Source organism: Rhinolophus sinicus, linkage group LG17, assembly GCF_036562045.2.
Source record: "Rhinolophus sinicus isolate RSC01 linkage group LG17, ASM3656204v1, whole genome shotgun sequence".
In the NCBI taxonomy this organism is placed as follows: domain Eukaryota; kingdom Metazoa; phylum Chordata; class Mammalia; order Chiroptera; family Rhinolophidae; genus Rhinolophus; species Rhinolophus sinicus.
The window spans coordinates 10,032,656-10,167,558 of NC_133766.1; the positions used below are offsets into that span (position 1 = coordinate 10,032,656).

Here is a 134,903-nt window from a genome sequence, read left to right on the forward strand (position 1 = left end):
ACTGCTTTATGCGCCTTGCCTGTGCTCTCATTCATCTTGCATCACCCCTGACACGGCAGTTAGCACACTGCCACCACCATATGCCTCTTGAAAGCAAGAGAATGTCATCACCATATGCATGGTGATAATCACAGAGTGCTCAAATATTTGTTGAACAGAAAATTGCAAGCCCTACCTAGTTAGCTACACTAGGGAACTTGTATCTTCCTCTGTTCTTATTTGCTTTTTTCTGTGATTCCTATGCATTTTTCTAAAGCTTTATGTAACTATTTCAGCCTGGATTCAGTGGTGCTACGAGTAAGACAAAGGAACCAATCCCAGTGGGACACTATCCCTTGGGTACTATTATCCCAATTTAATAGGAGACGGAAGCACAGAAAGGTATAAAGTGACACTCAAGAATACCCAAGTAGAAAGCAGTGAAGCAGAGACTGGAACCTAGGCAACCTAGCTTTCAAACATCTGTTCTTACCACTATATAGAGAGTCTCTAGAATCCCATATATGGTATTTTTTCCCCAGTCTAGTCAGACTCTATATTCATAGGTCAGTATTTTTCTATCCTGTGGACTCATTTGTGGCTCTCTAAACTTTTTGCTTTGCTCCTTGCTCAGCTTTGTGGAATCCAGTATTGCGCAGACTGAGGGTCTGAAGAAGTTTCAGTAGAGTGACAGTCATCACCTGTTGACTCATAGCTGCGTAAACTGACATCATGATTTTGTAACAAAAGGCCTGCCGTGTTGACTCACACTTCACCTTTTTCGAAATACTTAACGTGTAACCTGGGTGTTAGCTTTCCTGCTTGCCACACAGCCTCTGTTTTTGCCGTCTCTCAGCCTCGATGCCAAAAGACACCTCTCTGAATTCCTGAGATGGAGTACATTTGCATCAAAAGCATTGGCAATTTCACAGAGACAGAGGGAAAAGGATATTCAAGAGCACAGGCCGTCCGGTCGAGTCTGACTGCCTGAGTCCCAACCCCAGTTCCACATCTTTCTCCCTGAATGACACTGGCAAATTACTTAACTTCTCTATGACTCAGTTTCCTCATCTGTAAAATGAGGAAAGCATGGTAACTACTATCTTAGTGTTGTTGTGAGGATTAAGTCAGTAATACACGCAAAGCACTTAGAAGTTACTAAGCACATCAAAGGGTTCAAAAGTTCGCCATTTTTTTCACCTGAATTCTTACCAATGATTCTCCTCTTCCCTTCTGTGTGGCATCAACTGAGGCTGGCTTCTATTCCCACCCTCCTAGAGGACCCATGTTTAGCAGAATACGTGGGCTCTCTCCCAGGTTACACCTCCACTGCAAACCCCAACCCATTGCAATGTTCATTAAACAGAGTTTCTGGTTACCAGAATCCACCCTCTCCGAAAATCTGGGGGATTACAAAGAATGCGAAAGCTTTCCATCACTCATATATCGTTCCTTCTGTTATTTCCATGATTTATTCTTCCTCAGCTTCCCTGCCCTACTCCTATCCTTATAGACCTCACATGTATTCAAGCATCTGTAACTTGTTGATATTTTCCAAATGCTGGACAGATCACCATGTTGAACACAAAAATATGCCACGTAGATTCCCCTACAAGGAAGAATTTGTTGCCCCAGCTGCTGGGAGTGCAGTCAGTGGACAGCCTTCACTGTCAGCCACTTCATGGGTTGCCTTAGCTGCAGAGAGCCACTTTGCCCAAGGTCATGCCCAGGGATAGGGAGAGTGGTGCACATCTAATGATGGGGGAATATGGAGGCTCAGCCTTCTCAGCCCAACACAACACAACTTGTGCAAATGGGTGGGCCATTTGTGCTTGAGCTTCCCCATCGGGTTGGCTGAGACTACATGGGACCTGTATTACAGTGTGATTTCTCTCCCATCCTGCTGCTTTGTCCTCCCACAGGTGTTTGTACCGAGGGCACTCCCTAATAAACATCCTGCACATTTAATTTTGTCTTAAGAGTCTGCTTTTCACACCAACCAGTATCACACCAAGCTTCTATAGTCTATAAATGGAGTGAATAATAGTTACTGTTTATTGAGCACTTAATATGTGCCAGGCACCATGATAGGTGCCGTACTTAGAGTATCTCATTTAATTTTCATAATCCTTTGAAGTAGATACTATTACTAACTCCCAGTTACAGGCCAGGAAACAAAGTCACAAAGCTATGCTGTTAGTAACTGGTGGAGTTCGGATTTGAACTCAGACCCTCTCCATTTTTAACCACCATGCTACATTCTATCCCATCATAATATCTACTTCTTAAGGAGTGAGAATGATATTAAACCATATCTTACAAACCATAAACATAATGGTTATAAGTTAGGGAAATACTGTGAAGCCCAAAGGATTTTCCTTGATGTCTCCTCTGAACGTCTTTATCTCTTATAGCCCATAATCTGCTCGTTGTTCAACCGATGGCTCAAGCTGTGTTTTTGAGTGGTGTAATACTTGCCACTTGACTATAACATTGTAGTGGGCAGATTGCAATGAAATCTTTTCCTTGGGAAATCGTTCCAAAGAATTAGATTTTCTGTTGTTAACTGGTAGATTCTAAAGGCCAAGTTCACTTCTCTGAAATATTTTTATTAGCCTTGGATAAGAAGGTTGACATAAACAGAATGAAGTGGTTTCGTGGTCAGGAAACGCAGCCAGCTTCCTACCACTGACTTCACCTCTAAGCTTTAATTCTTACTGAATCAGCAACTTTGCTTTTCGAGTTATTCACCCGGTTATTCCTGAAGTAGCCCTTTGACCTTTGCCATTTTTCCTGAGGAGCTCAATGTGTATTAGCTGGTTGGACTAGAGGTTAAGCTCAGAATTAGTTAGCAAATAAACTTTTGCCCCCTTATATCATGTTATCTTGTTCCTCTAGAAAAGGGACACAAACGTCAAATTTGACAGCAGTCTCTACATCTGCCTTAAATCTTTCCCAAAGTGTACAGACTATAAATATAGACATACATGCTCAAAATTACCTTTTAACGTGGATTAAAATGTAAATGATTCCAATAAGGTTAATTTAACTCTAATAGCTATAATTAGGGAGTGTAAGTGCCTTTTTATTTGTTTCAAATCTTAATCATGAGCATATGAGTTTAAACAAACAAAAAAAAACAAGCAGAAAACACATTAAAGCATGGTCTCAGGGTTTCTTCAAAGCGTCAGCTCTCCTCAAAACAACTCAACAGCACAATGAAGTAAAACTACATAAAGACTATAAATAGAAGTGAATAAAGCAAAAAGCAAGTTGAACAGGAAACATTTGGAAGGTAGGTGCAGGGATAATCCACAAGCTGGTTGGTAAAGTCCAACTTTCAGACAGAATGAGGTCATTCTTCAGATAATAAAATACGTCTGGCATCTTTCATCTGAGGTTCTGCAAGTGCTTTGCTGACATTATCTAATAGTAAATATTATTACCCCCATTTTATAGGTGGAGAAACTAAGATACAGCAAGATTAAATAACTTGCTTACGCAGGCACGAGGAGTTGGTGAAGGAACCAGAAAATTATTTCAGGAACCTAACCTACTTTTCTGTTCATATCACTAGGTCAGCTTTCCAGATACCAAAAGACATTTTTTTTGGTGTAAATTTGTATTAAATGTACTTTTAAAACTGATACCTTCTATGAACAATGCGATGAAAATGTTTTTTTTGTTAGTCATGGTTACTTTTTGTGGGAGAAATTTGGGTAATTTAACAATTTTCTCAGGTTCAAAACACTAATCACATTAGGTTTATTTGGTGGAATCCACTTTAGGTATTCTAATATAGAGCCATAGTGAACTTATGTCAGTTAATATCCAATGTCCTGATGGTTATTTTGTATGTGTATCATACAATATTTTTGGTAGGATGGGGCATGAACAGGAGAGACCTGGGAATTATTCTATACTTTCTACCCCCACTCAATTTCAGGGACACTGAGAAGTGTCCCTGAAAATTCTGTAATCTGTATGGGAAGATATTATGGGGGGAGGGGGTGGTTCATGGTGGTTGTCCTTTCAAGAATGGTACTCTCTCTCAAGTCCTAATCTCCAAGCTCCTATAAATCTTTTATAGTCTGCTTCATGACCACTACAAACTTTTCAGTATGTAGTCGATATCACTACTCCTGATGAAAATCACAAATATAAATGGTTTATGTTCTACTAACGTCAAATGCTTGTGTTAAAAGTACACGATAATCACAAGACAAAAATAAAGTTTTATAATATTAACTGCATGTAAACTGTTAACTACATTTCAAAGTAGAGAATTAATAAATTTCTCCTTCCTTTTGGCCTGAGCTTAGGATTAAAGGTGACCAAAAGGAAATCAAGTCAATTTGGGGCAGCGAGTTGCCTATAAACCTCCAAAGACCGATCCTTTCCTTTTATCACCTATGTGGGCTGGTTAAGAGGTGACTAGAGAGTTGGGGGGAAGAGAAGACTCATTTACTCAGCAAACTGAACTATTTGTCGCTTGGACACTCATATCTTTTTTGTTCAGCCAAAGCACAGAAATCCCCACTCCAGTATTCTTTCTAAAGAGCGTCTGACTGCTTTGAGCAGCCAGCAGTGTAGAGCAGAAAAGGCATGTGTTCTGGGTCCACAAGATGGAGTTTCCAGTTCTAGCTTTATCTCTCTCCAACCTTGTGACAGAAAGCAAGTCACTTCACCTTGCCACGCTTCAGCTTCCTTGCCTGTGAAAAAAGGATGGTGGCAATACAGCACAGGTTTTGCTGAGAATTAAAGCAGATAGTGTGTGTGAATTACAGGCTATTGGGGGTTATACAAGAGTTATGTAAATATATGTTATACATATATTAGTTATATAAAATGCATATGTGTTAGTTACAATATAATCGTGTACACATATATATGTAAAATAATTAGTATTAATTATAATATAATCACTTGTATATATAAAATAATTATCAGCATATGTTAGAACCATATATATGTTAGCTTAGCCAAATGTTTTAATTCATGCTTAATAACATAGGCAGCCATTTATATTTCCTCTTCAACATCGCTCTTATTTCTGTCAGTTTTTCTGTCAGACAGTTCTAGCTGTTTTTGCCCTGTGTAATATTTTGTGAGCCTTCTCTTAATGCAATAGGATTTGTAACCAAATGCTCACATGTTCTCATTCCTTATTCAACAGGTGGGGGCTCCCAATCCTGGGATTCCAGGAGTGTTTTTGTGGCTGATAAGCCTCATTAAAACCTGTGGGTCTTCTTCCATCCTGGGCTCCCAGCTGCCTTTTTCTATTTTTGGAAAGGCCACAGAAAACCTCCTGTCAAGAATTTAAAACTTTCCACCACCTGTAAGTAAGTTGGTGTACCTCTTACACAATATAACCTCATTCTGACTTATACTCTTCGGCTTTTTTTAAATTGCAGCTGTCTTGCTATAAGATGTTCCAGTGCATATTTCATTCCTATCACTAGTCCACAAATCAGCATGGAAACACAGAGACACTCTAAAGAGACACGCTTTTCTCCTTAAGAGTGTTCTAAGGCAAAGAGCTTGCCTTTGTATGGTGAAGGGATCACCATGTCTGTTAGCTAAGCTGTTTAAAAGGAATGCCAGTAGGGGGGAAAAAATACTAAAGGAAAGAAGGCACTCAACATTAAGAGAGATTAATCTTTGAAGATTCATGGAGACTAAATATAGGAAAGAAGAATTTTTAAAGCTTGAACACATTTCAAAATCACACATGTTAGAAGTACTCTTATTCTTAACAAGCACAAAACTTAATTTGGGGGAAATGGCAAGACGTAGTACTTAGATTTAAATATATTGGTTGTCTCATTCACAAGTCTTGTTGAGGCAACTTAACAAGATGGAAACAAATCATAGCAATAAAATGATCAAAAGTTAACTGCACCCAAACCCCGATCTGCTGCCCAACACCAGAGTTGATCATTTTTATGTATTCTTATATACTTGTACCCACGGATATGTATAGAATTATTTTGGTATTTATTTTCATAAACATCAGATTATAGACACTACTTAAGCAAGTTGTTTTTCGCAAGTTTATTTATTCCTACAATAAATGAATCTATGATTCTAAGTCTCTATAAAAGAAAAAAGTCAGGCTCAGGTTTGTGCTAAATCCTGGTTTGCTTTTTGGCCTTACCGGAAATAGAGGAACGAAGAAACCCCACTGCCTGGCTTCATTCCAAGAGCACTTCAATACTCATCTGAAGGGAGGGATTAGCCATCAAAAGTGAAATGTGGATTTGAAGCAATTTTCCAGATAATTCAATCCCCCAAAAGCTACTTTGAACTAAACAACTAGCTATTTAAGAAGTGGGTTTTGTTCTGTCTTAGATTTCCAGCTAGGTCTCTTAGTCTCCTTCATTGATTCAATGAGTTGTCATTAACTGTTAGAGCTAAACTCATGGCACTGTGTTAAACAGGTTTATGCTTTATTTGTGATCGTGAAGAAGAGTATGCCCTTTGTGAAGGGCATGTTTATCCTTTTCATGTCAACTTTACACATTATAGGATGTACTTCCTAAATCCTAGCTACCTATATACCAACCACTATGAACCAATAACTCAAAAACAGGGTGGGACAAAAGAGCATGCCCTACTGTTGCTTTAACTGTTTGCCCGACAGTTCCATCAAATCTTCAAGTCAAATCCTATACATCAGAAAAGGATATATACCCTAGAGCCAGAATCCCTGCTAGGGTCCATCCAGGTTAAATTCCTTGTTCTAGACTCATAGGGCAAATCAGTGTGAGCAGAGGGTTTGGAATCAGGTGTGGGTTGAATCAACAATGCCCTGCCCTGGCATGAAAGTTGTAAGTCCTTGTAAACCCTAAGCTAGTCTATCATAGTATTTCATTCTCAGTAACTGGTTGGTACAAAATCAATGTTAATTGTATTTATAGATTATTTGGAGTAGGGTTTTCAAAATATTTTTAAAAGTTAGAAAATAAATTTCCAGACCATCCAAAAATAAGTGCTTATTTGGGCTGGTTTCCTAATAAACTCATTTAGCTGCAATGTACATTGAAAACGCTCCAATCTCTTTCCTAAGAGTGATAGCTTGACTTTCCCAGACAGGGATAAATCTTCTACCTGCAGTAAGTCAGACCCAATCTGTTTTAATATTTACTCAACAATAGGTTTTAAATAAATTAAGTGAAGTAAAGGGCTTTGAATTTTACTAGGCCCTGTTTAATTAGAATTTATTTTCTTCCAGCTATGGCTGTCTGCCATTGGTCCAGTAACTTCACATGTAAGAGGAAAGAGTTTCTGAGCCATGGCCAATCTCAAATCCCAAGTTCCTCTTTTTTGATGAGGTAGACAAACACTGCTGCTCTATTGGTGTATTTTGTCTGTGACTATGAAGGGCTGATTCTTCAAAGAACTTTAAGGTACATTCCACGCTGGGGATTTCTGACCAGCAGTAGACCTCATCATGTGCCCTCTCGCAGAATCTCAAGGCCGTTCCTTGAGCTGAATCATGGCCTCAGGACTGAGTGTCATCCATCATGAGAAACTCCATGTTGTTGGGCATAGACTTACTGATAAGTTTATAAGCAGGTTTGTCCAGTGAGAAATAGACTCTGCTGAGGTGGTCCAGTGCGTGCCGACCAAAGGCAGATTCTTGCCGTGTGTTTTCTTCTAGGGCTGTTAGGATGATTAAACAAAGAGGCCAATTAGGTATCATACCTAATTTTCAGCTGACATCTCTCTGATCTGCACTGATTTGGTTGTTTAATTGTTAAAATAGTTCTGCACAGATTGCTAAGTAGCTGCTGTGTTTCCACAAACTGATCCTGAATATCTAACCACAAAGGATTTGTACCATCGCAGACGGGGGCCTTTGACCCTGCTCTATTCTGATTGGGTCCCAACCTTACTGGTTGTGATGAAGTTTTAGTATCACTCCTGCCTAAAACAATGTGAAAATAAATGTGAATGACATTACAAAAGAATATACAAATAGACTAACTATGGGTTAGAAATTTAACTTCCAATTATGAATGCTGCACAACAAATTATCCTGAAACTTAGTGGCTTCAATAACAGTATTTTGCTCACGAGTCTCAATTTGGGCAGGACCTGGTGGGGAAGCTTGTCTCTGCTCCGGTTAGTGTTAGCTGGGGTGGCTTAAAGGCTGGTGTGATGGTTAATTTTATGTGCCAAAAGGCTAGATGACAGTGCCCAGATATTTGGTCAAATATCAATCTAGATGTTGGTTTAAAGGTTTTTTTAGAGATTAACATTAAATCAGTAGACTTTGAGTAAAGCAGATTACCTGCCATATAGGTGGGCCTCATCCAATCAGTTGAAGGCTTCAAGAGAACCAGACTGAGGTCCCACAAAGTGGGAATTCTGCTAGCAGACTGCTTTTGGACTCAAGCTGCAACATCAACCATTCCCTGGGTCTCCAACCTGTTGGTCTCCCCTATGCTGGTTGCTGCTATCGTTTGTCATTGGCTCTCACTCAAAAATTCCAACTTAATATCCTGTCACAGTCAAATACAGTTAAAGTCTTCCTTCATAGATATTTCTATTTTCCTTTTGTCAGAGAGATTTCTCTGACTAATATTTCCTTGGCTTGTATGCTCACGCACACACATTCTCTCATACACAAATATTTATATAAAGATAAATGACTGTCCCTACTTATTGAAGAAAGTTCTTATTGATAAATTTTAGTTTTTCCATAATTCTGTACATCAGAACACAAAAAGCCCTAGAAAAGTTCAAGATTAAGCCAAAAGACTGAATCTAGAAAAAGAAAATAACCAGCAAACTCATCCCTAAATTTGGTGTTTCCATAGTTTGTTAGAATTGCATAGCTTGTTAGATTTGCAACCTGAATGGTGGAATTTATTATTGAAAAGGCGGTAGACAGGATTATAGATCAGATTTGGCATTTAGGCTTGACATTTCAACAGAAATGTCTTTAACTAATCCTGATACATAATTTTATTCAATTTACCTCAAATGGTGAGTGGTCTCATTACATTACCATATATCTCTCCATTTCTCAATTTGTTTTGTCTAGGGATCAATGTCAAATTTTACATTCTCAGGAGAGAAAACATGTAGCTATTCACCCAAAATTTAATTAAATTCAACAAACATTAAATTCAATTAAATAAATAGTGAGTGCCTACTATATGCAAGGCACCTATTTAATTTATTTTAAAAATAGTAAAAATAACCAATATTTTTGAGCACCTACCATGTGCCAAGTACCATGCTGTGTCCTTTACCTGTGTTGTTTCTTTTAATCCTCGCAAAACCCTATGGAGTAGGTACTATTGTAATCTCTACTGTACAGATGTGGAAACTGAGGCACAAAGAAGTTAAGTACCTTGACTAAAATTATTTGATTCGATCCAGGCCCTTTTGACTCCAGAGTTCATGTTCATAATCCACGCTTAAGGAGATAAAGGGCTTTACAGTCTAAGGAATAATTAAGTAGAAGATAAATGCAGAAGTATCAATAGTACATACAGTCCTAAGGGAGATACACAGGAGTCCAGGGCTGAAAGAGTACCTGCAAAGTATGAGCAGTCATCCCATTTTTCCTGCAGTAGGTAGTTTGTCAGCTTGTACTTAAACAGTGTGGCAGAAATTGTGAATCAGGGGATATGTGGTTCAGGTTAGGGAATAAAGTTCTAGAGGTAGGAATGAGAAGGCCGTGTCTGAGATCTAGTTTGATTCAAATTAGCATCCAGGTAGGGGAGTATTAATAGCCACTGCTTATTTCTATCTTTTATGTGCCAGGTTTTTGTCAGATGTTATTTCTAATTTTTAAGACAACCCTACAGGGTAGATACCATTAGCCTTGATTTATAGACAATAAAATGGAGGTTTTTGAGGAGTCATAGGGCAAGTAAGTGACAGAGCCAAGATTTGAATTGAAGTCTTCCTGACACCACATCCCTGTCTTTTCTATGTTTTCCATGCTGCGTTACTTCAGGGAGATAGAAAGATAGGCTGGTGCCACATTGAGAAAGGTGTTGATGACTGAGGTGAGGAATTTTTACTTACATTGTCAGGCAGAGGAGAGCAGGGACAAAACTCACTCTGAACTCTGGGAAGACAACCGCAATTCATTTGGGCAGTAGAAATGAGAGCCTGAATTAGAAGAATAGTGGTGCCTGCTGGTGGGAATGTAAATTGGTACGACCATGATGGAAAACAGTATGGAGGTTCTTCAAAAAATTAGGGCTAGAGTTACCATATGACCCAGGAATCCCTCTTCTCAGTATCTGACTGAAAAATTTGAAAACATACGTAAAGATATATGTACCCCTATATTCACTGCATTATCCACAGTGGCCAAAACATGGAAATAACTGAAGTGTCCTTCAATAGATGATTAAAGAAGATGTGGTATATATATATATACACAATGGAATATCACTCAGCCATAAGAAAAAGATGAAATACTGCCATTTGCAACACAATAGATGGATATTGAGAATATCATGCTAAGTGACACAATTCAGACGGAAAAAGTTGAGAACCATATGATTTCATTCATAGGTGGGGTATAATTTGGGAGGTGGAGGTGCTGGTGACTTCTGTATCTATGTGGAGGTGGGTAACAGACAATTGCAGAGTTTAGTTAGAAGTTTCGGGCCAAGTCCCAGTTATACAAAGAAAACTAGGAGTCCAAGCCATCGTAATCAACAAAAACCATAAAGTGCAGGAAAATCCAATCTTGGTGTCTACTAAGAAGTAGGAAAAAAAAGGGGACCCTATTTAACATCTATTATGTGCCTAGCACTGTGGAAACTACTGGGAATGGTGACAAAACTTTTCTCATTAAGCTTCCAATCTTATTCCAGAATTAATTACTCTCATGAAACAGTGAGCAAATAATATAACACTTAATATGCTCGAGAGCTAATCTGTAGGGTATAGACAGTAAGAGTTATGGGATGTTGAAAAGGAGAGAGGTTGATATTTGGGATGTGAGGAAGAGGGCAGGAATCAGCACAAAGCATAAGATTGTGCATAGGCTGATATGCGGGTAGCAATGCTCCCCATGTAGTCACAGGAACTTTTGGAGTTTTTTCTGTTGCCCAGGAAGTAGCACGGAGGTGGAAAAGTATAAACGGGCTTTGGAGTAAGGGAGACCTCAGCTCTCATACCTGCCGTTTACTGATGGTATAATACTGGGCAAATTACTTAACTTTTCAGAACCCATTTCCTCTTTTTAAAAAGGTGAGTATAATACTTAATAAGGTGGTTGTATAAATTCAGTAAAATAGCATGAAAAACATCTATCCCCACTGCTTTGCATAGAAAGGTTGGGGAAAACCTAAATCTTTCTTTATGTTGTTTTTCTTGCTATCACTTGTACCAGTGGGATACCCACATTGCCTGTTCTTCCCTCCAGCATACCTTCCTGGAGATACAGTACATATTTTTGTGCAGAATTTTTGTATGTCCATATATCTCCTATTTAGGCAAAGCCATAGGCCTTAACCAAAGAGGGGGCAGTTAGTGCCTTCTGCTTTTATTGATTTGATCTACTCAACAAGCGTTTATTGAGCACCTACAATGTCCTAGTTATTATGCTAGGCCCCATTGGGGTATAGAGAGATAAAAAACACTTAAAAATCCTCAAAAGACTTAAAAATGAGAAACAGTCTCAGGGTAAATAGCTATTGGACTTCAGAAGGTGGAAGCAAGTCACGGGTGGGGAGCTTGTACGCAGTGAACACCTAGCGGAAGGTGGCATGATTTGCAGACGAGCTGTCATTTATGCTACGTTAAGTCTTGACAGGTGATAGAATTCACCACGCGGAGATTGGGGCAAGAGGATAAACATATTAGGAGATACGCTGATCACAGAGAGATTCTCAAAGCACAGTTATATCAATGCCAGCTCTTAATGGAAGGAAACTCCGTTTTACTTGCTGAACAGAATTGTTGTAACCCTTGCGAATAAAACGGCCACAGTGACAGCAGTAGATAACTGCAGCAGCCGCAAAGCTGCAATCACTCTGAAACTGACTGGGGTAAAGAAGATTTATTTGCACAATTGGTGAAACATCGTAAACTCGGAGAAGCTGCAATTTCTAGACTTCGAGTTCATCTTCGCCAACGCCCCAGCTTGTTTTTTCGGCCGAGGGTGAAAGGCGCAGCCAGAAGGCCCAATTAGAATCAGGGGAAGAGGGCGGGGGGAGGTGTCCGCTGCGGATCTGCTTTGGCTCCTCCCCAGCCCTGCATGGCTCAAACTTAGCCACACCAATCATGGCGCCCTCGAGGGTCCTCTCCTCATTTTATGTTGCCTCACCTTTGGACACACTCAACATGGCCCTAACCGAAGGTTGCATTCCTGTGGAACGTCTCGGGACAGTTCTCGCGAGGTTTGCCCGGGCCCCTACTGCTCCCGCCCTGCCTCGCGCCGCCGCCACCGCCACTGCTGCCGGCGCCGCTCTTCCTCCGTGTCAGTTGTTGGGCTGTAATGGCGACTGGGCCGCCGCTGCCGAAGTGACTCCCGGGCGGGGGAGTGGGGCCAGACCTGCGCCAGAGGGAACTGCAGAGAGCCGCCGCTGAGGGGCTGGCTTGCTGTGGGGGAGGAGAGGCAGCCTTTCCGCCTCTCCTTCCTTCTTCGCAGACCCGCGGCTCCCGGGAGCCGGTGCGAAGCGGGCACCCGGGGCGTCCCCGGAGCGGGGAGGCCAGGCCGGGCAGCCCTGGGGCCGGTAGGGGCGGCGTCACTGCACCCTCCGCCAGGCCCCGCGGGATGCACCGTGGGAGCCGAGGGCGGAGGCGACACTCTCAGGTGAGCTGCGGGAGGACCTGGCTGGGACCGCGGACGCTCGCTTAGCCTCTGCTGCTTCTGTCCCTGGTCCCGGGTCCCCCCGGTGGCAGCGAGGGAGGCGGGGCGGGGCGCGGGGGGCTCTGGCCCAGCCGGGCGTCCCCCTCGGCGAACCGCCGTGGGTCGTGAGGCTTTGCGGGGCTGGTCATCCTGAGACCTGGGTTTGAAGTCCCACCCGTGCCTGCCGGAGACGGGATTTCCTCCCTTACCTGCCAGAGCCTGCCCCCCACCCTCTTCTGCAAAAGACGTAAGCTGCCTCTCACCTTTGGTCTACGAAGTGTCTTTTAGAGATCAGGCATATTTGGGGAAATTCCGGGGAACTGGCTCCAGTGGCAAGGATGACTAGTTTCTGTTCCTTTTGGGTAGGGATAAACATTCTCAAGTATAGGAAAAACTTTGATCTTCTGCTCCAGTCTAGCAGCTACTGAATGCAGGCTACCGATTTATTAACAGATGATTTAAGGGGGAGATTTAAAAAGCTTTACGCTTTGAAAGTTGTCATTCCCTCCTTCCTCCCCCCCCACCCCGCCCTCTCTTTAAATGTAGCCCAACACGCTACATAATATTTGGCTAATGTTACAAATATGGGTTGGAATTCGGCTGGATTTTTAGTTTTCAGATAGGAAACTGCACGTAGGTATAGATTTTCATGTGGCTTTAGTGTAGTAGCAAATCCTTCATATAGGAAAAAACAGGTTGTCAGGAATAGTCATCAGTATCCACGTACTCCACCTGATTGTTTTGTTTTGATGGTGATCCATGTCTTGAGTTTGGAAAAGTCGTTAATGGTCGGTTCTGTTGCCATGTTAACGATGCCTCCTCCTGCCCTGTTATTTTAAGGGTTTTAAAGGAAAGGCTCTCTGAGGCAGACGTAGTAACAACCTGAAAAAGGTTAGTAGAAGCAATGATAAAACATTGACAGCTGCTGCCCATTTCAGAAATGTCTTAGTTTAAAATATTGTCTTTAAATAAATAAGGCAGTGTGCTGCTAATAACATGGGATTGTGACATTGGAGAATTGATTGTTAGACCTCTGGTAGAAGTTGCTTCAAACCCATGGGCGTGCGAGTAGTAGTTTGTTTTGGTGTGCTAAATTGACAGACTCCAATGTAATTAAATATGAACCATTGAACCCTCATTGCGTTGAATTGAAGATACTTGAATCAGAAAGTAAACATTAACCTAGAATACATTGTATGTGTTGATAAATACTTGTGTATCTCATCTTTTCATAGTAGCAGAACTGTAAGAATGATGGTAAGTTATAATATGTAAACAATTTCGTACCTATGTGAAAGAATAGCTCTGATTCTCTGAGATTACTTAGTGTGTAGTGTTATATAAGAGCGTTCATACTTGAACAACAGGGTAATCAACTTATGAATTAGGAAGTTTTGAATTTTTTTCTGGTGCTTCTGATTGCCAATCTTTTGCCCATTTTCTTTTGCCCAACACTCCTACCATATCATGGACAGGAGACAGGAGATGAAGTTCCTGTCTAACCAACTTTATTATTTATTAAATTGCTCTGAGTTATAGAGGGAGCAAAAAAGAAGCTACTGTCTAAAATAACTGACATCATTTTCTGGTGTGCTTTCACATACATTATTTTATTTAATCTTCATAGCAATTTTATGAAGTCGGTTTGGCAAATATCCTTATTTTGCAGTTGTGGAAATCGACACACAAGGAAGTTCATTTATTTATGTGAACACTGCTCTTATTCCTGCAGATGATTGAGGGTAGTTTTTATTTTATTTATTTTTTATTGAGGTATATTTGACATATAACATTAGTTTCAGGCGTACAACATAATGATTCAATATTTACATATAATGTGAAATGATCACAATAAGTCTGATTAACATTCTAGAATTCGTTTTATCTTAAATCGAATATTATAGATACTTCTGGCATTTGGTTTTTTAAAATCTAAAAAAAAATGTTTGTTCCTTTTGACATGTCAGTTGATCCTGATACTGATTTTCAGTTCTTTAAAAACATTAGTGTTTTTATAGCATTTTGAAAATTTTAACAAGTTATGAATTATGATAATGGATTGCTTTACTTCTATATGTACTTTTTGCTTGAAAATATGTTCCTAACAATTGTAATTAATTTGTCTCTCATTTTGTTTGGATGCTCATAGTTCTGTCATCTTTGGTACTTCAGATCATATACGCGTATACTCTCTTGTTATGTAAAAGGAATATTCAAGCCACCTTGGTCAGTAGCATAACTGAAAAGTCGTAACATCTTGGTGATTTTATTGTAGAAACGATGGATAATTTAAAAAGTTAACCGGTCATCTACACATGATTTGTGTTTTTGCAGTGTGGGGCAAGTTGTGAAATAATTTTCTCCTTTTTTTGAAGATCTAATTGGCTTTAGTCAGCGATTCATGAATCGGCCAACACCCCATCTAACAACTAGAAGGGCGCTCCCCAAATAATTTCCTTTACTTCTCCTCCCATGTCAAACAATTTCTAGTATCACAAATAGTCCAGAAACCTGATTGATCGAACGATTGCATAGTTTTTTTCTGCACTAATAGTTTTTAGGTTCGTGGTTATCACAAGGGTAACTTTATATTTACTAGTGGTTATTTTGGGTGATTATTTGCCTTTCTCATCTAGTCTGTAAGTTCTATGATGGGAGAGGTCCTCTATTATCTACTATGCACCCAGTGCCTAGCAATAAATACTGGTTGAATACGTTGACTAAATAAATACAGTCAATAAACATTGGTTGAATATGTTGACTAAAGAGTGATCTACGCGTAATATTTAAAAAACAAAAACACAATTAGTTCGTGGTTCCTAGACCCACCTCAACTCTTCTTAGTAATATACTCCAGAGGTATACTCAAAATTTGCTTTGTAGGAGGGAAATAACAGCCTGGGATTTAAAAGCCTCTGAGAATAAGCCACAGGTGGATCTTGAAAACTTTATTGACTATTTTAATGATTGGCCTAGGTGTTCTGGCAATAGTTATTGTAATTTAAAGAAAATAGATGCTTTAAGACCTTGACCTGTTATACTAGTACTATAATTACAGGCTTGTAATAACTTTAAGTCACTGCTTAATTACAGCATGGGGAGTTTTAAATCTTAAAGGCCAGCTAGTCCAATTCCCACATTTTATACATAAGTAAACAGAGTATCCTGTAAGGGAAATATCTCACCCATAGTTGGCTTCATAACAGGATGAAGAATCAACTATATAGCTGCTAAGTCTACCTTTGTTTTATGTCAGATAATTATCAAATCAGAGAATAATTGTGAACAACCAGACAGTCTGTTTTACGTCAGTGTTAACTAAAAACTCAAAACAGGCCCTCTCTTCATGAATCAAAAATATTTGCTAACTTAAAAATGAATCTCAGTTCTCTCCTCTGTCATTGGGACTATAAATTGGTACAACTGGGACAACGTTCTGGAAGTACATTTGGCATTGCCTATCAAATTTAAAGTACACTTTTTTGATAGTCATTTCATTTCTAGGACTGTATCTTACAGAAATTTTGATACAAGAGCGCAAGAACAAATCTGTTATGTTCATTTTAGCATCATTACAAATAAATGTCATTAACATTTATAAATAACAAGAAAGTGTCCTAAATGTCCAATGGTAGGGCAGTAGTTAACATTTTTGTATGTTTATGCTGTGAGGTACTCTGCACCTGTTAACAGGTTGAGAAGTAGCTGAGTGTATCGTTGAGCACAGGTACCATGGGGCCAACTTTCAGGGTCCAAATCCTAACTGCACCATCTATTAGCTGTGACCATTAGCAGGTTTTTAAAATTCATCTAGACAGTGGATGTAATTGTAGTTATTTCCTACGCGGCTCTTGTGAGAATTAAATGGGTTAATACTTAAACCCTAAGTAAGCATAATAAGCACATAAGTGTTTGCATTTACTCTTACGTACTGACATGGAAGAATGTTCATTATATAATATTGAGTAGAAAAAAATCAAGTACACGACACTGGAATATAATTCAATTTTGTGAAAAAAAAAACACAGGCAAAGAAATGTAGTTTGATTTTCTTTTGATTTGCATGTATATGGAAAATGGTCTGTGAGAATAGACATCAAACTATTCTATTAGCTGTGTTATCCCTGGGGGAGTGGATGACTTTCCTTTTTTTAAATTAGATACTTTTCTATTATCTTAAGTCCCACTTTTATAATTTTTGAAAACTTTTTTCTAAACAAAGAAAATATTGAAGCAGATTTTTTTTTCTATTATACAGTCATATAAATTTGTTTTCGAATATAGTTTTTCAGAGACCTACAGATTTCATCAACAGAATGAAATCTTGAGCTTCAGGCATCTTTAGATGGTGGAGTGGGGATGGCAGTGACCACCTGAAAAAATTTCCTGGTTTGCAGTTAGAATGTCTCTCACGAAGGCATCCTGTGCTGTTGAACTTTCTGAGTGGTCTGTACACTGGGCAGCATGAAGGTTGCCAATACATGATCTCTTATGGTCGTTTTTCTTTTAAGTTTATGTTAAGTCATCCAGCTTCAGCTTGTAAAACTTTTGGGGGGAAAAGGGCAGCTCGGGTTCTCATGATTCCATGATAGAAGGGAGAAAAATTGGAAACATTAATATGGAGAGTTGTAGCCAGAAGAATTTAGGATTTGGTAACAGTTGGCAAATGTGCCAGACAGAACCCACAAGGAAGCATTCTAATTTTCCATTTAAAAACAAAAAAACCTCTCTCTACACCCACCCACATTTCTATTAAAGATAATCAAAGGAAGTCTAATTTGTTTGCAAAGTCTGGTCTCATAAGACTTGGCCTGATTATTTACATAAGTACAGAGTAATAGTGATTGATCATATAGGCTCATATGACATGATTAGATTCTATTTCAAAACTTTTGTTGATGGAAGGTTAAACTTCATCTATGAAAATCCCTAATAAGTATATTTCTGTTTCTACTAGTTGGTGACCTTAAATCTTATTTCTTGATTTACAAAGTGAGCACATAGGCTAGATCGGTATTTTTTAAACCCAAGATTCCCAAGCTGTGCCCCAAGTTAAGTTGGAGTACGGGAGTGAACTCAGGCAGGCACTCTGGAGTATTTTTAGATTTTTGAGGGAAACAGTAATATTTGCCAGCTGTGGGATCTCTGTGGGATATATGACGTGCGGGACACTGCTCACACGTTTAATTTGAGGTAGTACTCATGAGATTGTGCTGCAGGCCCTGTGATGACAGTATGTCTCCAAAAAGCTAGGTTTGAGGGGGTTGCTGTGATAAAAAGCATGTCCTGTGTGAAAGTCCATGTGAAACAGTAAATGAAAGTGATGGACCGGACTACCTAACAAATGAAACAGCTGGTATTTTTTTGGCACCATGAAAAAAATTAGGGGCACCATGAAAAAAATATTGAGACACTAAGGGTTCTGGGAACAAGCTTGGGAACCTCTAGAACTCTTGACTAGGACACCCAGAGTAAGAAATATATTTTCCGTGGGGCCATAATATTCATATATATATATATCTCTATATAAAATGGAATGAAAGTTTTACTTAAAAATAAAATAAGAATGCCCTTACTATTTTCAATACACCTTGATACCTTGATATTGTCCGTTTAATTCTGTTCAGATTTTTTTTTTGTACCTACTAATGGTCATTACTAATATTTGAAAACATGAGGCCAGATGATCCCTAACTTCCAGCTTTAATATGCTTTATTCTGTGATTAGTTATAAATGAAGTTGGACTACACTTATACAATAGATGCATTTCTGCAAATTTGTGTAGATGCTACATTTTTGTATGATGAGTTTTAGAAGGATATTTTTGCAAACAGAAGAATCTGGTTTATCTATGATAAGTTTGGGGTTTGGTGCTTTTTTAAAAGTTAAGCACTTAAAGTTTTTGTGGTTGTAGTGGACTTGTAAAAACTGCTTATGGAATTGTGGCATCTCTCCCTTTTTAAAAATAGATTTAAACATCAGTTGTGAGTAATAGCACTGGCTACAAATTAACAGGCTTCATTTCATTCATTTTTCATAGATTTGCATGCCTAAATCTATAAAGTAAGAATTTTAGTAAAGAATTTCTTTTTAGTTTTGAGCTTGTTTTAAAATATAAAATGCATATGTACACATAACTGTTATTTTCTTTTCTTACATGTTACCGTGAAAGAAACTTTCTGCTTCAGAATGGTTAACCTCTTCATATTGCATGAAATACCTGTTGTTGTTTTTTTCCTTTTGGTCTTTCATTTGCCCTTTTTGCATTTCAGAATTGGATTCTGAGACTTCCCCATGAGACCAGCATCATTCGGCAAACAGGTGTGGAGCGCCTAGTGTGCGCTGTGTGCTGTGCATGGACTGGACGCGGGATGGAAAAGGAGTAAACCGTCATCCGCGCAGTCCCATGTAAGAGACAGATGTGCACATAACAGTGTGGGGGAGGCGGTAAGATGAAGTGGGAGCCACGGCCCTAGGGCAAGGAGTCCATAGAAGCTTCCAGTGGAAGAAAAAGTAGTTGTCTTTGTTTCCTTAACAGCCTCTAAATTAGCTAAGTTATTGACTAGAGAAGGAAACCTTTCAAAAATGTTCCTGGTTTTTTATTCCCCCCCCCCCCCAAAAAAGTGATAAGTGCACCTGTTTTTAAAGAATTCAAAAACACATCCACTGAAAAATCGGCTTCCTATCATGGACCCTCACTGCCTCTCCTTGGAGTTAACCAGTGTTAAGTTCCTTATGTATCAGGGAAGCTGTGGTCGTGGAAGCTTTACCCTTTAGGGTGAAAAATAATCCTGACTTGCAAATATAAGATACTTTTTTGGGGAGATAGTCCTTGAAATTAATTTGAAGAGGAAATATTCAGGATAACTAGAAAGTGTGAGAGCAAAATATAGGCTCCTATTTTTAGGGTTTCTTTTTTTTTTTTTTCTGTTCTCCTTGAGTAAAACACTCAATGCCTTCGGTTTCTCTAGTTTAGTTCTTCATATCAGTGGGGGACATGGTGTTCTTTGTGATCCTTATTTTGTCGCCTATACTCCAGAGACCACACTGGCACCAAATAGTACATCGTTTTTCCTGGATTACAGTAGTTCAACCTAGTATTTGTCAAAGTTGTCGTTGAGGTTTGTATTTTATATGTAAAGGGAGGTGAAGCTAAATTCTCAGGTCATTTGTACGTGATGCTATGGGAGCGTTGGTTATTGATAGTTGACTTGGAGAACGGTGTCATAGGTCTGACTTAGAGCTGGAAAGCTTTCTGCTTTTCCTAGCCTGGTCCCTCCCACATTTGTCCATTGTCCATCGAGACTAGTTAGTACTACTGTTATAGGCTTGTCTTTTCTCAGCCTTTCAGGCGGATGGTTGTTTCATAGGGTCTGGTAGAGATGAGAAGACTGAAATGTAGCAGAGCTATGGAAAAAACTCTCTTGAGAGCCAGAATGCAGTCATTTCTTTCATCCTTTGTTCCTAGTGCCTGGCACGTAGTAGGACCCCAATAAATAACTGAGCTGAATCAGTCTGACTGAATGAGAGCGAGCACTGTCAAATGTGAAAGGAACATTTGCTGCTAGAACATAATTGAGAACTGGCTACTTCAAAATGTCGTCTTACATCTTATTTGTGTATATACAATCGGTGTAGAACAGGATTTCTCAAACTTTTTGGTGTCAAGACCACTTCATACTCCTGAGTTACTGAAAACTCGAAGAGCTTTTGTTTATGTGGGCTATATGTATTATTTACTGTATTAGAAATTTTCAACATATTTACTTATAATAACAGTAAACACATATATTAACAAGCAACCTTTTTAAATGAAAAATAACTACATTTTCCAAAAAAACACACAAAAACAACCATTTAGTGAAAAGAGTGACATTGTTTGACATTTTTCAACTGTTTAATGTCTGGCTTAATAGAAGACATCTGGATTCTCATACGTATCTGCTTCTGCATTCAGTCTGTTGTGATATCATATGTCATGTAGCCTTTGGGAAACTCCACTATACACACTCAGAATGAGAGTGAAAAAGACAAATAATACCTTAATACTATTAGGGAAATAGTTTTGACTTCAAAAACACCCCTCCTCCCCCAAAGATCTCATAGACCCTGAGAGATCCCTGGACCACACTGAGAACTCGGGGTTTAGACTCTAAATTCACAGTAGACAAGGACCTTAGAGGCACGTAGTATAATCACCGCTTACGGCTGTTTCTGGCTTGTGCAGCTGGACTGAGATAGGGAATACCTCGTTTGCTTTTGGGGAATCATCATGAGTTGGCTTTTGGAGATGTCGTGTTTGATGTGCCTTTGAGATGACTAAATTAGCAGTTTGATATATGGGTTAGGATAGCAGAGATCTGGACTGGAGTCTTGGCAGTCATTGGCACGTGGATGCTATTTGAAGCCTTGAGCGTGGCTGCGGTCACCCAGGGGAGAGTGCAGTGTTAGAAAAGAGCTCAAGGTCAAACCCTCTTGACCCCTAAGATTTAAAGGAGAAGGACTAGCTAGCAAAGGAGAGTGAGAAAGAAGTGGAGAGGGGATGGAAAATCAGAGTGGAGTGGATGGAAGCCAAGGGAAAGAGTGTGTCAGGAGAGTGGTCAGCTGGGAGGAAAGCTGCCAAGAAGTCAGGCAGGTTGAGAACTTTTTGTTAGAAAATGCCCATTAGTTTTGGAGATGAGGTTTTGGTGATTTTAGTGAGAGATGTTGTGTTGTAAAGAAACAGCGGTGACAACCAACGGTGGTGGCAACCACACGGGCATTGCTTGAAGAGTGATTGAAAAGTAAGCTCTAAATGGAGACGGAACGCATTCAGTTTTTTGAGAAGTTTGTGAAGGAAAACGAGAGCAATAGTGGAGGTGGGTTGAGGGACTTTTTTGTTTAAGTAAGAAGACTTGATTAAGTATAAATGCTCATAGGAAGAATCTTGGAGAGGGGAGAAGGAAAGAGATACACATGAGAGAAAATATGATTGATGGTTGAGGTTTCTTGCGAGAACATGGAGGTGGGGAGATCTGGAAATAGATGAATATTCTTATGGCGCCTTTCCTCTAAAAGTTACTGTTTCTGTTCGTTCCCCATTCTCCCTAGTTATGAACTCTTAGCCTGCATGGTAAGAGGGAAAGTTAAATCGTAAATGTAATTATTTTCAGTTTCTTGGCTGTTAGTTTTCTGTACTTATGAGGGGAATATTTTGGTGATATTGTTTGCTATTAGAAGTCAAATCATTTTATAAGGTTGCATCATTATTTGACTTACCGACCCTTCCGCTTTTGGTTCATGTCATTTCAGCCAGATTCCTTTCATATAATTTGTTATAGCCTTAGTGAAATTGTGTATCCATTTTCTTTTGGCAAATTAGAGTCATCCTTAGCTGACTTTGGAAGTTGATTATTGTTTTGAGCTTTCATTTATTATTTATTTATTTATTTCTTGATGATATGCATGCTATTTGTGGAAAACTACTGACATCTGAAATTAAATTTGTAGTACATCAAAAATAAGACGAAATGATGAGTGGATGGAGAGAAGGATGGATCAATATGTAATAAATGAAGTACAGTATGAGCTTTCATTTATATTTTACATGGTGCAAATAGAACCATGTCAAATGTAGTTTCTTTTTTAGTTCTTACGATACTTGACTTTAATGTGAACAAAGCAGTATTGTTCATTTATGCTTTAGCTTTTGCATGAATCAACTTGTTTCTCTACAAGATGCCAGTTAAACTCACTGTAAAATGGACAGTAGACTGAAACTCTTGAGTCACTTACTTGATTAATAAAAGTATTTTTAAGTTTTCTGAAACTTAAAAAGCTTGCAGTACAGTAAGGAGACAGTGCAACAGAGTGATACAGATTCTGTGTTACTGGTTTCTGAAAACTGGTCAGTGCTCGAGAAGAGTGGCCACACTCGGTCCTTTGAACACAGCAGTGAAATCATGTCCGGGTTCCTTTCCGTCTCCAGCTTCCTCTCGCACCATTTTCTCTGTCTAATGCCTAGGACTTCAACTGTCATGCATTTTTTGTCTCAGGACTATTCTCACATTCTTTCTATTGCCTGGCAAGCTCTTCCTTGCCTATCCTTAGCTAAATTCTTTATTCATCCTTTAGATCTTGGATTAAATGACACTGTCCTCTCTACTTCACATTTTAGATGAGTTCCTTCTGTTTGTGTTTTTATAGCACTTGCATTTTTTCCTTAATTATTTTTATCCCATTTCTAATATTTGTTGAATATCAACCTTCCAAAGCCAGCTTTTGGACTCCTTGAATGTGGGGACCACGTTTATTCTTGTCACAGCTATGGCCCCACTGCTAAGCTCTAGTCATTCCTACTGCATGCTTAGCACTCAGCAGTTATTTGTTAGATTAATGGGTGGCACGGGTCAGCTTGAGGAAAAGGTTCTTCATGAGTGTGCAGGAATACAGTCTGCTGCAACAGTGTGGTGGCGGGGGGATCAAGGAGTTTACAAGAGCATCTTACCTGCCCTATTTAGGAGAGAGGGGAGAATAAATATCTTCATCTGTAGATATTTGTCAGGAAGCTCTGCCTTTTGGAGTGAGTTTGATAACAGTTGAGGAACGCTGGTTAAATGAGTTTCTCTAAAAGAAGGTCAAGTGCATAGAAGTTAATGGAACAGAGGTTCTAAGGAGGATAGAATCTAGGTGGGAAAGCCAGGGGCCTCATGATGAAATTGTAAGAGAGGCTAGGAGATTGTGTTATAGTGGTGGCTGAGTTTGACTATTATGAGAGGCATTATGTAAATAACTGTTGGAGGCTTTCAGAGGTTTGAGAGAGAGAGATGGAGATGAAGATTCAATTTCTGGTTCTGTCACTCATTAGTTGAATGACCTTGGATTAGTTCTGGAGTCTGTCTGATACTGTTTGTTCATCAAAATCGATACGTGAGTAGTTGCCTCACCGGTTGTGATAGGGAGTAGGAAGCATATCTGGGAAACTGCAGTCCTCAGCCACCTAGAAGGAACACAGAAAATGGTAGCTGTGGTTATTAACTGCCCTCATAGTCTCCCCCACAGTGTTAGAGGGGCTGCAATTTTGGCTTCTGGTTTAAAGGGATTTTTGCTGTCAGGTGTTCTAGCTTCGGAGGAGAGATGTTCTCAGGTGGTTGTGAAACAGGATTGGTTTTCTCCACCAATGCTTGTTTTTATGGAATCAACAGTGTTTTTGGAGGCGTCAGGTTTCAAAGAGTAGAATTGAAGATAATCTCTAGACGTATAGTTCTCAGAGCCTGCTCTGTGTTGGGATCCCTGTAGACCTTTAAAAATACTGCTATTTGGCGTCTTCGCAGACCCACTGATTCAGAATCTCTTGGGGGTGGAGCCTCTGCATCTCTGTTTATAACGTGATCTGGGTCCTTCCGCTCCTAGGGCTGCTTGAGAAGGAGGCTCAGGAGACGGCCCCGCAGCTGCCTGCTGGGAGGCGTCGGTGGCTGCTCTGAAAGTCCTTGCGGTGGGGATGACGGGATGCACGTCTGGGCGGTTTGGGAGAGAGTTGTCTTTACAGGCTTGAAAACTAGCTATAGAGTGTGAGTGGAGGGAATAAGGACTTTCAAGAACTGTATGTAAAAAGTATTTAAATACAAAGGACGTTTTCTGTGTGTTCCTACTTGCCATGGAAGAAACAATTAGCAGATACGATATGATGATTTTATGACCAGAGGTACATTTTGAAATGCTATGCTGGCATCTTAAGACTTATATTTTGTACATTAACCTTAGTGCCCGTTCTCATCATGTATTCAGATTTTTAAAAAAGAAGCCAAGCTTGTTATCATATTATGTTTCAATAAATTCGTATTCACATATACGTACGAGTATATATATATCTGTATGTGTATGTTATATTGCATGTCTCATTCAGTGTGGTAAAGGTCTTTTTGAGTTTTGAGAGAAATTTTATTACATTGTAGTTTTATTCATAGAGTAATCCCTTTTTTAGATTTAGAAAAGTTAAACATGTATAAATATGAATATTCGATACAGAAATCAGAAATTAGATATAGAAATTAAAGGCAAGAAAGGGAGGAAAGGAAGTCAGGTAAGAGATTAATATGGAAAACAGCAAAGCAAGAGGGAAAAATATCAGAAAAGAAAACAGGAGGTGAATGGGAAAAAGAGGAAAATATACTACTGATATTTGAAGAGAATATGCCAAATTTGTTTTTTGGGGCATGGATATAAATGTTTCCCTACTTTTAAGTAAATTTTCTTAAGTGAGACTATACCAGAGAATGAAAAAAAATGATAATAGATGAAAAAAGTGTTAGGCGCTCCACCTCCCTCTTTCAACTCACTTTGACTTGTAGGATTTGAGGAGAAGGAATGATGCTGGTTGGGTTTTAGAAGGAAAACATTGACTTTCCTGACCGAATGAATTGCATATGATCTAGGACAGTTACTTCAGTTTCCATGTTAGGATTCTGGCCGCTTACTGTCCATTAGATACTCGTGTATTGTGGAGACTTTGCTACTGCGTTTCACTGTAGGTCAGGTGGAGTTTGGGTCTGTTGAGGATAGGTACTCAGCGACATCACCGTCCTTCCAGAATCAGGGACTTTGGTTGCCAGCAGAATTCTTAATAGTGTGGATGTGTGTGGCAAGTTGTGGTCTGGCAGGTAGCAGTAGGACCCCTCTAGTAATCCCTGCAAAGAATCGTTAGGCGGGGGCCACACGTTCCCCTCCAAGAAACACAAAGATTTTTTTGTGAGGTTGAAGCCATGGGTCTAGTGCTTAGTTTTTGCTCTGGGTGTGTAGCTGGGGGAAATGTCGTCTTCCTTTTCTGCTGTTTAATGAATCTAGATGCCAGTGTTTTATTGCCCCAGTTTAACTGCTAATTATCTGTTCATGTCCAGAGAGTGAATAAATGGACCTCCAGTACAGTTTATGCATAGTAGTTCTTGTGCTTTTTTTTTTTTTCTTTTCGCCTAATCATAATAAGGCTCTTACTTGATTATAGCCAGAGCAATAGCATTATCTTTTGCTCTAGTTTTCTGATTCATTGCACATTAATGATGATGGGCTTTTATCAAATGACTCCCATTGTTTCCATGGTATCATACATTTCGTTTATTATATGGCCACCTGTAGCCCTCTTTTTTTCCCTGTTATCATCAGCAAGGGCAATTAAGCTTTTTGTGTGTGTGCCTTGTAGTTTATTCTTACAGGCTACTTGCAAATTAGTTGTGAATTCCATTCCCCAGTTTTTTTTTCCCCCCCTGGCTTACTGGCCTAGTAGTGTATGTTAATTGTGTTTCCTCTTCCTTTTTTATGAATAGTTTCCCAGCCTGGCTTTTAAACCACCTCGTCTGCTGCTGTGATCATGTTTCTTGTCACTTTTGTTGATTTACCCCACTCCCCACCCTATTCATCCTTTCACTGGCAGCTCTGCCTTTGATTCCTCTTTATTCTTTTCTGTTTATATTGAGATCATAATAGCTTCCAGCACTGCCATTTGTTTATTCATTGAAGGGTTCTGTTGATAAGAAGATGAGTTAGAAGATATAGTCCTTACGGACAACCTTGTGGGGTTGATATTTGTTGATATTTGTATCAACAGATATGCGCTTTGTAACTTTATTATATAACTCATCGCATTATATACCGTTCATATGTTCCTCTTCCAATTAGATTGTGAGCATTAAGTGTTCACCTAATACTCATTCAATGAATGGGTGAGTGTGTGTGTGTGTGTGTGTGTGTGTTAGTTAATAAGGGCTATAAAAAGTGAACAGAATGCTGTGGGAAACAGATGAAGTAGTAATTCTATTAAAGCACAGTCTGGAAAAGATCTATAGGTGATGACAGTAGAGTTTGGTCTTGAAGAATATTACTGTCAGAGAAAATTTAGGAAAAGAAGATAGGGAGATAATGACTATTTCTAGATGTGCAGAGAATGCACTCTAGGTGTGGTCATTTGACAAGAACAATTGGTATACAGTGAAGATAGCAGCGGGTAAGACTGTACATCAACGTTTGAAGGCTTCCAAGTTCCATCCTGCTAAGGCATTTGGAACTTTTTCCCGTAGGGTGATAGGCATTGAAGAGTTATAAAAGCAAGTTGTTAGGTTCTGTTTTGGAAAGATAACTGTGGTTGCAGTATGGAGAATAGATTAGGAACAGAATAATTTAGGAAGCTTTTTACCATAATTTAGGGTAAAGATGATGCTCTGAGCAGTGGCAAGGGGAAGATGAGAAATTAGAAAAGTGTCTTTATAAAATTTTTTTAACAACTTTATGTTTATGGAGGTATATTTTTATATACCATAACAGACAAACATTTTAAAGATAGTGTTGTTCACCTCTCTTAATTCTTGACGGATTAAATAGGCAAAAAAGAATACACAAATGTTCAATAAGTAAGTAATTCTAAAATTCCCATATGGCTATAGAATATAGTTGTTGTCATGTTTGCTATAAAACATTTAACTGGGAAGGCAGTTTCATTGTTGCCCAAGAAATGATCTTGAATACGTTTAATGTTTGATTTGGTAAACACTTTAAAGGGGTTGGAAAAGGCATTTTGCATATTAAAATTTATACTTTCAAGATAGAATACGCTTGACAGGTTAGATTCTCTTCTTTCTATAAAGAGATTTTTCTCATTGTACCTTTTCCTCAATAATTCGTTTTTCTATTTTTTAGAGAATGGTGATGTTTTATATGTTGTGTATATTCTTACATAAAGAACAGACCTACTTAGATATTAGAATGTCAGGAATTCTTAAAAGGGTATAAAGATAACTTAGAGATGACAAATTCTTTTTCTGACTTTAATGAAAGGCACGATAAATCAGGGCATTTTCTTTACTGACATTATAATATTGATGACCAATGAATGCTGGTGATGTGATTGTAGGTAAATTGGCAGGATGAGGAGCAGCAAATCAAAAGAGGTGCCTTTACCAAATCCAAGGAATTCTCAAAGCAAGGATACTGTTCAAGGTATGTGGTTTTTTTTAACTGAACTTAGTGCCTTGTTTAGGTCATATGTATAAAATTCTGGCCTAATCAATAAATGAAAATTTTACATATGCTTTGATTTATAAAAAATGGATACTTTTTAAATTTTAATTTTGTTTTAAAAATACAAAGGACCTCACCATCAATGTCATCCTATGGCGAACTGTTTTATAAAGTAAAAAATCCTTTTTAATAAAGACTCAGTATACGTAAAATTAGTTTTATACAATTTCTTAGAAATTCTGACTTAATGTCAATAAATGATATACTATAGCTCTTAATACAGTTACAAACTTACACAGTGCACAGATAGCAAAGTAATAGTCTCGTTGAACGTTTTTTAAATGATGCATTGGGAGTAACTTTAGACTATGATATTTTTGAGTGACATTGACAAACCCTTCCTCTAGAGTACATCTAGAGGAAGAGTATTGGGTTTGTGAGGGATCTGGAAATCATGTCATATGAGCATTTGGAGAAAATGAAAATATCCTCGAGAAAGATGACTCGGGAAATATGAGGCTTCATACTATTTGAAGGGCTGTTATCCGAAAGAATAAATAGATTTTACCTTTGTTTCTACTAGTAGATCAAAGTCTGGAATAGTTTTCTAATCTTTACACATTATGATGTAAAATGCAGTGCAATACAGAATTTTGTATTTGTTCAGGTCATTGGGGTACATTGTTGGAGATGTCTGGGGGTGTGTGGGTGTGGGATATTCCAGCTGTAATACAGCTCTAAACCATATACTGGGAGAAGAACCGTGTTTTGACTCAATATAATACAGCACTTGCTGAGAAATAGTTCTGTCTAATGAAGTGGTTCTCAAACTTTTGAGTGTATTTGAGAGCTTATTAAAATGCATGTTCTGAGGTCCACTTCAGAGGTTCTGATTCAGTGAGTTTCGATGTTCCTCAGCAGATATAACCACATCGTGGGATGCACTTTCTCAGACCAAGGCTGCTGTAAGTAGTTATAGCTTCCATTTATTTTTCTCTGGTTTAAAATTGATTTCCTGTTATGAGTGAATAGGTTACAATTTTTCCTATAGTGCTTTTCTGATAGAAAAATAAACATTTTGGTAAGAAGTTACATACCATATATTACAAAATGAACATTAATGACAACTATTAAATAGTAAAAGAGTAGTCAAGACACTACTTTAGATATCAGGAACATTAACATAAAATGTATGACATGAAATATTACAATAATTTGTGTTCTTTATTTTCCATTAATAAATCTGTTCATGCGGTATGTTGAAATGAAGATTTAAAACATAGGATGAATTTGGGAAGGTGGGGCTGTGTCTGTGTAGAAGGCTCAGTCAGAGGAAATGAAAGGAACAACTAGATCCTGAATGGACTGTGAGTTGCCTCCTCTTATTGTGGCAATAATAGACGGTTTCCTTAGCGCTACTGGAGAAGAATGGATGTGGGCAACCTGTTCTCATTTGTGTTCTGTCCAATCTTGTCTGGAGTTTAGGAAGCCAAATTGGACAAGTAATGCATAGTCCCTTCAAAGGGAGACCCCTTCCTTTTGCTTTTCTTTTTCATTTGCTTTCTCTGCACATTACTCTTCTATTATGTCCTTATTTGTTTTCTTTTATATTCTCCCTGAGTTTGAATCACCTGTTTCTTTATGGTTTGAATATGGTATTTTCTGTCCCCTTAGCTTTTGAACTAGTTTGAAAATCAATCTGGAAAAGGTGCTATAATCTAGATTTGATCATACTGCAGGGTCAGATTTTGGCCCCATAAATACAGCAATCTATATTCTTTCTCTCCTGCGTAAGCATTATGCATCTATTATTTAGGAATAGTTTCTATCCTCCAATTTAATTTAGAGCTAAACTAATTTAGAGCTGAACTGTTAGTAGTTTTTCAAAATGATTTGGTTTTTTAAAACATTTTTAAGGATGATAAGGGCTCATAATATAAATGGGGAAAGCCTGATATAGAACTATTAACATTATAGGATTATTTCAATTTTGTGAGTACACTCTATTACAAAAATTTGAAAGAAGATAAATCAGAATTTTATACAAAGTTTTTATCTTTCTGTGGTGAAATTTTGATGATTTTAACTTCATTTTATTATTATACCTTTTCTGTTTTCTGCTGTAAACATATCATACTCTACTATTTAGGAGAAATTGCTTTTAAAAATCATTGAGAACATTGGTGGTTATGTCAAAAGTTGACTTATATTGTAAAGTGTGTGGCAACCTGAATTCTGTCTTGTGATTTTGTCCTTATTGTGAAACTTATTTTATAGACACAAGACTATAAAAAGTTGTGGCTGTTTGAATAGTCCTTAGTTTTAGTCAACCTGAATTGTTCTTTCCTCATTTTTGCATGTAAAATGCACAAGATATATGCATAATGATAATACCGAATATAATATCAGAAAATGTACTGCTTTAAAAAAAAAACCCAACAATTAAAAGAAATCAGTCAAGACAAATAGAAACTCTTTGATATTCTTCAGAATCTTTTTTATTTTCTTGTCTAAATTTGGGCAGCATTGTGCCAGCTATTTGTATAGATAAAGTAGAAAATAAAGAGAAAACTATTATTTTGTTCATTAAAGTAAAACATTCCTGAGTTTTTTCCACTTTGGAGAAAGCTACTGAACAATATAGTTTTAAATAACTATGTAAATCAATCATAGCTGGTTTATTTACAGAATTAACCTATTTGTTGTGATGGTGTTTATTAACTTTAGCTGAGACACATTGAAAACAAATTAGAAGTAGCCCCTACAAGTACAGCTGTGTTTGATTCTGTCATGGATACCAAGAGATCTGCAAGTGCTACCCGAAAAATAAGTAGGAAAGGTATGTATGAAGTTACTTCCAAAGATATAAATACACTAAATATAAATTTTGATGTTAGTTTTGTTCAATTGAATTTCTTCTTATGAGTCCCATGTACTTGCTGTCTTGTCAGAGACTGTACCCCATAGCATTTAGGTTTTTGCCTTTGGTACTCAGTAGTTAGTGACGCATCCTCATCAGTGACTGTAGGTGATGTCTTCTCATCTTTTGATCAGGGACTTTAGCATCACTGCGTCACCTTTGACAATGAGTTTTCATTTGTTTTTAGTGATGACAGTTGGATCTTGAGCCTTTGGGGATTATATATGTCTTTTTTTTTTTTTTTAATTTGCAGGTATAGACTATCACTTTGAAATTTAGCTGGCTTAAGATTTATGTTTTTTGTTGGGGTTTAAAATCATAAATGGAATATCTGTCTTAGAGATACTATCATAAATGTACACAATACAAATATTTTCTTTGGTTACCTTTCATGTATTCTGTGGTTTCCTAATTAGTGGGCTAAAACTTGCAGGTTAGTATTTCTACTGAAACAGTGATTTTTTTTTCAACCTGTGAGTCTGTTAGGTTTATCTGATACTTGTTTTTTGAGTGAGTGACAGCCTTTGACAAAAAGAAATTTTATGTCTAATTTTATTTTGCATTGCTTGATTAGAATACAATCTTTCTCTATAGATTGAGTTACTGTAATAATTTAACCAAAAATGTTTTTCATCTACTTACATAATATCCAACTGGAGATGCCAGAAATAATAGATACCTAAGTTATTTCCTTAGATACTAGCCACATTCAGAGACAATCATATTTTATATCATGTGTTCTCACAGATTTCCTTTTCCTTCAGATGGTAGATACCTGGATGATTCTTGGCTCAATGCTCCAAACTCCAAATCTTCTAAATCACGAAAAGAGAAATCTCGTAGTCCTCTCAGAGCCACCACCCTGGAGAGTAATGTAAAGAAAAATAATCGTGTGGAATTTCGTGAACCTTTGGCTTCTTACCGGTTAGTGTTTAAAAAAAAAAAAGTTATCAAATGAGGCCACCCTGTAATATTCACAGTAAAATTATAGTTTATTTCCTGAGTTTTTCATAGTACCCTGGCTTCTAGTATTATTACCTTTTTCATTTTTCTAAGAAATAAAGCAAAAATCTTTTATATTATGAAATACTAACTTTCTACTCTCACAGATTAAATGTCTGGGGGGAAGAAGTAGTAATATTTGCTCCATGCCACTGCCACCATTGTAATGTATTTCCTACAGACAAATTACTAGGAAGTGTCTTTTTTTTTTTTCTCTTAATGTTTTTTTTTCTTCTTTTTGTTTTCTTTTGGTAGCATTAATCAGTTACCTAAAATTTCCTCTTGCGAATGTGAGTTAGTTTATTGTTTTACCTTTTTGCCAGTGACTCCTTTCAGCGACGTATTGAATCAGATGTTCAAGCATGATGTATGAATTTTGATAGTATGGAAAATATGAAATGTTTTGTGTTTGTGTTAGCTAGTAATATAGGATATTCAACCGATAAAATTACAGAGTTTTGTATTTGTTTGAGGAACATTTTACTAATGATATAAATGTGTGTTCTTAGTATTAGTAAATAGTAATAAGTAATAGACACTGCACCTTAGATTTCTTTGTTTCATTTATAGGCATTTTTAGTATTTTAAAGTGTCAGTAAATCAAGGAGTTTCATGTTGGTGCTTGATAGTACTGGGTATATATGTTTGTACTCTTAAATTTGAGAGAAAGCATTTGGGAGATGAAGGTGGATTATGAGTTCTGTTTTCATTATGTTTAATTTGTTGCAGTTTTGAAATATTTAGGTGAAAATATTCAGTAGGCTTTTGGAAATTTGAGTAGGAATGTGTGCACAAAGGTTAGGGCTGGGAATATAAATTTGGGAGTTTTCACTAGTGTTGAAGTGATAAAAATGGTGAAGAAAATGTTGAGAGAAGGCCAGGGACTTAATGTGGGTGAAAGTTTATAGTTTAGAAAAAAGAGAAAGAAAAAATTTGAAAAATAATCAGAGTTCAGAATCTTTAACCACAAAAATATTACGCAACTTGCCTAGAAACACTATCATCAGAATTGAAAGTAAGTTACTGACTTTTTATATTCTAATATTCTTCCTGCTAAGGTTACTATCTGATATTTAAAATTGTGTAAATTTTCTTTTAAGAAAATGAAAAAGTACCTACAGGATAGCTATGAATACAATGCCCTTCACCTGGCCAACTTTATTCATACTTTCAAACTCATCTTTTATTGCCTTCTGTATGAAACATTGTGAGATCTGTTTCTATGCCACTTCATTCCCCCAGCTGATTTAATCCTTCCTCTGTGCTCCTATAATACTATATAACTTCCTCTATTAGAGCATTTTCATACTGCATTATATTTTGATTCCATAGCTACCTATTACATTTATTTATGTAAGGCTATAAATCTATCTTATTCTCAAAGCATTATCTTAATGCCTGTCATTTGCTAAGTATTCCATAAATATTTTCCCCAACATTTTATTATGAAATTTTTCATATTTACAGAAAAGTTGAAAGATTTGTATAGTGAACACACTTATATGTATTTAGTAAATACTTAATGAGTGACTGAATGAATGACTGAAATTTCTCCTCCCTCCCTCCCTTCCTGTTCAGTTGTCCTTCCCTTTTTAAGATGAAGCATGGTATGTAACCTACCTTTTTATGCTTTATTTTATTCTGTACAGGTGCTAATTCTAAACCTAAATCATTTAAACTGAATTGTTACAGTCTGGTCAAGATAGTGAAAATAATCGCAGTTAGTCTTGATATCTAGTGGAAGCTTCAGGACTCAGTTCTCAGCCCACTCAGAACAGGGTCTGATGTTTTCTGGGTCATGGACCTCAGTGAGAATCTGATGAAAGCTGTAGACTATCTCCTCAGAAAAAAGCAAGGACTCGTATACTCACACTAGATCCAATAGACACAGTTACCATGTGATGCGGTAATAGAGTCATGGCTGTAAGAATCGTGGTGGTGCTTTATGCCTTGACATGAACCATCTGGATCAGTGCTGTACAGTTACCCCATTAATGTGAGCCACACATGTAATGCAAACACTTTTAGTAGGCACATGTACATACACCCAAAGGTGTCTTACATTCTTCTTGTTATTGTTGTTTTCAGTCTGGAGAATTCGGTATGTGGTTTACAGTACAGCACATCACAGTCTGGACTAGCCCCATTCCAAGTGCTCAGTAGCCACATGGCTAATGTCTCCTCTTTCAGACATTGCAGGTCGAGGCTGTTGTGATGTCTCCTTTTTAATTTTGTTGGTTATTTTTTTCATGATTCATGTGCTCTTCTTACTGCTGAGTCTTGTATTCGTTAACCTCCTTTTTCGTACACTGCTTCTTTTCATAAAATATAACTTATTAGAATGATGTATAAAATAAAAATAGTCTCTGAAGGGAGGCTTTTGCTAGTGCTTTCGTGAATAGAGAATATGGACTTGGTGATAATGTACTTTGGCTGTGTCTAGTCTTTTTGCTTACTCTGGAGTTTCTAGATATGCTTTACATAGTTCGAAGCTGCCCAAAAAGTGGTCTTTGGTTCAGAGAGGTTTAACTTTACTAACCATATTTATTTGGAGAAAAATATTCATTGTACCTCCACTTTATTTCTCCTCCCATCTATTTGTTAATTTTGTGTGTCATTTAGAAGTTACACATATGAAATGCCAGGATTTGAGAACTTTTTTCCCCTAGTATACTTAAGTTTCATAAAGGAGTAAAATAATACATTTTGGTAAAAGGTGTCAAGTGAATATCCAAAGTCAGATTGTAATCCTATTTTCTGGGATTCTTAAGGAAATCTCTCCAAACATCTCTTGCATTTTCCTTATTTTATAATATGCAGATTATGACTTAGAACTTGATAGAGGGGGCCATTAAGCATTGAGTCTTAATATTAGTAGTGGTTATTTTACTATTTTTAACCTACTGGAATTTCTGGGGTTTTTTGGTCTCTAATGTTAGCTTAGATTTATCCGATTGTATAACTAGTTTCAGTTTGACGGGTTTTTGTATTCTTTATTTAAAACTATTTTTTGATCATAGGGAAATTCATGGCACACCTTCCAATATAAGTCCCAGCCCTTTAGAGTCAAAGCATGTATATTGTGTGGATGTTAACGAAGAAAAGCCTGAGAATGGGAACCGGATGATAAACAATCGAGAAGAACGGAATGTGTGTTGCTGTGATTTTGAGAGTTCCCAATCATCTGTCATCAATGATACTGTGGTTAGGTTTTTAAATGATCGACCAGCAATTGATGCATTACAAAATTCTGAATGTTTGATGAAGATGGTAGCTCCTATGAGAACTGAGGAAGAAAAGCCTAATAGAACAAAAGGAAATGAGAACAATTTGAAGGCTTCTGTCAGTAACGTGGGCCATGATGCTGATCCAAAAGTGTTACGGCTGACTGACTCTTCTCCCTCTTCCACTAGTCCTTGTAATTCCCAAAGATTAGATCTCTTAAAACGGCGACAGCATGACATCAAACTGGAAAAACTCAAGGAGCGGATTAGGAAACAGTGGGAACACTCAGAAGAAACAAATGGCCGGGGCCAGAACCTGGGTCATGTCGACCACCCAGTAATGGTTGTTAATGTTGATAACTCAGTGACCGCAAAAGTCAGGAAAGTGGCGGCAGCACCACCTGCTCCAGCATATAAAGGTTTGTAAGCATCAGTCTTTGTGCCTCTCGCTTTCCTTCTGCCTCCCTGTTCCTCTTTCTCCCCAGGATGTATTTGAGGAGAGAGAATCGTCTTTAGAATGGAGAGTAATTCTCAGATCACATGAATAAGAAATTCAGTCCAGGTGCAGGTTCAAAATGCAGATCCCCAGATACTACACTAGACCTAAAGCACTAGAGTTTCTGGGAGTAGAGTCCAGAATTGGAATTTTTAACAAGGCCTTTTGGAGTCTCTTATAGTTTGGGAACCACTGTAGGAACATTTAATATGTTAAACAAAAGAGGAAATAAAGATTAATACATTTTCAGAGAACTGAAAGAATATTGCTCTTACACTGTCGTTGTATTTGGATTGTTATTAGGAATTCTTTCAGAAGTAATATTTAAAAGATAATCTAGTCAATTCCAGTTAATATTTGGTTACAGAATATTTTGGCACTGACATTTGGTTCCTGTTGTTATTTTAACACTAAGGGTTTTTACTCTCATGTTTTTGTTTTCTTTTAAACTTTTATTTATTTAAGTGTGTTTTTCTAGGACCCATCAGCTCCAAGTCAAGTAGTTGTTTCAATCTAGTTGTAGAGGGTGCAGCTCACAGTGGCCCATGTGGGGATCGAACCGGCAATCTTGTTAAGAGCACTGCGCTCTAACCAACTGAGCTATCCAGCTGCCCCTACCATCATGTTTAAGAAAACAAATATTTAAGTTGGATTTATACCAACATTTGTAGTTTTCCATTGAGAAAATGCCTTTCAGAGAGAAAGGCATTTCATTTCTCTTGCTTTTTTAGCCAGTCAATTTTTTATATATGATGGTTTTAAGGAGTTTGTATTTTTATGTTCCTGAAATTATTTTCACAGGGTCGTCCATGTAACGTTTTCAATAAAGAGTTGATTCATCGGTCATGTTCGTCTGTGTTAGACTTTTGTCATTAAAACTTCTGCTATTGTAGTCTTTCTTTTGTGCATATTGTTTCAAGTTCAGTTTTTCTAGATAAATGTTTGAAGATCGAAATATTGTCAAGATTTCTTCTGTTACTTTGAAGTTATTAACAAACTAGGACAGTTTTTGCTGTAGTCAATTTTGTTTTGTATTTTTATGTCAAGTCTGATTTTTCTCTGACCACTTTTATAGTTTTTTTTATAGTCCTAAAGTTTCTTTAGTCATTTTTGTCTGCAGAACAAATTTTACCGTGTACAGTTTGAGCAATTATAAGTTTTATTTTGTGTTGCTTATTATGTTTTGCTAGTGGTACTCATTGTGAATGAGATGAAAATAGATAATTTGCATCTTATTCTAGTTAATTTGTGATAAAATTGAGAGCAGTTCCCCTTTAAGTATAGGAAAAAATTGCTCTGTTATCTAACTATTATTAATAAAATTCTTTGATATCTTTTTAGTTATTTGTGTACCATGTAATAATTGTCCACACTGTTGACAGAGCAAATAGCAAATGGGGGGGTCAAAATGTTCTTGTTGGTTCTGAGATAGTGAGTGATTATTCAAAACTTTTGCTATACTTATATTAGACCCATTAAATGCAGATTGTACATTTAAACTTTGTTCATTCTAGAAGTTAAAGTTCTGAAATTCCAAAGTTATTGCAGTGAGGCAAAGTTAAGATGGTCAATATGTATCCATATTTTATTTAATAATTTATCAGAATCTAAAAAAAAAAACTAAAGAACCAGAGTAAAAATCTTAAATATAACTTTCTCTCAGTTGGTGACTGGATTTGTATATTCCTTATACTTACTAATTTTTAATGTGTTAGTTTTCATATTAACATTTTATAAATATAACTTTTGGGGGGCTTAATTTATGAAATGTAGCATATATTAGAGAAATTATAACAATGTGGTTTGCAGTGTCCTAAGCAGTGGGATTTATTTTTCCCAATAGTGAATAACCGTTTTTCTGCCAACTTTTTGGCAGTGTAGAATTAAAAGCATCTTAATCTACTGTATTCTAAAGTGACAATTTCATTTGTCTGAATACATAATAAATTCACTTGGTTCAGAAGTCAAAAGATGAAAAGGGGGTGCCTGAAAAGGTACTCCAACCACCTGGTCCTCTTTCTGGAGGTTACTTGTGTTAGCGATTCGTGTCGCCTTCCAGAGATAATTTTTGCATATACCAGCAAACAAGAGAGAGAGGGTTTATTTTCTTTCTTTTGTTATACAGTTGTTAGCATACTAAACTCGTTCTGGACCTTGGTTTTTCATTTATGTTTTTGTGTGCTTTATTTTTTAAGGGGACATAAGAAGTGTTCTATGCTTATGCTTTAAAATTTGAAGTACTGAACATAGTGTCTGTGATTTGTTCTTGTCTTATACTTAGTTATTTGCATGTGTTTTTTCCCTGGTGTAAATGCCCTAAAGGTTACGAGCCTATATTGGTCACCCTTATTTTATTTCAGGGCTTAGTACAGTGTCTTGGACTTAAGGAAGCACACAGTAAATTTTTTATTCTATTTAATGAATTTAACTACTACGAAAAAGGTAAACAAAGAATATAAATAAAGACTGGGGGACAGAAAGACCGATGTAGATGCTGAAAGCTTCTTAAAGTTACCTTATAAAGTAAAGATGCAAATATAAGGACAGGCTCCCATAGAGACAAAGGTTTCCTAAAAAGGAGAGGAGAAAAAATAATAGGATTGATTATAGAGATGGGATGGGGGCGATGATGAAGAGAAACGTTGAGAGAGATTTGCATGGAATTGCCACGCTTTCTTATGACAAACTGTAGTTTGCAAGAACATTATGTTTATAAATTTTTTTCCTTATATAGGTATAGACATAATTGTATGCTCCGTGCCACAAACATCAGGTGAAATTACGTTTCTGTTATTGTGCCTAAGAGCTGAATAGATTATTTTCTATTAGACATGTAATTAACTTACCGGTACACTTTATCTAACACCTCTGAAGTGCTAGTACCAATTTTTGACTCGGGCTTATTCTTTATATTGATTCAGTTTTACACATTTATTGGCTACCAAGTTTTTGAGAAGTTGAGCCACCTGAAAATACAACTCTTTATACTACTCTGGATATCATCCATATTCATTATTTTATTATTTTGCAAAGCAACATTCCAAATTCATTGTATTTCTTAAAGAGTAGTGATACACTTGAAGAAATCAGAATGGCAATTCCTAGGAAATAGCACATGTGTAATGTTTGTTGAGTAATTGAGCAAGTGTGTTTTAAAGACGTATTTTTCACACGATTTTTGCCTATGTAAGCAGGAGCTTGTCCATTTGTTCAGCCATAGGCAAAATCAGGCAGATGGTAGCAATTAATGCCTGTCTTCAAAGTAAAGAAGAATAAACAGTGTAGTCTCTCTCTTCGTCTTGAGAAGGATAGTTTGAATCTCTGACATTTATAATGTACGATTAACGTTTTTTATCATTTAGTTTCTCCATTTCTAGTCTTTTTGAACAATTGTACATTGCTTTATTTCACAGAAGCTTACTTTTTCCCAATAGTGTTTATCAACACATTATGTAGTAGTTAATTATGCATTCCTCTCTTTAAAAGTTTATTAAGCTGCTCAAAGTCATTAGTTATTAGAGAAATGCAAATGAAAACCACAGTGAGATACTGTTCATACCTACTAGGGCCACTATGGTAAAAACAACAGACAATAACAAGTGTTATTGAGGATGTGGAGAAATTGGAGCCCTTCTACGTTGCTGGTGAAAATGTAAAACGGTGCAGCTACTTTAGAAAACAGTTTGGCAGTGCCTCAAAAAGTTAAATATAGAGTTACCATATGACCCAGCAATTCTATTCCTAGGTATAATACCCAGGGGAATTGCAAACATATGTCCACACAAAAACTTGTACACAGATGTTCACAGCAGCATTATTAATAATAGCCGAAAAGTAGAAATATCCCAAATGTGTATACGCTGATGAATAGATAACAAAAGTTGGTATATCCATACAATGGAATATCATTTGACAATAAAAAGGAGTAAAGCTTTGATACATGTTATACAGTGGATGAACTTTATGCTAAGACAAGAATCCAGACACAAGAGGCCACGTGTTACATATCTCTATTTATATGAAATGTCCAGAATAGGCAAATCCATAAAGATAGAAAGTAGATTAGCAGTTGCCAGTGAATGGGGGCAGTGGTGTGGAAGTGACTGCTAATGTATACACGGTTTCTTTTCAGGGTGATGAAATGCTCTGGAATTAGTGATGATAGTTGTTTAACTTTGTGAATATCCTACATACCACTGAGTTGTATACTTTAAGAGAGTGAATTTTATAGTATGTTAATTTTATCTCACTTAAAGCAGTATAACAGACAAAACTTATAAAGCAACGTTGATAAGAATGTTCTATCTTGTTGGTATACATAGGCTTCAATCCTTCAGAGACCAAGATCCGAACACCTGATGGCAAAGTGTGGCAGGAGGCTGAGTTTCAAAACATGAGTAGAGAACTGTATCGAGACTTAGCACTTCACTTTGCAGGTGAGTGTAGAGCTTTCTATGGTTTTGAGTGTTTTATCATGCATGCTGACTTACAATATTTAAACATAAAGTTGTCACCAAACTAAAGATGTTTCCCTGTTCTGTTTGGTATGCTAAAGTAGTGGTGGTTTCAGTTAGAAGGCTGTCTTAGCCTCTCGGCTCTGCTCCAGGCTTAAAATTAGCATACATAGCTGATTCAGCAGAAAAGAGGCTATTTTTAAGCGGAGGGACTGACTTTCAGAGAAAGGCCTGTCTGATTTCAAGGAAATACAGCAGAGTCTAGTTGAAGTTCACTGCTACTTGACCTCTGAGGTCTTTAAAATGGTCAGTAATTTGGCAGGCAGCAGACAAGAAGATAATAACGTGGGCAAAATGCAGAAAGCAAAATGAACATTATAGGAAGGAAATAATATTAGAGAATTAGAAATATGAGGAACGTGAGGAACATTGGAAGAGGGAATTAGAAAGGTCCTACTCATAACGTTACTACATATTGAACACCTACTATGATTTTGGACAAGATGCTGAGTACTTAGTGTTCTGTATTTTGTACACTTGAGGAAATGGAGGCTCAAGGAGTAGTTTTCCCAAGGTTGCATAGAGGAGTTCAGAACTGAAGCCAAGATTCAAAGCCACCTCTGTCTAACTATAAATCCTGAGATTTTTCTAGTTAAGTCCCCATAGAGATTCTCCTAATAAGTTCTGTGGCATTAAGTGTTCAGTCCAGTTTTCGTACTATTATTACTGGGACACTATTCAGAATTTTTTTCTCATGTGAACAGGAAATATGTAATAGTTAAGAGCAAAGATTTTGGAGTCAGCTTACAAGGGTTCAAATTCAGGCTCTGCCACGTATTAGCTATGTATACTAACCTCTCCTTGGTTTTCTCATTTATTAAGTAGGGATAATAACAATATAACTCATAGGGCAGAGTCATTATAGATTAGTGGAATGCTGTATGTCCAAGGACTCTTGAAGAGGTCTGCCTGTTATACGCTGCGTTATCTCTTGTTACGGTAGATGGACTCTGCTCTTAGCTAAGACCAACCCATCTACTTGTGTTTTAGTTTCCATTTGCTCTTGTGTACTTAGGATGTTTCTTTAGCACTCATTCCTTTCTTTTGCATCATCAAGTTTTCCCTCTCTGCAAGGTCATGCCTATCAATATACTGTGTGATACCGTGCTGCTATCTCAGCCATCATAAAAGAACCCCTCTTTCAGCCTCTTCAGCTACTGGCCTGTTTTATTTCCTCTTTACAGCAGAACTTCAGAAACTTGCCTTATAGTCATTGTCTCCAATTTTTCTCCTCCCTTTTACTCTTGAATCCTTTCTATTAGGTTTTTGCTCCTACTTCTCTGTGGACTGCTGTTATCAAGATCATCGATGACTTCCATATTGCTAAATCCAGTGTTAATTTGTCATCTAACTTGATCTCTCAGCAACACTGGACATGATTGACCATTTGTTCCTTTAAACTCGTCACTTGACATCTAAGATACCATCAGTGTTTGGTTTTCATCTAAGTCTAGCTGCTCCTTTTCAGTTTTTTCCCTAATCGACTCCCTGATCGCTGAACATTGACATGCCCAGTTCTCAGTACTTAGATCTCCCTCCCTCCCTCCCTCCTTCCTTCCTTTCCTTCCTTCCTTTCTCTTTTTACTTATCTACATACAAACTACGCAAGCTCATCTAGTCTCAGGGCTTTAAATACTCATTGCCAGTGATTCCCAAATTTATGTCTCTGCTCCAACCTTCTCTAAACTCAAACTTCTCTAAACCCAGCTGCTAATTCCACATCTCCCTTTGAATGTATAATAGATTTCTCAAGCTTAATATATCCCAAATGAAGCCAACTAACTAAATGGGGTCACTGTACACCCCTTAAACCTACTCCTTTGGTAGCTTCTCCATCTCAGATAATCCTGTCCTACTTGTTCAGGCCCCAATCTCAGGCTCCTTGGCCCTCCTATTTTTCTCATACCTTGTATGTAATACTGTGATATTTTAGTATAATATAACCACTTAGCCCACCTCTGGCACTACCACCTACGTCCAAACCACCATCAGTCTCTTGTCTGGATTACGGCAGTAGCCTTTTAACTGGTGTCTGCTTCTGCCCTTCTTGGAATGAGTCTCTTCTCCTTACAGCTGCTAGAGCAAGCTTGTTAAAATTTAATTGAGATTATATCACTCCTTCGCTCAAAGTCTTCCAGGAACTTCCCATCTCATTCTTGAGTAAAACCTGAAGTTCTTACAATGACCTATAAAGCGCTGTGTGATCTGGTCTTCAGTTATGTCTTTGACCCTGGTTCTTACTCTTCTCTTTCTCCATTTCATGCACACGGGCCTCCTGCCATTTCTTAAACACTAGGTTTGCTCTTGCCTTGCGGCCTTCAACTCATACTTATTTCCACTTTGCCCAGAATGTGGAGCTCTATATGTATAGATTAAAGTACATTTATTCGTATCTAATTGAGGCTAATTTTCAAATTTCTATATATAGTCAGTATATTCCCCTAGATTGAAATTTAAAAAGTTAGCGAGTAGTAATTTATATGTGAAATACCTTGAAATTTTTCACTAGCATAACCATAAAAGGGCCTAATTAGGAATATTAAGTATTTTGTGGAGCTTTATCTTAGAAGTTCATGAATATCGCAGTTAAGTAGAAATTTTTAAATGGAATTGGAGTCTGAGAAAATGCTCACCTCTGCGATTCTGTAGATGCCACAGAGCCTGGCTTGGAAAACATTACTGTTGCAGCTTCTTCCAGTTTGTGAAAATGAGCTCAATTTTTCAAGGGTTTCCTGGGGGAGAAAAAGAAAAAAAAAAAAGTAGACTTGACATTGGTAGCTAATGGGTCATAGAAATAGCCTCAGTGAAGGGTTCTTTCTCCCTACTTGACTCGTACACTTTATACTCATTTTTCATACTGGGGGTAGGGTGAGGGGTGAGTAGATATCTTTGTAATATTTACTATAAATGTTTCTGCTTTTCAGATGATATCTCTATGAAAGAGAAACCTGCTGAGAAAAGTAAAGAGAAGAAAGTGGTCAAGCCAGTACGAAAAGTCCAAAAGGTAGCACAGTTGTCAAGTCCAGAATGCAAAACAGGTCAGTTTTCTTAATATCATGTGCATCCTAAAGTTACGTATTCCTGAACTAGCATCTACGTGGAAATAAATGTTTATTAACCAGATGTTCTCATTGGCACATAAAAAAATTCCATACATTTTGTGTATCAGTATTTTGTGTACATGTGTTTTATTGAGGTATAATTGACATAGCATAAGCTATTCATATTTAGAATGCATAGTTTGATCGGTTTTCATATGTGTGTATACCCATGCAACCGTATGTCCACCACGATACTGTACACATCTGTCACCTCCACCAAAGTTTTTTCTATCATTTTAAGTAGAAATTAACCAGATTAAAGGTAAGGATTTTTATGTAGTAAACTTTTATATACAAAAGGATTGCTTTATGATTGTCAGTAAGTCTCTTTACTTATTCTTAATAAGAGAATAAAGGTTGCTCAAGGAAAGAATGGCAGCCTATGCCAGTGGCGGTCAGGCTGGACCCTGAATAGACCAAGACTGGGAATCCGTGGTGATCCACATTTCAGGCTCAATCCAGGTTGCCCGGATTTAAAACATAGCTTTGTTCTTTTGGCAGATGAGTTAATTTTAGTGTCCTTTGGTTTCCCCATATGTAAAAGGGGAAAGAAGTAGTACTTCTCCCGTGGTTGTTGTGAGAACTAAAATAGGTAATACCTAAACGCACCTAATATAGTACCTGGCATCTGGTAAGCACTCAAATTGTTAGGAATGATTGCGTTAATAATAACTATTTCTGGCTGTACTGAAAATGGCTATTTAGTATGTCATAGTCATGTCAGTAATTTGGGCCAAGAGAGAGCGGAGAAAGTTGGGAACTTGGCCCTTTCAGTTTGGAGACATTCTGACTCAATCATTCACACATTCATTTATCATGCATATATTTTTGAGCACTTGCCATATGTGAGGCATTGTGTGATACTAAGCTTAGGAATACAGTGGCATATAGCCCCTGCTTCCCTGGAGCTTACAGTCTTGTCAGGAAAATAGTAGATACATACTTAGAATAAAGGATGATGAATGTATGATAGGGGATGTCCAGAGTCTTATGGGAACAGAGAGCAGGAGTGATGGAGCACTGCTTTTTGACCAGGCACTTGTTTTTCTGGTCATAGACTAATCAGTAGAATGGCAAATAATATATTTTGTAACTCCCATTGTTAACTCTCAGTGTCATAAGAGAAGAGAAGGACTTTGACTATGTACAAATAAATGCAATTTTATAGGAGTATGATTATCTGAATGTAAACTAAATTAATTCTTAACCTTTAAAAAGTGTGTTACTTTTCTTGTGGTACTATATAATACTATTGTCGGGTATAGTTCCAAATGAAGCACTGGGACCTCTCTTAACTTATGAACACTAATCTTGGATTGTGTTTTGTCGAGTTTCGTGGTAGGCTAATTTCCATGTGTACACTGTGGCAGTGACCAAGACAGAGAGTCATTAGATGCGCAAAAGCTGTATTAATAGTTTGTCTGTAGTGAAAGTGCTCTTCTTCTACCAATGACTGCGTGAGACTATTCCAGAAAGCCAGAATTGAGACATAACCGCCGAGCATATTAAGAAGCCAACATTTATAAATAACTACCTAGTATGCTCATGGTTGCTTGCCTTTGATTCAGAAAATTAAGCTGAAATTGAAGAAAAGCCCATTCTCTCATTTTGCTTAAGAACATGAAGTTTCTTATAAATAGATTGAGCAGTAGACTTAAAACCTTTTAAATATTTTAGACTGTTTGAGGGTAATGACAAGGTGCAAAAATATTTCTTTTCTAAATTAAACAACACACATTTATAATTCATGTGTCTGTATAATAGATGTTTTCATTAAAACTACTTACATTTAAACTTTAAAAGCCCCTTTTAAAGAAACTAAATAGAGTAGAATGTCTTTTATGATAAATACAATAAAATAGCATCACAGAAGACTTGAAAAATAGAAGAAAAAAGTATTAGTACTATTTTGTGTACTTCCTTAAAACAGTTTTAAAATCATAATAGTATGTGATTGTAATCATTGTATACATGAAATTTTATCTTTTTCTCCTAGCATCGTTCCACAAGAACATTTCTTTCTGTTATTTCTTATAGAAATGGTAATTTGAAACAGCTGCACAGTACTCCATCTAGTAGAAACATGGTTTAATTAACCATTCACCATCCTTCAATATTTAGGTTACTTCTGATGTTATAAAAAAAGATACAGTGAACATTTTCACTATTTTTTTCTTTCTTTGGAATTATTCCTATTAAATACAATTCTGTTACTTGGATTATTTGAGCAAGGTGAATGAGCACTTTTGGGGTTCCTGACACTTTTGTTTTTGAAAAAGAAACTATACTCACTTAATATTTCAACAAGCAAGTAGAATACTTTTGTAGTAATTTTACCAGCCTTGGCTGTGAATGTAAAAACATATTTTTCTAATTTAATTAGGTTTAAAGTACTACTCATTATTTTCGTTTTCATTCCATTTCTTATATAACTTTGTATTTAAATACTTACCTATTTATTTCATGTTTATTTTTTATGGTTTCTATTAAATAGTCTTATGTCATTCCTTTTTTTTTAAGTTACTGTCTATTTTTGAGATGATGGTCTAATTTTAATTTTTTTACAACCTGAAAATAGTAAATGAAAAGATTTTCTCCTGGTAAGCAGCTGTATTTATTGGAATATTCTTTTTATGAACTTTTATAATTAGGGCAATTGAAAATTTCGATGATGTTTGTTTTTTGAATGTCATTGTTTTATGCATAGAAAAGTATTGTGTAGTTTTGGTATATATCTGTAAAATATAATGTGAAATTCCCTGTAATACCATCCCCTCCAAAAGTAATCACTGTTAGCAGTTTGTTATATGTTATATATTTCTTCAGGTTTTTTTCCTGTGCTTAGATTGTTATTTGTTTGTTTAGCAGACATATAATTTACTATGTGCCAAATATTGTGATAGTATTGGTAAACCAAACATTTATTATAGTTAAGACATATTTTTGTTTTGTGCCAAAATTGTTGGATTCCGTGCCCTAGTTGTTGAGGTTTCAGTTATCATTGTTAACATTTGGTACTTACCCTTCAGTTTTCACTTATTTGAGGTATTTGAGTAAATCAAGATTTAAACAAATTATTCATTGATTTTGGGGACTTAGGGTTAAAAATAAAAGTAGATTGTAAACCTTTTGACTTTGGCATAAGATAAGCATCAGGTTATTAGAAAACCTGTATGATTGAATATATATACTTCTTAGAGCTAAAATTTAACTTTTAAATTCAATCCAGTGTGTTTGTATGTGTGTATGTTTGTGTGTATATATATATGTATATATGTATGTGTATTTTAGGTGGTAGTCGTCTGATAAGTACATCATCTTGGCGAGATGGACAAAAATTAGTAAAGAAGATTCTGGGACCTGCACCCAAAATGGATCAAAAAGAAAGAAGAACAGCATCAAGTGACAGAAGTGGAAGAGAAAGAACTGCTAAATCTGGTAAGTAATCAAATTATTAAATTATCTCAATAATTAAAATTGAGAAAAACAATGAAAAGTTGCTTGTGTAAGTACTTAGAGAGGGTGCAAATACTCTTTGAGAATGCTTTATGACTTTGCTTTATAACTGAATGTAGCTTAAAAAAGAAAACACGTTCTATTGAGTTTGTCTATGGGTAATTTCTATACAAAGGTGTTACGGTGATCTTTATTAAGAATTCTGTTTATGTTATATTAATTACGTTTCGCTGTCATTGTGAATAGCAAAGCATCACTTAATCAAATATTATTAGGACTTTGAGGAACCATAAGAGAATCAAGCCCAGTCTGTCTCATCCCTATATACACAAACACAGGCACACATCTACAAGGTTGACTTTTTTTATTTGGCTGATTAGAAATCAGGCCCTGAGAGAGAATTGATTTTCTCAAGGGTATACAGTCAGTGGGTGGCACAATTTGATCGAGAATCCACAACTCTTAAGTTTGACCCTCAATTCCATTGCTTTCTCTTTTTGAAATATCTTGAATGCTATTTGAAATAACTAGTTACTTTTTTATGAACACTAACTTTGGGAAATGAAATATAAATACCCACAGGCCAGCTTTCCTTTTCAGCAGCAAAATTTGCCTTAATTAATTTGAACTTCTGGAATGGATTCAGTATGAAATGCAATTGCAACTATAATCTGGTATACAGAATTCAGTACATAATTGGTATTTTCTCCATTTTCATTTAGCTTGCGTATAAACTCATGTGCGTTCTCAGTGTTAAATTAAACCATATCAACAATTATCTAGGTGATAAAGTGATTGTTTTTCTGTATATTTAATTTTTTCTGTCATTCATTGGAGAGTGTGGCCGCTTAACACTGTTGGTTTTTTAATCAACTGTTTGGGGGTTTTACGGAGGGAGAGAAATAGTAACATTAAATATACACATGAGAGAGAAATAGTAATTCTCTATTAATAGTTAAATATTCACATCAACAATAAGATCAATAAGATATTTATTTCAGAAATATTAAAAGATGCATTTTTTCCAAAAGCCAGGGAAGCATAGTGTTTCAAAATATTGAAATTCTGCTCTTACTGCTAAAAAAAAAAAAAAAAGATGTTTTTCTTTCCTTATATAATATTCTTCAGAAGACCATATATGATATTTGAATTAGAGTTTAAGGTAAAGCGAAATGCCCTAATTTTCTTCTTAGTGCAGTAAATCTTAGGAATGAATGTAGAATTTTAATAGCTCGCTAACAGTTCATCCTTTGCAGGCAGTCACATTGGAAGAGCAGAATCTGATCCCAGGTTGGATGTTTCACATAGACATCTTCTGCAAAACTCAGAACGTTCCAGAAGTAGAGCTCGGTCTGAAAATAATATAAAGAAATTAGTTCCACCTCTTCCAGATAATAAACAGGAGGAAAATACTGCCTTAAATAAGGATTTTTTACCTATTGAAATTCGTGGAATTCTTGATGACCTACAGCTGGATTCTGCAGCTCAGGCTACAAGGCAAGAGACAGGAGAATTACAGAATCAGAAGTCATCAGCGCCAGTCCAGGCTCCTCGGAGTCACAGCCCAATCAAAAGAAAACCTGACAAAATAACAGCTAACGAAGAGCCTCCTGTCATTTCTAAAAAACGCCACTATGACACAGATGAGGTACGACAGTACATTGTTAGGCAGCAGGAGGAAAGGAAGAGGAAGCAAAATGAAGAGAAGAAGGCTCAAAAGGAGGCCACTGAGCAGAAGAACAAACGGTTACAGGAGCTCTACCGGAAACAGAAAGAAGCCTTTACTAAAGTAAAAAATGTGCCTCCTGCTGAACCATCAGCAACTAGGCGGCTGCAGGAAACTTACTCCAAATTGCTACTAGAAAAGACCTTGCTTGAGGAGCCAACTCAGCAGCATGTTATGCAGGAAGCACAGGTAATAGTCGCAGAAATGCGAAGGGAAGTCATTTATAGTTAGGAACAGTTGATTTGCTATACTATTGAAAAATTACCAACCATTCCTAATATTCAGATGTACACTCAGACAGTATTTGAAATAATGATGGCCTTCCATGAAATTTATTGTATATGAAGAGTAATTTGATAAATATGATTGCAAATCAGTGCTCGGCGTTTCCTAAAGTGATTGTTACTGATCTCTGTGCATGTCATCACTGCTGTTAGTTACAGAGCCTCACCTGGTTGTCATTGTGTTATTGAGCAAATAAAGTTAGTTTATAAGGAAAAGTCTAGTTTTGTGATCTGTGCTGAAGTTAGAGAATATCCTAGATTAGTGTGATAATTTTATCAGTATAAGGAATGTTTTTAAGAATAATAGTAACATTAAGTATGTACCATGTGTCACATACTGTTTTAAAGGTTGTACAGGCTTAAGCTTCAGTAAATTTTCACAGCCCCGAGAAGGTGTAGGTCCTGCTAGTGTTTCTATTTATCAGGTGAAAAACAGGATTAGAAAGAGTATTCCTCCAAATTATGCAGTTAGTATTAGGCGCCCTTGTTGGATTTCAGGTATCATTTTGTTGTTAATTGTAATGGCTGTTTTTAAGATGAACTCAATTTGTATTGATTTTATTTGAGAGAAAAAGCCCCCACATTTCATGGTCTTTGTAAAGTTGAAATGATTTAATATTTGTCTCATGCACCCCCTGAGTGTATCTTTGTGATGGGAATCAGATGAATTTGATGTCCTTTTCTCCTAGACCAGACCAGGGTATCAGCCATCTGGAGAATCTGATAAAGAAAACAAAGTGCAGGAACGTCCCCCAAGTGCTTCTTCCAGCAGTGACATGTCTCTGTCAGAACCTCCACAGCCTCTTGCAAGGTAAAAAGGGGAGAATGGAAGATGATGAAGGTTCTTTCTTTCCAAGAAATTTAGTATAGTGGTCTATGTTCAATTAATTTTGTTGACTGACCTTCTTCTGTGTGAGCAAGAGGTTTATTTAGAAAGTGGTTCATTTCTTCGGATAGATATTTAAAACATCTATACTTACTGCATCCCCTATTCTATCGTTCAACTATTATCTGTCCTTTAATATCCAGTGGAGATGTCCATCCCTCCTGGGGCTCACCTGCAGTTGGAAGCACTCTTGCTCTGAACTAAACACAAAATAAAAGTTTGTCGGATGAATGAATCACAGTGAAATTAAGTATTTGTGGTGAATAATTTTCAAAAGGCATTTTTGTATCGTTATTCAAAATTTCATCATATGCCTCACACCAATTTATCCATCTTATCTCCCTTCAAAAGCTATATTTAGATAAGCATGTGAACACATGAACAAGGACGAGGAAGGGATTTAATTTGATTTCAGATTGATGATTGAAGGCTCTTTCACCTTGAATTTTCTTTTTTTTTTTTTTTCTGGAATATATTGTTTGCAATAAATTTTAAAAACCTGTTTGTGCATGGAAGTTAAGGTGATTTTGAGATGACATGATTATAAATTATACTTTAAAATAATCATTTGGGGAAGAGAAATATTTTAAAACTCTTCTTTGAGAATGCACAAATGAAAAGCAAATCACTTTCCAATTTTGGGTTAATATCCATGAGTCCCCACCTCCCGCTGGAGAATAGTAACACTGATAAAAATAACTCAAATTTATTGAGTACTTGTTAGGTTCCAGGCACTGATTTGAGTACTTTGCATGTATTACCTTATTTAATTCTTGTTATTTCCATTTTACTGAAGAGATAATTGAGGCCTAGAATTTAATTAACTTTCTCAAACATCAAAACATTAGTGGTAGAGTTGGATTTGAACTTGAGAGTCTGATTCTAGAAGCCAGTGCTTTTAACCACTGCAACCCAATAAATGAAATGTTTCATAATGCTTTGTATAAGTTGTCAGTACATTTCAAATTTTAAGCATAAATAAATTTAAATTTTTTTTAAATTTACTTCGTTTAGGTAGGTGTACTTTCCAGTTCATCTCAGTCTCAAGCTATTATTGTCAGACATTCCCTGCTGGCTTCATGTCTTCAGTTTCTACCTTTTCCTGAGTTTCCTTCTGGCTCACAGCAATTTACCTCATATTAAAAACAAACCAAACATAAACAAATCTATTAGTAGATTTTCTTTATTACCTTGCACAAATTCCTCTCCTTTCTTTTAATATCAAATTCTTTGACTTGTATTTAACCTGTTGCCTCCACTTTCTTGTTCTACCAGTTCCTTAGCTTCTCCATTCCTGTTAATAGTTTTACCATGTTTCAGTTCCTTTATGCTTAAAAGGTGTGGCATTTCTTTTCCTTGCCCTTCGTGTCCCATTATCCTTCACTAGCTACCTGGAAAAGCTCTGAATTACTTAATCTGACCTTGAAGACCTTGAAGATCTAGCTCAAACGTCACTTTCCTCGGCTAGCAGAGTTCATTGTTCCCTGTCTACACCCTATTGAACTTTATATATCTTTGTATTAATGCTAATAACATTGTTTGTTAACTGCTTGTTAGCCCCTCATCCCTGCTAGAACTTAAGAAACTAAAGAGGAAGGATTAAGTCTTAACTGAATTAAGCCTTTCCATTTTTGTTTCCCCTGTTCCTCTACCATCAACATTGTACCTGCCGTTAAATTGGCATTCTAAATAGTTGATGAACTTAAAGATTTTGGATTTTTACTCAGCAGTATCTTTTATATTTATACCTTCCTTTGCATTCCCATTACTACCAGCTTAGTTTGGGCCCTAATAATCACACTTTGCATTTGTAAAAGTCTATATTCTATGGCATAAAATATATGCACTAGTCTTCCTTTCTGCATTCCATTTTTATGGTAGCTCTTCAATAAGAAGACTGCTACAGCATAACCTCCAACCAAACCTTGCATGACACGCTTTTCCATTCCCTTATCACCCTGGTTACCCTCCAGCTGATTGTTTTGAACTTAATTGGTAGTACTTCACATTTATCCATACTGGTTTGGTCTAAGGTTGCAGCCTGTCCAAATAACTTTGAATCATAATTTGATAATTTGTAGGGTTAGCCTCCCAGCTTTCTATCATCTGCAAATTTGATAAACGTATCTTTATGTCATCATCCAAAAATAATGGACAAGACCAAGGGCAAAACCTCACATTATTTTTTCCTAAGGATCTTCTTAATTGTATATGAGTACATCAGCCTTTAATGTTTCTGTAGTATTCCTTAATATATAGGGTTCCATAGTCTGAAACAGGTGATTTATATAATGTTGTCTAGGACATCTTTACTCTGTTTCTAGACTTTACTGACACCCTACCCTGTGTTGTATATCTATGACTGGTACAGTTTCGCATTGGTACTCATTGTTTGATATTCATTAAGTTTTTTAAGAACTAGATTGTAATAATCTCCTTATTTCTTTAGTATGTATGATGTTAAAGATAAATGTTTGACATTTATTAAATATTTGTTGATTAGAATAATGTATATCTTGCCTTAATTAATATTTAGCAATCTTAAGCATTTCTCTTTTATATAACATTATTTTTAAAGGGAAAGGTAGAGCCAATGTTGTAAAGAATTTTGTCCACAGTTTTAAAGGTTATAATATCTTCTCTTCAATTGGTAGCTTAAAATGTATGATGTCTTAGATGCAGAAAGCATTTTGCAAACCATATGTATGATAAGATTCCATTTTTGTTAAAGTAACAATACCAAAACACAACATACATGTAGAAAAATGTTTGGAAAGATATAATTCTAAATGAAATATGAATAGTGCCTCTTTCTCATTGTTTGGCTATGTGTGATATTTATCTTTTTTATCCTCTTGGCCTGTCTTTTTTTTTTTTCTTTTTTTCCAGTGAATATACATTATTCTTATAATCAGGAAAAAAAAATGCAAAATTTAAAAAAATGGTAGCTTAATTATGAGTTGCTGTGTTAACTAATATATTGTCACTTTCATTTGCAGGAGGGATTTGATGGAACCTACATGGATACAGCCTGACAGATTGAGCCCACGAGTCCACCATTCTCAACCACAGCCTCTTGTGGGAACAGCTGGAAATTTACTCTCCCATCTCTTGAATCTGGAGCATGTAGGAATTTTGCATAAAGATTTTGAATCTATTTTACCAACCAGGAAGAATCATAAAGTGGCATCAGGGCCATTAACTTTTACACCTCAACCATATGTGACCTCACCAGCTGCTCATCCAGATGCCTTGTTAAAACCTAGTGCCAGCCAATATAAGAGTAAACTGGATCGTATTGAAGCCTTGAAAGCGACAGCTGCTTCTTTATCCAGCCGGATTGAAAGTGAAGCCAAGAAATTAGCTGGGGCTAACATTAATTATGGGTCAGTGTGGAACACTGAGTATGATATGCAGCCAACACCCCCACAAGACGGACCTTGGACTAAGGCTCTAAGTCCACCTGTGAAAGAGGATGTTGAAGATGTTTTCTCTGCCCGAATTCAAAAGATGCTGGGAACCTGTGTATCTCATGCAACTTTTGATGAGGAGCTTCCTGGGGTAGGCAATCTTAGTGAATTTAAAAAGCTTCCTGAGATGATAAGACCTCATAGTGCCATATCAAGCCTCAGAATGAGATCCCCTGGTCCCAAACCGGAAGGGCTGCTGGCACAGTTGTGTAAGAGGCACACTGACTCTTCTAGTTCTGATCTGCAAGCTTGTTCTCAAGATAAAGCCAAAATGTCCCTTGGTTCCAGCACAGATTCAGTCAGTGAGGGGCCTCTTCTTAGTGAAGGGAGTCTCTCTGAAGAAGAGGGAGAACAAGATGGACGGTCCCCTTTGAAGGTAGCAGAAATCTTAAAAGAAAAGGAATTTTGCGCCGGAGAAAGAAATGCTTATGAACCCATCAAAGAATTTCAGAAGGAAGCTGAAAAATTCTTGCCACTTTTTGGGCACATAGGTGGTACACAGAGCAAAGGACCATGGGAAGAATTGGCAAAAGGAAGTCCACATAGTGTCATTAATATTTTTACAAAATCGTATCAGTTATATGGAAAAGGCGAGAAAAGTAAGTAAGCCTTGTAACATTTGTATGTTATCTTTAGAAAATTATTTCATAATTCTGTACAAGATTTTATTAAATACAGATGGTCATTGTTTATTATGAGGATAATGGAAACATTGTCTAAATCTAAATTATCTGCAAGCTTCAACTAGAGTATTGTCATTTAATCTTTAAATTTTTATTTTTTAGTCATAAAACTATAGTTGATTGGTAGTTATAGAAATTTTGGTCTAATTTAGAGAAATTCATAGATATGATGATCAGGATTGGTATGTGTCAAGCGGATACTAGGTTTTCTCTGACCACAGTAATGCATTTAGATAGGAAGTAAGCATATTTCTTACTACCATGACTTGTGAATCATTGGGAATGCAGTGGTCAAGAATGGAGAGAGGCAACTATAGTAACATTTCTAATATGGAAACAACTCTATTACTGTTTGTCAAAACTAATTTTCAGTACAGACTTTGAACAGTAATGTAGCTATATATTCGGTTCCTGAAACAATAACTTCTAAAGATCTCTTTCTTATCCCTGAGATCCTGCCACACAACTTTCCTTTTCTATGATGGTCTCAATTCCTTCAAGTCCCTTTCTCTGTTCTTCCTGCCATAAGTGGATGCTACCCATCTCACGCAAAAATAACCTTAGAATTTCCAGGTTGGAGAGTGAGGCTGAGCCTTAAGTCACCTGTTTTTTAAATTTCCATTTCCATTACTGTGTTTTTTTAAAATTTCCATTCTACATAGTGAATAACTTATTTGACAAAGGTGTTGATTTAATCTCTTCATTTTATGCTTAATTGGTATCACATTGCCTTTCCCAGAATTTACTTTTAGCTCCTTTTTATGATCTTAGGCAGATTTATATAAGCTGTTGATCTCTTTTGATTTTAAAATTCTCTTCTATAGATTTTAAAGTTCTTTGGATTTTAAAGCTCTTTTGATGAAAGCAAAGTGCTTTTAAATCAACAACCTCATTCTTTTCATAAGAAAATTGGGTTTGTTCTTAAATCCTTCTATTAGATTTTCATTAAGATTTTATAGTTACACTGAAATATTTAGAGTTGAAATGATATGTTATCTGGGATTTGCTTCAAAATAATCTATAAGGGGAATGAAAGATGAGAATAAGAAGATTTAATTGAAAGTAGATTGAACATGTATTGATAATTGTTGAAGCTCGATGACGGATACATTGGTTTCATTATGCTATTCTCTACTTTCATGTTTGAAAATTTTCACCAAAAAAGGTAGCAAATGTATTGTTAGATATAAAGATAAATTGAAAAGAAGCACTAATAAAAGCAAATGAAAATGTCCCAAGTCCATGTTGTTAATCCCTCTGTTGTGAATGGTTTGCTTATAGTATTTTTATTTTTGTTTTACAACACATTTCATTTATTACTTTTGACAGGGTTTGAAGACAGGTTGGAAAGAGGAACATCAGCATCGCGGCCTTTGAATGCCATCCCAACCCCCCTAAGCAGTGTTTCATATGAGGATGACTTTGTCTCCTCTTCAGGGAGTGGGACTTTGACAGAAAAAAAATCAGCTCTTGAACCTAGGTAAGAGAATACGGAATACAATCGGAGAGGGAGAAAAATGTAGAAACAAGAACTGTGGTCTGAATATTAGCATAGCGCGGTGGTTATTAAGAGCACAGGCTCTGGATTCAGACTGCCTGTGTTCAAGTCCTGGCTCTCCTGACCATTAGTTGTTTGTCTTTGGGCATATTACTTAACCTCCCCGTGCTTCAGTTTCCCTCTCTGTGAAATGGGAAAAATAATAGTACCTGCCTCATAGAGTCATGAATATTCAGTTAAATACAAAGTACTTAGAACAGGGCCTGGTACAGGGAAAGCAGAATATAGGTTGTTAAATCCATCTGTGAATCCTCATAGAGGATGGGGTAGCATTGGGAAACCATCCCATAGTATATACCGACGTAAGAGGACTAAGGAAGGGTTTTCTGTGATAGAACCGAGTATGACCAGGTAGATCTTTGACTCCATGATCCCAAGAAATCAGTAGTTTTTTTTTATAGTTGGGATAACATCTAAAAATTTTGTAAAGCTTTGAAGAATAGCTGTTATAATATTAATACTTATCGAGCACTTAATGTGCAATGCATTAAGAGGACTAAGGGGACTTGACCTGTATTAACTCATTCTTATGACAGCCTGATGTTGTAAGTATTACTGTTACCATACCTACTTCAGGAAACAAGCACCAAAGTTAGGTTACTTGTACAGAGTCATATAGTAAGTGAATCAGACTCTGCTGGAGAGAATTTCCTCTCTAAATTTTGTTACCATGTGAAATAATCTGTGATACTCACATTCAGTATAATTTTCTTCAAAAATTACAAATTGTAATCCATAAAATTATCCGATGGCCTTTTAAAAATTAGTCTTAGCTATAGTTGGACTAATGAAAATAAGTATTATTAAAATTATATCAGGAAAAGTATAGTTTTAAATTTTGAGCTCTAAAGGAAAGATTAAAATATAAAATCAAAACTTGTAAGGATTTAATTGTGACATTTAATATCACTGATTAATATGATTTATTGCATTTTATTTCTAGGTTGAACTAGACCATATTAATTGTTCCCTATAAGATTATCAGAAGGAAAATAATTATCACATATGAAATTATAAATCTGAATGTAAAATTGAGTCCACATTTTCTAGTATCCAATATTATATTTTTTTCTCTTAAGTATCTGAATTACCCACTTTTATTGGTTTCACTTCAGTAAACAACTCCCTGAGATTTTTCTCTGTAATAAATTGAGCCATAGGAAACAATCCAGGCTTGTGGTAGGAAGAAAACAAAAAAGAAAAGTGGAAGGCATCGTTGGTTATAGTTATATTCTCTTTGTGATTAAATAGATTTTAAAATATCTATAGCTTAAAATACCTACAGAAGGAGATTTGACTTTGGTGAATACACAATGCAGTATACGGGTGATGTATTATAGAATTGTACACTTGAAACCTATCTAATTTTATTAAACAATGTCACCCCAATAAATTTTTAAAAAATCTATAGTTTTAGCTGCATTTTAAGACTTTATTTCTTTCTTGCACTGTTACTTTCTCTTTGACAGTATTGGTGGTAGCAACTTAGGCATTCAGGAGGACCATTCTAGCAGAAGGTCTGCCTATGATCTTTCCTCTGTGGATGTGACCTCCCAGCATTCATCAGGGGCCCACTCTGCTGCATCCTCTCGTTCATCTACTTCTTCTAAAGGAAAGAAAGGAAAAAAGGAAAAGACAGAATGTAAGTGGAATTCTACATGGTGACTTTTTCTCTTACCAATGATTTTGTGGTAGTGATCTAAAGTTAGGATTCCAGTCCGTAAGAAGTTAGATGAACTTCTTTATGATAGTGTAATTAGCTTTCATATTTATTTATTGTTACAGCAGTACCTTTTGATATATAACATAAATATTTTGTTTAATACAAATGGAATATGCAATGATAAAAAACTGAGGATTGTAGATAAACAGTCATACAAGAAATATAAATCCCCATTGATTCCTCTACTCAGAGATAACTATTAACATTTTTGGTGCCTATTTTTCCAATATATACATAAAACTGTGCACATGCACACTCATGCACACACACACACACACACACCTTTATTTTAAAAAAACAAAATCATTGTTTTGTAGCTGCTTTTTAAAAAACTTTATAGTATATCATGTACGTCTGAGTATCATTAAATACTCAAATTTTCTAACCTGTGAAATAAAGATGGTAATAACAGATGCTTCATTGGTAATTTGGAAGCTTACATGAAATTAACAGATAGAATGTGTATTTAGCACAGTAGCTGACTCTTTGGGCACTCTTAAGTATTTTTGAGTGATTGAGGAGAATACCTTTCAGTTCCCCCATTCTCCTCTTGCCTATTATTGGATCTGTAGACATAGATGTGAGAAGATAACAGTAATTAGTTAAAGGCCTCTTGAACTCACAGGATGGTCCCTAGGGAATGATTTTGCTTCCAAAATTGTTTTTTCTAAATGTAAAAAATTGCTCATTGAGTTTAAAAAAAATAAAGAGGAGGAGGAGAAATTAGTAAATACAGAAAACTATTTAAAAATTAAAAATCACCTGTATCCCTCTACCTACAGATAACCAATGTTAACATTTTTTAGATTTTATTTTTTTACTGTTGTAAAATATATGTACATAAACGTTACCATTTTAACCATTTTCAAGTGTGCCATTAAGCACATTCACATTGCTATGCAACCATCATCCATTTCCAGAACTTTTTCATCATCCCGTATTAAACCTCTGTACCTATTAAACAATAACTCCCTGTTCCTGTCTTTTCCCAGCCCCTGCTAACCACTGTTCTACTTTCTGTCTCTATGAATTTGACTACTCTAGGTGCTTCATATAAGAGGCATCAGACAATATTTATCTTTTGTGACTGGCTTATTTCATTTAGCCCAATGTCCTCAAGTTTCATCCATGTTGTAGCACGCGTCAGACGGTCCTTTTTTTTTAAGGTTGAATAATACTCCGTTGTATGTACATAGCACACTATGTGTTCATCAGTTGATGGACATTTGGAGTTTTCCCACCTTTTGGGTATTGTGAATAATGTTGCTGTGAACATTGGTATACAAATATCTGTTTGAGTCCTTGCTTTCAATTCTGCTGTGTATATATCCAGATACGGACTTGCTGGATCAAATATATTGAGTATGAGTATAAGCAATATGATTCAATATAGTTTTAAAAATTATAATCTAAAATATGATTGTATGTAGTAGAGGTAGTGTTTTGTAGTTTTTAGTTTCCCTGATCCCCTTTCACAATGCCTTAAAAAAAACCCTGTATATTTTACTTCTTCATCCCTAAGTTCTAAAATTACTGTAATTTTTGTTGTGTTTACTCCATCTGGTGGTGAAAAAGAGTGTCTGCATGCTCTGTACAAAAACTCCCAGTGAAGTTGCAAGTAGTTAATAGATTAAAGCGGCAATCAGGCAATCATTAAGGAAAACTTTTTATAGTCCCAATGTAACTTTAAAACATATAAATATACTTTCATTTGGCAATCTTTTAAAACATGGGGAAATATTTTCTTTGCGTATGGGTCCCTTGGTTAAAGTTTGGATCTTTGTTGCATAGACCATCAGATTGTCTACAATGTCTAGTTGTTTGAAATGAAGAACAATTTTTAAATGGTGTATGTATTTTTGTAGAACAATATTAAATGAATAAAGTGTTCTTACTATAAAAGAATGTATCTTTATTATGGAAAAATAGAGATAACCAGTATTAACAGCTTGCTTCTAGCCTTGGGATCATAAATAGATTTTAGATGATAGAGTTCTTTATAAATAGATTTTAGATGATAGAGTTCTTTATAATTGATTAATAATCCCGTAGACTATTTGTACGTGTCTCCCGCCCGCCCCCACCATTGTGGTAGTGCAGTCAGCATATCTAATTCATAGTGCACATATTTACATAGCTTCCTAGGATGAATTAGTATGAGTGAGGTGGACTTTTTGTCAAAGGGGATAGAAAATTATTTTTATACAAATTTTAACTTGTCCTTCAGAAAAGATATATCAGATTACACTCTCATGAAAATAGTTAATGAGTATCCCTTCCTGTGTATGCTGAATGACACTCAAAGTTTCATTTATTTAAGAATATTTGCTAATCTAACAATGAAAAATGGCATCTCATTGAAATGGTTTACATTTCTTTGATTGCTACTTGGGTTTAATATTTTTCATATGCTATGACTTTTCATTTTTAAACCAACAAATTTTAATGAAAAAGTGTTACCTTATTACTATCACTATAGCATAATTTTTAATTTATGTGACAAAATATGCTTAACATAAAATTTGTCATTTTAACCATTTTTAAGTGTATACGTCAGTGGCATTAAATTTATTCACATGGTTTGCAACCATCACCATTATCCATCTTCAAAACTTTTTTGTCATGCCACACTAAACTCTACCCATTAATGACTACCCATTCCCCACCCCACCCCCCACAGTCACCATTCTACTTTCTTTCTCTATGAATTTGACTAGGAAATTTAACCATTGTAAGTGTACAGTTCAGTGGTAATAAGTACATTTATTTATTGTGCAACTATCACCAATCCATTTCCACAAGTGTTTCATCATTCCAAACTGTAACTCTGCCCCTGGTAACAACTGTTCTACTTTGTGGCTCTGAATTTGCCTACTGTAGGTACCTTATATAACTGTGTAATTGTAGAATGTTTGTCCTTTTGTGAGTCGGGCTTTTTTACTTAGCATGTCTTCAAAGTCTATATTGTAGCATGTGTCAGAATATATCCTTTTTAAGGCTGAATAATGTTTCATTGCATGTATCTTTCAGTAGCTTCTCATATTGGGAATCAGCTTTATAAAGAAATTTACTTTACAGGGCTGGATTCACTCACTGGAAATGTTCAGAACTCAGTTCTTGATGAGGAAAAAGTGCACTCTGGCTCAGAACGTGGCTCTCAGCAAGGGAAGAAATCAGGGGCCAGTAGCAAACTTTCTGTCAAAGATTATGAGCAGACGTTTGACACTGATAGCACTTTGGAAGATCTTTCTGGGCATTCTGTGAGGTAAAGTAATGTATAATTTATACTGTAATTCGTATTTCATTGAAGTTACAATATCACTGATGTTCAGGGAATCCATTTAATAAATTTCTGTATTTGAGGAATAGATATTGTAGTTTTGTTCATAGCTCTAGTCTTTATATTTTAGAATATGGGCATCTCTCTCACCTAAACTATTAACAACCTCTCTCTCAGGAATTCTCTGTCTCTGGCACAACCCACCTTTCCATTCTAAATGCCACCACCGCACTTGTTTTCTGGACACAGTCCTTTGACCAAGCACCTCCTTTCCTTGGGGTGCTCTGGGAACTGACAGTTACCCTACAGATCAACTCTAAGAACTTAACGTTATTTGATGTGTTTTCCCTGGGCTACCACAAACTATCTCATTGCCTTTCTCTATACCTTTTGCTTCTCAGCTGTGTTCTTCTGCTCTTTCAACACAACTACCAAGCAGCCTTCTGGTTCATTCTTTATTTCCTCCTCCGAACTTTTCTCTCCTGCTCAACTTATTAGGTGACTAAGCAGATTTTGAAATCTCACTTTTATTGATTATGGAGCTTGCATACTCTGGGGTTTTTCCCCTTCTTTTTAATATCATATATTATGCACTTAGCCTGTTGCTTACCAATAGCCTCCAGTTACTGCTTCCTGTACAGTTTCAACTTCTTTGTCCATATGACTTTTTATCTGCTGCACTGATTTTCTCCTGGAAATTGAAGCTCTGAGAAGACATGGATTTATTGTTTTCCTTTTAAAACTGCATTTTTTGGTACAGTGTCACAGGTAATCCTTTTTACTGCTTTCATGTTGCCAATGGTGTTGGAACATTAATACCATCATTGCTATATTTAAAATTGAATTTTAATTTCTTTGTCAGTGATTTTGGAATTCAGAAAACTTTACCTTTTCTTAAGAGATAGTCTGGTGATTTAATTGGCAAAATCTACAGTTAAATATTTCTAAAGTAGAATCCATAGCCAAGTAAGTTTGCCAATGCCCTGTACTGTAGTCTAGAACCCTCTCTTCCCCGCCTGTGGATAGTCACAGTAGATAAAATAATTTGCGGCTTTGATAAGAAGGAGTCCAGATTTTGAAAAATTGTTTACCGTATTTTTTCTTAACTTATTTGGCTGTAGACACTCTCTGTTTCCAAGCTCTTTCCCTTTTTTTTCCTTCTTCTTTTTTGGAAAACTTCATATCATCGGAAACATACTTTAAGAAATGTTAGTCTTAGGCGAATCTTCTCTGCAGAACAAATCTAAATTCATCTCGTAAAACTCTAAGGTGAGATTCAGACAGAGTACTTTGTCTTGATGTTTGGAAATCTGTTAGGAGACAGAAGTAGTGATAATCCTTTTTATGTTTCATAAATGAAATTGCCAGACTATTAAAAACAGTGTTTCTCTAAGCCATCAGTAGAAAATTAAAGGTCACTGTAAATAAGAGGGTGCCTCTCAAGACTACTTTCACTCCAATACTTACCTGCTGGGTATAAATAGAAATGTTTGTCTTTGAAAACTGTGTCATAATTTTATTAAAGCTGAAAGTAAACTTAGTAATGTTAACTGCTAACTTGGTTCGTAGAGTATCTTTGAGCAATTTAGTCAATAAATATTGAAAGCAACATTTTTCTTGTTATGGGAAGCAATACCTTTCATCACTTAATTTCTCAGAGAGGGGCTAGACGTGTGCCTTGTGTTGAATTAAATACCTTAAGAATTGTCCAGTCAAACTGCTATGAGAGGTTACTTCTTAGTAAAAAGTTCAGGAAAGAACTATAGTACTAAAAGGTGGGTGGAAACAAATGGACATATGCAATATAAAATACTTAGAGATGATTAGTATGAAAGTAGTATTTTGCTGTGACCTTTGGGTTAAGAGGAATAACAAAAGAGTAGTTTTTGTCATGTCTTAATTTTTAATATAAAATTATATTTCATTTTCTTTCACAGGTATTTTAAGACATTTTTTTATGACAAATTTGATCTTACCTTTACTATATGGCTGTAATTTTATCGCTGTGTAATATTTTAGAGGATTTTGCCTTGTGCTACAATAATGATTTATGTGTTTACATTGTAGAGGAAAGAGTTAAGTGGCAATTTAATCCAGAGACTCCTTTTCCACTGTAAATGGAGCAATAAGAGGAGTACTCAGAGCTGTTCATTCAGCATAGCGACTATGGTGAAGGAATAAATACCTAAAGCACAGTTTTTTAAAGCTAATGTTAATAGAAAAAGTAATGCATGCTCTTCTTATGAGCTGTTAGCTGTTTCCTGAAGTAGTTTTCTTTTCTCTAATATTGTTTTGAAATAAAACTTCTAGCATCTCATCAGACAAGGGAAGATCTCAGAAAACTCCACCTTCTCCCCTGTCTCCAAGTTCTCAGAAATTGTTGCAGTTTGACCTTCCAGGAACTTCATTAGAAAGATCTAAGTCATCGGTAATAATGCCTTCAACTACAACAGGATTGAAGCCGAATGCTGCTTTTACTGATACGAACACGGCTGCCAGCAGAACCCCTACAGAGATGACTTCAACACCAGGCGAGTAAACCCATGCAGGTGTAATTTAGAAATAAGATAGTAATTTTTTTTCAAAAAAATTTTTTTTCAATTGAACCATAGGGAAATGTTATTTCAAATGAATGTGATTCCTTTTTGAAGTATTAAACAAAAACCGTGCAGGAGAATAAAATTTGAGAAGCATTGGAGATTCAGTAGTGGGGTTTTTTTCCCATCTTGCCAACATTAATCAAACCATACCTGAAAAACGTATGTACTTTAAGTATTTATATGTGTGTGTGTATATATATATACACATATACACATATATACATATGTGTGTGTGTGTGTGTATGTATATATATATATATATATATATATATATGTATATACGCATGCTTAGCACGCACACACACGAAGTAACTATTAAAATACATTGTACTCATCAGTCACTCTCCTATAAAGGAAAGCAGACTTGTTTTTGGCTCTTAAAATGAGAAATGAATTTAAAAAATCTGCGATGTAATTTCATGTGAACTTTTACATTTGACAATTGTTATGCCCTCCAGGTTCTAAACGCTTTTCTCCCGCTGGCCTCCAGCAGCGTATGATAGCTGAACTCAGTTACTTGAGTGTCATTGAGGAGTCTGTGCGCCAACTATCAGATGTAGAAAGAGTTAGGGGCATTTCCCTTGCTCAGCAAGAGAGTGTGTCCCTGGCTCAGCTCATAAAGGTATTTGTGGAGTTTTCTTCTTTAGCTTTCTGTGTTTTTCTCTTTTTTTTTTTTGCTGTTTAAAATAATCTTAATGATGAGTTAAAAAAACATAGTAGGTAGTCACTAGGTATTTTGATAAATGGTGGAGGTCTATCCTATTTATTGTCTTTAGGCTTTAATTGGTGGCTTCAAAGGATTTGTGTTAAGAAAATAGCATGGTATCTACTATAGTTACTGTGTTACAACAGTTGAGTGTCTTCGAGTTACTAGTTGGTCATTTCTTTCTCTTGTAGGCACAGCAACAACGCCATGAGAGAGACTTGGCCCTGTTGAAAGTGAAGGCCGAACAAGAGGCTCTGGAGTGTCAGAGACAATTAGAAGAAACTCGAAACAAAGCTGCTCAGGTAACTTACTTTGCAGCAAGTACTGGCTCTTAAACCTAAATTTGTATCTTTGAAATCACTTTAGTGTTTTTAAATTATATAGGAATAAAAAAGAGAAGATGTCAGTTATGACAGATGGGTTAATTTTATGTCATTTGATTCTTGTAGCAACCCTGTGAATTTGAGTAGTGAAGATTTAGTCCCAGTTTAAAGAAGTAGAAACTGAGGTACATAGTAGTTACCTGTCCACAGACACATGAACTCATGAACGATGGAGTTAGGACTTACCTCCAGCAGTGACTTTAAGACTCCAAATTTTAAACTCTAGATTTTAGGACATGAACTCCAGATAGTAATCAGGTGTTTTACTAATAAGAACATTTGATCAATGAAACAAGTTTACAAATTAAAGCTAATTTGGGTTAGGGAGAGACTGTGACACGACAGAAGTTCTCTTTACCCTCTTTTATTTACAGGCCCATGCGGAGTCATTACAGCAGGTGGTGAAATCACAACGGGATGTCACTGACGTCCTGCAGGAAGCAACTTGTAAAATCGCTGCCCAGCAAACAGAGACTGCTCGCCTCACCACAGACGCAGCACGCCAAATCTGTGAGGTAGGAACCACTGAGAACCCTTTCCTTTTCGTTCTTTTTAGTCAGTCTGAGAACTTGGGTCTTTTATTGCAGTGTCTTATACATTTGAATGTATAGAGGCAGAGCATAAGATGGAGAACTCTAAATTTCTGCCCTTCAGTAAGCTTTTAAAAAATATATTGATTTTTTAAATGAATAATTTACAAACTATTAAATGTATCTACTTTAAGTACTCAGTTTGGTGAGTTTAGACAATTATATAGATACGTATGTCGATATATTTCTATATCTTATCTGTTCATTCCTATCAACACCACCATAATCAAGAAACACTATATTTCTAGTACTCTAAAAAGTTTGCTCATACCCCCTAACCTTGGTCCCAGGGAGCCACTGGTCTGCTTTTTATGACGATTCTTCATTTTTACCCAGAGTGTTTTAGTGTCTTTCACTGTACCAAGGATAGAGCTAGAAGTAGTTTTACTGCTGTCTTTATATAGGATATCCGTAATCCATAGATACAGTTTATTTTAACAGTTACTAGTTAGGACTGTGTGAAGTGATTGTTATTAAACAGCCACGAGACTACTATATGTTGGGTACTATAGGATTGTGCAAATAAGTGTAAAGTAGAGCCTCCTTTCTCAATAAAATTTTAGGCAATATTGACAAAGATTTCAAAAACACTTCAAGTCATCAAAGTCAGTGATTGAATAAATGCGAAATGAATAATATGTGCAGCAATGGCCACAATGGCCAAGAGTAGGAAAAATGTACTTTACATTGTTGGTCGGAAAAGACTCGGGAAGTAGTAATTGAATTGATTTTTGAAGGAAGATCCAATTTTTGGTTTACTATGCCTTATTGTATGACTTATAGGCTTGCTGTCTATTTCATAGATACTTATAGTTGGGTGAAACCTTAGAAATCATGCTGTCCAGCTCTTTATTTTTATAAGGAAGGTGTTGAGACAAAGAACCTAAATGACTTGCCCACAATATTTCGCCGATTATGGCAAAATTGTCTCACTCTCCATCCCGTAATCTTTCCAAGACACTGTGCTCCCTCTCAGTTCTTCTGTGACATTATCTTTTTAAATCTACTTTTGCCTTGTGTGTGTTCATATTTAGATGGCAGAGTTGACTCGAACTCGTATCTCAGATGCCATCACTGCTTCAGGAGCTCCCCTAGCAACGCTATACGACCACCAGCGGCAACATGCACCAGACTTCGTAAAACAGCAAAGGCCCGGGGCTGCAGCAGATAGGTTAATATTCATTCATTCAGCAAATACATAATGAGTATCTACTATGTTCCAGGCACTATTGTGGGACCTTGGAATACAGTTATGAGCATACAGTGTAGTGGGGAAGATAGACATTAATCAAGTAGTCACTTCAATGAATGAATACTATATAAACTGAGGCAAGTTTTATGAACGAAAAGAATGTATGTCTCTGAAATATATAACAAAGGAATTTGAATAGCCTGTGGGTGCAAGGAGGTCAGAGAAGGCTTTCCTGAGGAAATGGTGAGCTTATGGTGAGATCTAGTGGATGAAAAGGAATCGGTGATGTAAAGACGGTAAGGAATAGGCAGGTCAATACATGCAAAGGTAGGAAGAGAAAATGAAGGAAGACCAATGGGACTGGAGGCGGAGAGCAAAGGGGAGGATGATAAGAGATGATGCAGGGATCAGATCATGGCAGGGCCTTGGCAGACCTTAAGCGTTTTGGAGTTTATTCTAGAGCATTGAATAATCAGAGAGTTTTTTTAGGCAGGCTGGGGTGATGTGATCATGTTTGGGTGTGTCTTTCTTTTACATCACATTTTGGCTGTCTCTGATTCATAGAGTTTAAGTCTCTATTCACAGTCATTGATACTTGGGTTGATTTGTGTTTATTTCTCATAATAAAGCAGAAGATATTCTTTAATGTGTTATACACCCTTTTCTAGGAATGAATGCCTTTCTTCCTCAGATACTTTGTAACAATTATCTCAATTTCTGTTCATTCAAGATTTTCTCACATGTTAATATTGAGCAGTATTTAAAATCTTTCTCTTATTATAGACTTCAAATGTTTAATCAGTTTTTATTTTCTTTGTAGGAAAAGTCAATCTGTTTCACTCTCTCACAGTAAAGAAGGGACCCTTGACTCAAAGCATCAGAAGTATTCTCCTTCATGTGATAGTTATTCTGAATCTTCAAGATACAAGAATCACAGTAGAAGGTGAAAACAGTTTGATGTAGTAAAGTCCGATAAATGACTGAAATATTGCTTTTTTTTTTTTTTTGACTTCTTAATTAATTTCTTTAAATGAAATAATTGTGTCTTGCCTTCAAAGTTCTGGCGTCCTCCATTTAATTAGCTGATTTACAAAACAGCTGTTCCATGTAATAATATAGCCACCATTCCTTGAGAGCCTGTATTGTACAAGCACTGTATAAGTTGTTTTTCCTACATTTAATCTTCACAACAACCTTCCAAGACAGATATTACCTTATTTTATAGATTAGGGAACAGAGTTATGGAGATGTTAAGAAACTCACCCAAGGTCACATAGGTAGTGTGGCACACCAAGGAACTGAGTTTTGGTTTATCTGGCTCTAAAGCCTGTGTTTATTAGCTGACATCCATATTTTTTGGTATTTATGTACTAATTTTTATCATTGTAAAAGAAGAGTGAATACTTTGTCATGGTACTTGGCACAGTATTAACATCTATAGTTTTCAATTGTGGTTCTGTCCTTGAACTAGAAGATTTTAGAGGCTACTTCCCAGCATTCTTAGAGGTAGGATACTATGCTGTCAAATTGTAGTAAAAACCTCAATTAAAAAAATTAAATCATGACACTAAAAGACATGAAAGTTAATGTGATGTGAGTACTAGTAGTTAATTGAGTACCGACTGTGTGTCTGGAACTGTGTGACTTTCATTTAACCTTCACTGACTCTTCATTTAGGCCATCATCTGGGTTGTTGTGATGGAATCCTAATAGGTTTTCCCACTCTGTTCATTAACCACATGGTAACCAGAATGATATTTCTAAAATTTGCGGCCAATTGTTTATTCACCTGTTTGAAACCTTCAGTATTCCCTCGGAATAGGCCTTTGATCCATCTCCAGCTCTGTCTCTTGGCATTTCCCCTCTTATATTCCACTAATGCTGACTGCTTCCAGTTCTCTTTGTCTTCCATGCCATTGCCTAGGATGTACCTTCTTCTAGACCCTACCCCTTCATTTCATTTAGTTTCCTTTTATTTCTCCTTCAAGAATCAGCGCTACTCCTAGTCTGCTTTAGAGATCTTTTCCGTGTTCTCCCACAGCACTCTGAATATCGCTACTGCAGCCTTTACACCCTCTGTATCCTTGTTTCTTTACTTACAGACTAGACTAGAAGTTCTTTGAGGGCTTCATTTTCATCCCCCTAAGAAGAAACCCTGGACCTTTTGGCAGTCACTTACGCTCTATCTTCCCCCAGCCTTTGGCAACCACTAATCTTTCTATTCTCTGTAGATTTGTCTAATTTGGACTTGCATGGAAATGGCATCATATAATGTGTAGTCCTTTATGACTGGCTTCTTTGACTTGGCATACTGTTTTCAAGGGTCATCTATCATCTATCAATACTTTATTCCTTTGTATAGCCAAGTACTATTCTGTTGCATGGATGTACTCCATTTTATTTATCAGTTGATGGACATTTTGATTGTTTACACTTTGGACTATTATGAATAGTGCTGCTGTGTACATACATGTACACATTTTTGTGTGGACATATGTTTTAATTTCTCTTGGGTGTCTATACTTAGAAGAGTGTTGCTGGATCATATAGTAACTTTTTTTTTTTTTTTTTGAAGACTTGCCAAGTTGTTTTGCAGAGCAGCTATTCTATTTACATTCCCACCAGGAAGATAAAATTTTTCTATGTCCTCACCAACGCTGTCTATTTTATGTTGGCTGTTCTAATGAGGACCATGTCATTCTTGTGTCCCCCAGAACTTAGCAAAATGCCTCGCACACTGTAGGCCGTCTGCTACATGTTTATTGGGTGAATAATTGGCATGTTACTAAGTGGAAGGACTGAGACTTATCCCATATGTTTGTGACTCCAAAACACTTGCTGTTCCTACATTGTGTCTTTTACCTTACAGCTTTATTCTATGATTTATCTGTTCAAAACATTAAACTAGACAAATAATTGCATAATATTCTGATAGATACTATCATAGAAACATACACGAAAGACAGTATAAACACAGAGACAGAAGTGACCAAACCTTCCTTGGGAGTTGGAGGAGCAGTCCACAAGCAGAAATGATAACTTGAACTAAGTCTTGAATTAGTAGTTCATTAGGCAGAGAGGGAAGGAAGAGCGTTTCAGAAGAGGAAATAGTTTATGCAGAGGATCTCAAACTCTGGTTCATGGTTGGCTTTCTGTATATAGCATCCTCCTTGGTTTCCTTCATACATACATATAAGTAAGTGACTAAACTAAGGAAAGCAGAGAGGGAGGAAGCAAAACATTGAACTTGAAAGCAAGTTCACTAAGCATTTGGAAACTTGAGGCTTAAGGTCAAGGGAAGGACAGAGCTAGTGATATGTATTTGAGGCTCAATCAGAATGACAGTAGGTGAGATTATAGGATGCATAAGATTGCCCAAGGAGAGTCTATAGCATAAAAAAGAAAGAGCCAGAAACAAAACTTGAGGAAACACCATTATTTTAAGGCAAGAAAGTGAAAGAAGCACAGGAAAAGAACGTAAAAGAAGCACAGGAAAACTTGTTATGAAGGTAGGAAGAGAACAGGAGAGTAGAGTCGGGAAATACAAGAAAAGAAAGCTCTTTTATTTAACATTTAACTTTGATATAATTTCAAGTTTACAAAAAACTTGCAGGCATAATTCAAAGTTCCCAAATATCTTTCATCCAAATAACCCTAATGTTAACATTTCTCTACATTTGCTTTAGCAAGCTCTTAAAGGAGATAGAGGTCAACACCATCTAATGTTGCAGAAAAAGAAATTTTCTATTAGATTTGGCAATGAGAGTTTAAATAGAGTTTACAGGAACAGTTCCAGTAGAGTAACTGGGATTCAAGCAGATTGTGATAAAACATGATGTTAATAAAAAATAAGGAAATGGAAGCAAGGAAATAGGAAGTAGAAAGAAGCCCCTTCTCCCAGTAGCTTGCTTTTCAAATGAAAGGAAAAACTGGAGTGACAGCCTGAGGATAGTGGTTGCTCATTGTGACTATTTAAATGTGAAACCTTCCTCTTTTCTACTCATCTTTTCTAAAAGTTTCTTCTCAGACTTACGGCTACTTAGCATTTTTGTTTTATATTATCTTTCATCATTTTATCTCTTGCTCATAAGGCACATTCCTTATTTTGTCACTTTTTGTTTTGTTTTGTTTCCATAATATTCATAAACAGAAGTAGTAGTGGTAGCAGCCGTCAAGAAAGTCCTTCAGTTCCATCTTCTAAGGAAAATGAGAAGAAACTTCATGGTGAAAAGATGGAGAGTTCTATTGATGAACAGGCTCCGACTGCTGTGGATGATTCTCTACGAAGCGACAGTGTACCTTCTCTTCCTGATGAGAAAGGTAATTTTCCTTGCACTTATATGTGTAATAATTTGTTTGGGGAGACTTACCTTTGAGATCATTGTGACTGAGCTAGTTAATATAATTACAATATAGTGATAATGAAAACAAGGTTACATATCTGATAGTAACAATTTCTGATAGAAACTGTAATATATATCTGATAGAAACTATTTCAAGGACAGTAACGCTTGCCAATATTTTATACGATTGTGTGTCATGATCCTAAGGGGAGGCAAAAAATCTAGGAGAACATGCATGTGAATGAATAATATATACTCAACATTGAAAAAAATTACTTTTATTCTATTATGGATATGTAACCTAATTGTAAGAGAATCCATTATTAGAATGTTGCATTTTAAACAATGTAACAAGGGTACAATTTCTTACGAATAATGATAATGTCAGATACAATAACTATATTAAAGTTCATTGCTTAACTCTTTCTAGATCATAAACAAAAGCTATATGTCCATGTTAGATCATGGACAGTGAATAACGTAACAAAGAAAACAGGATCTGGCAATATATGGCACCTTTAAGACAATAAGTCAGAATATTAATAGCCTCCATTCTAGAATTTATTTTTTAAATAACTGGCTCTTAAGCAGTGTTTTTGATTGATAGTCTAGAGCTGTAGTCTTCAAAGCAGGATGGGCAAGATAGTGTTTGGAATCCTAAAAGAAAATATTTAACTTTTCTCATCTTTTAAAAATATTTTTTGTAAATTTTATAATGAATATAATTTGTGGATACAGCAATTTATAGTTATGGCAGCCATAGCTTATCAGTACAGAACTTGGTATCAACCAGGATGTGGGGGGCTTCCCAGCATGCAGTGCAGCCTGTGATAAATGATTCTAATTGGATTACAAATGAATGGCATAACCACACCGAAGGGGATGGAGGGAAAAGGAGCTGACCTAAGTAACTTTGGAAAATAGTATTTTTGAGTGGAAATTCTAAGCCTAAATACAAAAGGAACCGTATACAAATACTGTTTTGGTTTTTTCACATAGGTACTGGCAAACAGTTCTTTATATATATATTTGGGTTTAAGAAATAAGTACATAAATGGATGTTGGATGTTGGAAGCCAGGTTTCTCAGTGTTGGAGAGGGAAGTTATAGATGCACAAGAAAGGAAGACTGGTCAGAAACATCAGTGTGAATCCATGTTTGGATGGTTGGATGGATACAGAAAAGAGTGTGTGTGTGTGTGTGTGTGTGTGTGTGTACATGGGTTATTATACATGTATCTATTACGTGTATAGCTCTGTTCATTGATAGAGTGAAGAAGCAACAAAACCCCAGTAGTGACAACAATAACTAGAGCCCAGATTGTGGTTCCTAAATATTCTCCAATAAAAGAAACCCAGAGCTCTTTAGAGAAATGACTGGTTTTAGGACGGGGCAGGGAAAATACAAAATGAGCTTGGAGCATCTTGTAGTATCAGAAACTAAGGCTGTTCAGTAAACAAAAGGATTGTTGGAGTGGCCTGTCAGAGGCACACAGGAGCCAATTTAAGACTGTCCTGTTTAGTTAAGCATGGATGTGAGTTCTAAAAGTTTTTAACTTGCATGTCTTTGATTGCTAGTAATGCTAAACTTTTTTTTTTTTGTACTTTATTTGGGCCATTTATATTTGCTTTGTGAAGCATCTGGTCATGACCATTTTCTCATTTTTCTATTGGGGTGTTAGTTTTCTAATTGATTTGTAAGGGCTCTTTATATATGAAGTACATTACACTTTTATCATATTTTTTATACTAATATTTTTAGATCTTTTAGAGGTTTTTTTCCTTGTTTGTAAGATAAGTGAATTTTTTTTATTTCGTGCTTACTGCTAGTGATCAGTTCTATGACTTATGTCGTCCCATAGAGGCAGCAAGCACTAATTGAATACCTACTGAAACCTGTTATGATAAAATCTACTGGCTCCATATTCTTTTAGATTCAACTTCTATTGCAACAGAGTATTCCCTGAAATTTGATGAATCCATGACAGAAGATGAAATAGAAGAAAAATCATTTAGATCTTTACTACCTTCTGAGAGTCATCGCAGATTTAACATGGAAAAGAAAAGAGGCCATCATGATGACTCTGATGAAGAAACTTCCCCAGAAAAGACTACGCTGTCTTCTGCCAAGGTGTGTTTCAGTTAACTGTGTCGGTACTTCATAAACAGTTGAGAAAGTGTTCTCTCAAAGGTATGAGGATACATTTTGTACTTGAACTCAATTGTCGGCTACAGAATAATTCTCCTAAAGTACCAATTTTATGTTATGTTTTTGCTTTAGCGTCTGGTATTGCTTTCCTTACAAAGGAGAATACAAACTTTTTCCTTAGAATAACATATAAGGCCTTTGAGGATCTGAGCCAAAGTTAGCTCTTTAGCTCTTTCACCTGCTTCCCTCAGAGAACTTGATTCCATTTAAAAATTTATATTTGTATCATTCTTCTTACTAAATTGTAAGCCTTTTGGATAACAGAGACAAACTTTTATCCCGCTTTATATCTCTGGCATAGTACCAAACTTATGGTACTATAGCAAATATATTTTAGCAAAAAAATTGTTTGCTAAAATTTTATTGGCTGAATAAATTAGCAGATAAATGTTACTTCCTCTCATGTGCCTTTTTTGAAGAATGTTCTCTTACATGGTCGGCAACATTTTAATTCATTTATTTTATTTATTTTATTTTATTTATTTTTATAAGTGCATACCTCTTTTAATGAAGTTAATTAAGTTCCAAAAGGTGTAGATGGTGATCAACTCAAACTCTCTACTTTAGGAGCTGAGCATGCCGTTCTCAGGAGGACAAGATAGCTTTTCTAAATTTACTATGGAGATGGTTCGACAGTATATGAAAGAAGAAGAAATGAGGGCAGCTCACCAGTCCTCACTCCTTCGTCTCCGTGAAAAGGCCTTGAAGGAGAAAACTAAGGCTGAATTAGCCTGGCTAGAGCATCAGAAAAAGTACGTTCTTTCAATGAACATAGTTTTCACTCTTTGATTTCTCCTTTCATTAAAAGGAAATGCTTTTTTTTTAAAATGTTTTTCTTCCCTCATTTAATTTGATTTGATCAATCCCATTTAACAAGAAATATGGCAGCCACCCTTGAATCATATTGTTTTCAAGACCTCTTACTCATATAACGTTTTCTTTGCATTTCTCTTTTATCACTTAACTGACTCTTATGTTGTTGTTTTATACTGAGTTCCTTTATTACGTTGTAAATTTCTCAAAGGTATTTTCTCTTTAAAAGACACAGTCCGGGGTTTGCATATATTATATACACAGTAAGATAATTGTTGGGATAGGAATTGCTGCATGCAGCAACTGCTCTCCGCATTTGAAAATGTTTAATTAGTTTAGTGGTCAAGAATTCTTGACAATAAAAATAGAAATTTAATCTAATCTTTGCCTCAATGGGAAATATTTGCAGACATCTACGAGACAAAGGAGAAGATGATAAAATGCCCCCACTCCGGAAGAAACAGCGTGGTTTGCTCTTGAGGTTGCAGCAAGAAAAGGTATGTTAGGAAAAGTACTCCTTTAAGAGAATTTATCATAAAGCCAGTTAGATTATGGAATCTGTTGTTTTGCCCAATCTCTTTTTCTTATTATCACCTTAAATGAGATGTAATTGAATTCACTACTGTTTATGCCTGTACTACTATAATTACAGGAGTGCTTGGTAGTCTACCGTATTTCTCCTAAATTAGAATTATGTGTCACTGCTAACTTAATACAATAGAGTCAGAAATTCTGCCTTCATTTAGTATATAAAATAATCCTTTGAAATGCATATTTAAAAATTAAGATATTTGTAAAAGAGTCTATTTGGACTAATTTTTTAGTCACTGTTTTCCCAAATAGATTTTTCAAGACATATTAATTACAAATTGACAAATATTTTGGCTTGGTGGACTCAGAAAGACCTAGGATTTAAGTCCTGAAGAGGCAACATGGTGTAGAAGTTAAGAAGTCAGGCTCTAGAGTCGATTACCTGGGTTAAAAATCCCAAATCTAGTAATTATTAGGTTCATAACTTTGGACAAGTTACTTAAGTTCTCTGTGCCTCAGTTTCCTTATCTGTAAACTGAGGATAATAATGATATACGTGGTAGGATTTTGGGGAGGAATAAATGAATTAGTACATATGATAAACTTATAACAGCCCTTGACACAATAGTAAGTGCTCAATAAATGTTAGTTGTTACTTGAATTCCAGCTTTGTCACTTGAAACTGTGTAATCATAGTTAAATTTAAGTAACTCTCTGAGACATAATTTCCTCATCTGTAGACGTAAGATTATACTTCATATGGTGGTTGTGAGGATTAAATGAGGTAACATATGTAAATGGGTTTCATATTGCCCGGTAAATATTCAACAGATTCTAGTTTTCTTTTTTTTTTTAGTGACCTGTCACCAGGTACTAGCCACTGAGTTAGATGATCAATGAACTGAATCATCTGAGTTATATGTTGGATTATTACTTAAGTAGCTTTTTTTTTAATTCGCCATAGGAAACATCACTGATCATATGAACCTGAAAAAAATTCTGAACTTTATTTTTTTTTAAAGTTACATCGTTTTAATCTATAAAAATTCATTGTAAAATAACAAAATTCCTTCTTAGTTAAAATAAGTAAATTTTTACAATGTTACAATAGCTTTCTATTTATAAAATAGAATAAAAAACAGATTTACAGATACTTTCTCTCATTCTGTGGGGTTGTTTTCACTTTTAATAGTGTGCTTTGCAGTGCACAGTGTTTAGATTTTGATGTATCTAATATTTTATTGCATGCCTGCTGATAAAACAATAGTGGGTAAAACTGCTGGTACTATCGCCAGTGTCCGGGCAGTGGCACCAGCTTGTGTTGGTAGTTGTTGTATTTGTCACTGCCACACGTTTGCAGCTAAGAATAGCTAGTTTCACTGAAGAATGTCTTGATTGCGTAGTACAAGTTACTAATTTTATGGAGTGTTGACCTTTGAGTACTGGTTTTTTTCCTCTCTGGAAACGGGAGATGGAAATGGGAAGCCCACCGCTAAGCACTTTGCTAGAACGCAGAGAACAGTGATGAGGAACAAGGAGAAGCACTGGTGCAGTGGTTTCAGTTGCAGGCTGAACGAGCCACATTTGTACATGGAATACCATTTTTGCTTGAAAGAATTATTCAGAGACAAAGCTTATTAAGAGTTGAGTATTTGGCAGTCATTTTCTTAAAAATGAACAAAGCGTGCCCATCACTTCAGAGAAGGCAGCTGACAGTATTTGTTGCCAGTGATAAAATTCAAACTTGCAAGTAAAAGTCAGAATTTCAGAAATTTCTATCCACCATCCAGTATAGTACTAGAGAAATTTTCTTTTGAGATCAGTGGTGACAATGAATGTAATTTTTTGATACTGTATAATGAAATGTGTCAACATTTGGAAGATCTCATAAGTCATTGAACCCACATTTTCTAAATGACCAATGCATGATGTTAAAAAAAAAAATCAAGCCAGACAATAGATTCACAAATCTATAAATACTATTCTTTTCACTACATTTTATTTTGTTTTGGAAAATATAATGATTTTCTTAAAAATATATATAATGCCATTGAATACTCATGAGAGAATGAGAGTGAAAAAGGGCAAGTCAAGTCTTAGTACTATAAAGACAGTTTGATCCTGAGAGACCCTAAAAGGATCTTGGAGACCATCATGGGAGTCTGTGGACCCTACTTTGAAAACTGCTACTCCAGAGAAGCTCATATATGTGCCCAAGGGGACAAAAAATATAAGGATGTTCATTGTAGCATTGTTTGTAATAGTAAACAACAACCTTATCCAACCATAGGGGTAATGGATAAATGAAATATATATATACCTCCAATGTAATTTTATGCAGCATGTAGATATAAGTAAACATGGAAAGATAGCAAAAGCAATGTCTAGTAAATAAAGCAAGATTGAAACTATGTATGTATACATTTATAAAATATTTAAAAACATATGAACCCAACAGTATATGTTTTCTTTTGTTTGTTTTTGGGTTTTTTTTGCAGGTAAGTACAAATATTTGTACTTTAAAAAGAATGTGCTGGAAGGATATGTGCCATCATAGTGATTACTTCTAAGGAGTTGGGGCAGGGGATTGCAGACTTGTTTATCTGTAATGTTTAATTTCTTTATTAAATTAAAGACTAGGAGAAAATATGACAGACTATTAACAATTGTTAATTTGGGATTTTGGAAATTAGATGTTTATTGTGCACTATTCTGCATTTTCAGATAGTTTCAAGAAATCTCTCAAACATGATTAAAAGAAACTATGAGTAACAAATTATTACTGTCTTTATTCTTATTGTATTAACAAGAAAACAGATTAAGACAAATTTGTGGGGAAAAAAGGACAGTCTCTGCTAAATTTTAACATTAACAGTGAAGTGTAATCATCTTTTGCCCACTTAATGAGCAACAGAAAACTTCCTGATACCCTGTGTGCAGAGGGTTTGGTGCAGTGTAGTCCTAGATATTTCTGGTGGCATTTTAAGTGAGAGAATTCTTGTTTTTAAAGAAATTTTTTATACTATTTTAAGGGCCATAAAATGATTCATTCTCTTTGGCTTACTGGTCCTACTTTTTAGAATCTCTCCTAAAGAACTAATCAATAGTATGAAACAATTATAGGTATGAAAGCGTTATTGGTGATGGTAAAAAATTACAAAGAGCCTAAGGGCTTAGCAATAAATACTGGTTACGTTAATTAGCTTACGTGATATGCAACTATGAAATAAGTGTAAAGACTGAGCAGCACTATGGAAAAATGTGAAGAGTATATTAAGTTTAAAAAGGAGCTATGAAATCATCAGTCTGTTATAATTAAAATTATATTAGGGGAGCATGTTAAAATATTTTGGAGTGATGGAGTTATGTGACTCTTCCTTTTCACTACTTTAAAATTTTTCCATGTTAAAATTACTTTTATCTTGAAATACTATATATGTTTGTTTTTGATATATGTGATGATTGGAATTTCTTTTAAAAAGTGTTACTTTGGACTTGTGTCCTCCACATCTCAATCCCTCTCCTAACTCTTTAAACCTTAGGCAGAAATTAAACGTCTTCAAGAAGCCAATAAAGCAGCTCGGAAGGAAAGACAACTGATTCTTAAGCAGCAAGAGGAGATAGAAAGGATTCGACAGACCACCATAAAGCTACAGGAGAAGTTAAAGTCTGCAGGGGAGAATAAATTGGTAAATATCTGAAATTACTATTTCTTTGTTTTCTGCTTCATGCTGCTTGCTAATACCTGCCTCATCTTCTAATGTGATGGGTATGTTCGTTCTAGCATTGTGGTACAGTAGGGAGCTAGGACATATTTTTGTATATGTGCCTTTATGTATAGTGAGAGTTTAGACTCGTGGCTCATATATTAATTATAAGGTGTTTTCAATTTATAAACTCAGTTGGGACAGAGCCTTGCTCTTTCTTATCAACCCAAATACATTCATCAGAATTAGTGAGAGAGACTTTTTTTGCTTTATGATACTTCAGCTGTCCAATGTTAATGTTACCTAATGTGAAGGAGATACTCAGACAAAAACAAAATTTGGATACTCTAAGATACTGTAAAGTGTCTATATAGCTAGTGTTGAAAAATAAATCTCTAATATTCTCTGCTTTGATTTTTAAAATTACTTTAAATTTTGAAACAATCTCAAATTTATAGAAAATTTCAAACACAATGTGAAGAACTCTTTTCTTGAGTTGTGAGTATGTTGCTAACAATTAACATTGACACATTACTACCATTTAATCTGCAGACCTTGTTTCAAGTTTCTCCAATTGTCACAATAATGTCCTTTATATCAAAAGGTCAGCTCAGAATCATGTATTGCATTTAGTCTTCTTGTCTCTTTAGTTGCATTTAGGCTGGAAAAGTTCCTTGACTCTCATGACCTTGACACGTTGGAAGGTTGCATGCCAGTTATTTTGTAGAATGTTCTTCAACTTAGGTTTGAGTTTTCCTCATAATTAGATTCAGGTTGTGCATCTTTGCAGGAATATCACATAAGTGATGGCGCCTGATTTTGATTGATCAAATTACTGATGTTGACTTGATCTCTTGATTAAGGTGGCATCTATCAGACTTCACTGTAAATGTGTTCTCTTTCCCTTTGTAATTGCTAAGTACTTTGCGTGGAGGTATTTTGCGACTACGTAAATTCCTGTTCATCAAACATAAATGTATTCTCTTATTTATGTCAGTATGGACTCACGGAGTCATATTTTACTCAGCATTACTATCTGTTACTACCATTGTTTGTTTTGATGCTCACTTTGTCCCAAATTGGACCATCAGCTTCAAGCAGGCTTCTGTGTCCCTTTGACATGTCCTCATCAGTCTTGAGTACTTCCGTGTTTTCTGGAACAAGATGTTTCAGGGTCGTCTTGTACTTTGCCTGCCCAGCCTTAGAATCAGCCGTTTCTCCAAGGAGGAAAGTTATTTGAAAACCAACATGTGGTGTGTGGCATGCTCATTGCTGTTCAGGTTTTGCTCCTCCTAAGCAGCAGTCTAGGGAATAGATAAGTATATGTTGCTGTGGATACATACATACACTGTACATGTATATTTATTTCTACATGCTTATATACACATTCTGTATATGTCTTATGCATTCATATGGATAAATCAGAGGTTCTTACTGATTCTTTCAGTTTTAATCCAGTTTTCTCCCTTTTGGAACTTCCTCCCCACCCCACCTGGGCTCTGACTCACTGAGTCAGGCTCTTTCCCATCCCTTCGCCCCTTCTCTAAACCTTCCCTGCCTTCTCTGGACTCTGTTCTCCGGAATCCCGCCTCACTCTGTTTGGGCCTAGGACTTTCGGGTAGGACCACTCCTGCGTGGACAGCCTCATTGCCCCACCTGGGTTCTGACGCCCCACTTAGGCCACCGTCCTGTATTAGATGCCCTCCTCATCCCACTCAGGTTGGGACACCCCACTCTTAGCCCCTTTGTCTTTTTCCATCTTGTTCTATTTCATCTAATGATTTTAGGACTGAATTGTTCAGGAAGGGGAAAGAGAAGGAGAAGGGCTCTGCTTTGTTTGTATAGTTCACAGAATAAAAACAGTCATGATTGTGCCTACCCGTATTTCTGAAAAGTTAAGAGAATAAATGACTATTTGTGGGAAAAAGTTAAGAGAATAAATGACTATTTGTGGGAAAGTCTTACTGAACAATTAAAGTTTTACTTTTGTTCATCAGAAATAACATATTGATTAAAACAATGGTTCCTAAATGTCTTCATTATAAACTTTTTAATTTGTGAAAAGGTTGTTTTCTATAAGAAATATTTAAAGAAAAAAGATCTATCAATATGATTAAAATAAGTTACATGTTCTCTTCATTCTTTGTGTCTGTACATACGTGTTTTATATAGTTATAGTGTCTGTAATTTTATATTCTTTTGAGTCGTCCAATTTTTTAAAATTAGAGAGGACCTTTAGACACTAAATTACTAGTAGCAAAAGTTTGGTTTTTTTTACATCTTTTAAAAAAATTATTACACTTTTCAATTATAAATAAATATATGTAAAACATACATAACATAAACTTTATATTTTACCCATTTTTAAATGTATGACATAATTTTGTCCTTTAAGTAATAATTTCAGCTATTTTACAAATACTGTTTTTAAGGTAAACTTAATTTTGAAGTGAGAATGTTTATGATCACTTTGAGATCTTAAATTCCAGTAAAATTGTGACACTTTACCCTTTTTGTTTGCAGGACTCTCGTAGTGATGATGATGCAAAGGATAATAAGGCCGTCAGTCCTGGTCCAACTGACTTGGAGACCCGCAGCCCCTCCCCCATTTCAATCTCCAGCAGTGAAACTAGCAGCATTATGCAGAAACTGAAGAAAATGAGAAGCCGCATGGATGAAAAGTAATTCATTTTCATAAATATCTCCTGTTACGTTGAAAGGAGCACCAACAAATACTTTTAATGTAGTTCATTAGATTAAATTGCTACAACATACTATTTTATGGATTCATTTTATGGATTCTTACTATTTTATGGTAGCATTTTAGCAGAACTATTACATCAATGTTGAAGTCAATTAACTATAGATCTTATTTTCTTATTTATAAAGCAAATTTTCTTGTGTTTAATACAGCCAGGTGTCTTATTTTAAAAACCTAAGTAATATTTGTACATATACCGATGACAATGTTTTCTTCTTTCTTTTATTGAAAGTTATGAGTAAGTGTGAAATTTGTACCTTCTCTGAAATCTGAGGACATGTGTGCTGACTTGGGGGAGTAATTACTGGTACATCCTGAGTGCGAGCTCATCCTGTGGCTCTGACAGCTCTCAGTCTCATTCAGATAGACGAGTGAAAGTGGAGCCTGTGAGTAGGTGTGGACTGCTCAACTGAATCCAGGAAGACTGGAATTCTCCTGGGGTGTGGAATGCTTTGGCACTCTACCATTCTTCTGAAATATTTCTAAGTATTTTTTAAGGGCTCTGCTAAAGAAAGCTATTCCTACTTCCATGCAGCTCAGTTGTACATCAGTTTTGATCATATAAAAATAACATTTATATGAGAGTCTTTGAGGTGTACATTTAATTAAATACACTGGTGTGGACCCTATTTTTGACTTTATAGTCTCTACCTCCTTTAAATATGGAAGAGAGTGCCACTACAAAATTTGGCTGCATTTTAAAGTTAGCAGTTTGAACCAGAGATTGAACTTAAGTTGTAGCTTGATATCCTTTGGCAGTGTACCATAATGTTCTATATTCACATGTGATGTCAACCTATGACTTAATTAGTTTCTGAACAGTCAAGCGGTTGTAAATCAAATCTTACTTACTATAGGTGCAGTGTTGTTCATTGGCACTTCATTGCTTAATTGAAATTTCACAACTTAAAAATACCTAAATTGATTATGAAAATAAGTTTTAAAAAGAAATACAAATTATAAAAATAAAATATATATAAGAGGGTTAAAGCAAATATTCACCAATGTGTAAATATTCCTTTTGGGTGATTTCCATGGGTTAGACTAATTAAGGCTTTTTCAGATAGGAATTTATTGAAATTTAGATGAAAGATGCTTTCTTCCTTTCCTGATAAAATTTTCCAATAGCTTGTAGAGGCAAGCTCTGTTGCTCCAGGGATCTTTGTATTCAGAATAATCTCTCTCATAAATTTTCCTAGCTGATTTGACATTTGTATCTGCCTCCAAATACCTTTGAATGGTAAATGTTGGAGGAAAGACAACTTCAAGGGTAATGTCTTCATCGATTCCTTGCTTGCCTACATCGGTAAGATCTCCATTGCTGGTGTCTATGAGTAATAATCTAATCATTTAAATCACATCTGTAGAAGAAACTGCTAATCCTTGTCTGTCTGTGAGATTAGTCAGTTTCTGTGGTGCTTATTTCCGATTTGGTTAAAGCTTGACAAATTCAATGTTGAATTTATTTTTTGTTAATTGTTTTCTGAGACTCTAAAGTATCAAACACCTAGAATTTTTGTAGCATTGTTCTCTCTTCCTTTGTCAAGCACTACAGTAAACTTTTGAGAAGTTTGTCAGAGAGAATAGGCCTTGAAGCATTCAGTGACCTCTTGATTTGTTGTTTGAAGCGATGGAGTATGTTTGTGGATAGGGATGGGATAAGGACAGTAGTGGCAAAGAAATTAGCTTATAGGTTTGAATGATGGTGCTGAAATGTGAGGAGGAACTGGAGTATTTTCCAAAATTACCAATACATTAAAAAGGAAGACTATTGTTATGCAGTATTTTTTGATCTCCAGAACAAAGTAATGTGAAAACTAGTTTTTAAATACCATTTAGATCACCAACAGCTTTAGAATGAGATCTCCTTTTACAATGTTGGAATGTCAGCTCAATAGTGAGTTAATTTTGTAGTTATTTGCTACAGTAGGCACTGTTATTTGTTCTGAAGGCTATGAAGAGGAATCAAACATAAATCCTGCCCTCAAAGAATTTGTCGTCTAGGTGGAAAAAAAGAATAAGTTCTTTTCGAGAAGTATATAGAAATCAATTGCTAAGGAAGTGCAGAAGAGGCAGAACTTTTTACTGAAAAGAGTATATCAACAAAATTTTCATGGATGAGTGTTCAGCATACTTTAGAAAGTACTTTATAGCATAGGAAGAAGGGAAAAACAGTTATATTTTGGTTTGATCATTGCGAATAAATGTAGCGTGGAAAAGGCCTATGGATACACAACTTCTGAAGCGTTCCTTAAGATATTTTAAATATTTATAAATATTCCCAGTTAGGAGCAAATTAACTTACTTGATTTTAATCCAAAGGTTAAATGCTAAATATTGTATGACATAGCTCTGTTTAAAAATATTTATGGTGTTGACTGATCAGTATTGAAATCTTCACCATCACCTGCTGAATTTTAAGAATTAAGGGTTTGTAAGAGGAGGCTTTTGATATTTCAGTAAAGAAAACATTTCAATTAGAATTTTAAAGAATGTATTAAATATTGCCTTAGATGAGAAATATAATTTTCTTAGAGAAGGTTTTAAACTATGTGTAGTAGCTGAATAAATCCTGATAGTCTGTTAATGTATTTTTATTTACTTTCTAGGTTAGGAATAATATGCCTGTATTATTTTGTTTATTTAAGTATATGCAAATTATTAGATAATTTTAAGTGACAGAATAGATTTTGCTATAGAGGAAAAATACTAGACTGCATTTTCTTTTTGGTCAGCACTATTCATATCTTCATTTATCTTTTTGAATATCATTAAGAATGCTTAAGGACTTGAAAGAATTAATCCATTTTAAAATTTAAAGCACATTTCGTTTTTACTTATAACAATATAGACTTAAAGAATCATAAATCCAGAAATAATTTTTAAATGATTTAGAGTATTCGATTTTTGTTTTGTTTAATAGCTTTCAGAACCATATGGTTTTAGAACTGGAAATTTCACTTAAAATTTAGATCCTAATTTTGCTCTTTCAAATTATAGCATGATTTTATAATCCGTTGGAACAATCTGCAATTATATTAGCTCAGTGGGAAAAAAAGGTTTTCAATTATGTCACGTGGTCTAGCAGTCTGTTGATATATTAAAAATGTGAGGAGCACTGCGGTGGGCTCTTAGGAAAGTCATCTCGCACAGTCTCTTACTTGTACAGGAAGAAACGTGAGGCCCGCAGAGGTTACGTAACTTGTCCCAGGTCACACACATAGCATAACGGCAGAGCTAGAACCCGACTCCCTGGACTTCAGCCAGCTGAAGTTCAAGTTGAGTTAAGTTGGCATATCTGCTTTCAACCTCATAGATTTGTCAAAAAACACCACCAATGACTTAAAGTTATCTAAGTAGAAACTGATCCTTCTAAATAGTATTTGTTGAAACTGGAAAGTGCCCATTGGCTGATTGCTGGAGTTGAATAGCTGCACAGCTCAAGTTTAGAGTGTGAAAGTGTAATTTTAAAAATGAATTCTTTTTCCATGAATTTCTTAAGATTAAACATTATAGGAATGAGATTTTCATGCTAGATTCAGTCTATTATATATCTAATCCTACCTAGTCCGGTGTTCTGTTACCATCAGAGGCCTTGTGGGGGTGGGGGTGCCTTGACACCAACCATAAAGTATATTAGTAGCATTTTCTATCAGTAGGCATTTATGAGTGTATCTCCATCATGCACAAATTTTATTTCTTTATTGTGCAGCATCTTGAAGGATTGTTAACTCTAGTGTGAAATACCGCTTCTTTTATCTCAACTTTACTCAGCTTTTAAAGGACACTGTATTTCTAGAATATATATATATATATATATATATATATATATATATATATATATATATATATATATATATATAAATAAATAAAATAAGGAACATAGGTTCTGGGAAGAAGTTCTAACTTTAAGTTAAATTTTTCTTATACAGTTTCTTAAATGCTTTTTTCTTTTTCTATGAGCCATTTATTTTGTTGTTCATTTTTAACCTAGAACTTTCAGATATGCCTTATCTTTATAAATGAAAAGTAAAAGATCAGTACTTGTTCTAATAGAGAAAATTATTATCCTCTTTATTGGGCTGGATAAAAAAAATTTTTTAATTGTATCTTTTTACTGTTTATTTCACATGTTCCAATACGATTCTACTTTTTATACTAGGTCATGCATGCATTTAGCAGTTATACTCTTAAGAGGGTGGGTGATATTTGAATGTTATGAATAGATTTTTTTGGACCTTTTGCCAAGTACATTTGTTTTTGCGTAATATTTTGATAATTGGCATCAAAATACGTGTATTATACATTTTTAAAGAATGGCAAGGAAGATTGCAGTGTCTTACTGAAATTTGGCAGAACTGTTTTTCCTTAAACTTTGGTGCAGAAAATCAAGGCAATCCAGATACGTGTGCGTACATGTGTGTGTGTGTGTGTGTTGTGTGTATATATAAATGAAGGGGAGGTAAAATATTAAGTTGTATGTGGGGAAACAGACATTGAGATAGTCTGTTATCTAAAGATCCACGTGCAGGCAAGATTTTACATATTTTTAAAAACCCAAATGAGTAGCTGGATTTATACCTAGATTTTCTCACTTCTGTGACATATCGATATTATTCCTTGCCCTTCCAAGGTGACAAATGTTACCTTGACTTACAAGTTATTGTTGTGTGCATGTGAACAGAAGCATGCTCTGTCAAAGAGAATTCTCCTTTCCCAATTAAGACTAGACTTATCCTTTCATGTATATAATGATCTCTCTACTATTTAAAAAGAAGAGAAACTGGTGGGGTTTTGCTACTTTTATAACTTGAACATTCATAGTTTTCTTACCTTTAACCTTATGATTGAGCTGTCCACAGCATGATTTCTTTCTTTTTTTTTTTTTTTTTAACTACTGGCAGTATTTACTGGGGCTAGCTTAGTTTATTCTTTATTATGTGTCCTGATGTTATATAGAATGGGTATTATATTTCAATATTATTATTTAAGTGGGCCTTTGATAAATATAAAGCAAGATAACCTCCAATAACTAGGTCCTGTTAGCAGTAAGTTTTACGTTGTAGAGATGAACAAGGTATTTTTTTACTATAAATTGATTTTCTAAATTATGTTATTTTCAAGCTAGATCATGATGGTAAGGTTAAGTAAAGCAAATGTGGTGCTTTTTAAATTTAATTTCAAGCTTAAAATATATGACAAGGTACAGATATAAAAATTACTTGTGCTCAGGATTACATATGTACATAACAGACTTGCTGACATACTTGGTTCACAGCCGTAATTGTTGTACTCTATGTTAAAGCTTATGGGGAAACTTATTTAGCCCCACACTGTATTTCTCATTGCTTTACTCACAAACAAGTAAATTTATCTGAAAGTATAGATGATGATTAAGCAACAAACGAGAAGGAAGGCACGTTTATTCAGAAACCATGGGTAAGAGCGGTAAAAAGTACACGTTTTGTATGTCACCCAGACTATAACACTTGATTTAATTGAGTAGCTTATAATGTTATTCAGGAAACATGAGAAGTTCTTCACTCAGCTCTTATGCTTTCCCTTTTTCATCTTTCTGCCTCTTGAACTCTTTGTTTTAAAATCTTCCTCCTTATTTTGTAGACACTGCTCTCCTGTTCACTACTTCTTCTCTGTCTTTACGTCTCATCACTGGGCCTCTCTCAGTGTCTGTTTTCCCAACCTTCATCCCAAATTCCAGCTGTATATCTACAACCAGTTGGTCAGGTAACCACACCTTTTTCAGTGCACTCTTTGATAGAGCATGCTCTGTTCTTTCTGTTTGTTTTGTTTGCTTTTTTTTTCCCTTGCTTTTTTTTTTCCTAACAGCCTAGAGGCCTCTTGTCAAATGTCCCATAGATTTTACCTTTTTGTTTCTACATTAATTTGACTTGCTGATTGTTCAAGAAATGGAGTGATAGTTCTTGTGCTTTTTATTAAGGGTCTGTTGGACGCGTGGGTGCATTTTTGTTGATTAGCTACCACTGCAGATCTAATATGAGCATCCCACCTTTTATTTAGCTGTGGCACCTACGTTACAGGAGAGTTTAATAGTAGCTTTTTAACTCCTCAAATAACGTTCCATAAATCAGTAATTGTTCCCAACCCTTTGGAGCTAAGATATATTGGGCTATTTAATTTCAAAGGTGGGTTTCAATTGAGAAATTTGAGGCATTCAGTACATCCTTTTACTCCAATAAATAATGTTTATATGCATAAGGTATCTGACTCTGGTGCTCAGTGTTCTCTCCATGGAAAACAGATTATCACCTGACATTGCATCTCTTAGGTAATGGGTACCAAACTCACTATATCTGAAGCAAAACCAGACTGGATTTGGAAATAAGTCAGAAAGGGACATGAACTTGTTTTTTGTTTGCTTGCTTGTTTGGGGGTTTTGGGGTTTGTTTTTTGTTGTTGTTTTGGTCTTTGTTGTTTTGGGTTTGTGTGTTTTCTGGCCTGAGCTTTCACAATAAATTACTTATATCTTCTGTTATGGAAAAGAATCACAAATGAAAAATGAATATATAAATTAAGTGTTATCGATCATGGTTTCCAGATTTTCTGAAGATTTTTTTCCTGAATTTACTATTTTTCCTTTGCTACTCTTACAACTACAAGTAAAACATAAATTCATTTTCTGAATAAGTTGACTCCTAAAAGCTTCTATTAGCTCAAACTTTTCAGAGTAGTCTGAATGCCCTTTTTACGCAGCTTGTTGATAAGGTAATGAGTGACAGAGTGCTCAGTGATTCCTGCCTATGGATTCATTCTCTCACTATGCTTCCTGGTGTGACCACAGGTTTCTGACAAAGCGGGAGCAAAAACTAATGCAGCGGCGACAACATGCAGAAGAGCTACTAGAGTGGAAGCGACGTTTAGATGCAGAGGAAGCAGAAATTCGTCAAATGGAAAAACAAGCTTTGGCTGCCTGGGACAAAGAATTAATAAAACCTAAAACTCCTAAGAAAGAACTGGAGGACCAGAGAACAGAACAGAAAGGTAATAAATACTAACTCTATTCAAACTGTAGCCTAATGTAATGAAAGATTTACTTCATTATTTTTAAAAATGTGAATGATTAAGGATGAAAAAGGTGATACATCTACAAATGCTACAGAAGTTGGAAAGTTAAGAGAATATTGTGAATAAATTTATGTTAATGTACTTGAAAACTTAGAAGAAATGGATAAAATTCTTCTAAATGGGTTATTGCATGCCCAACTGGAGTTTAACACATATTTAAAAATTGATAATGTAGTGAATTACTTAAAGGAGAAAAATTACATGCCATCTCAATAGATTCAGAGGAGGCTCTTGATAAAATCTAAAAAGCATTTGTAATAAAAAACATCTTAGATCAAAGTAGCAATAGAAAGCCAGATTCAGTGTCATAAAGATGCTAATTCTCCCTGAACTTACCTATACATTCAAGTTAGAAACCCAACAAGATTTCTTCACAGTGTTTAATAAGCTCATTTTCTTTGACAATGATCAATAATGTTTATTGAGTACTTGCTATATGCATTAAGTACACTGCACTGGGTACTTAAATTAGCACAAATGCTTACAACTCCAAGGACATGGTATTGGCCCTATTTTATAGATAAAGAAGCTGAAACACTGATCTTTTTTTTTTTAAATAAAAAACAAACCATGGAGGTAAGGAATAATCATATAACTAAGAAATGCTAAAGCTAAGATTTAAGCTAGGTCTTGTGTGACTCAAAATGCTCTCTAAGACATCATTTCCTAGAGCAGATAGTTTTCCCCATCCTTATGCTCTGTTTCTAGCAATAAAGTTTTCATCAATTTTCTTAGAAGACGCCTCTCAGCCTTACAGAATCTCTTCCCCTCTGTCTCCCTATGCAGTTAGTTGTATGTCCGACTGTGATGTAGAAGAAATATCAGGGCCACAGTATAGTTACAGACTATGTTAGATCAGTCAGTGTCATGGGTTTCTAATTAACTCTAGCTGACTGGTCTGTAGAGCACCTTAGTTTTGTTCCACCTCTTTGCCATAGTTAGATCTATAATATAAAAACTGTTCATATTTGTGATGAAATTACCTTATTATGCTTCTTAATTTCTGTAAGAAGCCTTTTTAAAATTTTTATGAACAACAAAATAAAAGAACAAAAGAACAAAACAAACAAATGAAGAAATAAAAACTCATAGACACAGACAATAGATAATAAAAACTGTGTTCATATTTGTGATGAAATTACCTTATTGTGCTTCTTAATTTCTGTAATAAGCTATTTTAAAATTTATATGAACAACAAAAGAACAAAACAAACAAATGAAGAAATAAAAACTCATAGACACAGACAATAGTTTAGTGGTTACCTGAGGGGAAGGGGGAAAGGGGGTGCTAGATGAGGGTAAAGGAGATCAAATTTATGGTGATGGAAGGAGAACTGACTCTGGGTGGTGAAAACACAATGTGATATATAGATGATGTATTACAGAATGTACACCTGAAATCTATATAACTTTACTAACAGTTGTCACCCCAATAAACTTTAAAAAAGCACAAACTTAATATGAAGGCGCAAAGGACCAAAAAGCAAAGACACTTCTAAAGAAGAACCACAAAATGCAGGCACTTACTTAACCAGATAGCAAGACTTCTAAAAGTATAATAATGTAAACAATATGATATTTGCACAGAGATAGACCAAGAAAAAGACCCATGTATATTTCAAAAGTTGACTTCCGACACAGGTAACTTCTCAGACCAGTGAAGAAAGGAGGGACTCTCCAATAAATTTTTGTGGGAGGAAATTAAATGAAGTTGGATCTCTACATGACAGTAAAAAAGGATCCATCTCTAGGGACAAAGAAAGGCTTAAATATGACAATTAAAACTAAAACTTCTAGAAGATAATATAGGAATAGTATTATGACCAAGAGAAAGGCCAGATTTCTTTAACATGTTATGCAAAGCAAAAACCATTAAGGGGAAGATTGATAAATTTGTCTTCAATAAATTAAGAATTTCTATTCATTAATACACCATAAAATAAAACAAGATAAGAGATTTGCAACACATCTGACTAACAGGAATAGTATCAAGAATATATAAGCTACTCCTGTGAGTGAAAAATAAAATGACAACCATGTTTTACAATTAGGCAAAAGGGCAGACACTTCACAAATGAAAAACTCCAAATGGTTAATAAACATATGTAAAGATGTTCAGCTTCTTTAGTATCAGGGCATAAAAACCGTAAAGATGTACCATTGCATACCTGTATTTATTTTCTAGGACTGCCCATAATACATTACCACAAATTTGGTGGCTTAAAAAAAATGTACTCTATCACTTCTGGAGGTCAAAAGTACAAAATCACGGTGTTAGCAGGACTGTTGGTTCCAGGGGACAATTCTTTCATTCCTTCTTCCAGTTTCTGGTGGCTATGCTGCAGGCATTCCTTGTAACTCCAGTCTCCTTCATATCTGTCTTCTCTTTTGTGTCACAAGGAAACTTGTCATTGGATTTGGGGCCTAGCTACATAATCCAAGATGATCTCATCACAAGATCCTTAATTACCTGTGCAAAGACCTGTTTTCCAAATAAGATAACATCCACAGGTTCTGGGGGTTAAGACAAAGACATATCTTTTGAGGATCCATCATTCAAGTTATTTACAATACTCATCAAACCTGTTGGTATGTAGGTAGAACAAAGAACTGCTGTTCCACTTAGGGTTATGTACTGAAAAGGAATGGAAGCAAGTTCTCTAAGAGATATTTGTACACCCATGTTTATAGCATATTATTCACAATAGCCAAAAAATGAAAACAACCCAAGTGTCTATCAATAGATGAAGGGATAAATAAAATGTGGTATATACATACAATGGCCTATTATTCAGCCTTAAAAAGGAAGGCAATTCTGACCCATGTGACAACCTGGATGAATCTTGAAGACATCATGCTAAGTGAAATAAACCAGTCTCAAAAGGACAAATATTGTATGATTCCACTTATATGAGGTGCCTTTCCAAATTCATGGAAACAGAAAAAGTAGAATCGTTGTTACTAGGGATTTGAGAGGGAATGGAGTGTTACTATTTAAGAGTACAGAGTTTCAGTTTGGGAAGTGAAAAAGTTCTGGAGATGGATGGTGGGTGGTGATAGTTGCACACAGTGTGAATGTGCTTAATTTCACTGACCTGTACACTTAAAAGTGGTTAAGATGGTAAATTTTATGTTATATGTATTTTGCCATAACTTAAAAAAAGAAATTTTAAAAAGTCAGGGAGTATACTAAACGGTCTAGGAAGACACACGCAGTAACCACACTTGACTGCCACTGGCTCACCTTGGAGGTGTGGAAATTGGGCAGCTGGAAGTGGTCGGGGATGAGTGTGTGAAATAATCACTTTACATCTTTCTGCACTGTTTGAAGGTTGGTTGTTTGTTTACTACATTCTTGTACTACTTTTATAATTTAAAAATAAGGGAAAAGGAAAAAAAATGAAGACTTCCCAAACGAAGTCTTCTACAGACAGCAGATTGAAGAAGCTTTGGTGGTTGTTATCTCAGAAGGTAGTGATACAGGTGACTTTCATTTTTTTTCTTTACACAATTTTTATATTGTTGAATTTTTTAAGTGAATGTATATGTTACTGTTATCAAACAAAAATATGTATGTTAAGGGGTATAAAGCAGAAAGGTAGAGGAGTGGTTTGTTGCCTACTACCTAAAAATTAAAACTTTTTCTAAACCATTTTAAGTTATAGCCATATTCTATCTTGGAATAGATGAATATTCTTGAGGAATTTTAGAACTCATTCATCCATTCTGGTTATACTTAACATACACATTATAAAAATATGCCGTTTAAAGTTTTTAACTGAAGTGTTTTTAAACGTTAGGCCATCCTTGTTTATTATTAAAGTAAAATATTCTTTGAGATACAGGTATTTCTTACGTTAAATAAATTTATTTTACAGACTTCAGGCTCAAAATCTTAAGTGATGTTTAGAATTGAGTATATCAAATGTTAGCAGTACTGATCCAAAATGTAATATAACCTAATTTTTGTGGGGCATTATGCTTGTACAAAGGAAAGCAGTGGGTTGTACAAGTATAATGTCAAGAATTTTCTGGTTAGTGTCAAACATACTTCTGTTCTCTTGGAAAGATCAGAGGCCACAATGGACAGAAAATTCCGGAGGCAAGACAGTGCTAGAAGTTCTGAAGGTGCTAATTTAACAATTCATAGTGTACCTCCACTGATGCATGCAGCTCTAGTTCATTCGTACTTGTTGTTAGATAGCATTTGATTTCTGTCTACGCAAACACTTAGGTTGTGAGGCACTGCTGTTGCTGATTATATGTTACGGAGATCTGATCTCACTTGTGTCAGCTAAAATTCTTAGGCTAACGAACACACTAGATAGTAAATGTGATTCAGTGGTGGGATTAAAAACCTGTATCCAAGTGCAAGTAGTGAAATTATGCTGAAAACAAATGTGAAGTGTAACAATTGAACACTTCCTTGACCAAGATTGTGTGCTTTTTCTTGTTTTTGTCCTCTTTCTAGAAATAGCGAGTGAAGCGGAATCTCCAGTCCCTTCTTACTCTCATCCACACAGTGAAAGCTCTATTCCAGAAGAACTGGGCAGCCCTGCTGGTGAATATATACCGTCTGAGTCTGTAGTTCAGGAGCAGCCAGCAAGTCCAGACCATAGTGTACTTACTGAAGACATGGTTTTTTCACAAGAACTGGAATCTTCTACTTCTCCTAGTAAACGTGTAAGTTAATGTCTGTTTATATCTTAAAGCTTTAGGAAAAAAACCTGTCTAAAAGGTATATTATTTACATTTGTATTCTCGCTATTAGTGTCAGCACTGATTATCACCCATTCCTGTAACATACCGTATGTGACATTTGAATAGAAATAACACTTTTCATTGACTCCTAAAGATTTATAAATACATGATTTTTAGCTTTAGTGGCACTTATAAAATTACATGCTTTATAGTCTGTCAAGAGGATAGGAACGTCTAAACTCTGATAAAGATAATAAGTGGGAACATCACAAGTTTTTATTAAAGTCTCTATTTTGTCGTATAATATATAGAAACAAGAGCTTAAACCATACCAGTGTGTCTTTTCTATAATTTAGTCAATTACTGCTCTACCGTGTTTCCCTGAAAGTAAGATCTAACCGGACCATCAGCTCTGATGCGTCTTTTGGAACAAAACATGGTATAACTCATCATCAGAATAAAAGTAGGGTTTCATCTCTTTAAGGCAGATCTGAAATAGTTATTGATTCTAAATTAGAATAATGGTCACTGTTGGAATAAGAATGTTTTCCACATTGTCCTTAATGCTGTACTTCATAAGGAAGATCTAAACTAGAACCTTAACTGTTTTTCTTTTATAACTCGATTTTATAAAGTAATAAAGGAATTAACATAACAATATCAAATATTAAGTAAACACAAACATTGTTAAAGCCTCTCTATGTTTTAAAAAGTAATCTACCTAAATTCAGAATGGAATATCCTTGTTAAAGTCTTTATTTTTATTGTGGATGTGAAGAAAGCATTGCATTTCCCTATTGGAAAAGCAGTCAGATTCATGTGGTTTATAGCACCGAAAGATTCGGAGGAAAGCCATTTTTTATTCAATGAAGAAAGACTGTTCCATGCTATGTTACAAAACATTTCAATGCTCTGTACGTGTACTTGAGGTTTTAGATTATAAAAAGCTAATTAAATTATCATGTTAGTGATTTGCTTGTTATTATGTGATAACAGCCTTGTTATACAGATAATTTAGTTGTAGCATGATTCCTCCCTTCCAAGAATTTACACCTAAAGTATGGCCTTTTGACACAATCATATTATTTTACTACTTCCTATAAATTGATTAGATTCTACCTAGCGTCATTATTGAGGTTCAGGATAGCATCACCTTATCAAATACTAAAAATTAGTTTCTCTCTCACAAGAAAATATTTCAAGGAAATCAAAACAAGTGTATCTTAAAGTGGTTTTTATAATAAACACTGGTGTTTATTGAGTGCTTACTTACCAAGTGCCAGGTAGTGTGCCAAATGCCTTGTGGATTATCCTCACAACAATTCTGTAATTACTGTTTTAAGCCCCACTCTGAAGGCTCGGAAACTTGCCCAAGTCACAGGGATAGGAAGTAACGATAACTAGGAATCAGATCAGGCATTCTCACTTCTTGATATCAGGGTAGAAATTATATCCTTTGTAATAATCTCTTACGGGCAGTCTTCTTGTGCTCTGTTTTCTTCTCTTTCTCCTTCCCTCTCTCCCTACCTTCCTTCCATAAAAGTAGTACATACTTAGTATTTATTTTAAAACTGTTTTTCAGTTTTATTGAGATATAATTGACACAGCACTATAAGTTTAAAATGTATAGCATAAAATGACACACATATTTTGAAATGAGTACTGCACTTAGTTAACATCCATCACCACTTATAGTTACAAAAAAATTTATTTCCTTATGATGAGAACTTTTAGGATCTTCTGTCTTAGTGCCTTTAAATATACCACCCAGCAATGTTAACTATAGTCATCATGTTGTACATTTATTATATCCCCAGGACTTACTTACCTTGTAACTGGAAGTTTGTGCCTTGAACCACCTACACCCAGTTTCCCCTTCCCCATCCCCTGCCTCTGGTAACTACAAATCTGATCTCTTGTTCTATGATTTTTTTTTTTTATTCCATATATAAGTTTGATCGTACAATATTTGTCTTTCTCTCTCTGGCTTACTTCACTTAGCATAATGCCCTTAAGGTCTATGATATATACCACATTTTCTTTATTCATTCATCTGTTGAATACGATCCAGCATTTCCACTTCTGGGTACATATCCAAAGGAAACACAATCACTGTGTTGAAGAGCTATCTGCACACCCAATTTAGTATTTTTAAAATTAAAAAGAATAAGAGGGTAAATATCACTTATACCCACTTATAGTCACTCCTAGTTTATTACAAATATCTTCTACAGCATACTTTTTTATAACTTTTCTGTGCCTTTTAAAAGTTTGAGGTCTTATCCCTTGTATCATTTGTAAACTATTTTTTCACATTTTATGTCAGAGTTATTTAAATTCTTTGTATGTATTATCTTTAACATGTCAAGTTTTAAATAGAATTTACAACTACATCACAGAACAGTTCCCATGTGGTTTTCTGTTTGAACAGTCACCTCCCAAAAGCTGCACATCTGTGTCAAAGCAGGAGTCCAGCAAAGGAAGCCATAGGACTGGAGGACAGTGTCGCCTGCCTGTCAAGTCCCATCAACACTGTTACAGTTGGTCAGATGAGTCACTGTCTATGACACAGTCAGGTAAGACTAATGAGTTGTTTTACTTTGTACTGGATTTGAATTTATCTTTAATAAGTTTGTCTAACCGTATGCTGCTATGATGTTATCGTTTGTTGCACTTGTTAAGCTTTTTTTCTTGCCAAGATTAAACTGCATAATTCTTTGCTTTTCATTGATAATTAATTATATCCCTAATTATACGAAATATGACAAACTGTTATATTCTCTGGTGTTAATGGGCAGTCATTTATTCATCAGACATTTGTAGAATGTTTTTCTGTGTGTCAGGCATTGCTGATGTGTTTCCATAGCACTTTGTGCTTCAACTTATTGTATAAATTATAACCAAACTTTCCCCAGCAGATCTCCCCTACTAGAATATATAGACTCCTGGAAAGGAGAGTCTATGTTTTGTTAACAGTTGTAGCACCAGGACCTAACAGGTACCTTGCCTTGCATATGGTAGGTATTTATGAGCTATTTCTTGAATGAATTAATGATAACCATGAGGAGAAACAGGAGGTGGTAGAGCAGGATAGCATAAGTCTCTGTGGAGGAGAGGTAGAGAATAGATTGCAGATAGCAGTGGGAACCCTGTCTCTTCTCCCATGACCTCTGTCCTACTACAGATCTCTGTAACACATTATGTAATACTTTATGAATGTAATACACTATGTAATACATTATGAAAGACGAGTTCAAAGAGTTGACCTTGAGAAGCACAGTGGTTTACATAGGATTCTGAGGAAAATCAATACCATATTGAGTATATGACTTTTGAGTTCAGTTTCACTCTTCTTTTGAGAGTAGGCATTTAGTAAAAAGAAAAGAAAAAAAAAATTTGTTTTGTGGGGGAGTGGTGTTTGATCCTGACCTATACCTCTTTTGTTTTCAATGTTTCAAACAATAGTAAATAATGGGATTTTTCCCACACCCATATTTATAGATCTCCCTTAGTCTTTGAATAACTCAATATCTCAAAGAGTAGAAATACCATAATTTACTTAACCATTTCCCTAGTGGTGGTCATTTAGATTTTCTCAAAATTTTACAAATAATGCTGTAATAAACATCTTCATATATATTCTTATTGAATATTTCAATAGAAATAAATTCTTAGAAATGGGATGACTGGGTCAAGCCAGTTGAAGAATGTTATCTGTCATATTTATCTCTTGAAAATTATTAATATTATTATATATTTGCTTTCATGTACTCTAGCAAGAAGTTATCCAGTGAAGCGACATGACAGTAGATATACAATTGATACTTGGAAACAGGGATTCTTATATTGGTTCTATTACTCACTGGTTACTTTTCTTCAAGTCTTTCTCCCATATTGGATAATCTTTTCCATCGGTAGCAATGAAATAATACCTTAAGCATCCTTGCATGAGTTACACACCAAGGATTAATGATAATATTTATAAGATACTGTTTTATCAGTAAGACATATTTAAGTAAGAATAGTTTTAAAAAAATAGCTCTGAGATTTCTAGACCATAAATGCCATCTACCTATTCATGATTGCATCATTATATGTAGTTTTTATGGAAGTGGCTAATTTTAATCTAATGGGAATATATAATACCTTTCTCACTTAAGTTATAGAGTTTGTTACCAATAAAATTGATATGGTCAGTATTACCAATAATCAGAAACTTAATTTTTTATTGTTATTCTGTCCACCAGGTTATTCTGTCTTGACGTGTTTAAACAAACTGAAGTATCATTTACCTGCCACCTTCCCTCTCCCCTACCTCCCATAACCCTGTAAGAGAGAATTCCATAAAGACAAAATGTTCATCTAGAGAGTTGCTTGGGTAAAAAAACAATTAGATGTTACTGAAGATAAATACTATACGGTAATACTAGATTTGGGCAGATATTCCCGTTCACTCTCATAAACTTTTATTCAGGCTCTAGTTACCTTTCATTTGTACGCTTTTGGTTTCTTTAGTATTTAAAAATATAAACATTTCCCAAGGTCTTTCATCTAAAAAACTCCCAAGTTTCTCCTCAACTACTACTAAATCTTCACAACTATAGATGATAAAGATATTTTTATTATAAAAATCACTGCTGGCATGTGCAGTTTTTAAAGTGTATTAATTTAAACTCTTTTTTGAGGAAAGTTGACTAAGTCTGTGGGTTTCCTGTAAAATTTTATAGGAAATTAAAATGGTCTTCTATAAAATTTTATCAAAGTAACACCTCAAGTTTCGAAAGCACATAAAGCTTATCAAGCTAAAAGAATAGTTTTAGAAGATCAAAGGTATGGTTTTATAGTTCATTTTAGAAAGATTATAGTTTTTAGCTCAGTCTGCAGTCGTACCCACAATAATTGTACTAGAATTATCAGTTGAATCACTAAAACCTATCATTAAGGGTTCAGAACCTTTGAATCCTGAAACTATTTATCTTCTTCAGAAATTAAAAGAAAGCATAAGGGAGATATTCAGTGGCTCTCCTCTCACCACCACCTTTTTCAGTTTTAAACTAAAAAATACGTTACCTAAAATACTGCTGCATAAAAATGTTTGTTTTATGTGAGTATTAATACTGCCATCATTTATTGAGCTTTTATAGTAGTCCAGGTACTGTGCTGCATGCTTTACATACCTTATTTAATCTTCCACCCAGTGCTAGAAATCGGTAAGGGTCAAACACCATAACGGTTACCAGCAGTAGATCCAAAGCTGAAAATCGCCTTTATTACTTCATTTAATGAGTGTTGATCAGTAAGTACTAGGTTTATCCATGCTAAGGGCTGAGTATGATGCCACTACTGGTATAAAATGGGTGTAACTTCCCTAGTATACCTGATGTCAATGACATAGAAATGACCGGAACTTAGATTTCATTATTTCGAATCCATATATTTGGATCACACAAGAAAAAAACAACTATAATCGTTTTGCATTTAAAAAAATTGGTAACTAGTTCTTATGCAATTTAATCTGAAGTACCTGAAAAAAACCCTGGTTATTTATGATGTAACGTTGTAGTGTATATACGAGTTTTCCGATTTGTACACAATAATATTTCTATTGTAAGGCTATTAAATGTCTCACTCAACATTATTGTTTGGAAATGACATCATTGTGTGGTTCAAGGAGGAGGTGTGAGGAACATTTTTATTCTGTGTAATTTCCATGTGTGGTGATACAAGCAGTGTCTTTAAATACCTATTTTCACAGCATGTATGTGACACATTAATAATGAAATGTCCTTTTCATGATTTTGCTGTGACTAGACATCTACTTTGTGTGTATGTGTGCATATATGTGTATGAACTCCTGGAAAGAAAAGATTTAACTAGCTTCATTTCAGTTATTTTAAATATTTTAAGAGCTTCCAAAGAAAGGTTACAGCAGAGTATCTTTCTTTATAAATTCTCTCTCCTTTTATGTGGTATTAATACATCAGCTGATGACCCACGATCAGTTTAAAATGGAAGCATTTCAATTTTATTTTAATATGACTTTAAAACTATTAAATGATCTATTAGTGACTAAGGGAGAGGACAGTTAAATATGATTATCTTATCACTAGGAAACAATTTCTTACAGAACGTCCAAATTTCACTAACCGAAAAGGTTTTCCACTTTCATCGGCGTATCTTAACCAAGACAGGGTACCTTGAGATTTATTTGCAGTTTCAAATAGTACTCTTAGAAAGTGAAAATAAACAGGACCATCCCCACCAAAAAAATAGAGGGTTAGGGGAAAGGAGGGATGCAAATCACTAATACATTTTTCTCAGAAGCTCAAATTTCTTAATTTTAAATGTTAGATTGACTTTATTTAAATGCGGTATTACATTGCTGAGTTTCATTAATACTAATTGAGTTAACTTTATTCTTCAGTTAAAATTAACTAGAAGGTTTTGTCATCTTTCAGAAACTACATCTGACCAGAGTGACATTGAAGGTAGGATCAGAGCTCTGAAGGATGAGCTGCGCAAAAGAAAATCAGTTGTGGACCAGTTGAAGAAGGAACAGAAAAAACGACAAAAGGAAAGGCTGAAAGCCCAAGAAGCCAGTCTGATCAAACAGTTAGAGGTTAGACATGGGAGGGAAGGGGTTTAATGTCCAGGCTAAGGTAGAGGTGAGGCCTCACCTTACGTTTTTAATGTTGTGAATAAAGTAATGAATTACGATTTTTCAGTATTAGTTTAGTGCCACATTTTATCCTAACTCTTAAAAAAAGTAGTATCTGAGGCTGTCTAAACATATACTTAGGAAATATTGTATTTTAAAATATTAAATAAATATGAAAATGAATTAAAGTATTAAAATAAGGTTTCTTTCTAAATAAGAAATATTAAGCCTATGAAAGAAAAATTGATATCCATGCCCTTTTAAACATTAGATAAATAATTTTAGCTACTGGAATTATTACTACCTTTTTTAAAGAATTTTTTAATTTTTATCAGAATGATGTTTCATGCCACACAACTTATTAGTACAAGTCTTTGTACTATTTGGATGACGCCTAAATGATAACTCTAAAGTTGACTTTTCTCCTGACTCTACCCCAGGCTAGAAGCCTGGTTTTGATAGCTTTCTTATTCTGTTTTCTCCTTTCCATTCAGTTTTCAGATACCACTGATTTTATTTTTATAAAGCTTCTTGCCCCTTTCCATTCCTCCTGCCTTCGAGCTATTTGTGGCCCTTCTGACCTCTTGCCTCTGCTGCCTGCATAGCCTCTGGTTCTTCCCCGTTGCTGGCATACATTCTGCTAGCCTCATGTTCATCATAGAATTGGTCAGAACTTCCTGCTTGTCACAAGAATCTCTTCTCATAGTATCACCAGAGAAGACCACTCAGCTTCTACCCTAACATTTCTCGTAACAGGAAGTTTCACATTTTCAAAGCAGTTGGTTTCACTGTGGGACTCCAAGTGCTCTTAAGTATTAGAAAGCTCTGTGTTATGTTTAACCAAAATTTCTGTCCAAACATATGTTCTTCCTCATTTATTAATTTAATCAGCAAACATTCCAGTTCCTATTTATGTGCCATCAATGCAGCTTTCTATGTATTTTTCATTTCATTCTCAAAACAGCAGGTATGGATATTATTTTCCCCATTTGACAGATGAGGAAGCAGTTTCAGTGAGATAGATGAATGCTATCAAGAGACACTAGCTCAAATGCAGTAAAGCTAGGGTGTCAAGCTGTCTCTAATTCCAAACTCTGCGCCCTTGCCATTACACTATGCTATCTTCCACACAGAAAGTAGGCCTGCTAACAGAGCTGGAGAAAATAGACATTTACACAGTTACAGTCAGAGATGGGAGCAGGGATTGTAACTTACACAGATGTTTAGCATTAAGAAGTGGTTAAGATATAGGGGCCATACTGGGAAGTTCATGTTGGAAAGAAGTAGGAAACAAAATTTTAAAATATAAAGATCATGTTCAGGACTTTAGAAATCAGACTGCTGAGTTTGGACTTCATCCTATAGGTCTTCAGCCTGGCTACACATTAGAATTAACTGAAGAGGTTTTTGAGAACTACAGATATCCAGGCTCACTCCCAGAGATTTTCATTAAATTGGCCCAGGATTTAAAAACTCTACTACCGTGTTTCCCTGAAAATAAGACCTAGCCGGACAATCAACTCTAATGTGTCTTTTGGAGCAAAAATTAATGTAAGACTGGATATAATATAATGTAATATAATATAATAAATATAACAATGTAATATACCAGGTCTTATATTAATTTTTGCTCCAAAAGACGCATTAGAGTTGATTGTCCGGCTAGGTCCTATTTTCGGAGAAACACGATAAGGTAATGAGCTGTTGAGAACTAAATGAAATGCTATTAGATTGAATAGCATTGCTCAAAAATGTTCATTAATGGATATGTCAGCCAGAATGACCTGTAGAGAAGTGCTGTAAGGATGCATTTTAGTCAGCATTTCATTAAATGGTTTAAATAAACACAAAAGAAAGTTCTGTGTTTAGGATTTGAAAAGCATAGTATATGATGTGGAGAAATACAATCATAGCAGTTGATGCAACAAAACCTTTAGAGTTTTATTGGATCATAGATTTATTAATAAGTGAACTATGCTCATATAGTTATAGCCTTCAGATCTGAGAAGTCACAGTCCTCATGCATACTTAGCTAGCTAGACCATCAAGCTGTAGTATGTTTAATACCAGAAATTGCTTTATTAAAACATTGAGAATTCAGAGGAAGGTAATATGGACGGTGAGCGTTGTGAAAGTAGAGATGTTAGCCCAAGTTTTAGGGATCTGCAGCAGTAGCATCTATCTGCTCATTCATTCATTCTGTTATATTTCTTGATGACCTACTGTGAGTAGGTACTGGACATACAATGTTGAACAAAACAGCTATAGTTTCAAATAGTGAGAGATGTAAATGTGGGGATTTATCCCAGAAAATTAAGGAGAGATTTAATAGATGGAGGGCTTCCCTTAGATTTCACACAAATTAGAATTAACAATTAGTGAAGTTTTATTTACGGAATGGTTAATAATTAGGAAACATTATTTGCAATTCTGAGCTATTATACTCCCAACCTCACCCTTCCCTCCCTTCAGGATTTGTATTCCTAAGTGCTAACCCCTTAAAAAGCTTACTGCCATTGAAACTCAGCATAATGACTAACTTCTTGAAAATACCACTAAACCGTTAGGCCACCCTTTAAAGAATAATTGCATCATCAGCTAAAGAAGTTTTTAGTGTGGCAGGGCCAGAATTATTACTTCGTTTAAGTATTAAAATTCTTCAGATTGAGACTTTATTGTTTCCAAATTGATATCAGGATTACAATTTTACATCTTTCCTAGAGATAGACTATTTCAAGAAGGATATATAAGTGTCTGTTTGTAGAGCTCTGGGGAATGATGCTGAGAGAAAGAATTTCACATTGTATCTTCTTTACTGTTTGCTATTTTATCATAAAACATACTATTTTATAATTTAAAATCGTTTGTAAAATTTCTGTATAGTGACCCCTCTGATTTTTCTAAACTTAGTCATATGATGAATTCATTAAGAAAACTGAAGCGGAGCTTAGCCGAGATTTGGAAACATCGCCAACAGCCAAACCTCAGATTAAAACGCTCCCCTCAGCTTCTGAAAAGCCCAAGATCAAACCCCTTCAACTCCAGAGGTAGAAATTTTTTTTAACTTATCTATATCCTGCCTTGTTTGAGAAAAGAAATAAGGGAAGATTTAATAGAAACTATCTTAACTGAAATTGTAGGACTGAAAATACTGGTTTACATTTTTAGTTTCAATAAAGTAAAATTGTATGTATGATATAATTACAAATCAAATGTATAATATTGTACAGATTTTAAAGTATATCTTGAATCCTGAAACTTGGTGGATGCAATGAAAATAGTATTCTCCAGTATCGCTAATTGTAGCATTGTAAATTTGTGTAGACCTTTTGAAAAGCAATTTGGCAATGTTTCAGAACTCAAAAACATTGTGTAACTTTGGACTCAGTAAATCCACTTCTGGAAATCTAGCTTAAGAAAATATGGGCTACCAGAAATCTCTGTTTGCAAAAATATGTTTATCACAAAAACATCCTATTATTAGTAAAACATTGGTAGCAATTTTTTGTCCAAAAATGGGTGACTAGCCCAGTAATTATGGTCCTTTCCAGGTATAGAATATTATGCAGCCAGTAAATGCAGATACAGAACATATGAAGTAGCAACGTAAGGATATATAATGTGGTATATAAAAAGTCAGGTTGTAATATTTAAACTAAATTTTGAACAATGAGTGGGGGTTAGGCAGGTCAGTGGGACTGAGAAATAGTCGTTTGACAAGGAGGGGCATTCAGGAATGACCAAAAGCAATCAAGAACATGGCATATCATAGAAGCAGAACATAATAGGATATTGCTGGAATTGGGGGGAAACTAGAAAGATAAATAAAAACCAAATTGTGAAAACCTTGTACTCATTCTTAGTAGTTTCTGGGGTTTTTTTTTTAAAATGTGAAGCCTTTGAAGGTTTTAAAAAAACATTTTGGGATTTTGTTGTTTGTTACATACAGCCTTCTAGGATTTTTTTATGCTTATATTTTGTTACATATACATTTTTCCATTATATTATAACTGTAAATTTTATTTTAATTTCTACACAAAGTACCATTTGTACAGTTTTAGAGTTCTTATATTAACCAAGCTACTGAAGGATTTTAACCAGAAAATGACACAATCATATTTGCATGTAGAGAGATCTTTTCTGACTACAATATGAAGGGAATTGAAAAGGAGTAAGCTTAGAAGCAGGGAGAGAGTAGTCTAAGCCAGACCTCAAATAATCAGTAGTAATAAAAATAGAGACTAGGAGATAGATTTTAGGAATATTTAAGAAGTAGACTTGATTATTTAAAGTGCTAGATACAGAAACAGGAAATCTAGGATGAGTCTCAGATTTCTCTTTAAGTAGTTGGTTGAGTCAAGGTTCCATTAACCTAAAAGCTATAATCCTCAGGTGTCCTTTTATGAAAAGCTCATGATTTTGGTTTTAAAATGTTGATTTTGAGGTGCCTGTAGTTAATCTAAGTGGAATTATCCAGCAAAGATGTCAGGGTTAGATTTATGGGGATGCTCAGCATGTAGGAGGAAAGTCAGTTGGAATGGCTAAATCTGTAGATAGAAAGGTTGAAGGCAAGACAGTTCATGCTGATGACCTCTGTCTTTCTCATTAAAAGAGGCAGAATCATCTACTGAGAGGCATGAGGGTCAGAGAGGCTGGATGCAAGTGGCAAAGGTTAGGACACCTCCTGTGGAGAAGAAGAAAGAAGTGGTTGTCTAAGAATTGACTGCTTTTGTCATTGGTTGTCATAGTATCCGCAATGCATTTATTTCTGTCCATTAATTTCTACTTTCAGATCTGAAACAACAAAGAATTGGAAATCACTCACAGATTCCGAACGTTCCAGAGGCTCCCTGGAGTCTATCGCTGAGCATGTTGGTAAGTAACTAGAAGAAATAATGACGCTGTATCTGTGTAGACTGAGGATGTGTGCAAATGCCTACACAATTCTGCCTCCACAGCTTTTTGATTGAAAAATGAATTTCTTAAAGATAATAGATTATTTGATATTTTAAGTTACTTTTATACTGTAAAGTGATTTATTGGTTATGCATAAGTTACATGAATTAGTTTTTATTGTCCTAAATTTATGATAAAAACTGAGGCATAAAGACATTAATCTGAAATGGCTGATTTCAGTCCCCTATCTCTCAATTCTTCTTTAATCAGACTATGTCTGATTATGTATATTTTCAGTCTATACAGTTTCTCAGGGGAGTGGTTATATACATTTTTTTTCAATTTAATCCAAAGAAAGATAAGAATTATTAAAAATAATGCATAATTCAACAAGGAAATAAAACAAAACTGAGTCATGAAAAAGCCCACCTAGTAACAATGACAGAATAGCAACTTGAATTCAAAATGTTTAATTCTTGGTTTGTTAGCTTATCAGTGCCTACTTATTTTATTATTTTGTAATTTTAGTTCTTAAAGTGCTATGTTTGCAGAAATAGTTAACCTTTTTTCTTTTCATTTTTTACAGTCAAGAGCTTAATTAAAAGTCCGCAGGAAAATTCATTCTTTTAGAAGTATACATGCTTTTAGAATTACATTTGTCCCTCCTTCATTGCTTTCCTATTTTAAGAATGTATGTAATATTCGTCATATAATTCTGTTTTTGCATGATTGAGAATGATCATGCAAATCAAGGTCTCTATAAACTTATATCCATTTTTCTTTGCTTTATAAGTTAAGACAACTTAAAACATTCCAACTTGAAATTCTCAGTCATTTTAAATGTTTGTTTATTGTTAATATAGTATATTCTCTTAAAGGAAAAACTTGCCTTATATTGTAACCAAAACAAGTCAGATTTATAAACCAGAGGTTTTCCTCACTAAAATTCAGCTTTTATTTAAACTTTGGTTCCAGAAATTGAAAGATTGCAATTAAATAATTTTGATGTGATTTATTTTTTTTCCCTTTAAGATGCTGCATTGGCAGGTTCTGAGAGATCACTATCAGAAAGGTCTTTATCTGCCTGTGCAAAGAGAGTGATTGAATTGGACAGTCGAACAGAAGAACATTTTCAGACTTCATCTCCGATTCTCAGATCATCAAGGAAAACCAGAGCAGAATCTGGAGATTCTGTAGACAATGTACCTTTATTACCTCTTTTCAAAGAATTAAATGCCCCTAATAGAATTCTGGATGTGTCAGATGTTAAGGCTGAAGAAGAAGCTAGTCAGAAATCAGAAATACAAGAAGTAAAATATGCAAAATTGGAAGAGAGTGCGGTTGAAGAAGCTTATTTTAAACAATCTAGGAAGTCTGATGTCTTACTGAAACTAGAGCTGGAACAGGGAGATTCGTCTGAAATTCTTTCAAAGAAAGATCTTCCTTTAGAGTCTATAAATGTTCAGAAAGACTTAATTAGATTCGCCATTGAAAATCTTCATAAAACAGAGTTGAAAGAGGGACAGTCAGATCAAGAGATGGATCATAGTCAAAACATCCAATCAGAAAAAGATACTCGCACGCAAAGGAACATAAAGGAAAGGGACTCATCTTTGTCAGAACATCTTCTTGCTCCTAAAGAAACATACTCTGAAGATTTTGAAGTGTCTTCTTTCAAGAAGGACATTTCAGCGAAATTATACAAAGATGACTTTGAGGTATTATCTTTGCTTTCACTCAGGAAAGATTCTCAGTCTTGCAGAGAGAAGTCACCGCCAACTAGGAGCTCTAGAAGTAGAGCCACTAACTTGGGGAATGATGATGAAATCAGTGAGTGCCTCAGTGAGAAGAGTCTTTCTATTCATAGCAATATCCACTCTGAAAGGCTGTTAGAACTCAAGTCCCCTACGGAGCTGATGAAAAGCGAGGAACGCAGCGATGTGGAGCATGGAAGGGAAGTTGCTGAACCCTCTTCCTTGGCCGCAGTCTCGGCTGCAAATGAGTTACTTGACTTTCACGTTGGTGATAGGGTGTTGATTGGCAATGTTCAGCCAGGAACTCTTCGATTCAAAGGCATGACTAGTTTTGCTCAAGGATTTTGGGCTGGAGTGGAGTTGGATAAACCTGAAGGAAATAACAATGGGACATATGATGGCATTGTATACTTTGTGTGCAAAGAGAAACATGGCATTTTTGCTCCTCCTCAAAAAATATCTCACATTCCAGAAAACTTTGAGGACTATGTAGACATAAATGAAGACGAAGATTCTTACTCAGACGAACAGTATCATTACTGTACTCAGGAACACAAAGATACAGAGGGTCCCACGTTTGATAGAGAAAAGGATGCAACTGAATATTCTCATGAGGAAGCTCCACCTGGTGTGCACGACGTAGAAGCCTCTGCTGATAGAAGCCCTAAAATAGAAACAGCCAACAAACAGGACATTTCTGGGGCACCTGGAGCCCACGTTCACCAGCAATCTTCAGTGGATTCACTGATTTCTTCAAAAGAAAACAAAGACCTTGTTTCTGGTGCCTCAGAAAAGGCTTCCATTGCTGTAGAAGATGATACTTTAGACAATACCTTTTCTGAAGAATTAAAGCAACAACAGTTTACAGAAGAGGAAGAGAACTTACATCCCGAGGTTTCAGACAAGCTTTCTACCCCACTTTTGGACCTTTTAACAAGAGAAAAGAATCAGTTGGAAGCCCAGCTGCGGTCATCACTAAGCGAGGAAAACAAGTCACAGCAACAACTAGAAGCAGTTAGCTTCCTAACAGACAGTTTACTAAAAGTATTTGTGACGGACACCGTCAGTCAACTACAACAGATCAAAAAGGCTCGGAATGAGAAAATCCAGCTTAGCAATCAAGAGCTTCTTGATGATGATCAAAAGAAAGTGCCACCCCAAGGCCTGTCCCAAAACCTTGAGAAGCAGTCCCCAAGTGTTCCAGGTTGCTTCTTAACGTCTGAGTTGGAAGATGAAAAAGAAGAGATATCCTCACCAGATCTGTGTCCCAGACCTGTAAGTATTTTGTCTGGAAAAAAATGTCAGTTAACCTTACCTTTGCAGTGCATTTCAATTCAGGTTTTTTTTGTGATGTGTTGCTTTCAGATAAATATCACTGTACTAGTTTTTAAAGGCCTTGTAGCTAATTTTCTGTCTGAAGTATAATTGTTATGTCATGAGTGGTCACTATAGGATTGTCACAAACACTGCCAGGTTTATGCTGGAGTGACAACCCCTGAATACTGTCCACAGATTAGATTCCCTTCAGATTCACTGAACAAAGTTGTCCCATGGAGCTTTCCAGTGTTTCTGAACCCATTTCTTTTTTGCCTGTGAAATTGTTTGTCCCAATACCTACTCAGTCATAGTTGCCCTGCAGAGATTACCAGTTGAGATGTTGATTCTGGTAAAACTTAACTAAATCCACTACAACAGGTACTCAGACCACCAACTTGTTTAGGTTGTCCTTGGACAATTGAACAAAAGTAATGATTTTGAGTACCTTGAGCCAGATAACTACCAAAGGTGAGAAATTTCATATCCTATTTCCATATCCCAGAGACAAAACAGTCCTTCAGAAACAGAATAATGATGACACAAAAAGAAAACAAAAACTAATCTGCAGACATTTTATAAAAATTAAATTACAAGGCTTCTGTAAGCAGGATTGTGAGAAACAAGGTAGTTTTTTCTTAAATTGTTCATTAGTAGCCACCATATTGTTTTGTTTTGCTTATTTATAGAGAGATAGTAAATACACAAATAATACATTTGCTTTGTCTTAAAAAAATGAACCTTAAGTGATGTGAGGTCATTAAGTGGCGCTCTGTGTGAATGGTTCCATCCCTGCAGGAGAGTCCGGTATTTGGAGCCAGCGGGCAGGAAGAGCTTGCTAAGAGACTTGCTGAGCTTGAGATCAGCCGGGAGTTCCTCAGCGTGTTAGGAGACGATCAAGACTGGTTTGATGAAGACTTTGGTTTGAGCTCTTCTCACAAGATCCAAAAAAATAAGGCAGAAGAAACAATTGTGCCTCTAATGGCAGAACCTAAAAGAGCTCCCCCAAAGCCATGTGAAACACTCTTGGCAGCCCCACACACTGCAGAGGAAGTGGAAGTTCTTGTACATAATGCAGCAGAAGAACTTTGGAAATGGAAAGAATTAGGTCATGATCTTCACAGCATCAGTATTCCTGCAAAATTGCTCGGCTGTGCCAGTAAGGGTCTAGATATAGAGAGCGCTAGTAAAAGGGTCTACACACAGGTATGTAACATGGAAGGAGAATTCTAACTTTGAAACTTCTCTCTGGTCTGAAATTTGGGTGCTTAGCCATTTTGTTTTGTTTTATTTTTCTCTATCAAGGCGGTTTTTGATTTAACAAAAGAGATTTTTGAGGAAATATTTGCTGAGGATCCCAACTTGAATCAGCCTGTCTGGATGAAGCCATGCAGAATCAACTCTAGTTACTTTCGACGAGTGAAAAATCCAAATAACCTTGATGAAATCAAGGTAAACTGCAAACTGTATAGTATCTCCTGTTTTGACTTGCTGTTCATTTGTACAGATCTATACATGCTGTGATGTTTTAAAAGCAGGCACTCCTCTGTGTTAGTCACCTTTCTGTCCTCAAGGCCTGTCCCATAGTCGGTATTCAATAAATACTTGTTAATTCGTTGAATCCGTGAATGATGGAGGGGTCGGCATGAGAGGGATTCCTGAATCTTCAATTTCTGCACATCAAAATATAACTTTTAATAGTCATTTCCTATAGACACACAATTTATAATATCTAAGAAAAATTAGGAAATAGGGAGATACATTATGGCATCACATAGGCTTTTTAGGTGAGTTTTTGGTAATTTAAAGATAGGTATAATATTCTAAAAGTACATCTGAAAATACGTCATCTATATCAAACATGCCGGCCCTGGACACATAGGGGTTACCTTTCCACCTTTGATTTTCAATTTGGTAATGTGATTTTGAAATATGTGGGATAGTAATATGATATATAAAAAACAATGTTTTTTATCTAAGAAGCCCCTGAAGAGATGAAGTGTCCTGAAGCTTCAGGACTCCCAGCAAACCTACTTTAATGTCACATCGGTGGAGATCTGTCTGCCTATGCACATATTTCTTTGATTCAGCAAAGGTTTTATTTCGAGTGCGGTGCCTCTCAGACTAACTGCATATAGATCATCTGGGGATTTTGTTAAAATGGAGAGTCTTACTCAGTAGGTCTGTAGTAGGACCTGAAATTCTGCATTTCTAACAAGCTCCCAAGTGATGCTGATGAGCTGTTTTTTAACAAGTAATAATAATATGTAGACTTAAATATATAGTTGATATACTTCAGATATGCTTAAAAAGTAATAAAAACCCAAATTATTGTATTGATAACAAAGAGCAAGTAAGTCGAAAATAAGATACATGATCCATACGAGCGATCGTCAGAATGCATGCCTCAGGTTTAAGCGCTAACTTTAGTGCTCCCCACTAACTTTAATATTAAGTAACATTTTGTGAAGTTGGTTTACGGATGATAGTTCAAGTATTGTTAGCAGTAAGATTATCATGCTTCTTCTACTGAAGTGTTGATTAATAGTTTTGAAATTTAACATATTTGAATCTTGGTGCTTCAAAATAAGCTATCCTAGCCAAAGCTCTGTATTTTGCTCACATGGTTTTTTGCTCCCAAAATTTATGTTGGATTTTTCAGGGTCAGAGATTCTTTTTTTATATTTATTTTATGCTTTCTTTAGTAGTTTTGCCAGTTTGAAGTTAGCTAATAGTGGTTCTTGGGTACAGGGGACCCCAAAGTGATTTTTCTTTGCAGAATCATCAATGGGTTCTACTTTTTTTGTTGTGTAAAAACAAAAATTCTTTAAGTGAATAAAGTCTGAGCTTACAGAATGCTTTTCTCTTCAAATTGCTAAGTGGAACTGGGGGTGGAAGAAATTTGGAAACTCTTTTATTAGAAATATTGTATTAGCATAAGTCTGTTTGCTGCATTATAAGCATGAAATCTCAAACTTTGTTGTGTTTTATTCATTCCTCTTATTTTTACAGAACTTCATAGCAACCGAAGTACTCAAGTTGTTCAGTCTTAAAAAGGAGCCAAACCACAAAACAGATTGGCAGAAAATGATGAAATTTGGAAGAAAGAAAAGAGACCGAGTGGATCATATCCTGGTCAGTGTATAGAACTGAACTATTTTTATTTTGACCATCTCCTAAAATTGGGATGTAGTTTGATTCTAAAAGGAAAGGGAATAGAATTGACTGTAAGTCTATGATAGTAAAGTCTTAAAGCCTTCATTTGCTGCATTTCTGCCCCTCAGTTTTAGAAATTGCTTTCTTTTGAACTTGATAGATGAATAACTTAACAGTATTTGGTGGGTGTGGAGAACTTAAGAAATAGAAAGTGGAATGGAAGCAAACTTTAAGGAACTGAACTGAAAAGAGACCAGTGTAGACTCTGGGGCCAGACTGCCCGAGTTTAAATCTCTATTCTTCCACTTACATGGAGTGTAATCTTGGACAAATTAACTAACCCCTCTGTGCGTCATTTTCCTGTCTGCAAAGTGAAGATGATAATAGTACCTACTTGATGAAATTAAGAGGATTAAATGACTAATATATATAGAACAATTCCCTGCACATAACTCAATAAATATTAGCTATAATTATTTCGTCATTATTATCCAGAATTATAGCTGGGTAGGATATATTCCATTTTGCAATATATTTCTCTAGTATTAGAAAAAATATTTATCAAAAAAAAAAAAGGAGAGGGAGTAAAATGGTTTTTCATCCATTTTTCCCTAAAAGTATGTTAAGTCGTAGCAAACCGTGGGGAACTCAGGTGTATCTCTGAACACTTGCATTCACATTTCATTTGATCTTCACAGTAATGAACTTAGTGGAGGTTTTTGTAAAGAGAAAAATGGAGGGGGGAAGTGGTGACAAGAGAGGGTTCTTTTAGCTTAAAAGAAATAAGCTGACTTTTTATATACAAACACAAAAATGACTGTAGATTATTGTAAATGGATTAAATAGACCTTCCTTACTTCCTTCCCCTTCTCAGACTTTTTTTGACTGTTCCTTTCCTTATCAACTCAGGCCATCTTATCATTTTCTTAAAAAATCCATGTAATAAGACTTTTTAGTGATGTGTCTTGATGGAATCATTGTTTAGAATGTAATAATTAATGGGGAAGGGGCCACTTAATTCCATTAATCCTCTTTTTATATTGCCTATTTTAATAGATATATGTTATTTCTTTCCTTTTTTTTCTTTCTTTTTTAGTCAATATTGTGTTCGTAGTAACAAAATGGTGAGGTAATATGTCAAATCTAAACTACATGCTCTGTAGGGTAGGTGTATGAACACTTTCCAACTCCAGAATAGCCAAAAATTATTGTAAATCCATTTGTTTTCCCTTTTCGTGTGGGCAGTAATGTCAGTGTACTATGCAGCCAGGTAACATTTTAGATAAACTTGATTGACTTTTAGTATAAACTGTTACAGTGCACATTGATTGTATATAAAAACCTTTCATATGACAAACTAAAGGTAAGAAAAAGGAAAAAAAGAAGAAGTGGGCTGATAGGAAGAATTCAGTAGAGAAAAAGTGCATTGGAGAGAACTGGTAGAGCGATATCCCTGATCAGGCAAGGACGGAATCCACACAAGGGGAGGTGTTGGCCTCAAACAGAATATTAATTGCCCTTTTAAAACACTTGTAACATGGTAAACTATTGCATTAAACAGTTCATAATAAACAGTTGCTTCTTCCAGATTAAGAAAATATATAATTTAGCTATTGTTGTTTGGACTAGGAAGGTCCCTAATCAGTCTTTAGGTGTTGAGATAAGCAAAATACAAAGAATGTTTTATAGAAATAAAGGCCTCTCTTAGCCAAAATAGAAAAGAAATCTTTCTTTCGGCTCTAGTCCTCATTCACTGTCCCTTTACCACTTCACAAAGACACCGATTAATTTACATCTTAGGTTAGCTAAGAATATGAGCTCTTTATAGCAATGCATAGTCAAAGTATGTATGTTACGGAATGAGTAACCAGTACAGTAGTCCCCCCTTATCCGAGGGGTGAATGTTCTAAGACCCCCAATGGATGCCTGAAACCACAGATAGACCAAATCCTATATATACTGGTTTTCCCTATAATACACACCTGTGATAAAGTTAATTTATAAATTAGGCACAGTAAGAGATTAACAACAATAACTAAAAATAGAACAATTATAACAATGTACTGTAATAAGAGTTATGTGAATGTGCTCTCTCTCTGATAACTGATTTGATAACCAAGAGGGCTGCTAAGTGACTAATGGGCAGGCAGCATATACAGTGTGGACACGCTGAACAAAGAGGTGATTCATGTCCCAGGCGGGATGGAGCAGGACAGCAAGAAATTTCATCATGCTACTCAGAGCAGCACAGAATGTAAAAGTTATGAGTTGTTTATTTCTGGAAGTTTCCATTTATATTTTCAGACCACAATTGACTGCAAGTAACTGAAACTGTGGAAAGCAAAACTGTGAATAAGGGGGTACTTTTGTAATTAGACCAACTTTTATATATCCTTTATATGCAGTAGCCCAGACAAACAGTCCTACTGTAGGTAGAATTGCACTTATTCAAGTCCTGCAGTGAAACCCCCAGCTAGTGATTAACTCTCCTTTACAACTTATGATCTGATAAGGTATTAGATAGCTCTGTTCACTGTTGATAAGTTTTCTCATATTAAGCCTAAGTTGATTTTCATGTGATTAATTATAATTTGCTTCTACTGCTTTGGGGATTTACATAACAATTTTAATTTTTCCAACATGCCTTTGAAGCAGCTGTCTTATTTCACCTGAATCTTTTTCTTCCTATTAAACGTTGGTATTCGCGCCTGTTGTCTAATAGGGTTTTTGAGTCCCTTCTATGTCATCAGCTTTAGCTCTTTGTCAGTGTCCCTCTTTAAATACAGCTCAGAATTGACCATGTGATGTTTTATGTATTGTTTAATTAGTACAGTCATATGACCTCCTCCCTTTTTCTATATAGTATACAGTCATGAGCCACATAACGACGTTTCATCCACTGATGGACCACATACGTGATGGTAGTCCCGTAAGATAATGGAGCTGAAAATTTCCTGTCACCTAGTAACATCATAAGTTGTAGCGCGTTCCTTGTATTTGTGGTGACGCCTGTGTAAACAAACCTGCATTGTCAGTCATATAAAAGTACAGCACATACAATTATGTACAGTATATAATACTTGATGGTGATAAATTACTGTTACTGGTTTATGTATTTATGACACTGTACTTTTTATTATTATTTTAAAGTGTACTTTTCTGTGTATACAAAGAGTTTGTTTGTATACACAGTAGTCCGTGCTATGCCAGTAGCTGCCTCAGACGTGTCGAGTTGACCGCGTCTCCTGATAGCATCATTTTCTCCTGTGCTTGATTGAATCTTGGGATGTTTTGTGCGGTGACCTGATATCCGGGCTTGTCGCCCAGGAGCAATAGGCAGGACCACAGAGCGAAGGGCACGGGACGCTCTGCACAGCAGCCACAGGTCGTGTGACGTGATGCTCTCCGCGGTGTCCGCTCGGTGATAAGTCACCTGTGACGCAGTTCTCAGAACATGTCCCCGTCATGGTTCAGTGGTGCACGTCTTTGGTTAGCACAGTTCACAGTCACATTTGTTTTGTTTATTTTTACCTGTATTATTCTCAAGGGACTCCCAAAAGCTTAGGAAAACCTCAAGACTAAAATTTCAACCTGTGCTTTTGTAGTTATTTTTGGGGGCCCAAATACAGGACCTTATTTTATTACTTCATCTTGTTAAATTTGGCCCATCATTCCAAGCTACCAGCACATTTTTGGGCTCTTTATTCTAACATAGTTGTTACGTTTCCCAGCTTCATGTTACCTCTAAAATTGATACACCTGCCTTCACCTAGGTCATTGCTAAAAATGATGAACTGGAGAGAGCGAAAGACAGACGGCTCTTAGCACTCACTAAAAAATCCAAATGCCAGATATTTAACACCATCCGTTTGTACTGCCTGGGTCACTGGGGAATTATAAATAATAATTTTTTTTAAAAAAATCTTGAGCTCACAGAACACAATCCCACAGGCTGATTGCTACAGTGAAATATGAACAAGGCAGACTGGGGTACAGTGGGCAAAGCTCCTGAGTCTTTCAGGCAGGACTTTCCTTTGAGGTTGATAGTTGTCTAGTTGTCTGTTGATAGTTGTTTTTTTAATCAAAAAAGTACACGTCCACCTAACTGATATGTATTTCCCCATCCTGTTCAAAAGGATGTGGTGAAAGACCTGACATATGCTTTCTGAAATTGGGCCACATTCCATTTACCACATTTCTCTATTCTATCAGCTGTAATACCCTGTCAAAAAAAAAAAAAAAAGTTATTGTTAGACTGACTTTTTAATGTAACTTCATTTATATATACCACACCTTAATTTACATACATATACATCTTCAGAAGCAAGGGACATGTGTAATAGAACAGCATAGACTCTCAAAACCAGCAGAAGAAAATGGAGGCAGATTTGCAGGCAGTAAGGTCCCTCAGTTGCTATAGTTGAAGTTCTATGTTGGGCTTTGTGCTTTCTGACGGCCAAAGCAAAAAGGAAAACATGATGTTCGTTCTCCCTGCCTGAGAGGGATAATAGTTCCTGTCCTTAAGGAGAAGCAGAGCTTTTGCTGCTACTGACGAGAGCACCGTGGGGTCCATCAGAATACAGAGATGTATAGGATAATGTCCTGAGCCTGTATTTCTATTGTAAGGGCAAAAATGATTTGTTATTGGCGAGGAAATTGCTCAAAGAACAGATTTAACACTAAGGGCTGAGATAACTTAGAAAAGCTGAGCAACTTTGTCTGAACAAATAAATTCATGGGTGTTATGAAATCTTTTGTGGGAACACACCTCCCTGGTTCTCCCCCAGCACTGGTTTGAGAAGTGTTGCCTTAGGCATCCCTCGTAAGCTGAAGATCCGTTCCTTGAGAGGTTAATGATATTTCTTATACATCCACACAAAATGGTTCTTTGATCAAATAACTCAGGAAACTCTGAGTTAAACAAATTTCTTTGCTGGTGGACTTCTCTTTAATAGGCTAATGTGCATTGTGAAACTTCTAGAGTGTGTTTTCTAACTTATATGACCGCAGAATCCTTTTCGGTGATATATCTGTTTATGGAGCATGCATTAGGGAACAAAGGAATGAATGTTTACATATCCTTCAAATAACCTCCCTCAGAGAGAAGAGCATAGCAGCTACCTTGTAGTCTCTTTTGATAACCCTGGTCCAGGGTATATGCTGCCAGGCCTGTTCTTCCCTCCCTCACTCTCTCAAACTCCGGGGTGACTCTTTCTCCCAAGAGTCTTCTTCTTTCCTCGTAATGGAAACCAGTACAAGTTCTCCTCTTCAATTCCTTTGTCTTTTTCAAGATGCAATTGTGATCAGGGCAAGTCAGGAGCTTTTTTGTGGCATGTGGCTTTTTTGCCAAGTTGGACTTCAGGTTAAAGAACCCCATCACTGCAATACCTTGGCTGAGTTTGTCTTGATCAGGATTTTGCTCTCTCCACCTAGCCTCCATCCACTGGCATCGTTATGTATAAGTCTGATATGTTTCCTTTGTAAGTAGTTTTTAAAGATTTACTGGAAACAAGCAAAAATCTTGGTCAGTTAGTTCTAATTTGATTAATTTTGGTTTACCTTAGGAATCCCAAAAATCTGAAAGGCAAAAGGAACAAGTATTGTATAACGATGATTTTTAAAATAAGCGTAAGCAGTAGGACATTTAAAAAATACTCTAATGAATATTAAACTATATTCATTTATTTATAATGCTCTAGAATCAGACCCAGCATTGTTTTTGGATACATGCATTTTATACTTGTGAGAGCATATATCTAGTATATCTAGTAATTTGCATTCTTCTCTCCCCCTTAAGTTCCTATACACATTATTTGATGCTGACATAGACAATATACTTGTAATCCTTACTATCTATCTATAAAATACTAGAATATTGTCAGATTCTATTTTGACTGATTTGAAGGTATCTTGACTGTTTTGCGCCTTCTTTTATTTTGCCATTGAGTTTTTTTGAACTTTTTGCGACTTTAAAAGGAGTGTTGATGTCATTACATAATTTACCTTTTTTCTCTGGCTTATTTCCTTGGCATATAGTCCCATGGATGGGACTGCAAAGTCAGCAAATAGAATAAATTTCCTAGCTTTCATGTGACAGGGATTCTGTAATCGTTGTGTTTTCTAAATTCTAGGTGCAAGAGCTCCACGAAGAGGAGGCACAGTGGGTGAATTACGATGAGGATGAGTTGTGTGTGAAGATGCAGCTAGCTGACGGGATCTTTGAGACCTTGATCAGAGATACTATTGATGTTCTGAATCAGATCAGTGAAAAACAGGGGAGAGTGCTACTTGTGTGACATCTTGCAAATAAATCGAACACTGAGTGCTAATATGCGTCCTGGGCCTTTCTGCCTCCTGCTGCTCACCCATCTCCATCCTAACAAGAGTGCTTCTGGACCTCGTATGTGTTCTTAAAGACTACGGGTTTGGAGTCCATGGGACAAGCGGTATATCTGGTATCACAGCCTTTGCCTGTCGGGACTGTCCACTGGCCGTATTGGTTATCGTCAGTGGGCAGGGTTGCACCCCTGATGTTGACACACAGTGTAATTCTACACCTCTTGTTAGCACCCCTGCTGGGTCTCTGATGAGGGCTGAAAACACCAGATTTACCTCGTAGCTGAGACTAGGGTAGCACTTCCTTGAGTCTGAAGTCAGGCAGGAGCGGTATGTAGATAAATGCATTATGCCATTTTTGAAATGTAATCCTGGTCTGTTCCATGAAAGTCATAAATGGACATTATAGTCTCTCAACAGTATTAAACCTTTAACCACTTCAAAATAGGCAGGTTTAATGATGCGTACCTGTGTCTCATTCTGGAGTTCATTTCTTTTCTTTTGGAAGACCATTTTCTTCCATTATGGTAGCTGAGCAGCACCAGTGGACTGTCAAGTTCACAGAAATCAGTGGTCGCCTTGCTTTCTGAGCACCAGCTGAAGAATTTTAAACCTCTGCATTATTTTCAGTTTTCTCTACATGGACATGAAAGCAAAGAAATGCCCCCACTAAAGACTGGGCACAAAGGACTGGTGCAGGGCTGCTTCTTCTCCCTTTGTCTACCCCTGCACGTTGGCGACTCCTCTGAACCTCTGCCAGCTGCTCCCAGATTCTCAGATCCTCAGGACCACCTCAGCCATCCAGGCACGGCAAAAGTGGAGCTCATTCATTTTGGCCTTCGCACTGTCAGCTCCCATCTCTCCCCAGGATGTCAGAGACGCTGTTACTTGAATGATTTTGGAAATGAGTGTGTGCACCAAAGACAAGAAGATATTGTCTATTATTTGTGTGCTTGTTTTGTGCTATGGAACATTTTTTAATTTATTTTAAGATAAATTATTAAGTTGAAAATGTGTGTCCCTATTCAGAAGTGAGAGATTCTTGTAATAGTTATACTTCCGTCTTGAAGCTTCTATCGTCATGGTGTTTGCACAGGAAACCTACGGTTTTAACAAACCCAGACACATCGAAGAAGGCAGTTTAATTCAGTGAAAAGAAGATGGGCTTTTCCAAGGTCATCTGCAGGAGCAGCAATGGGATAAAACAATGTAAAGACACTGTAACATTCAGCTCTTCCTCTCAGCAGCACTGCTTCTCACAACTATTACCTGTATCTGCAAAAACACATAGACTCCAGCTGCTACGTGAGAGCACAGGTGAAGCTCTCCTGGGACCTCATCCCTGCCTTCTTGACTGGTTTCTCTTACTCAGTTCTATCCTTCACGTAATCTAGAAGAATGGATAATCTTAGGCGTGAATGTAAATGCCTTAATATTGGAGGTCCTGATTAGAAGCATGATATAAGACATCCACTGGATTCATATTTACAAATATTCTGGAATGTTATAGCTTCAAAAAATATGTTAGAAAAACCCCAAAGATGGTATAATTTTTAAGTGTGCACGTTCGTTCATTTCTGCATCTTTCCTCCAACTTGCCTTTGCGTCTCAGATGTTTCACTATGCACACTGCCATCCCTCTTTGGTTTCATCTTGTCATTACGAGAAACTTACTGAAATGATCATTGGAATATTTGCATTTTGCACAATGACTGGTATGATAGCTCTTGACAAATAAGGAAAGCACTGAAATGTGATTGGGTCTCAGGAAATGCTCGGGTTAATGTACTGCCAGCATTTCTGGGCGTTTGATGTTGAGCTCTGGTCTCGTAGCCATAATGAGCAAATTGACTAAGAGCAGCTAGGGTTTCTTGGGGTGATTAACCAGAAGAGTGGAGATAGTATTTTCACGTGGCCAAGGAAAAGCCAAGGCTTTTCTTTTCAGTTTGTGTTACTTGGCAGACAGAAAAACATCTTGTCCACATCCTTTGGCTGTTTGTAGGATTACATTGTCCTTATGATACTGAAACTTTACAGCTGCTGTAAATTTTTTATAAATGAATATGAAAATAATATAATAGGAATATAGGTTGTTTTTCTACATCCTCATTATTTGGACCTAAATCGATTTTTAATAGAAAAGTTTATCTTTATTCTTTATGACATTATGATTCCAGAAAAGGAAAGAAGCATGATATAAGGAAAGAAATGCTGTAAGTCCATGGAACCAGCAGTCTGGACTTGTCTTCTGTTAAGAATGTGGCGGCAGCCCTCACATGCTCCATCTGTCTTTACTGTCCTAAGAATTCTTCCGGGTTCCACATGAGGCAGGAAGTGGTCAGTCTTACTCCTTGCTAGAAATGATTATTCATAGTTTGGTAGCAGAAAACAAAGGAATCTATAGCTAAGAGATTTCTTACTATTTTAACTATTTGGATAAATTTGAAAGAGGTTTATTGTTAGGATTTGGGATGATAAATATGGACACCCAGCCAGTTGTTCCTTATTGGGATCTTTTTAATCCAGCTCTGCCTCGTAACCAAGAATCTAAATATTTCCTCTTTGTAATCTTTGTTCCTTCTCCCCACACTCCCATCCTCTTTCTTCATAATTCCTCTAAGAAAAAGATCTTTGCATCAGCAGTAATATCTTTTAGAATAGCACTCAGAATTTAGTAGTAAACCAACATATCGGCTTCAGATTTATTTCTGAGTCCAAAATAATTTGTGCTATCCAGGGTACTTAACTCTGGGTTAAATAAATACAGGGTATAGATTCCCTCTTCAGGTCTAAACAGGAATTTTTACTCTAGGGAAAAGTGGGAAGAGCTCAAAAGTAGTTAATAAGGAAGGTAATTTGTTTTTCTTTTACCTAAAAGAAAAGAAAATTCCTTCTGTGACTACAGGTCTCTAAGAAATTATCTTTCAGATGAGATTTCATTGCTCATAAGAGTGTTGTGGCCTATTGATAAAAACAGTTTTGTTCACTTTCTTGTCTTGAAAAAAAGTGGCCTTAGCTTTTTGCAATACTTGAATAAAGTGTGTACTCGCACAGCATTAGAGACTCATAACTTTTCTGCAAGAAGTTCAAACTTACATCTTCTTTTACTACCTTAAGAATACTAGTGAATAAAACAGTAATTCAAAGAGCAAATGATAGAAACTACAATGGTGTTTCATGCAAATTGTAGAAATTTACATGTTTACAAATCATCTTAAACTGGTTGTGCAGCAATTCAATAAAATATCTTTGTATTATAAAAATGTGAAGAAAAAAATGTAAACTGATGTAAAGGAGGTACTGTCATTTTAATTAACCCATGTTGGATAGCTTTTCCTCCCAGACTTTGCAAAGCCTTCTTGGGAAACACATTGCAAAGTGTCCTCTGGGAGGCCCGGCCTCCGTGTGTGTACTGTATCGTGCAGACATGAAAAACAAACCCGTTTACTGTGTGTGTGTAAATAGCCTGGTCTTCAGGCCATTTTCAGCCAATAATCACATCCAGTGCAACTTTGCACAGAAGACTTAGGGTGTGATTTGTAAGTATGATCTGTAAAATAACTGGGATGAATTCCCATGTATACCTGTGTAAATAGATTTGTTAACTGAAATGTACTTTAAGAAAAGATAAAAAATCTGTAAATAAACTGATTTATAAATTCATTTCATGTCAGATGTTCATTTTTTCATCTTTTGAGCCATGTTGAGAAAGCTAGTCCCCGTAGAATTCACCGATTTCTGATTCTGATTGGGTAGCAGAGTGCTTGCGGGCATAGAATGAGGTGGCTGTGTGTGGGAGCTTTTTACTCTGTACATAAACGTCGTCACCACACGTCGGCGCATCCTGTGCTTTGGCATTCATCACTTGTGCGTTCAGCCGTCGTTGAGACACCTTCCTGTTCTGAGTACTGCTGAGTGCTGGGGGGACAGCAAAGATGAGAGACGTGCTCCCTGACCTCATGAAGCTTCAAGTCCAAAATAAAATAATTTTCAAGTCATGAAAATAAAATAATTTCAGGGGCGGCCGGATGGCTCAGTTGGTTAGAGTGCGAGCTCTCAACAACAAGGTTGCCAGTTCAGTTCCCACATGGGATGGTGGGCTGTGCCCCCTGCAACTAAAGATTGAAAACAGTGACTGGACTTGGAGCTGAGCTGCACCCTACACAACTAGATTGAAGGACAATGACTTGGAGCTGATGGGCCCTGGAGAAACACACACTTGTCCCAAATGTTCCCCAACCAAAAAACTAATAATAATTTCAAAAACAATGCACGACAAATTGCAATAAGTGCTGCAAAGGAAGCGTACACAGGGTTTGAGAGTATGTGCTAGAAGGACCCAACAATGGGCACAGGTCAGAGAAGAGCTTCCGGTAAACTACACCTTTCTATTCTGTAGTGATGGGCTTCTTCCCTGTAACTCATGGCAAATACCTTTTCTTCCACGTGACTTGAGTTCTGATCGCCCTTGCAAAATAACGTTTGGAAAGACCACACACAATGATGTGGGCCACAAAGAAGGGCAAGATCTGATGAGTAGGTGTAGAGGCCATAATTTAGTTCTAGAAATAGGAGCATGAAGAAGAATGGAGCTGGAGATATACTCGTACGAGAATAAAAGAATTTCAAAGATGGAGCACCTTGAAGGATATGGTACTCAGGATGACGAATCATCTCTGCTCCTACAGACTAGAAGTACCCACTTTCACCTCACCTGAATTCCTCTAGTAGCCTCCTGACAGCCATCCCTGCCACAACTTTAACCCCTGCACACATGAACATTAAATAAAGTCTCAGAAAATGACCCCAAATTGCAGCAGTTTCTAAGAATTATACCATAAAACATATTTGAGTGCTCACCATGTGCCAGATCCTGTGTTTGGTGCTAAGGACACAATACTAATGATGGCTCATCTTGGAAAAGACCACATACCTGTGTTCTTGACCCAAAATATATGAAAATGGTAGGTGGGAGGGTGGCAACTGAGCAGAGTCAAGAATGGGGAGTTCCCACGGAAGTGAGTGCTGGCAAGACATGCCAATGGCCTACAAAATCCCGGTAAAGCTTGGACATGGGAGGCCGTGGCTGCCACAGAAAAAGGTGTGAAGCATGGGACGGTTTCATCATTTACTGGGTGGCCAGGCTATGGAGCCAAGGTTAAAAGGCAGGTAAAGTGCCACCAGTGCAAGAGAGGAAAGTGCATGAGATCCAGCCCCTTGCAAAGCATCGATGCTCCATCGCTGTTGGGTCCACTCCGATGCTGGAGGGGGCGATGTGACTACCAGCACCCCACTTCCTGCTGCAGTGGAAGGACCCAGACCCCTTCCAGTGGGTCTGAAATCGGAAAGTTGGGGGCCGCTGATGGCTGTGCTTAAACAGAACAAGGCGTACACACTGACTCCAAAGCAGGCAAAGGCATTCCTGCACAAGGGGATAAGCTGGCACAGGCTGTGAGGACTATTTCTCGGTAAAGAAGGAAGCGTTCCAGGCCCAAGGCCCATTCCGACGTGAGGGCGCAGGAGGCGAGAAGCTGCACGACTGCCTTTCTGGACAGTCCACCCCACCCACCCTGCTGGACCACTGAGGTAGCAGATAAAGCACAGCTCCTCGGGGTGGACCATCGTTCGTCCGCTAAATGTGTAGGTGGAGCTGGGTCAGTCGGCCTCTGAACAGCCCGGATGGATGACGTTTGCTCACAGAGCCCCCTTGTCATGTTGAGGCAGCACTCTGCCAGGGTCACTAGGAGACCCAGACCAGGATAGTGATTGTCCTCCCGGAGGATGGTCCTCCACCAGGAACCCCCAGTGCCTGGACTGAGCCCACTGAAGTGGTCACAGAACCAGTCCGGTAACCTGCGGGTGCTCAGCCGAACCCTCTTCCCCACGTTGTTGACCGACCCACAGCAAGAGGTGTTGGCGGTAACACAAACACCACCCTGTTCTGCCAGCAGATCACTGGCTTAGGTATCTGTCTCTACCTTGGCTCTGAGTTCAGTGATTTTCACTGGGCTAGAGGAGTCCACATGGGGCATTGTGTCCTGGCCAAGCCATTAAAATGGGAGTGTGGGATAAGAGGGACTTTCCTCTGAGATGACAAAGCCAGCATTGTTTGAGTCGCCTCCTCTTCCTGGCTGTGCTGACTTATCAGTGTTATGGGGCCGGGCCCAGCAGAGGCTTCTGTAGGAGTGAGAAGAAGACAGGTTTAAATTCCCACCTCACTCCTGCTCCACGAACATCCAGAGGCCCGAGATGCTCTCCTCTTCTACTTCCTTGGGATCCACTGCCCTGTTGTTTGATCCAAACCTTTCGGCCCAATCATCCCACCTGGCGAGGGAAGTCACACCCTGAATAAATTTGACATATCCTATGATATCACCCACTAGAGTCAGAGGTCCCAGCATGATCAGGGAAACCCTGGTGCCCTGACGTTCTGTCATCCCTTCCCCCATCCCCGTGGGGTACCCCAGGAGGAGGTGCTCGAAGGTAGCACTGCCTCCCAATTTAATTGGGAGGCCCTGCTGGTGATGCCACTGTGGCCCCGACCACAAGTCACCCCAGGAAGTGTGCTCCAGCCAGAGAAAAGAAAGAACGGTCAGGTGTACCGAGGCTGGGATTCTGCCAGCACAGCCTAGTCAGGGGACTGTCTGGTCCTCCATCCACGCCAAGTCCAGTAGTGCCCACCATGTATTGGAGTGCAGTGTTTCGTGTGTAAATGATTTTTCTTGGGCGGGGTACCATCTGGTAAGTTGTTTTTTCATGGCTTTTGTATAGTTTGAGCTGCTCATGTCAGTGTGCTTTTCTCCCCATCTGTCTGGGGGTGAGAGGGAGCGTGAAAGCTCCACCTTACGTCACAGGAACAAGTCCATCGCTGTGTTGTTTGGGCTGCGAGTCTTTGTTCAGATGGGAATTTCGGTGGATACCTGAACATAGGGCCAAGATGTGTTTTTCTAAGCCACAACAGTGGTCTCTGTGTCTGTGGCACACTGGGATATGTGTCCACACGGTGAGCACCTGGAATCGTGACTGCGGACTAGCGGTCCAATGTGGTCAATTTGCCACATTTGTATGGGGCCTAAGCCCACTTGATGTGGCCCAGGTGCCACGTTGCACGGCCTGCACTCACTGGCAGGAGTCACACGTCTGTGTTGTATCTTTGGCTTTCGTTGTTGCGGGGCTGAGTCCGTGTGATTTAGTCCCCTTTTGCATCTGAGGTGGACTTTTATATTCTGTTCTGTGGTGGACCCAACAGGCAATCGTGGCAATTTGCTGAGCACGTGTTAGGTGACCTTGTGAATTCCATTCCTGTTTCCAGGGTTTTTTTAATGGTTCTTTGTTCTAGGCAATTAATATGAGGGATGGATAGGGTTTTATTCCATCCACAGATATTGTCACAATCCCTGTCCTCACACAGGGGAGCCCTTCCTTATTAACTTGTCACTTACCAGGTCCGTATCACTCCCCAGTTTGTAACTGCCCATAAGTCTGTGCTTAAGTAGCAGGGACTTGCTGCTGGAGTGGCCTGTACAGCTGCTGGAGTGGTCATTGCCACATAGAGTCTGGCCCTTCAGCAGTGTTCTTTTCTGGCCTCAGTGAAAAGGTGGCCATTCTTGGAGAAGATGGCCACAGTGGCCCAGAAGACTCTATCAGCTTTGAGTTTTGCAGCTGGGACATCTGTAAACGTGGTCTCACTTAGTTGAGGGGTGAGAGCGGCCCTACAGCTGTTTAGCCCCCACTGGCAAAGCAGCTACTTGTTTATGGAGTCATGTGGCCCCATGGGGCCCAGGTGGGTTCCATCTTGGATGCTCTATTTTTACTTAATGATAGAGCTTTGTTGAGCCTGTCCTATTAGCAGGATTAGTGGGGACCCATGTGAAGATGGGCAGCTTCGGTCGTAAGGACACACAGAGCACTTCAGTGGTCAGGCACTCTATTTTCAGCAAGGCCCCAAGCAGGCTAGAAGCTGCGGTTTGAAGGGAAGGTGTTGGATGGCTTCCTCAGATCATTTATGTGCCCAAACCCAAGGGGCAGAACACTCCGGTATCAGGCTCTTGTTATCACAGGCTGCGATCTGCATGGATAGGAGTTATGGAAACGTGTGGTTTCATAGGGCTGGAGGGCTCCATTGGTCCAATGGCAGGGCCTGTGTCATTGTGTGCATGGCCTCTGGGCCTGCCGTTGTTGGAGGCCCCATTCAAAGGTAGCCACAATGTGGGTAACCTTGCCAAAAGGGGCCAAAAGATACCCAGATGTGGTGATGGAGTCTTTAGGAGGCACACAGGCTTTTCTTTTGGTGGGAACTGTCAGGGATAGTAATTTCTGTTTGATCTTGCCAGGAAGATTTTTTTGATTACTGGCCCGCATGAGTCCCAGGAACTGCAGCTATCGAGCAAGTCCTAGACGTCGTCAGGGTCAACGGCCCAGCCTGTGTCATAGTCTCCATGACGTTATACAAGGCGTGGTCCGCTTGTTCCTTAGTTAGGCTGGCAGTGAGGTTGCCATTAATACAGTGGGTGACAAGTACTGGGGGTCGTGGGGTTTATGACAGATCCAAACCTACCCACTGTTGGCATATTGTAGGGGGCCTGAGGTTTTCCTGCAGACAGACAGTGAAAGTATCCTGCAGGCCGGTCTTTGTCAATGCAAATTGATCTCGCTCCTTATCTTGAGGGGGACTGAGAAAAAGGCACTGGCCAGCATAACAGCACACCAGACTCCATGTGCACTGTCACCACGTTGGTGATGGCAATGATATCAGGTTCTGAGGGGCCAAGGGTGGTGCCTTGGCATTCGATTTGTGGAAATTCACTGTTAGCCTCCAGGTCCCTGCGGCTTTCCTTTATGGGCCAAACTGTGCTATTAAATGGCAACAAAGTGATGTATAAAAGTCTTGCCTAGAGCAAGTCCTGAATTCATGTGTTTTCCCCACCTGGTATGTGGTGCTGCTTTATTGAATATTCTGTTGGGGTTTGGGTAACTCGGGTGGTAGGCGGGGATGGATGTCCCACTGTCGTGGCTTGAGTTCTTTGTTGTGAGGGGTATCTCCCCTCAGGTGGCAGTGATGCTTTGTGTCACGAGTGGCCAAAGTGTCAATGTTTATAACACTCAGTTATGGGAGCCACGATCATGGCACCTGAAATGGCCAAAGGGCCTCACCCATAAGCACGTAGGAAACTGTCTGCTGTGAGTCACCAGGTTTGTCCCCAAAGCCCCTCGGTGCCGTCAGTTTGCTCCTACCTCTGTGGGGACCTGTGATTATTGTCATTTGGGCACCAGTATCTAACAGCCCTATAAGTGTCTGAATTCACCCCTCCTTTTTTAATCCTGACAGGGGTATAGGGCCACTTGTCCTTCGGTGAGGACTCAGCTTAGCCCCATCCCTGACTGTGCCATTCAGCCTGAGACACTTGGGTTTCAGTGTTCCTTTATCAAACAGACATACCAAGCGGCTGCATGAGATCCCACTGGCTTTTGTTCATATCTGTTTTCGGTTTTAGTATGTTATTTTCAGAGAAGAACCTTATTTTAACAATTTTGTTTTCAACAATGCCCCTGGTGGTCTTGTAGTGAATGAAAATAGATCTTACTGGAGGACTGCAAGCGACCCAGACTGGTGGGGCTGCCTGCACGGGGCCTCAGATTTCCCCAGGACATTTGTCACAAGTAGCGTGGGAGTGTGAAGGCAGCCGAGAGCACAGATGTAGTTTTTTTACTCTTTCTAGGGCCCACCTCTTAAACCTCTCCTCTCTTCCATCAAGGTTCATAGGGAGATTCTTGGTTCCCCATCTGACCCTGTTGACAGGCCAACGTACACTTCAGTTCTTCCCGGAAGCCTTACCACCACCCCCAGGCAGCCGACATTACACTGAGATGAGCTCTCTAGGGACAAGTTCTTATGCTTCTCTGCCATGGCAGGATGTCTTCTCATAGTGCCAAATCGATTTCACCATTCACTGGATGGCCAGGCTATGAGGCCAAGTTTAAAAGTCAGGTAAGTGTCTTCCAGGGAAGAGGTCACTGAGAGCAGACACCACCAGCCTGCACTCAAACGGTACCGCATTTCCTTACTGCAGGAGAGGAAAGTGCACAAGGTCCAGCCCCTGGTAAAGCATTGATCCCATGGCCAGCAGGTCCACTATGCAGATGAGGGCGATGTGACTGCCAGCACCCCACTTCCTGCTGCAGTGGAAGGACCCAGACCCCTTCCAGTGAGTCTGAAATACGGAAAGCTGGGGGCCGCTGATGGCTGTGCTTAAACAGAACAAGGTGTACACACTGAGTCCGAAGCAGGCAAAGGCATTCCTGCACAAGGGGATAAGCCGGCACAGGCTGCGAGGACTATTTCTCTGTAAAGAAGGAAGTGTTCCAGGCCCAAGGCCCATTCCGATGTGAGGGCGCAGGAGGCGAGAAGCTGCACGACTGCCTTTCCCATCAGGGATGAAAACAGAGAAAGTGATTGACGTCAGAAAGGATCAGTTAGAGCCCCTGGTACCCACCCCTACCTAGTGGATCCAGGTCACTGCCGATCCCTCTCCAATTCCTTTAGGAAATCATTTATACTCTGGAGAAACTGAACCAGAGAGGCCCTGAACTTGAGAACTCAAGGCAAAACAAAGCACAAAAATGAGGCAACCGACTGAAAATAAGGATTAAGTTAAAGGCTGTTAACTGAATGGAGGGTTTATGGCAGGCTTATCCAGAACCCCCTCCTCCAGGAAGAAGATTGAAGGACCCTCTTCTGGACAGAGTGGCCTTGGAGGAAAGGCCTGTATTACTTACATTCGAAGATTCCTCCAGAGAAAAAGGTGGCTTGCTACCTAATCTCCCTCCAGTGAAGTTCACTAGAAAGCCACACCCATGCATACTGAATTACTCATCACATTTTTAGGACATCACCCAGGTGTGAACAAATAGCCAGCCATCTCTATACATTTTGGGGAAGCCACAAATACAAAATCGACCAAACCAAGAAGAAAAAACAAAAGGAATTCTGGTGAAACAATCATGGGTGGCATAGAAGAAAACATCACAAGAAACAAAAACTGTAATTAAAATTAAAATTCTCAGATGGCCGAAGCAATACTGCATAAAATAGGAACAGAGAGCTCTAAAGGAGTAACGAGTCAGAGAGAAAGATGAAGCTCTTGAAAATTCAAAGTAGAGCAGCCATAATTCAAAAGTCAACAGAAAGTTGAAAGGTAATGTTGAGGAAATCTTCAAGAAAGTAAAACAAAAATGTAGCTAAAAATAGGAGAGAAACAGATAAAATTCGAGAACCAACCCAGGAAATCCAACCTCTCATTAATTGTACATCTAACAAGAGCAGAGAAAACGGGAGGAAATTATACAAGAAAAAATTCCAGAACTTATATATGAGAGTTTCCAATCTGAAATGGTCCATGACTGCCCAGAACAATAAATAAACCCCAGTTAAGCATATCATTATGAAATACCAGGACTCAACGAGTAAAGAAACGTTTCTGGAGAGAAAAAGAAAATATTGTATATAAAAGATTAGGGATAAAAACATCCCCACTCTTCTGTATAGAGACACTGGAGAACTTCATACAATACAGCAGAATTTTTGAAAACTGAATGAAAAATTATTTTCATCCAAAAGCCTATACTCTGCCAACACAATGAATGAAGTGTGAAGGTAGAATGTTGACATTTTTGGAAACACAAAGTCCTTATTTCTCAAACATCCCTTCTCACAGAGCATAACCATGAAGCATAAAGACTTGAAATCCAGAAACGGGATCTAACCCAGGAAGACTGTGAAGGAAATTCCCAGGATGACTTGGAAGGAAATTCCCAGGATGACAGCTGTCTTGAACACCTAGAGAGACATCAGTCCCGATTAGCGCCAGGGGACAGAGAGCTCCAGAAGCAAGGTCTCCATGTAAGAGGGAAGGAATAAAAGAGAGGACTGAAGAACCTGATGTTTTTAACGACTGTTACATTGAGTCAACTGTGAAAATGAAATTGTTAATTGAGAAGCTGTTGGAGGGTGAGGAAAGATTTTGAAAGAGGTTCAAAGAAGAGTGAGTAATGAAAAAATGAGGGAAAACAAAGTGTTGTATGAGTAAAGAACAATCATAGCATACTTCTTGGCTCAGCTATGAACAATATTTATAGTTACAATTATGCAAATACTGTGATATCATACACAGATGAGGATGGGGAAAGAGAAGGGTGGTATCAGAGAGCTACGTCTGCACCTACCCTATTAGGAAGTGTGATGGTTAATTTTAGGTGTCACCTTGGCTAGGCCCCATTGCCCAGGTAGTTGATCAAACACCAGTCTCTATGAAGGTACCATGTTTCCCCAAAAATAAGACCGGGTCTTATATTTATTTTTGTTCCAAAAGACACATTAGGGCTTATGTTCAGGGGAGGTCATCCTGAAAAATCATGCTAGGGCTTGTTTTCCGGTTAAGTCTTATTTTCAGGGAAATCCGGTATGTTTTAGATGAGATTAACATTTAAGTCAGTAGGTTTTCAGTAAAGCCGATTACCCTTCATTATGTGATGGGCCTTACCCAATCAGGTGAAGGTCTTAAGAGGCATAAAGACTGAGATCCCACAGGGAAGATGGAATTCTGCCTCCAGCCTGCCTTTGGGCTCGAGCTGCAACCTCAGCTCTTCCCTGGGTCTCCAGCCTGCCCTGCAGTTTTGTGCACACCAGCCCCTCCGATCGTATGAGCCTGTTCCTTAAAAAGGTCTCTCTCTCTGCACACACATGCCATTAGTTCTGCTTCTCTGGAGAACCCGGAGGAATGCAGGAAGTCAATAGCTAAAGTGTAAAACCAATGACTTAAGAGACAGCATATTTTTTCTGAAGACAGAGATAAAATGCTGAAATGAAATGATTAACAATGAATGGGGCTGAAGACGTGTGTGCATGTGTGTGTGTGTATTTAAGTAAAAGCCTTATTTCACTATGTACAAGTATTACCTTAATAATAATAATAATAATAATAATAATAATATCAATTACCTTGATAATAAAAAAAAATACTGCACTTTAGATAGAATTATACTCCCCTTCCTCTCCTAACTTCAACCCAGTCCAGTACTGTTGTCTGCAAAAGCTAAATTTGGGTCACAGATTTTCAACCTAAATATTTTTTGTTTTAAGTAAGAATCAGACCCAAAGTAAGTAAAAAGTGTTGCTGTCATGCCTAATTTAAGTGGAGCACTTAACATAATGAGAAATATTTTAGCACTGTTGCATGTTTAAAAAAAAAAGATTAAAGACGTGCATTTGATGGTAGGTGGACAGTGTGGGAAAAGAATCGTCATGTATTACTAACTAGCGGCCTTAGTGGGTCAACTTCCAGAGACCTGTGCTCTGGACGCCAAAGTTTCTCTTGGCTCTACAACTCTGTTAGAAATGTATTTTGGTGTTGTGATACTGGCCTGTTTTACAAGCAGGTATCACATTTTCTTGTGCTTTTCTTTGGAACAAGAATATCATTTAAAAATACATTTTATGCAAGTTATCTTCCCATCTTAAGAATGCGTGTCCAGGAAACTCAAAACCACTCTTTTAGTTCCAAACACATTCCAGGATTCTGAGTTTTCACAACACAAAGAGGCATCTGTGATGATCCACTTTAAGTACCATCCAAATATTTTTAAAAATAATAATCGTCTAATTAACTTCCCTAACTGGTCTTTCAGTGTTATTGCTACTATTGTGAGACAATTAGTTCCAATGATTATATGAACAAAATGGAATTAAAACTCCAAATTCCTACTGCAGGTCTCAAGGTTGCTTTTCCTCCCTTAGGAAAAAGAGATAGAAAAAGTATTTACTCAAAAATTCTTGGGAGCCGCGATATTGATAATTCCTGCCGGTGCTGTTTGAGATCGTTATCAAGTTAATGTGCCACAAATATGCGTAACACAGTGTCTTAAGAAGCATCTGTACTGTTTTTATCATTTTGGAAGACTCAGATTAGAAGACAGGAGAACATGCTGGTTTCTGATGAGGAAGTTGAACCATTTAAAAATGTCACGTGGTGGCACCATTTCCCAACTCTCTGGCCTGGTCCCCTTGGATGTTAATTCTAATGATAAGCAACATGACTGAATATTTACTCTTGTTAGTCACCATTCTAAGTTGTTTTGCTTCTAAGTGTTTACCTGTGTTAATGTACTGTACTTCACTTAATTTTCATTACCCTATGAAACAGGAACTATTAGGGGACCCATTTAATAGATAAGATGACTGAGGCACAGGGAGGGTAATTAGCGTGCCCAGGATCATTCCGTTAGGAAGAGGTCAAGCTGGATTTGAATCTAGATAATCCATCAAGAGCTCTAGATCGCATCTGTCCACAGACACACACCAACCTTAGGTCTCAGATCCTGAATTTTGGGCTTATTTTCTTCGGAGAACAGGCCACTGAAGCCTGACGTCCTGTGACTGGTGCAGAGAGACAGACAACCCCTTGGGTCTGCAGCCAACACTGAGAGAGTCACTGGGCCCCCATTAGGACCATATGGGTTCCATTCGTGTCTGTGAGTTCGGACTCCACACCTGCCCAGATGGGGCAAAGGGAGGAATGTCAACTTCTCTTCCTGTTCTTTAGAATTCCCTGGTGCTTTCCTCCTCAGCCTGGCCCCTGGTTACATCTTCCTCGAGAGGTGTGTCATAATGAGTTGAAAGGCAGCCTCCATTTCTCAGTAAGAACATTAAACTCTTGTGAAACTATAGTCTATGTGTAGTCACTGAAAATTCCCTAACCTAAAGCAATTTACATGTTTGTGGATTTGCGTGTTTGGTGCTGTCCTTGTTACCAAAGGGGAAGGCCGCAGCCTGGCACAGCTCACAGGCAGCAGAATTTTAATGGGAGGCAGAGAATTCCAAAGTCCAAGCTTAGCCTGCCACCTGCCAGGACTGCACTGGTTCCTGAAAGCCCACAGAGCCCCACACTTCTCACACTGCACGGAAAATCTGCCCACATCCCTTCCTTCTCGGCCGTGCCCAGGCCCCACAACTCACCATGGGGCGTCTCTGTTGCTCTTGATTTTGGCTCTTGGCAACTTTGTGCTTTGGGCTGGGCCGTGGGCAGTTTCCCAGAGGCACCTGAGACACAGGCATTGTCCCTGGGCCTCTGAGCCACCTTACAGAGTGTGTAGACTTTCCCACTTAATCCTTGAAGGCAGAACGCAGATGACTCCAAGAAGTGACATCACTTGCCCAAGGTCACACATCAAATAAGTGGTAGAGCTGGGATTTGAACCCAAGGCACATGCAGCGCCAGGACACCAGCTAGAGCAGGCCTCCCTAAGCCCTCAGCCTCGTGGGGCACCAGTGAGAGCCTCACAGGGTTTGCTGGGTGCAGGGGACATGAATACTATTTGCAGAGGAGAGCAGGGCTAGACAGCCACCATGCAGGGGCCCCTGGAAGCAGAGGGTCCCCTCCGGAAGGTCCGTGACTCAGAGCACCCCCAACATTTCTGGGGCCAGGGCAGGAAGACAAATGGAGGCCACAGACCCTGTGTCTAAATATTGAAAATATTTTAAACTTATCAAACAAGCTAACAAACTGTTAAGTAAAACATGTTTTCTCCTCCTACCTTGACATATACACTTGGGAGACCGGGTTTGGAGTAGAATTCTCAGACTCTGTGGAGTCCTGTGTTTGGATGATGAGGAGGTGCGGGGAAAGCGGGCCCCAGCTCAGGGCCCGCCCCTCCTCTTCTCAGGCCCTGCTCTGTTGGGGTGCACACACTGGGCCTGCATATCCAAGCTCTGCCCATGCCTTTCACAAAAAGCTGCCGTTGGCCAACATTTGGAGCCACTCAGGGTGCTGTCCGCTCTCGGGGAGATGACCCCAGGGAACAGGCCATGCAGGCAGATTCATGGCTGGGAAGCCCACAGTCCCAGGTGCCCAAGTGTGGGCAGGGTGGCTTTTCCCTTGGCCCCAGGGATTTGTGCCTGGGGGTCAGGGCCACCTTCAGAGCAGAGCCTTCTGAAGCAAGAGGCCCCTCCAATCTGGGTCTAAGGAGGTTATTGCCTCTACTCTTTTGTTGTGCAACTTTGAACTCATTAATTAATCTCTCTGTGCCTTGTTTCCCACATTTGTAAAATGCAGACAATTACAATAAGGAATAACTGAGGAATAAGTGAGCGTATTCAGATGGGTAAAGGGTTTAGAACAGTGCTTGGCAAATAGTAAGTGTTATATAAGTGCTGTTAATGCAGAGCAATTATTATTTAGACTTAGTCAGGCATCCTCAAGTTGTTACCAGATTGCGTGCTGAAAAACAACAACAACAACTCATTTCTTGACTGGTGATAGGTAAGAGCTATTCCTGGAGACCTGGAGAGTTCCAAGCCGGGTGCTCTGGCAGCCTGAGCTGTCCTCGGGTCATGGTTGTAATAGAACAGAAATGGTGGAAATGGTGGGAGAGGAGGACGGGTGAAACATTTGCTACTAATTCATTCAAAAAGCATTTCTTGGGCAGACAGTTTTCTAGGCCCCAGGTAACAGGAATTACCTGTAGGACAGACAAGTATCTCTGCCCTCATTGATCTTACCTTCTTGGGGCAGGGGAGGGGGAGCGGAGAAAGATGTTTAACAAGAAAGCAGAGAAATAAATGTGATCATTACAGATAGAAAGGGGGGGAAGTGAAAGAAATGAAATAGGGTAAATAGTGAGTGAATGACCGATGAGCAAAGGCAGGTAGGGCAAGTGGAGAACTACTTGCAATAGGAGGGTCACAAACGGCCTCTCCGAGAAGGTGACACTAAACGGAGAGCTGCATAATGAGGAGGAACTGGCTGTGTAAAGAAAACAGGAAAAGGCTCTTCCTAGAAAATAAATTGGCAAGTGCCAAGGCCCTGAGGTGGTGGTGTCCTTGACGTAATGTGAGAAACAGAAGACCTATGTGGCTTAAAGGTAATTAGCAAGGGGAAGAGTGACAGGAGACAGAAGTCAGAAAGGTAGGGACCAGATCATGCATGTGTCAAAATCTAAATGCCTACACACCATCTGGGAAGTACAGACTCAGATTCGGAAGGTCCGAGGTGGGGCCTGAGAGTCTGCATTCCTGACACGCTCCCAGGTGAGACCACTGCTGCTGGTGCATGGACCACACTTTGAGTAGCCAGGCTCTCAGCAACATTGTATTGTAACTTTCCTGAGAAGACTTTGGACGATCTTAAGGAGGAACGTGACTTAGTCTGGCTATCTTTTTAAAGCTTGCTCTGGCTGTCGGGTGGAGAATGGCTTAGGGGTGAGAGTGAAAGCTGGACATAAATGGGGAGGCAACTTCAGTGGCCCAGGTGAACGGTGGTGGAGGGCTGCATCGGGCGGGTGGCGGTGAGGGTGAGGGTGGAGAGATATGGGTAGAGACCAAGCCAGTGATGGGCTCAGGGATTGGCAGTCACATATTCAAGTGGAACTATTGTGTCTGAGGGAGGAATCTTGAACTCAAGAGTGAATTTAGGGCAGAGAATAAAGATTTAGAAGCATCGGTTTGCAGATGGGATTGCTCATGAAGGAAATGTGGGTGGGGAGGTGCCTGAGGGCTGAGGCCTTGAGTTTCTAACACTGAGAGGTCGCGGGATGAAGAAGCACACTGAGGAGGAGGTGCCGGGGGTGGAGGAGATTAAGAATGGTGCGGCAGGCCTACCAGTGGCCCCAAATATCCACACCCTAAGTCAAGGGGCCTGTAAAGACATTACCTGGTGTTGCAAAGGGGTAAAGGGGGCGTTGCAGGTGAAATTAAGGTTAAAGACATTGAGATGGAGTGATTATCCTGGATTGGGGGGGCCCAATTTTACCACCGGAGGGTTTAAAAATGGAAAAGGAAGGTAGAAGAAGGGGTCAGAGAGATGTGATGGTGGAAGAAGTAGAAGAGATTTGAAACACGAGAGGGACTCAACCATTGCAGGCTTTGTAGGTGGAGGAACCAAGGAACATGGTGGCCTCCAGAAGCTGGGAATGGCCCTTGGCGGACAGTTGGCGACAACACAGGACCTTAGCCCTACAGCGGCACAGACTGAATTCTGCCAACAACTTGAATGATTGAGGAAACGTTCTCCCCTAGAACCTCCAGAAGGGAACATGGCGCTGCCCACACCTTGATTTTTAGCCAGTGGGACCCGTGTTGGACTTCTGACCTGCAGAACTGTAAGATAAATTTGCAGTGTTTTAAGACACTAAATTTGTGATAAATTGTTGCTACAGCAATAGAAAATGAATTCGCGTGGTTTGTTTAAACTAAAAGCTAAAAGAAAAAGGTGTCTGAAGAAAGAGGGAGCCATCAGCTGTTTCAAAGGCCATGCATGCGAGGGTGAGGAAGAGGGAGACAGGTGGGAGCGTGTTGTTAACCTTGACGATTAGTTTCAGCAGAAGGGTGAGGTCCGAAGCCAGACTGGATGGGGTTGAGGAGTCAAGGGCAGGTGAAGAAGTGGAAGCAGTGGAGCTTGGTTGTGAAGAGAAGGAAGGAAATTGCACTGTATTTGGAGAAGGGTGAACACTCATCTAGTTTTGTTTTGTCAGTTTTAGTGGGAGCCAGATAACACATTTGTTTGCTGAAGGAATCGACCTAGTAGACAGGAAGAGTTAGCGTTGCAAGAGCAGGTAGAGGGGATCAGAAGCAAAGTCCTTGAGCCTGACCCAGAGCACAAGTTGGTGGGCGGGGGGAGGGTTTGGTGTTGTTGATGGGAGGACAGAGCTGGAAGGGAGACAAGATGAGCACAGGTTCAAGGGCGTTTGTAGCTTGACGGTGGGAGAAAAAGGAGCTCCCGGCTGATGGCTTCTATTTTGTCATCAGAATGACTGGAGTGAGGTCTCATGTGAGGCTATGAGGGTGCTGCAGATTCAGGGAGAGAGAAAAAGATAGAAAATGGTTTATCATAGAGCGCCGGAAGCCAGCTGATTCCAGAAGTGGAGGAGCATGGCTCCCACAAGGAAGTGGCCTTTGCCACCTGCCCTCCTTCTTCTTCCCCTGGCGCTGGGACTGTGAGTGGTCTGTTGGGTCCAGATTGGACTCTGGAGGATGTTACTTA

General features: G+C 37.2%; 1 protein-coding gene across 3 annotated transcripts; it reads left to right on the top strand.

Annotated features, from left to right (window-relative positions):
* The first annotated feature begins 12,399 nt into the window (after positions 1 to 12,399).
* Positions 12,400 to 119,535, top strand: CEP350 (centrosomal protein 350). Of its 3 annotated transcripts, none has more exons than XM_019732931.2 (40): positions 12,400 to 12,775; positions 19,085 to 19,220; positions 27,691 to 27,776; positions 28,719 to 28,762; positions 30,525 to 30,636; positions 31,482 to 31,641; positions 34,740 to 35,362; positions 39,762 to 39,875; positions 42,878 to 42,991; positions 46,346 to 46,492; positions 47,767 to 48,425; positions 49,210 to 49,331; positions 52,406 to 53,475; positions 54,889 to 55,039; positions 56,587 to 56,759; positions 59,919 to 60,105; positions 62,431 to 62,651; positions 63,179 to 63,342; positions 63,618 to 63,728; positions 64,184 to 64,324; positions 65,434 to 65,570; positions 66,412 to 66,534; positions 69,742 to 69,911; positions 71,867 to 72,063; positions 72,709 to 72,893; positions 73,364 to 73,451; positions 77,028 to 77,174; positions 79,716 to 79,873; positions 85,576 to 85,698; positions 86,774 to 86,973; positions 91,529 to 91,740; positions 94,190 to 94,334; positions 98,217 to 98,377; positions 101,327 to 101,463; positions 103,209 to 103,291; positions 104,345 to 106,341; positions 107,179 to 107,586; positions 107,686 to 107,832; positions 109,393 to 109,515; positions 115,668 to 119,535. In XM_019732931.2, the coding sequence occupies exons 3-40, from the start codon at positions 27,704 to 27,706 to the stop codon at positions 115,830 to 115,832; spliced, it is 9,492 nt and encodes a 3,163-aa protein (XP_019588490.2). In that variant the 5' UTR covers positions 12,400 to 12,775; positions 19,085 to 19,220; positions 27,691 to 27,703; the 3' UTR covers positions 115,833 to 119,535. The 3 variants fall into 3 exon arrangements, with proteins under 3 accessions (XP_019588490.2, XP_019588397.2, XP_019588584.2); XM_019732838.2 differs by having other exon boundaries at positions 12,427 to 12,775; positions 28,716 to 28,762; XM_019733025.2 differs by lacking the exon at positions 85,576 to 85,698 and having other exon boundaries at positions 12,427 to 12,775; positions 28,716 to 28,762.
* Positions 119,536 to 134,903: the final 15,368 nt, after the last annotated feature.

Coding starts and splice junctions, on each gene's coding strand:
- CEP350 (XM_019732838.2), top strand. CDS start 27,704: ATGAGGAGCAGCAAATCAAAAGAGGTGCCTTTACCAAATCCAAGGAAT. Junction 86,974..91,528: donor CCAGAGAACAGAACAGAAAG/GTAATAAATACT, acceptor TCCTCTTTCTAG/AAATAGCGAGTGAAGCGGAA. Junction 107,833..109,392: donor ATAACCTTGATGAAATCAAG/GTAAACTGCAAA, acceptor TTATTTTTACAG/AACTTCATAGCAACCGAAGT.